A 114,366-nucleotide genomic window follows, 5' to 3' on the forward strand; every position below is an offset into this window, starting at 1 on the left:
CTGGCTGTGACTCTGCTCGTGGCAGAAGAAGAAGAGCAGGGCAGAAACTTTAGAAGTCGGCCGGAGTCACTCCAGGAGCCAAGGGGAAAGAGGACGGAAATATTTCTAATGTGAAGATTTGAGTATTTAAAAATGAAAACAGCACTGGTTCGTGAGTCGTAAATAAATATGTGGCTGAACAACTTTCACATTTTGTGCTGTGTCCTGTCCCTTCAACGGCTATGTTTTGGTTCTGTTTCTCATCGATAAACTGCAGTTCAAGCACCAGTCTTTTTTTCTGACTGAAATAAAAATGTAAGGGTAAACATAAGGGACTTTGTGAGAGGTGAGAGGTGGTGGCCCAAGGTGAGAAACATGGGAAAACTGAGTCGCAGTGAAGATCTAGAACAGCAATCTGAGTCATCAAAGTTGGATCTCAACTGAGGATGTTGGAAGGTCAATAGAGCTGGCAACGCGACACAAGCTTCAACAACGTAAAATAGATGTTCAAAATACAGAATCACAAGTCAAAACACAATACAAGTAACATCCGACTTACGACCGGGATTGGTTCCGACCAACCGGTCGTGAGTCAGATTGGACGTAAGTCGGATGCCATTCAAAGTAGCCGACGTGAGGGTGAGAGCTACTACTGTAGTGGTAGATGGCTGTGAGAGAGTGAGATGTTGTGCTGCCGTAACAGTTGTACATGATGCTGGGCTGCTACGTGCTGCGCTGCCAGACGGTGAATAACAAATGAAGCATCTGCTGGCCATGGTTGTAAGTCGAGGAGGTAAGTCGGATGTTGCTTGTACCAGTAAGTCCCAAGTCCAAAAACAGACACAGGGGAGCAGAAGAACTGAGAATTTGGAATCTCATAAACAGACGAGAGGAAAGGGTGGATGCAGGTGGATCCGTCACAAAATATAGTCCTTAAACTATAGTATAACTATAGTTTACTATGGTTCCCTCCCTCCCCTGCCCTGAGCAGTGGCTCCCCCTACAGGGTGTTGGGAACACTGCACTGTTCTCTGATACTACCACACTTGCTCTCCAGGACCAAAACCAGTGCAAGGCAGATTCCAGGGCTCATAGCAATGAACTGTTTGCTAATGCAAGAGTACTATAGTTATCCGAGATAGTAGAGACTGCTAGTCATATTCAGAGGCAGAAATGGACTGCTACTGCTTGATCTGATCACCTGTTTGAACTATCTGCTGAAGAGGAGGAGCAGAGAAGAAGAGGGAACGTCTCCATGCTAGATCCACACAGAGACACATGCGCCCTGCAGTAGTGGGAGTGAAAAGGTGCAATTCACTGGAAGGAAAGGAAAAACCTGCTCAACATTTTCAAGTAAATCTATCTGACACAGAAACTGCTAGATTACCATGGAGAACAGACAATGAAGAGGTACTCAAAGGTTAGCAACACACAAAGTACCAAAAGAAACACATACAGTGTACAAGTAACAGTACTACAGCGAGGAAGAATCACTGAAGAGAAAGATCAAAGGACATACGCGAAAGACAAACGTGGTATTAAATGGGGCATTCAAAATACTGTTGGATGTTTTTATTTATTTATTTTTAAATCGACATCTTAAAAAATATAATATGTGATGCCAGAGGAAGAGTGGCGATGTATGCAGAAGAGGTGAAGAAGGGAGTGCAGGCAGGGTGGAACAGATCAAGACGGTTATGTCAGAGTAGAAGGACAGCTAAAATGCTAATGCTAACAGCCATTGTTGTGTTCCTTGAACTTCATTTCACGTTGAATCTTTATTTTATCCAATGCACACGAATGAAACAAAACCGAAAATCTTTATTTTCCTAAACATCTGATCCAGAATTCTGTTAAGTCACAAGACTTTTTCCAACACCAGTTTTCAGAGGCCCATCACCTGCGCGCTGCATTAGCTGCAGCAGTAGCGGCGATGCGGCAGGAACGCAGCTCTGGTCACCATGACGTGATTTTCCGATGCTCTTCTCTCATCTCTGGCCATCAGTAACCAGAGTGCAGCAGGGACTGGAGGCTGTGGCTGCATGAGAGGAGAGGAGGGGAGGTGGGGAGGAGGAGAGGAGAATGTTAAGCATGTCCTCTGGACCCCAGAGGAGGAGGAGAAGGAGGAAGGCAGTAAACATGCCAGAGCCTTCTCTCGCCTGTTGTCAGACTATATCACTTGCTGTGGCGTCCTCCCACTCTGGTGTCAAAAACTCCAGTGTGGACTCTCAGCGGAAATCCCTCATGATGAGACCTGAGTCACCTGAGCTTCCTTTCAATAGAGGATCAAACAACTTCATAGCTGCTGGATCCTCTCATGGATCTCATGACTGAAGTGCTCAAACTGAATTAATTCATTAAATTAAATTAAAATATTTCCAGCAATGACCATGTGACTTCAAAGTAATACATTTATATTTAATAGTAATATGTACTAAATTATTTAGTGAAAAAAAAAATCAGTTAAAATATTATACAAAGAGCAAAACGAAAGAAATGACTGAATTTAAAGAAGGAAAGAAAGAAAGAAGTGAGGTTGACACCAAAATTGGAGGAAACACGACACTTATACATATATATTCTGACATTACATGACATAACAAAAACAGCAAAGTCACCCATTGATCATAAAACAGAATTATTCATAATAAAATAAATGATTAGACTGTCAGCTTGGGACAAAAACCTGTATATTAAGCACATGTTGACTCCAACAAGGTGGTTCAAACTCCGCCGCTTGACGAGCGGAGCTGTCCACTTCAGCACCACCACATCAGAAACAGGTTATTCTCTGCTTTCCTGGATGCTGCTGCTGCTGCTGCTGGGACTTGAGATACGGAGACTTTCACACATTTATATATCACTGTGACGCAGAAGTACTCACAGACTCCTTCGTGCTGGACACTGAAAAACGTGTGCAGCCATTCATCACTTCTAATATAAAAATCCAGAGTGTTGGATTTTGTCCATTACACAACAACAAAAACATCAAAAACAAACAAAAAAAATGAAAAGTATCACACAATTTGACATCATTATTATATATATTTATTATGATCAAGATGTATAACGATAAGAACAAGATGCTCGGACAGTGGAATGCTGTTGTATTTAAAATAAAAACACGACTTTGTTGCGCGTTGTTATTGCGTTGCGCTTGTAAACGCCGCTGCCCCCCCCCTTCTCTCTCTCTCTGTTTTTTTTTCCCATTCTCAGCTTCTAACCATCATCCTCCCCCTCCTCCTCCTCTCCTCTGCACTTCTATCTCAGCCCTGCATAGAAGAAAAAGGGGGAACCGAGGATTGCTGTGTTGCGCGACCTGAAAATTCTTCACCTGTTTTTCGTGCAAAAACCCCCAGCGCTCCGCTGTGTCGCCACAGAAAACGCTTTGTTTTTTAAAGATTGATGGCTTGCTTTTCAAGTGATGACAACAGCGCTGATGTTTTCCACCGGCTGTGATTCGGGATCAGGCTGAAGGAAGAAGCACCGAGGCGCCGGCGCGCTCCATCCACCGCTCGCCGTCTTCCTCGCGCTCCCAGCGGCTGCACGCCCGCTGATGCTCGGCCTCTCCGCACGGATGTGCCACGCTCCACTGCTGAATAGCCCGTTCCTGGTGTCGCCGGAGAGAGGTCTAGGGACCACCTATGGAAACTGGGGATCAGAATTTTAGGAAAAAGGAAAACTAATCCGGCTTTTTTAATTTAACATTTGGCCCTGGTTTGGAGAGAAGGGGGTGTCGTCCCTGGTTGGTTTTGAATCCGGCTCTTTCTGTTCGAGAGTGGCTGGTTGTCATGGTACTGGCTGATTATTTATCATCCTGTCCTTGACTTTTCTTTAGGGGGGAGTGATTGACTTGCTGCTGGATTGAATCATTTCTGCCTTTCTCCCCTTCTGTCTTTTCATTTCTTACACCAGACTCCATAATCCACCGATGCACTTGGCTACACCAAGTTAGTCATCCAGAATCGTGTCATCATCTGTCGGGAATCTCTGCTTTGGCTTCTCCCCCATTTAAGTCCAGGCCACATTTTCTTTCTTTTTTTTTTCCTGTTTTTTTAAAGAAAGAAATCAGGCCGCGTAACTGTGCTAGTGTTAACAGCCCCCCTCCCCTCCGCCTCCCCTTTTCGGTATGAATTAATTCGCACTGTGTGCATGTGTGCATGCTTGCCGCGTGTGCAGGTGTGTGTGAGAGTGAAAGTTCTGGCCCGAACTGTGCTGGCGGATAACAGTGTGATCCGGAAGATTATCGTGCTGTGAAAGAGATTACTGTGAATCTTTCATAATTTTCTAAAGATTTTTAAAGTGTTGCCGGAAGACTTGATCCCAGAACAAGTGGGATCAAAGTTTGCGCCAGCTTGACTCAAGAATTCCGAAAGCTTTGTCTGCGAACTTTGTTGTCAGGCCAGTTTGTTTGGTCAGGAAATCCAAACAGCTCCCGGCATCAAACCCTGAAAACAAACTTGTGATTATTTTTGTAGCTGGCTTGCTGCCCCCTCCAAAAACCAACCATACGATTTCCCCCGAGCTCCCCTAATTCCCCCGCCCCCCCAGCGGCCCCCCGCTACCGTCGTCCACCCGACGCAGCCCACCCCCCGTTTTCCGAGCTGGCGTGGCGACGCAAACTCACAAATATTTACTTCCTGTACATCAAGAGGAAAGGGGGCCCCCCTTTCGTGGAATGCGGCAACATGGGCGTGTTTGACCGCGGAGTTCAGATGCTGCTAACCACGGTGGGGGCCTTCGCTGCCTTCAGTCTCATGACCATTGCCGTGGGGACAGACTACTGGCTGTATTCACGTGGCGTCTGCAAAATCAAGAGCACCAACGAGAACGAGACCAGCAAGAAAAACGAGGAGGTTATGACACACTCTGGCCTGTGGAGGACTTGCTGTCTGGAAGGTGAGTGCCTCCACACAATTACCATGTATGCTGACGACACCCTGTGCTCCCCAACACACACATGACTCTCTTTCTCCAAGCCAGAAGACAATTTTGACCGACTCTTTGTCTGACATGGAGGTGTCATTAAGGTACTAACCGATGACTGTAGAAGTAACTGTAGGTCAAGACTTTGGCCCCATCCTCGGACCAGGTCAAATACTAAATAACTCTCATCCTGAACCGACTTGAAGAAGCTTTTGATTCCGACTGAGATCAGAAATCTGCCTGTAGACTGCAGCTCCCAGGGTTTCAAAGTGTGGTGGCTCGCTCGTGAGGCAGTTGTCCAGTTTCAATGGTTATTCACGCTTTTAAAATAGTGTTAAAGGAGTAACGCCAATGCATGACTCTTCAATTCTGACTACACTGCTCTGTTTCCCCTTGGCACTCGGGTTTCTTCCCACAGTCCAGAGGTTATTTGGCAACTTCAAATGAAATGGATGCAGAGCTATATGTGTCTGTCTATGTAGGGGTGGCACCAGACCAGAACAGGTGCCACCCCTACAGACCCCGCCAGGAAGGGTAAAAAAAGACCTGTTTTAGGAATATTTCACACACTGTAATTTCGTGAAGTCTTGCTGGACTCATGCCCAACTATTAGCAAAAAATATTAGTACACTACTTTAGACCGGGTCTCTCCCCGCTGTTACCGTAGCGCAGGAAAAAGAAAGGGCACTCTGAATGACTCTTATTCTTGGGCCGGCCCATTATGGTCCTCATCAATTTGAATTCCACCTTGTTGTCCTTGTTCCATGTTTGGTCAACATCTCCCACTGCTCCTCCTTCATGATGACAAGGTGTTGCCTTTGATCATCTGCAGCCAATCCTCAATCCTAGCCTCTGAAAGTTTGGTCATAAAGGAGGCAGTGCAACCTCGCATCGGTCTTTGCAACAGATTCAATGTATTCTAAAAGCCACTGTGGGTTCACGCGCCGGCCCGCGTCGCAACGCAGAGGCCACTTCTGTAGTCTACCGGATAAAACATGACCTTTGCAGTTGTGAATGTTTTTCCAAAAACTGTCAAACATGTTCAAGGCGTTGTTACGAGCAGAACCGTCGACCTCAAAATGATACAGACACAGTGAGAGCAAAGTGCTACTACGCACCTCAAGACAGCAATCACTACGGCGCTCCGGAAGCGCCGCGCTTTTTCATGTATGAATTATTTGTCCGCTGCCTCTAAAAGACTGTGTGAGTGCAGTGTAGTTTGCTGTCAGCCGTCCAATTGTTATATAATTTCTGTGAATTACCTGCTGCTCAGAGCAAGGCATTAAATCTTTATTCTGGGTGAAGCACTCTTGCCCTCTCTCTCTTTCTCTCGCACACCACAAGAGGAACTGGATCGAACCGAAGCGTGTCTCATTGGAGGTTGCTGCTAAACCGTAGTTCCACCTTGTTCTCAACAGATGTCGCACCATCAGCCTCATTGAACTCAACTGCCCTTTCTTTGAATGAAATAGTCAGCCACCCCAACCTTTGTACGTCGCTCTTTCTTGGCTTTTTCAGGTGGCTGTGAGCTTCCCAACCTTCCTTTGTGGGGTTTATATGTTCTTCCCAGGCACTCTAGTTTCCTCCCACAGTCAAAAAACATGCAGGTTTATCAACAACTGTATGCAGGGTTTCCTCCATAAAAACTAGCAGTCGAGGTGGTGCCAAATAAGGGTGCAAAGAAGAACCATGCGACATTGCATATATATTTTGGGGGTTAAAGTGTTGCATTGCAAGATAGTTAGCAGCTTCATGTCAGCTAAAGAAGGAGGTGCTGAAGATCTAGAGTACAATTTCCCAGTTAGATCAGCATCGGATCTGAGACGAAGATCTTTTTGGGACGACTTAGTCTGGACCTGCTGTGTTGCGATGGAAGCTCCTCCCTCAGACCCTAGTCTCCTGACTGTGCGCCCAGTGACCTCCACCTCTTTCCCAGGCTGAAAAAAAACACCTATTGGGGCTGGAAATTCGATGATGACGGTGAGCTGACTGCTGCTGTGGAGAGTTGGTTTAGTGACCGAGTTCACCGATCAGGAATGAATGACTGACAAACAAGGTGGAGCAAGTGTGTGAAGTTGGATGGGGAATAAATCCAAATGTCATACTGGTTCTGTGTAAGGCTCAAAACCTGTCAATGTCGCCTTGTTCACGTGCCATATCCAGGCTGTTCCTTGCCTCAAGTTTCAGGGATTGTCTTGCATTTTCGACCCCACTGCAGGAGTAAACCAAGTTACTAACCGCTGCTGGGGCCACTGTGCCACACGCTATTCCATATGAGGGCCCACGTTGGGCGCCAAGGTCGCGGTAGAGCAAAGCCGGGTCTATATTCTTCCATGTTAGTTGTGCACATCACATCAGCCCACCCCGTCACCTCGAAATCCCTTTGCTTATTCCAGTATAATTCCATGTAAAATGTGAGGGAAAGGTATATTTTTCTGCGAGCGAAGCTGCCTGCCGACGAAATGTTCCTACTATTTTAAAAGAGCAGATTCACGGAACGAAAGCAGAGGTTTGTTTTGGTTGCTCATTATTTTAGATTGCGCCTTCAGAAAGTTCTTGTCATCTGCGCACAAGTTTGAGCAACAACTCCCGTGCTACCACAGTGGACGTTTCAAAGGATCCGGAGACACATAGACACCAATTTCTTTGCTGACATGTCACGGTGCTGTGACCATACTGGCAATGCTCTTTGACCATTTTCCAGGAAGACAATCCCGTGCTCAGGATGCAGAACCGTTGCCAAGTGAACACTTGCTTTTACTGGTTTTTGAAAGAGCCAAATGTGCACACACAGGCAGGCACACACTCTATTCAAAGACCAGGACACAGAGTCTTACCTCCAGCCTGTGATCCATCTTCAGCCTGAATCACACGCTGCCCCAGTTTCACCTTAGTCACAGGACAAAGCCGCAGATGACACATATTCGTAGTGTTTCTGGGACTTCTCCCGTGATTCACTTTGAGATTTCCGCAAGAAAAGCGGCTTCCAGGACACACAGCAGCGTATGTATGGAGGACAGACGGGTCAGGGAACACATATATGACCTCACTGCGCTGGTACTGGCAAACAGGAAGATGTGTCCGTCTCCCCTGAGTGAGCCAACTGCGGCTTGACCCTGTTAAATGTGTTTTATAAATAGCAGTTAAACAAACTTTTGGAAGATAAAATTGCAGTGGAAAAGATGGACCCTATGATATGAGAAAAAGAGAGACTGCTGCAATGATTCCGATCAGACTCTCAGAAGAATTGCTTTGGAACGTTGTTTTAGTCACGTATTGTTTTAAAGGGAAGTTCAGAGAGAAAGTTAGGGGGATGTTTTAGACACGAGGCGAGTGCTGGACTGGATGGATGGATGGATGGATGGATGGATGATCCAAGCCAAATCCAAACATGCGCAGGACACAAAAGTCCTCTTCCCAACGTCAATATATTTTATCTCATGGGAGCGAGGTTGGGTTGTCAAGACTACGATGGAGGGTGAAAACTTGCCTTTTGCTTTCAACAATAAAAGGCAACTGTCTTAAAGGAGAAATAATATACACGTATTACGTTATTGTATGTGGACAATAGCAAATCAAAATCTTGCTGACTGAGTGTGTTTTGTGTCCATAAAAGTGAATTTCATCGCCTTCCTTAAGGTTGTGAGTAGTAACTACAGTTGCACCTCTCACTTTTGCAGGGATTATTAGTACTTTGGATATGATATTTTTGTGTTTGCGATCTCGTACCTGTTTTGTTGGGATGTTTTGAAGCGCCCTTTGGAGGAAGGCTTGTGCTTGTTATTGTGCTTGGTCACCCCCTTCACTCCTTCATCTTCTGCTGCCCTCCTCTTCATCTCCATCACCTTTGGTTCAAGCCTGACTCTCCTGTCGAGAAACCATCTCCCTAACTCAGTCTGACCCTCGCCATGTCTCGTGATATTCTCACTTCTGATCTCGCCTCATCTGCCTTTGACAAGCTCCCTCCTCTCTTTTCCGTGTCACTCTGGATGATTGACCCCCGAATACTTGCCCCTCATTCTCCCCCCCCTCAGCGTCACGCTCCCTCCTGCCTCCCTCTCATTCACACACATGTATTCTGTCTTGACCTCCTTTTCTCGTCGCTCCCCTCATCCCTCCAGCTTCTCTTCCACTTCATCCTCGCTCTCATTACACATCACTATATCCTCAGTAAAACCGCGAAACGACTTGAGTGATGTTGCTCAAAGAGACATTGTTGTGCTCGTGAACTTGTGTTCAGCGCTGGGATTCAGTTGCTGTGCTTGATAGTAGATTGTTCAACTGCTTGGATGTAGTCGTTCTTTCACTCTTCTGCTGAGAAGAAATCCATTTACCCTCAGAGGGAGATTTCATTCTGCTGCGTGCGCTCTTATGATTTTCTTTACAGCAAGTAGCCGGTCGTATCTTTGTAATAGCTACTATTTCCTCGCAATAAAATGCATTTTCGGTCCCATAACTCTTTGTTGGAGGCACACATTTGTCAACCTCGGCCGTCAGAAAGCCGCATGTTGGCAGCAGTGAACAACAGTGGTAGCATGAAGAGCCTCATGCCAACTCTCTCGCTGTAATGTGCTGATTTCTTTTTTTTTTTTGCTTAAGTGGCTTTGCCTCCTGCACTTGAGCGCTGGCTGTCTGTCCTTGGCACCAGAGATTTGAAATGGTAAAGAAAAGCATGAAGCGGTGGATCGGTTCACAGCGCCTCGCCTTCAGAGCAGGAAGATGAGGAGGACTATCGGGAGGTGTTGAGAAAGCGAGGGAGGGAGGAGGAGAGAATAAAAAGAACAAGAGAGAGAGAGAAAGCACAGGCAGCCCTGGTTTGCTGTCACACCCCCTCAGGCATCGTGCGCTATCTTTAACACACAGGCCTACGTTCTATCTAACCTATCTGCACTGGCTTTAAACCAAATACATCACAGCCCACCGTTTACAGAGACACTGTCGACGGGTACAGAAAACCCTCTTTTTGATCCTGTCCCTTCGGTCGTGGAGCGAGAACCGCTGTCGAAGGTTTGAGGTGCATTACCCTGATGACATTAATTATGCTAATAGCCACTAGCGCCCTTAACTCAGCCATTATGATTGTTGACATCCATCTTAGCTGATGAGCCGATGGGAGGAAAACAAAGCAACAAATAACTAAACACAGCTCGGAAGTGCTTCAGTCAGCAACCGAATCCGAAAGCTCGACTTGTGTTCTTGCTGTTTAATGATTTATCGCTGTGGTTAGACGAGTGCGGCGGTGTGGCGGGCGCCGCGGCCTCGCAGCAAAGCCGTCGGCCAAACCTCCCGGCGCGGAGATGTTCTTCCCAGTCGTGACCATGCTGAGGTTTCTTTGGTGAGGCTCACAACTGACTGGTCAGGGTCATCGCTGGTGCTACTGAATGTGTCTGGGATGATAGATCAGGCAGGTTTGGACAGACTGGTTGCGTCGTGTCTATTTTCCACCTGAGGTTGGGTCGTGGGGGCAGCCGTCGCAGTAAAGTAACCCAGCCTTCCCTCTCCACAAAATCCTCTTCCAGTGAAACGGCCTCTCAAAGACGTTGGGTTTGCCCCGGCGCCTCTTCCCAGCAGCACCTGAACCAGTCTGAGTATCTCCTGGATGACTTCTACTTCTCAAGGAGAGACAAGACACCTTCTTCCCAAAGCACATATCGGATGAAGAGGGGGCTGAGCCCAAACACTTTGGCCACATTTTCAGAGGGGAGACATTCCTACTCTACTAGATACGTTGACATTTCTTACTTCTGCTGAAGTTTTGTCATGATCCGTGGCACCTAGTCACCGTCGAGGTTTGGAGTGGCGCGCCGACCTCCCCATACGGAACAGCACATGCTTGCCACCCTGCCTTTAGGCTTCCACTCCTCTGTTTATTGAGCTGCAGACAATGGAAACTGAACCAATATAATCGAATTACATGCAGATCGGGCGTCGAGAGCGGCTAATTACCTGGATTTGCAAATATTAATCTGCTTTGAGAATGGAACAAACACAAAGTCCTCGGCTTATCTAAAGCTCCAAAAGTGCAATGGAGTTGGTGTGCGAGACAGAAATCTGAAGAAAAGGGGCTAATCTAGTTCCTGTTGGAGGAAGCAGGGTTTTGACCAACGTCCGCTTTCTGACACACTCCGTGGGTCTTTGGAGTGAAACAAAGCGGTTTTGGGAAGCTGCGCGGTTGAGCCATATTGAATGGAAGAAGCTCCGATTGGACCCTTTAAAAACGAGGGATGCTCCGATACCATTTTTTTTTTACAAAACAATAAGTGTACGAGTACCGGTACTAGTATTTGAGTACATTGCACATAAAGTAGCTTTTTTTTCCCACATATATTGTTATTAGAACAGCATTCCTCATTGTGTTTTTCTTGTACATAGGTAGCTTTCTTGTCGTGGTATCGGTTTCGTGGTATCGGTGGCCATTCAATGGATATGACTATAAGTACCGGTGTCAGACCTAAACAATGAAACTTCAAAATATTTCCCAGATTTTCTGCAGTGGTGTGTTCATATTTCATTCTCACAAATAGGACAAGTTCCAGTGGCTAGCATGGCAATGCTAACATCCCATTAAACAGGGGTTTTTATTGGTTGGATCTTTTTTTCAGAACATGAACAGAGCAAACATTGGCTCTCAAGAGTTGCATGAAGTTGTGATTCAGGATTTCCTGATCAGGTTTTTTTTATTTATCCCACCGATACTGATGCAGAACTGAGCCAATACTTTTCTCTCCGCGCACGATTGACAACAAGTTACGGGTCACTGTGTCACTATATCGTGAGAAACCAGCTGGTGGCGGATGAAAGCTGTATCGGTCGGATCATGTGACTAACTGATCGTCGAAAAATAACAGGATCGACCTGCGATCCTAAGTATCAGTTGTGATGTTTACGTTTAAGTTGGAACCCTAAAATCACACGTGTGTGTTCGTACATTGCCACAGACTTTGCGTCCAAACACTGAGTTATACACAGTCATGACCCTGATTCGCTTCAACCTCAGATCCCTGCTTTTCTTTCATTAACGTCCATCAACACACTTTGTTTTGCGAAGGTTAAGCAGGAGGTTAAATCACTCATGTGTTGTCGTGAACTGCTCCAGCTCAGGGAATACTAATGCCAGCTGTTTCATTTCGGCCTCCACGTTCAACAAAAAGCATCTACGCTAGCACTATTGTAGCGACCTGATGCTGTTAGCGTTCCCCGCTCCGTTTTGACTGAGGGCAAAGATCATAGACACACTTTGACATGTATTATTACAACGCTGCGTAAGGTAATAAAAGGCATTGTTGTGGCTCGGCGCTGAGGCTGGCGGAGCGTCAGCATCCAGCGCGTCAGGCTATTGTGACGGGTCACGGCGGCTGTCACGCGCCGACAATCAGACCTGGGCAACACGAAGCAATTTAAACAAGTTAGCGGATTCCCAGAAAAATAATACAGTGCTGCTACTTGCCTCATTTTTTTTTCCCAAAGTACCTTCAGCTCTCTTCAGCGCACGGCGCTTTCTTGTCTGCTGCAGTGGGATTGGCTCAGTGGGCCTGTCATCTGGACAAATGACCCGACGTGGGTGGTCCGGCTGCAGAGACTGGCACCAGATATCGAGCCCGTCCTGCTCGGCCGTGATAGATCTTGCCCCGGGACAGTCTCTCATTCGGACCAAAAGTGCCCCCGAGGCTGCAGCCTTGACAGGTGGAGCTCAGCGGGCTCTAAACGCTGCTATTAATCTCCATCAGGACAGGAGCCGGAGCCGCCGCGCCGCGTGTGACGGCAGATGTGTTTCTGCCAATGAGGTGTTGGTCTCTTTCATTGTGTGTCTTTCTAGCCAAGCTCAGTTTGACCTTTCATCCCATTGCTTTTTACCAAAATATCCTCTTCATGCCAATGGAAAATAGTGTAAATAAAAAGCAAACATCCAAGGATTTTATTTTGTCTGTAGCAAAACTGAACAACAAAACCACAGAGTTCATCCCTCTGAACACGGAGCGCGACAAACGGAGATGCTAACTCCGGTCCAGTTTGTCGCGACTCTGCTGGTCATGCTTGGCAACAGAGCGGTCGGCGGTCACGTGACGGGGTGTAACTATGGCGATGTGTTGGCAGCACAAGGCCGTCTGTCAGAGGGGCATCACAGCCACTCAATCACTGGGTCTGTTTACGAGCACTCCGACGCCACCTGGGACTGTCACACACTGTGGCCTGCTGCGATGAAGGGAGATCAATCACACGAGCGCACACAGACTCACACGCCGCACCAGCGCCACACACCCTATTTACACAGATCCAGAAATATATTTAACACTTGGATAGAAGTCCTTCACACAGCTCCGCATCTCATCTGAGCTACATCATGTTGTGATGCCGCCTTCCAGTGCGGATTAGATCGCGAGGAAAACTGTTTTGTTTTGTTTTTTATTTTATTGTATTTATTTATTTTTACAACAACAACCATTGAATTCCTTACCAATGTTTACCATCTCACACTGTATTTTAATGACTATAGGAAATACAGTTATTCAATTATTTTATCTGGCAGAATTAAAAAGTGAGTGATATAATATTGGGTTTTGCTTTTTTGGGCATGTTTTAAGTTGTTTTTAATGCTTTACTTCAGTATCTTAAATAATTTCTTTATAAATGTGTGTAAACATCACCACAGAATTTGGCTTTAGAGTCTTGTTCTCGGAGGTGAAAGTGCATCCTGATGTTGCTGTTTGTGTTGAGATGTTCGCACTTAAAAAAAAAAAAAGTTTCACCAGATGGGTTTGGTCTGTGGTCAGCGTCTAAACCTTGAGTGCTGCAACCTCTCAGCTGGAAGGTCATGGGTTCAATGGCAGCTTGTTGCAACTTCGGTACTAGGCTCCTTCTCTCTGTGGAGTTGCGTTCTTCTTCTTCTTCTCATGTTTGTGCGAGTTTCCCCCGGAGGCTCAGGTTTCCTCCCACTGTCCAAAAACAGAGAGGTAAAGTGATGACTCTACTAAACTGTCCAGCAGTCATATGTATGTATTTATCTGGCAGAATAAAAAAAAAACATATTTGCAACGATGGCAGGAGATGAGTGACACTTTCTACTTCGCTAGAAAACATTGTAAGGCTGATGGCTACATTAAAAAAAAAAAAAAAAAACAGTGTGACATGAGAAGCACATTTAGTCCCAGAAGTGGACTTTATATATTCACGGTTATTATTATTATTAAAAATGGAGGACAGATTTACAGGTCAAAGGAATTTAGAGCATGAATGCCTAAATAGAGGCCCAGTGGCACTAGACTACACAAGAGAGGGAACCAAATAGCTTGGTCAAAATAAGAGGCTCAGAGCCGCAAGATAAGATAATAATGTTGGTAGAATGATCCGATCAACACAAGACAAGTAAGTCCGAGGCGACCGGTACCTAATCTGGATCAATGTTGTTTGGGCTCCGTTTCGCGATGCCGAATGAGTCGGGTGTTGTGGGTGATCGGGGGAACACGGTCCACTGGAGAGCAGGGGAGGCACTGAAGAACAAACAAAACCGGTCAGTTTGTTCCTCATCTTTAGTTTCGCCTTGTCAAAAGTCACAAAAAAGGGGAGGGAAAAGCCATGTGTCCTGATCGATCCATTCATCCAAAAAACAAAATGGACCCTCTATCTTGCTTTTTCTGGGCAGTTTGCCGCCTGTTTATAGCCTCACCTGCACTGCTGCACTCATCGTCTCTCATTCACGCTGAAGGAAAACAAACAGCTGCCACTCACTATTTCCCGTTCCTCCGTCTCCTTTATTGCCTCTGTGCACATATTAAACCCATTTTTAGTCAAGCAGTGGCTTCACTGTCGCCCGTTTTAAAGCCCCACAGAGCGGGATTGTACTCACAAATGACATCATGACACAACAAGCGGTGACAATTTAAAAGAAAAGGTTCCCACACAAAGGCTTTCCGCTGCTGCGGCGTGTCATTTCCTGGGTGTTTGTCTGATGGTTTACAGCACAGTGTTGGTGCATAATCATTGTGAAGGTTGCATCCAGTGGTGTGTGCCGTTCTGTTGCTGCGGCAGATGCTGAAGTGTTTCACTAACAGGGTGAGACAGTGCTGTTAGCAGTCGCTGATGTGATGGGAGGCAAGTGTGCCACAGCAGTTTAGTTTGTACAGCTCAAGTCGCACAGGAAATTCCTGCCTGCCTCGCGCCTATTTATAGGCGCCGTTGCTTCACTTGGTCAAAAGATGGAAATCGCAGATTGACCATATGGTCTCCGTCTAGACCTAAAAAAGAAGGTGAATCCTGATATCACTGTGTTTCCGTGCGTCTCGCCGAGCAACGCCGTTTGTGAAGGAAACATTTCAGCTCAGTTGAACCCGCAGACTTTCATGTTTTAGTCCGGCCGAGGTGTTAAATCTGTTTATCGGTTCGAACGGAAAGTTTGACATCAGCTCAGATCAGGTCAGAGCATCATCGACCATTAAGTGCAACTCATGTCGGAAACATTTTCATACTTTCCCTTCAACATTTTGGCTTCAGGAAAGATTAAGATGTTAAAATGATTGAGTTCTGTATGTGTGAACCAGAGGTGGGCAAAGTGCGGCACCGGTGCCACATGCGGTCAAAGCAAAAGTACCATTGCCATTTAAATTATAAATACACATTATTCATCTATATTTTTATTTTTGATAAATTTTCTTTTTTTTTTAGAAAGTTTTTTTTTCCTTTTTGAATAAGGAAGTCATGCTCATTTTAATGTTTTTTATACCTCAAAATAAGTTAAATATACAGAAGAAAATACCTTGTTATACAGTACAACAGCCTTAAATAAACAAAAAAACTCTCACTTGCTATGATATTCACCACTTAAAACTATGTCCCATTATTTAGGATTTATGTTACATAAAAAAATAAATACATATTAAAAGGAGACAGTAGCTACACTCAGTAAAAGTTGTTTTTCACAGTGAAAAAGGGTTGACATCAGGACATCTTGTCGCAGCAAATGTGCAGCAATGGAACGTACAACCACTGATAATGGCTTCCAGGTTTGGACACTGCTGTGTTTCGCAGGGTGTCGTACACTAGTAGCCGTGTGTCACCTTCTTTGTTCTGCTGTATAGTAGCTGTATGTAAGCGGAGAGCAGTTGGCACCTCAGCTCCCTCTGTTTAGCGCTCGGCGGGAGAGGTGCTGACAGCGCCACTGCTCCCGCGTCCTACAGGCGTGATGAGTCCAAACACTGAGGCCCCGGTGAGTGTGAGCGACGGTTACGTCCTGGAGTTCTCGTGGCGATGAGGCTCCGCCCACTTCAGTCTCACCTGTGCGACTGATCGATAGAGCTGGGAAATGGTGTAAAGCCGCTACTGCTATTGAGTTTGTGTCACCATTAACATATGGTCACACTGATGGAGTAACAATGCAGTCATGGCTAATGTGTGCGAGCGTGCCTGCAGGCCGTCGCTTCGCCATGCGAGACCTTTCGCTATTGATCTGCGGCCGGCATCGAAAACACACTTCACAAACGTGCACACGCGGCGGCTTTCCCGTGTGTCACACGGTGATGTGCGATCAAGAAGGTCAGAGGTTAAGAGGGGACGGTCAGACCTGTTGTCTTGCGGGGTCATCCAGGGTGAGTGGTTTCGTGTTTTAACCCTCGCACATCTGCGCCGACCAGAGGCGATGCCACCGGCCACCCCCAGGGTGAAGGAAGGTCGTGTTACGCCAGCGCTTTCGAAGACGCCATCCGACACTTCATAAGAAGCAGAAGAAGAACCTCAACTGTTAAGTGTAGCGGAAGAGTCATTTTCACATCTTGCCTCAGACCTTGAAATCTTTCCCCAGATTTGACGCAGCCAGATGGAGGAAGAGGGTTTGGAGTCCAGGTTGGAGAAGAGCGCCTCCCAGAGGTGGACCATGCTCATGAGCTGAACTAAAGGGCAGAGCTCTTTCTCTCACATCAAATATTTGGACCAAAAAAAACATCAAGCAAAAGTGAAGTGTCTCTCGATGGAAGAGTTCTGTAATCCGCTTCCTAGCGTAGTGATGTCTGGCGCTCGTGAGGAAAACTACTGAGGTGTGGAGTTATGATTCATCTGTGCTTTATGGAGTCAACTAGCGAACAGCCACATTAAGCAGTCGATGATGAACTTGCCTGTCTGTGCCGTGTCGTCGGCGCTCGGCAGTAAATCACAATGTTTACGTCCTGTATCAAGCCCAGCTTTCCACTTGTTTATCCTTGTTTCCAACAACACTGCTGAACTCATGAGCCACTCCTCATGGTCCAGCGAAGGACGTTCTCGACAGGATTTGTAGTGAAAGTAGCCAAAATAAACACAGCGACCCTTGTCCTCCTGATAGTGTTCCAAAGATCCACCCTGGTGACTCATCTCCTCGAGACAGAGGATGGGTCAGGGGGGTACCGTGGGTTCCGTCACAGGTCCCTTGCCAACATCCCTCCCCTCCCTTGGGTTCAATTATTCCTGCGGCTCCATCCGACTCACTCGATGTGATGCTCAGAAGTGGGTCAGCTTCACTACGTCATCCTACTTCTGACACCATTTTACACTTGCCACTAGCCTAGCTTTCCCTGGGACAAGCACCTCAACACCGTCCGTGAGTCTTCTGGCTCAGCTCATGGCCGTGAATGTGAAGATCATGTCCATGTTGGATTGGCCATTCGTCCACTCCAGAACAGTCACTGACGCTGCAACGTTTTGAGCAAGAGTGGGTTGATAAGATCTCAGTACTTTGAATTCTTGGACCAACACAATTTCCTGCTGACATTTGCCAGTGGATGCATCAGTCTTTCAATAAGATCAAATGTTTCCCCTCCTGAGGAGCTTCACCGGACCCTTCAGCACAATATAAAAGAACAATTTTGGCATGAATTAAGCCATTGGGTGGCGCTACTACAGTAAAGGTTCTAATCTTACACCACAATTTGAGGTCACTTGGTTTTGCACCATCGATATTAGAGTGAGAATGTGTTGTGGTTCTCTGTGTCAGTCAGCACCAACCTTTCCGATGTACTTCAGGCAACGCTGTTGCACGTTTATCGTACAGTACTTACAGTACTGGTGTTGGTTGTACCGCAATGGCTTGTAAATACTGGTAATTTTATTTATCTGTTTTGAATGATTGATTTTTTTAGAATCTTTCTGTTTTTCTAAAGGATCTAGAAGTCACACTGTAGCCCTCAGATTTTTAGCTCCTCAATATTAGCATGCTCCAGATCAAACTGCGTTGAGTGAGACTATCTACCGTGACGTCATCCGATGGGTTCTAATAGTTGAGTACGAAGCTCAGATGTCAGTCAGATATGGATCCAAATGGGGCACCGGGTCAGCTCCAAAATCCAATCACCCATTCATTTTCTCATTTCTGACAAATGAAAACATAACCTGCAGCAGTGCGACTCTTCGCGACAAATGACATCGCAACTGACAACTGAATTTCTCCGATCTAAAACCGTAAGGTCAAACAGAGTCCATCCACTAGACACGCCGGTGTAGAAACATCTAACCTGCTTCTATTTCCTCCCTGATAATGCCAGGTGCATGTGTTTGCTGGCGCAAGCTGATAAGAACGCATTTTTCCAACCGCTTGCTGTTGGGTGTTTGGTTAGTCATGGGCCCGCGGGGTCCTGTAGGGGAGTCTTACACACACATCCAGTAGCTGCCAGTGAATCCGTCACTGACACTTCCCGCTGCTCATTGATCAATTGAAAATGCTAAATGACCCGGTAAAAGACTCGCGCCGTGCTGAGTGTGAGCGAGTCTCTATAATATTTTCGGCCACACTCCCCCCCCCCTCCTGTGAGTCAGCCTGACCCCTTTCTATCAATCAGTCAATCTAAAGAGCAACTTGGCGTCATTTCTGTGGTGGAAAACAGTCCACAGCTGGAAGTCAAGCTCCGAAAAACACAGTCAAACACACGGCAACCCTCCAAACAATCGCATTCAAAGATTTGTTTCGCTTGTCTATTGCCAACAAAATGTTTTCCCATGAAATACAGTTAAAAAAACGCCAACAAACACGATCACACTTGAAAAGGACTCGTGGGCGTGAACTAATCCGGGGCTGAACTTGGGTGTAGACAAAGCCTGGATTCATGATTTAACTCGGTGTTTGTTGAACTCTCAGGAAGAAGCAGCGTCTGCAAGTCGCAGTGACGCGTTGATGTTGTGTAAACAAGAAGTCTCCTCCCGGCTGCCGTGTCCGCGTCAATCAAATGAAACAGTTCAGCAGAATTCCAGTGTTTGAGCTCAGGTCAGCAGCACGTGGACACCAAATGACCTCCAGCAACAGTTTGTTGTTTTACTGCTGACGTGCGGGTGACAAACAGAAGCAAGATTCAGCGTTTGCAGTGTTAATGTGCGCGCACCGACGTCATTGTTATTTTGCTTGGTTTCTGGGGGCCATCTGCTGACTTTACTTTTGAGTATCACTTCTTTCACAAGGCTTTGACACTACAGACTGCTTGGCAAACAACCAGCCTGTGAGGCCCAGTGTTTGTTACCTATGGAAGATAGTCAATATCTGAGAGTTCATCTTGGAAGTGTTTTTTTTTTTGTTTTTTTTCAAACCTTTGAAGGTGCAGGTCACGTTCAGACTGTTGGGATTTTTTTTTATTCCCACAACAATGTCACCGAACTCTCCCATGGCTTTAAAGTTAGTAGTCGGATAATTTTGACAATTTATGCTTTTATTTTTTATTCATTTGTTTTACTAATAAATCAATTTATTATGATGATTCAAATATTTTTTTTCAGGCAGAAACATCAAGAGAAGCTGATGGCAACCAGCTGCAAACTATATACTGAAAATATATTTTAAAAAAATGCATAAGAAATGCTCCACAAATTCATAGAAATAACAAATTCATAAAGATTGTGTATCGAATTTAGAGATGGTGACGACGCTAAATATTCCTCGCAGTAGAACAAAATCATAGCGCGTGCAGACCTTCACCAAGCAGCTCATTATTGACCCATAACTGACAATGTTTTTGTCCTGCATTGAAAGGTCATTCTTGAAAAGCGGCTGGTCACCAAAAAGATTGTTAGTTGAAGCATGTTTGCTGGTCTCCGTCAGATTCGATTGGTTTATAAAGACATGTTTTCCAAAGGTCCTGAATAGTGCTCGGTCAGCGACAAATTCCTTTTAAGATTCCTGGATCCAGATTGTATTTTGAGAAGCAATGAAAACCCAACCATGCGCTGTGATTTTCAGTGAAACCTGTTGAGAATGTTTTTAAAAAAACATCCCGTAACTGTGCCGCAACTATGACATCCATGGTAACAGCGCAGCGGCTAATTCCTCAGCGGCGCAATGACGGTTTCAAGCTAAAATGCTATCAGTTACAGAGCGGTTGCAAGCCAATATTAGGATGAGTCGCTAGAAATGGCTGAGTCACGTTCCCGCGGGGATGACGGCTCCCCAAACGCTCTCCGTCAGTGCTTTACGACGCGAGATAATCAATATATCGCATCCTTATGTTAATGAAACCAATTCCAGCAGTCAATCTTTGGAGCCGGTCGAAGGTCGATGGCTGGTGTTTGCTTAGCTGCCACATTTGTCACCTCAGATGTGTCTGGGACGCAACAGATTTTGACTTCTTTCTTCTGTTTCTATTTGCATATATATATATATATATATATATATATAGTAGACTCACTCATTTATTTATTTAGTTTTTGGCTCCAAAGGCTTTAAAAAAAACTCTATTTCCATTTGAAGCCGTTGTTATCCGCAACACTATTGAATAACATGAGAGCAGTTTAGCGTTTAGAGTCTGTGGGAACAGGTGAATCCATAATTCCACAAGGCCTGCTCCCTCTTTTGGGTTGTTTTCACCTCATTCTATATCGAAGTGTGTCCAGTGACTCGATGGTCTGACACTTGTGATGCTGGGGAAAACGTTAAACCCGGTCGAATTCCAGAGCGACTCTGCAGGTGGACTTGAGTCAGACCCATTTGAGGACAAAGGCCAAGTCATTTCGTTTGATAGACTCCGAGATTTATTTCTTATGATAAACAATGCTAGTCTTTTTTTCCAACTGCATTAAGAAATGCAGTGCAGTCATTTGCTCAGAGTCTCAGTTTGGTCTTGTCTCGACTCCTTCATTGACTTCATTATAAAAATCTTGTTCCATCATTAAAGACATGCGGGACATCTTTTTGTTTCATCAGATATCAGTTTGGTTGACACGTTCCAAAGTGATCGACAACAAAGAGCAGAATGAGACAATTACTCTCCGATTTCATTGGAAATGTTTTGCTGACCTCGGCAGTCGCTACACATCTTGAATGAAGGCGGCTGACGTGTCAAATCATTGCCTTTGACACGCGAACACGTCTGTGTTTCAGAAGACTGGCGCTGCGAAATGTGCGATAAAACACTTTCATCTCCTCCGAGAATAAAACCTCAGTTTGAATTACATGATCAATAGTTATCACATGAAAAAAGAAAGTTAGAAAGTGAGCCAAGCGCTTTGCCTTTGGTGCCGAAGACGTCTGTGTTGTGATACGCTCCCTCTGATATTAAAGGAGAATTATTTTGTGAATGTTCCGCCGCTCGTGAATAAGAAGGTGTTTTGAAGTGGTAGTGAAACAGCTGAAGGGCGGCCTCTCGGTTGCAATATATTTATGGAGTTAAATACTTTATGAACCTTAGGAGGGGCAAATATTTTTTGTTTTTGTTTTTATTTTCCGCCTCTCCTCAAATTGTGCCCTCGGTTACTTCCAGCTCTTTCTGAAGTCGAATATTCACAGATGACTTGGGCGGCGGAGATTGGCGAGGGAAGAGGTTCGGCAGGGAGAGAGAGAGCAGGAAGCAGGGTGCAACTTCGAGTTGAAGACGTTGGAATATGAAAATGAGAAAATAAACCTGAAAGTTAGAGTAAAGACTAGTGGCACTGCAAAGAACGGACCAGGAATGCTTACCATTTTCACCAGTTCCCTTGCAGTGAATCCTTCCTGGAACACGTGAATTTAAATATCTGTTCGTTCTGTTATTCATTCATGGGATATTTTATATTGGAGAGGTACTGAGATGCGAGAGTCACAACCAAAACGTCGCCTTCCCCGGCTGCTTTGTCGAGAGATGTTTCAGCGTTGACTTGCCTCGATCTCGTTCCAGCTCTTGAATGGGTGACCAACAGAGGGCACCCTTGAGCCAAGAGGCAACTACCCATTTTGTTCCACGGCTTCAGTCTTTCGAGGCGCCGTCTTGTCTTGTTCTAGAAACCACTTAAAGCAAATATGAGAGACATTATCCACCACCATGGAGGCGTCCAGGAGAAATGCTACCTTGCTTCTCTTCACGCACTTGTGCTGATATTTTCTTATTTATTTGTTTATTATTCTTTTCGTTTTTACCTGTGAACGACTATCGACGATAGTCGACTGGTAGCTACTGCTATCAAGACCTGTTGGGCACCAAAGTCGCAAAATTGCGATGTCAACATCACAGCATTTAAAAATGTCAGCTGAGAATATAAAGCCTGATGCTGTTACTGCATTACACAAGCAGATGGCGGATATCTGTATCTTCAATTTCCACAACATTTGTGGCTATGTTTCTGCAGTCATTCTGCTGTAAATAGAGACAAAATAGACTCGCAGAGAGTATAAGCGTAAATTTGACAGATTCTGAAGAGGAATGTTCATCCTCTGATGAATATTTTCACTTGCAGTAACACTTTTCAGGCTACAGACTTTTGAAATAGTCACATCAAAGTTGAATATTAATCCCCCACACTAGTACCTGGATGGCACATTCCATAGTCTCAGATCTATAGGAGCTTCTCCTCAAAACTGTGCTGTGTTGCCGTGAAAGTTCAAGGTTCAGAATTGACAGAACCTGCAAGACCACATCGTACCTGCAACGCAAAACAGACGGCTCATATTGGGACCACCGCATTTGGGGGAGGTCGGACACACTTCTGCATGACTGCTTGAGAAAACATGCATAAATCTTCAAAGCTCCGACTTGGATCAGAATAAGTGCTCTTCCTGAACCAACAAGTCAACTCATTTTTCCGATTCAGACGTGCCTCCATGTGAAATCTTCAAAAGTGTCAAAAGTTTGACAATTCAGGGTGAATCCCTGGGACCGAGTTCCAGTTCTGTTGAGCCCGGCCTGACTTGGAGACACTTGTAAACAGAGTCAGGAGAGTCAGAGATGAAGATACTGAGGTGTCATTGGCGTTGACTAGGAATGACAAGATCAGAAATGAGTATATCAGAGGGACACGTGAGGAGGTTTGGTGGTTTGGAGTTTTTGGGTTGGACGAAGAAGACAACCAGTGAGGTTCATGGATGTGGAGAAAGTGGAGAGTGCTGGACTTCTGTCAGAATCCCATCCTGATGATCCGCCTGTCACCTGCTTCCGCCTCTGCATCATTTTTTTTCCATCTCCATTATTTTAATGGCCTTCCATTTTTCTGCTGACCGTCGGCATCAATTTCAAGCCTGATTTATCTATTGATCTCCGAGTCAATAGATCAGCTTAAAATGTGTTAAAATACTAATGAATGGAGACTGTTTTCTGTCAGCGGCAGTGACCCTCCACGGAAAGAAGAAAGGAGCAGGCCGGGGCTGTTTCTTCAGTGAGTCAAAAGAGAAGGGGACAGGAACGGGAGTCACTCTAGGATTATCTGATCTGAGTTGATCTATCATGTCTACTGCTGAATATTGAGCGGCTGAACTCACCAGCAGCAAAGCTGCGGCGTCCATCACTAACTGATGAGCTTCTGTTTCTGTCTTTGAAAAGCTGTTCGTTTGAATTAATGCTGTAATATGAGAGGAGCGATGTGGGAGTACGTTTGAGGGCAGATCTCTGCGGTATTAAGTCAGATCTATGACGTTCAATATCATTCATAATTTGTGTTTTATAACAGGAAAACATCAAGAATGAAATCTGTAGCAAAGTTTGAACATTGTCAAGTGATAAAAGGAGGGATAAACAACATGTCGTAGTCACCTTGGTTTGAATGGAACCACCGTTGGAGGAGCTTTGATCGATCTTGAGGAGAGGAAGAAGCCAAGGCTCAGACAAGGTAGCGACATTGGAGAGTATTCAAAGTAATTATTCGAATCATCTAAAAAAAATATTTATTGACCGCCTGATACTCTTTTATCCTTTGCTAGTTCATGTTCACTGAAATGCTCGAAGTGCGGTGCAAAAATAAAAAGTAAAAGGCAGCACCCAAAAATGAAACGTACCGTCTGTCGATGAAACACAAAATATTACAAACCACAAACACAACAGTTCAGTTCAAAGTTACACACTTACTACCTTCTGTTGGGCTCCGTCACTCAGGAGGACCCAAGACAGGAAGTGAATAAAATCCATTACCTCCACAAAAACGTGGTTCAGTCGTACAATCAGAGAAACAGAGAAATGAACACTTTGCGGTCAAAACACACTCGCTATATATTAGAGTGAAGGCGCAGTCCCTACTGTATGCTGACGTATCTGGCAGCCCTGTGTGGAGGAGAGTTCGGGAGAATGCGATGTGTGACGCTCAGGGAAGCAGAGTCGCGAAAGGAAGGGCTTTAGTTCCAACTAAAAAAATAAAGTCTGTTACTGTTTTGTAAGCATTTCAGGTGTCAATATTACATAATTAAAAGTCAAATTTAAATGACCTGGACAGCAGGTGGCGCTAGCATTCCAAAAACATCGCGTTCTAAGAAAACAAAAGACGTAAACTAAGTCATGCCGCAGTTGATCTGTACAGAGAGTGATGGCAGTTTCCAAAGGTTGGGAGATGCTGAACTTTTTTCACTACAGCACCAAAATATCTCCTGGAAATTGCAATGAAATCTTATTATGCATTGTAAGCTAAAGGTCATGACGATGCATCCACACTAAAGATGTCGCCACCTGCGGCTAGCTAAGCAGGCATGACTTGGCGGTAGAAAACTGTCTCTAGGAGGATCATCTATGCAAAGCCTAAACCAGTTTGTGGAAAAGAAAAGGTCCACGGGTGAACAGAAAATCCAAATCGCATTTGTTACTTCTGTTCAAAAGTTGGACTTCCTGTCTACGTTCAGGGAAGCCATCTTGGATTGTGAGGCGAAAATTAGTGGGCAAATATGACCAATTAATGCCTAAAATCTATTTAACTTTTCTGCAAACACAAGATTGAAGCCAAGGATTCTGTATCTATTTACGCACTTGAGAAGGAATAAAGCTGAGCTGGCTGGTGGAATATGTGGGCAATTGCTTCAGCAATAAAAACCCAACCTCCATCAAACCAAAGACCCGTCTTCCAACTTTATCTATTAAGTGTGAGGAGATCTGTGGGCCGGACAACCGCTCCTTTTTAGGTAGACGAATACCATCCGGAGGTAGAGGATGAGTCTCCACTGGGAGCATGACGTGCAATTCTTCCAAGACGTCCGAGATGGACGGAGAATCAGTCAAGCAGAAACCGTCTTGATCCCAAACACCAGGTTTTAACCATCTTTTAATTGGGAGAGTGCAAATGAGTCTGCAGAAGTACTTCACACGCCTCTGGCTTTCTTTTTATTTTGTCATCGCAGCAGGAGATCGCCAAAGACATTCAATCTGGGGTGAGGCGAGACAAGCGGGGTGACTGAGGAGAGGGAAAAGAACAGGGGCACCAACGGAGGAGGAGAGAAGGCGCAGATGAAGGGACAAACTGACTCTGGTGAGACGAGAAGATGTGCAGGGAGAGGGGGGTAGGAAGAAGAGGGAGGGGTCGACTGCTAGCAAACAACATCTGTGAAGCAGGAAGGAAGAGACGTGTGCGGAGGCAAGCTTCCTAAACAACATCTGTAATAAGAACATCTGCAATGAAAGAGTGGGAGGAGAGGTGGCCTTACCAGTGAGAGCGAGAGAGCCAAGGTTGGCACTGTCGCCATCACAGGCACCTTGTAGGAGATGTTGGGCAGCGAACTGAGATCAAGCATGATCACAATGCCGTTCAGAAAAGTCGATTTTCGGAAAGCTCAATGATGGATCTCTCCAATGATGATGCCAGTATCAATACATTTCCTGGTCATTTCCTGGTCATTCACGTCTTCTGACCTGTCCCGATGTTGGGAGACTCTCCCAATGCAGCTCTACTCTGTGCCTCGCCTGGATGCCCGATCCCAATGTTGACTATCACAGATGACCATATCTGAATGGAGTAACGTAGCTCCACTGAAGACCACTCACACATCTGTCTGTTGAGCTCGGCTCCATCAGCCGAGAACAAGACTGAAACAGTTCTGCTGCGATCCACCAACCTGGGAATTATGCCACAACTCATTTCAGTCCAGTTATCTAAGTTGTGGATAAATAGCTCACCGTTAATATACTATAAAAAGTCAAAACTTCTACATCCTGTTTACCTTCAGGGGAGGCTTCTTGGATTGTGTTCTCGGGTTGGTGAGAATTCTCCCACTGTCCAACTGGGTAATCCAACCCATCCTCCATGGACTAATCTATTGCCGTTGGGAAAGGGGACCTTAGCGTCCTATACTGACGCCAAAGGCAGCCTTCTGCGTTGCATGTTGACCACAATGCTCCTCACGTTTCCATGGAGGAATTTCCATGATCTAATTTTACTATGGGTATCATGAGTTCTACCTCCATTCAGATGAGACTCATGGTCCCTGATTTGACCCGTGTCATAGCCTGTGGACTTGTCATTTTGAGCGGGATGCAGAGAAAAGAACTCAACATGCATTAACGCCTAAAGATTATGACCAGCAGTCTTGCATATCACTAGCAATACAAGGCCCTTTTTTAAAATACTCCTCACTCAAATAGGAGTTTCTTCTTTGAGTGAATTCCGGACTGTTATCTGATAGAGGAAAAAGTGAGAGACGACTCTGCCATGACTCAATAGTTGACCCAAGTCTTTGTTGACCTGGTAATTGAACGTTTACGGGCCAAATCAGCTCCACCGCTGGTTGCTGTGGACCTCTATGAGCTTTCGTCCAGCCGTTGCTATGCAGCGCTGGAGAAAGAGAACAAGTGCGAGAGAGCAAGCGCCAGAGGGCCATGCAGTGGATGAGTCATAGCCCCCCTCTTCGCCCTCCCTCCACTCACACTAATACCCCCATGCTTTTCTTTTACACTGACACCACAAGACCCCACACATATACAGACACACATTTGTAAGACACGTGTAGACTGACACACACACACACACACACCGAGCTCCTGGTGGTTTCTCCTCAGCAGTAGTCTAACCTGTTAACATGTTTTCCCAGAGGAGAACGACTAATGGTTCATGTAAGTTTGAACACGTTCCCATGCATAAATGAACATTGCAGCAACGCACAGATTCCGTACATGCATGTGGGCTCCCGAGAAAACCCTGACTGAGAGGGTGTGTCTTCCATGTTCCGCGGAAAAAAAAGACATGTTGAGTGTTGTCTTGCTGAAGTGCCTGCTGCTGTAAATGGAAGAAGGGAACAGCATTGTTCTGGAGAACGTCGTGACCACACTCTGCAGAGACAAAATCTCAGCAGTTCATTGACATTAACAGGTCACTTCCCACACCTTAAAGCTGCCAAAACCTAACCCTCATCCTTGCACCCAAGGCTTTTGATCCGGATGAAAACGTCAACGTCATACCCTGAAACGTCCGTTGGCATGTCGTGAGTGGAAATATGTCGGAGGATAAAACACCATGTGAAGATGGAGTCCAGCCCAGTGCTGTTGTTCATGGTGATCAGTCATTATATCTCTCTTATATCGCAGCCTTTTTCAGTAACGCGTAATCTAACACATTACTATTTCAAACAAACAGCACAGGTTTGAATCAGGTCAACCGGACTAGTCTAGTCTTTTTTCAAACAAAGTAACCAAATGAAAGTTACTTATCTAAGTCACCGTGCGTTACTATTGTTGCCATTGTCGGGAAGCGAAATATTACCATTCACTGTCTACAACTGCGTCTTTGGGCATGACGTCGTTTGGGACACGCCTGCCAGGTTTACAACACGCGGGCAGCTCAGGTGTCAAGCTGGTGGCTACACAACAATAAACAACAGGCGTGAGGAGAGAGATTCACGTTTCTGTCTGAAAATACAGCCACTACTTTGAATTAGCGTCTGCTACAGATGACCAGGGTCACCAACCTGCAGAAACCACTGGTTAAGGAGAGCGAAATAAAATAGCCTCGCAAATGTCTCAAAAGTGTGGACCCAAAACTATGTTCCAGTTTTTTAAAATTCTCTTGCTAGGTCAAGTTAAACGACACTTATGATAGATTTTTAGACTTTTATAGATGATTTTTTCTTTGGTGCAGGATGTGACGTACTGATGTTGCATTTTCTCTCGAAAGTCAGAAGTAAAATGATCCTCCGGTGCGACAGAAAGTAGAGGCAAGTAACAGCATCCATTTAAGTGCAACTAAATGGATGCTGGCCTCCAGGTGGCCAACAGGAGACGTGACTCGCTGAGACTTACTAAGTCTTTCCTTGTAGTTAACAAAAAGCAAAAGTAAAATGATAATACATTTTATGACATGAATGGCAATATCACTTTGTTTTGTTTTTCATACTTGTTGCTTTTTGTGTGTGTTTTCGGGTCAGAATGTGTCAAAGAAAAACATTGACTGTACATTCATATCACTGAGATTCTGCTAAAAAAATGACCCCAAACATGGAAAACACTGGACCCCCAAGAACTCCAACCTCAAAACTGACATCAAAGATATTGTTTAGGCCACGAGAGCTGCAGTCGGCTGCCAGATGTCACTTGACAAGTAACTTGTAATCTAACTTAGTTACTTTTGAATTCAAGTAATCAGTAACTAAGTTACTTTTTGAGGGAGGAGTCAGTCTGGATGAGCTCATGGTCAGGGGGTCAGCAGTGTAGTGCAGCAGGATGGAGATGGCAATCCTGAATGGAGCGCCTATATTTCGATCCAATAATGAACGGGCTGGGAATTGGCGGTCCCTGTTCATCACAGGTCGGTGGCACCTCCTGGAATGATGGCACCCTAACTCGACGTGCCGACCTGGAAGATGCCCACGGCCCGTTCCCGTTCCTCCTGTGGCATTGCTAACACGTCCTTTATATCCCACCTCATCACTAGGTCGGAATAGCTGGGTTATTCATGGACGTTACTGAGCAACAAGTCCCATGATGTCATCAGTTCATGTTTCCTGAACAGCCTCTGCGACACCATTGTCCTTTGACATTCTGGTGCTGGAAGTCGACGTAAACCGTGGCACTACTTATCGCCCCGACCTACATGTTGCCACGCTTTGCATTGGACTCTGAGAAAACATAGAAGGCCTGGTTTTTACTGATCATTTTGATGCTCTCTGACATGCAAGGCCTTTTTATTTCATGAGGAGGAAAACGTTTCAGTGTGGGCAAGACAGAATGGAGGGAGAGACAGAGGGGAAAAGAGAAGGGCAGTGTTGCTGCGAGTATCTCAGTTATTTTTAGTTTATATGTCCGGGCTCTTTTTGCCTGAATTCATTGTCTGCCCTGCTCCGTCTCCTCCCTCCTCCCTGCAGCCCCTCTCACATTTAAGCTCTCCTCCCTTCATCTATCTCCATGCAGCAGGCCGGCACATCTCTCTTCATTCTCTCCATCGCTGACTTCACCTCTGCCCCTTCTCTCTGCTCTCCATCATTCTTTATTTTCCAGCTCTTCCTCTCTTTCATTAGACATTGGGTCATCGCTCCACCGCGCCTTGCCCTCTGTCTCTGGCTGGCGCCGCGCGTGTCTTTGGTAAAGTTACACAACGTGAACATGCCGGGCGCGGCGTGAAGTAACGGCGATCAGGAGAAGTGCGAAAGAAGAGAGATAAAGGGGGGAATGAGAGCCAGCGATTCATTGCTCATTGACCCACTAGCTTCATTAGCTAATGGCTGATCCTGACCCATTTTCACCCTCGCTCTTATCTGAAGCGTGAATGAATTTTTAATGAGTGACATTTATGCTCCTTATTCTGGGTTTTAATATGCAGATGACTAAGTCTCAATGGCGAATCGATGGCAGAAATGTCACGTCGTAAACATTAAAGTGAGGAACAAGTGGCACCAGCGCTCGAGGTCTTGCACAGACGCTCGCGACCACCAAGGCAAGCCATACTCTACGAGTGCATTTGGAAACATTGAACCTCTCTGAAAAACCTGAACTTCAAAATGAAGGATCTCATGGGTGGGTGGACAGACGGATGGGACAGGTGAACCAGCAGATGGACGCTGGATGGATTTGACACATGGACAGATGGACGTTTGAGTATCAGACCAGCGATCAGTGGGGGGGCAGTTTCTGATTGATGGATGGCTGGATTCATACATTAAGCAAGATGGCTGATGGACAGACGGGTGGATGCATGGACTGACGGATGAACTAGTGAATTCATGAACAAGTCAATGCAACAAAACGGAATGGCCGATTGTTGATTCGGTCAACGTTGGCTGGAGTCCTGAGAGATGGATTCGAAAGAGTGATAGGGATATGAATACATTGGATGGATGGATGGATGGATGGATAGATGGATGGGTGGATGGGTGGGTGGATGGATGGATGGCTGGATGATGGATGGATGATGAGAGACAGGTGGATGATGATGGATGGATGATGATGGATGGGTGGATAGATGATGGATGAGAGATTGATGGATGGATGGATGAGAGACAGCTTGATGATGATGGATGGATGAGCGATGGATGGATGATAGATGGATGGATGAGAGACAGCTGGATGATGGATAATGGATGATGGATGCACGGATGAGAGATGGGTGGATGGATGGATGAGAGATGGGTGGATGATGGATGGATGGATGAGAGACAGGTGGATGATGATGGATGGATGAGAGATGGGTGGATGATGGATGGATGGATGAGAGACAGGTGGATGATGATGGATGGATGAGAGATGGGTGGATGATGGATGGATGAGAGACAGCTGGATGATGATGATGGATGGATGAGAGATGGGTGGATGATGGATGGATGAGAGATGGATGGATGGATGAGAGACAGGTGGATGATGGATGGATGGATGAGAGATGGATGGGTGGATGGATGAGAGACAGATGGATGATGATGGATGGATGAGAGATGGATGGGTGGATGGATGAGAGACAGCTGGATGATGATGGATGGATGAGAGATGGGTGGATGATGGATGGATGGATGAGAGGCAGCTGGATGATGGATAGACGGATGGATGAGAGACTGATGGATGGATGATGGATAGACGGATGAGAGATGGATGGATGATGGTTGAGACATGGATGATAGATGACAGACGGATGAGAGACAGGTGGATGCTGGATGGACGGATGAGAGACAGAGGGAATCACGGATTGCATGATGAATTAGTAGCCCGTTGGACAGTTGTATAATGAAGGGACAGATCTAAGTCTGAAGGATCTGAAGTGCTCAGCAGGAGCCACTCACAAACAAATGAAAGGAAATGGTGGTGGTTGAGGCATGAAAAGACTTGTTGAGACAGAGCAGCGTTTGGATGGAATGGATTGAAAAAAAAAAGTTGTGGACCTAGAATGGATCCATGTGTGGTTACCTGGTCAGAGGAGGCTTGAAATGTCTTTAAATATGATACAAACCTGCGAAAAACACAGTGTAGGATTTGAGGTAGCTTGAATGCAGCTGATAAAATGGGACAGGTTGGTGAAGTTTTCACCCTTCTGGATCGCTCCATCTCTTCCTCTCTCTGCTTGTTGGCCGCAGGCATTCATCAGACGTGGAAAGGTAGGACATCCACCAAAGTTTTGGAGTACAAAACTAGGATACAGGCGAGGGGGAGTGCGGGACGGCGCCGGGGGATTTCTAAAGGAGGACAGTTTACATGAGTGGACTCCACAGGATGTCGTACCTGCTTCACAGTGTTCCAGGGTCCTTACAAGCTGCAGGGTTTCAGCGAAACAGTGTGAGAGTCACAAAACCCGAGTATCAGTGTTGTTTACAGCCGATTCCCAAACATGAGTCGCAGGCTTGTCCTCAGTGGCCTGGACCTGGTTCTGGAATCCACTCTCCTCCTCTGGTCTCCAGTTCCACTGCTCCACTCAGTTCTGTCAAATAAAGAATTTATACTAACCGGTTTCGATTTTGTGCCACATGACGACACAGTGTTCCAATTCTCTGCTTAAAACTGAAAACACCCACACACACACGCAGCCAGTCAAAATGAGCTGATGCGAAGGGTGCAAAGCTCGGATGCCTCAGTTAGAACAAGCAAACGCCTCGGAATTGTTGCGGGATAAATACAACTGCTCGGGCTGGAAGAGAGAAATGAAAGTGGTCTGACCCCAGACCCTGAAAAGGTCACCAGCCTGTCGACACAATGTGTGCTTGTTTACAGCCGTTTCTTTGGTTAAGACATTGGCCAGGCTCAGGGCACAACAGTCTGGGTCTTTTATAAAGGTACAAATGTGTGTTCGCCTCAGGAAGTTCAGTTGATGCAAAGAATATAATATCTGAGCAAAAAAAAATAAAATTCATGTGTTAACATGAATAAGCGATTTATGAAACCTGACGGTGAAATTCTTCAGAGTGAGAGCTTCTGTGTTTACAACACACACGTGCTGTAACTCTGTGTGGTTGTGCACACATGGCTGTGGCGATTTTAGTGAAGCGGCATCGCAACAGTGGAGGACGAGCTCATTTTCATCCCTGCATGAATATTTGTAAGCGACAGAACAGCAGTCGAAAGACATCTGCGATCATGTAGTGCCAATATGGAGACACTGGAGGCGCTGCGTGCGTCTGGAGTCAGAGTCGCGTCGACGGATTGAATAAAAAATGGAGGATGTCTCAAACGCTTCGTGCTGAATTTGCTTTCCCAGAACAATCTTTGTAATACACATGTAATGTATGGGCCCAGATCAGACCTGGGCAAAGTGCGGCCCGGGGTTCATATGTGGCCTTTGCCTGTATTTTCATGGCCCGGACTGACATGGTCAGACTCAAACTGTAATTTATAGTTAGTTACTACATAGAGTTACCACATCATCAACACTAAATATAACATGGTCTTGTTTTAAGACTAAAATTTTTCTTCTTTTTTCTTTTTCTAAAACTTTTTCTTCTTTTTTCTTCTCCTTTTCATCAAAGAAAATAAAAAAATGTCCGTTGAAATGAAGTGCCTTTTTATCTTTTTATTCTTTAACATCTAGTGCATAGTTTTATTTTGATTTACATTCAATAATAAATGGCATATAAAATGATTTTTAGGTCCATTTTGTCCTTGGTACTGTACTTAAAAGTGTATATTTGTTTGTTTTTTTCCGTCATGGTCCACAGTCATCACCATTGTTCTTTTGCATGATGGCCCCTCCAAACAGCTGCAGATTAAAATGCAGCCCTACAGGAAATTTAATTTGAATTTATATTTTTTAACTGTATCGTGGGTCCGAGGGGATTGTTATTTTGAAAACCACCAAACTATTTGAGACGACTCTTACAACAGCAAGGCCTCACCTCAAAGACTGTTGAAGAAGCTTCTATGGTCCCTCATGAGGACTGAAGAACTGTCGGACAGTAAAAATTCTGGACTGAAAATAACCCTGTAGGTTACATAAAGCGTCAATCTAAAGTGTCAGAAGTTGCCTTGTGAGCTTGACTTGGAAGAAAACTTGAATGAATCTTACAGTTTTAGAAGGACGTGGGAACGTCTCTATACCTCTGTGTTGGGCACCCACCGCCCACGCTGCGCTGTATATATGCGCTCCTCCACCCGGAGCCTCCTCCGCTGCCGGTTGTTCGTAGAATAAATATAAATGGCTCCTGTTACGCTGTAACATGAAACAACGCTTGAGATTTTGGACGGGAAGAGGGGATGAGGTGACGCGGTAATGTAGCTAATAATGAAAGAGTCAAGGCCTGTATTTGAGTTCAGATAAAGATTGACACACCAAACACGAGTCTTGCTTCCCGGCTCGCACGCGTCACCATGTTAATACTGAAATGGACAAAGTGTCTTTCACGCTGCGTTATCACATCTTAAAGCTCAAAAGGTCAGACCTCTGATCCGCTCATGACGGGGGAGTGTATAATAAGGTCGCTGGATGTTTCGGCATAAATCGTCTGATGGAGACGTTCTGACCCCCGACATGCCTCAGAATAATAGCCTCGGCTAAATGTTTAAACAGGATACTGCCGACAACTTGGAGGAGCAATAGCCCATAATGACCACAGCAGGCGGCTCATCCTCACTCCCATGGTGTTATTATATTGTTATTATACTGACGTTGACTTTTGGGTCCTACGTTGACGGCGAAGTCTGATGTTGTCGCAGAGGTGTTTCAATGGAGTAAAGAAGAAATATATACTGGTTTCAACTTTTGCGATGCATAACCTCTTAAGTGTCTGTCGTCCTTACTGACGGTGCCGTGACTTTTTGAGCTTTAAATAGCAATTGACATTAAACAGAGCGCCATCCTGTGGCTTACCTAAACCCCATCTTTTTTCTTTTACTTGACGTGCTGCCCACAGTGATACAGGACATGAGGCGGAAGGCGAAACATGAGCTTCAATTGAAAGACGAACAATCAAATTTCCACTGAGTCCAGAAGCGATGCCGAGTTTCGCAGCAGTCCGACTAGGGCAACACCGACAGACAGGAAAGTCGGGCAGTGAAAAGCAATGTGAATCCGAAAAATTTCCAAGATATGTGTTGACGTTATCTGCATTTCAGTGTGATAGAGCAGTGGAAACATTACCGGCGGACATGTCTCCGACGCCATTAACGTCGCGCTTCTTTTGTGACCACATGTATGACCAGTGGAATACGAGCGTTGGGCTATTCCTTACGACATTCCTGTCGTAAACTCTACAAAGACACTGCCTCTTTCAATCTGCGAAGTATCGTAGATTTGACGGTTCTTGCGTGAACGTGTGGATAACAACCACTCTGCTCTATGACACTAGCTCTGCGGAAAACTACGCTGGGGTTTGGGCCAACTCCACGTTCCCGCCGCCACTGGTCCTGGTGGGAATTCTGGCAAAAGCCTTGTGTTGTTGTGTTGCGTCAAGAGGGAGAACAGGCGGATAGACAGGGGGTGAGAGGGTAGGAGACAATCAAACACACCCATCAGAAGTGCTTTGGACAGCAGTCACTAACTTGGCAATATCCACACACAGTGGCGCTGAAGAAAAACTTGTGCGTGACACACACTGACGCACAACAGGCAAAGCTAAGCAGAGGCTTTGTGACACAGTAAAAAGTAACAGAACGGTAAAGACAAAGAATGAAGTGGCACAATATCGAAACGGTAAGAAAGTCACACACACTGCTCTAATAACACTATTGTACCATACTTGAAAGCAAAGAGACACACACAAGAACATTGATGGCAGCTCAAGATTGTGACTCACACACACACACATCCATAATTTCAGCTTCAGTCCGTTACCTCACAGGTCCTGGTAAAGTGTGCGGTAGATCAAAAGCAGAGGCCAACATTTGTGCGCTAACACACTGAAAGCAGCACATGACACGACCCACACAGCGGCTAGCTGCGCATGCTCGTACCTATTTCCTTCACTGAAGAATGACTGCGTTGTTTTCCTCAGTTCTACTCACCACTATCTTCCGATCAAACGTGTGATTCACAGGACGAGACGTGTAATCGCTGCAAGGAATGCAGCCACGTTAGTTTGTTATTATTCACACCTTTCTATTCCAAATGTAACAAATATTTATTTGGAGGACAATTTTGTCGAAGGGGAGCAGATGTTTAGGACCGGCTAAAAAGCTGCTTTTGCATATGCTCGCTGCGAGTCTTTTCCCTCTGAGTCTCACTTCATTGCTTTTGAGTCTCAGTCGAAATATATAGGTCACAGATGTAGGTTAATGCACTCACACATGGATACACATTTTCTGTGCGAGTGCTGTGTTCAAATGCGAGTCCAAAAGAGATGCTCATTTCAAGTACTTCTCCAGCTTACTATCTGAATTAGTGACTTCTTCAAAGCACTTCACATGGAAGCAGACAGCGAAGATGCTCGGAAGCTAAAACGGAGGCCAAATATTGCAACTCCCAGAAGCTCCACTGACTCGCTGGACTGTTCTCTCTGGATTGCACTGGTTAACAGGTGACATAGAACAGAACATAAAGGCGATGCGTCAAATTCCGGTTGAGAAATCAGCTCCAAGTGTCAGTCCAAGTGTTTAAGTGTCAACGACACACTAGTTTTTACATTAAAGTTGCGAAAACTCCATTTCAGCTGAGGTCTGTTTCGACTTGGACAAGCGCCATTTTGACTAAAGTTCCACGTTACTCGTCGGCTCAGATGCTCCCGTCGACTCCCAACACCCTCTCACGTCGCCTCCTGCTGGCCACCATGACGCTCTTCAAATGCCGGACCTGCCGTTTCAGCGTGTTCCCGTGGCTCTCGCTCCCTCTTTCTCCTGTCCATTGTCAGCACACGTCTTTGTTGGGCTGCTACTCCCCTCAAAACCCTTCAGGTGGTCTCTGAACTTTCACTTTTTTCAAAACGTCTGCAACAGAACTGAATTGTTTTGTGGCATCAATGGACTGGCCTCATTATTTTTTCCAGAAAAACGTTGGATTACCAGCATTTTGGCTACAAAATAATAATAAACTGAGATCCAATGAAGTTTAGCGTGTCATTTTCACGTTCATACAAGACTTTGCGCCTTCATTGAAAGCCCCCTAAACACAGGCTCATGTGATGAATAGAATCAAAACCTTTTCCACTTCATGGGCTGATGCTTGAAAAAACGTCGCCCACTTCACTTGTAAATCGCCATGTTTGGGTTGAAGACAACGGCGTCGACTGTCCAGAAGGGATTCATAAGATGACTGGACCAAACCTACCCTCAGGACTTGTGATGGGCTTTAAAAGTGACATGAAGATGAGACTCATCCACGCTACACCAGGAGGGGTCTCAAAGGTGCAATGTACTGATATCAGTGAGAAGTCGTCCACATTTTCCTCACTCCAAATAAACACTTGGTTCTCATTGGGGCATTGTTTTGTAACCTGCCTGTTGGTCTTGAACCTTGAAGGTCATGAAGAACTTCTGCAGCGTTGTTGAGATCCACAGCTTTGTGTCTGTCATTCATGGAGTAGCTTTTCCAGATCAGTGCGGGTCACCTTTGTCTGTCCAGTCCACTCGTGAGAACTACCGTAATTTCCGGATTATAAGCCGCTCATTTTTCTCACGGCCTGAACCCAGTGGCTTATACAACGATGTGGCTAATATATGGGTTTTTACAGGCTAAAGAGCCTCGTGCTGCCAAAATGTTGAGCCTTCTCACATCAAACCAATGAAATCACAGGTGTTTTGTTGACCGTAAGATGCCTGCTTGTCCTCAGCACCGCCAACAGAGCCTATCTCCTGCAGGAGCAGAGACGAGAAGCAGCAGCTGAGAACGACTGTGGTGTCGGAACACCGGACAACAGTGTATTTTGAGCGCTTTAATGTCAATAGAAGATGTGAGGAGTTGATGATTCAAGTTCAGAACATTGCCCGCTTGGTTTCATGAGTCAGTCTCCATGCTGGAGCCCATTTTCCAAACTAGTTCAGAAGTGATCCTCATGCATTTTTAAGCACCACTGACCTTTCTACGGTGCAGACACCACCACTGCACCTGCGGCTTATAGACCACTGTGGTTATGGATGAACTATTTTCCTTCCTCAATTTAGTGTGTGTGGCTAATATTCCAGTGCACTCTATAGTCTAGAAATTACGGTGCTTTCTGAGGAGTCTTCATGCAGTGGTAGTTTGAAAGCCAGGAACCCTGCTTATATGTGGGGGGATTATTGAGGGTAGCAGCTGGATGGTCGCACACTGAGACGATGTAAAGACAGTTGGGTGGAACAGCAGGTTGGGAACAGGTGCTACATCCAGGTCAACAAGTTCAAGTCACCCAGCCTGAAGGAGAAATGAGACGTCAGAGTGGCGTGATGGCCATCAGACAGTTGATCTGAGCAGACTCGAACCTGTGGCCATGAGGTTTTGATGTATTAATGGCAGTCATTTAAAGTAGCACGGGATTTTTTAATCCCTAGGAGGAGGCGATGGCCTGAGCCTGGCTTTGTTGCGAGGGTATTCCTCACAGTTGCTATCCCCCAGAAGAGCTGGGAAGGTGAGCTGAATAGTTTGAATAGTGCAGCCTGAGAATATAGAGGGGGAAGACCACGGATGGATGGTGGGCAGAGCCTTCTCTGGAGCGCACCCATTGTCTCAATAATGAGGGTCTTGTCACAGCGATAGAGAGCAGGAGCCAGAATAAATCCCAGCGTACGTGAGCTGGTGCCGCAGCACGGGTGGGCAGGCGTTGGAGGGAGGCATGGAGGGGAGAGGTGGAGTGATGCGGGATGGCGAGATGGTTCCAGTTGGAGCCTGGCAGTTAGTAAGTAAATGGAGGTTGGAAGCAAAAGCAGCGTCTGTGAGGCTTCATGATCAAGTTGGATGGAAGGAATTTGAAATGTGCGACAAAGTCACGTCACAAAGATAGAACCTGATAAAAGGAGGAGTATATTTTTGTATCTAATGTCGCTAATAAAAGTAAAGTCACAGTCATTTAATCTCTCCATGACAACTGCAAAGTTGCTCAAGGATTTTATTTTTCAATATTTTCAGCAATGACGCATATTTCTTCAGGTCATTTCATCCTTGATTCTTGTCGTTGACGTAATTCTCAGCATCACGCAAACATGGCTGACGTACTGGAGAGTGACCCAGTGACTCCCTCTGTGCACTTCCGACCTGGACTACGACTCCTGATAGTGCTGAAGTCCAGACTGAGCCAAGACTGTGTGGAGAGTAGAGCAAACAGAGACTAAGGGTGAAGTCCATTTCCCCTCTTAATCCTTGAGCTTAACCCTCAACCTTGGCCCTCAAAACCAAGTGATCAGGGCAATGTGTGATTTAGTAATGGGATACTCCTTATAAAGGCTGATATGCCCTCTGTCTGTGGGGGGCAGCATTGTGCAAATGTCAGTCTTTCACTGACAAAATATCATAAAATGAAGGTAAATATCATGCAACAATGCAGTAAATAGTCCATAAAATGTGCTAAGAAACTAAGTACATTTATATATCCATGAACAAAGAGAATAGTTCCTGTACAATTGCAGCTGACTTTCTTCACTGGTTTGGAGGATTTTTTTATGGGCTGAAAACATGCAGAGCTTCTGTGTAATTGGATATTCCTCAAACCCAAAGTCGGAACCTCAGTCTCAAATGTGAGGAAGGTTCTTTCCTCTCCTCAACTTAACATCCTGAGCAGCAGTCCAAGATTGAGTGTTAAGGAAGGAACTGAAATTCACCCGAAGACCAATGAAGAGGTCGAGACCAAAACTGAGACCAAACTGAATCCAGAACACAGAAGCAGCAGTCACATAGACACCAGCAGGTACAGTGGTACCTGGGTTCTCGACCACAATCCGCTCCAGACGGCTGATCGAGAAGCGATTTGTTTGAAATCTGAATTGATTTTTCCCATTACAATGAATGGAAAAAGAAATAATGCGCTCCAAGCCTTAAAATAGTCTTCTGTAGGAGTGAATGTAGAGTGTCTGCTGCAGGTGGCTGTTCCTCTCTGTGTGTGGCCGCTGCATGTGGGAGGGGTTGCCGAGTGAGTGACGTCTCTCCAGAAGGGAAGAGGTGCCCGGTGCGTGTCCAGCTCTGAATGTGCGCTTCTGTGCAGTTTGGCTGTGACAAAGTCATAAACCAAGTCACGCTCTGTCCCAGACTCGCCTCATCCCTGTCCCAGCTCCAGCCCACAACAGGACATCAAACCCTGGAGTGAGCGCTCCAGCACCTCCCCTGTGACACTCTACCACGGTCCAGTGTGGAGACAGGAAAGGTTTTACCCGTCAATATGAAGAAAAAACAGTTGATATACACAGCGTTATACACAATAACAAAGCGCGTCGTGGGTCAGCTGGTCGGTCCGTGCACGTTTTTCCAGCTTTTTTCAGGGATGTTCGAGTACTGGATTTCGATCGAAATCCGAAGCAAAAAAATCTAGAAATTTTTGTTTGAACTCCGATTTGTTCGAACTCTGGGACGTTTGAAAACCGAGGTTCCACTGTATTTCTTACTGCAAAAAAGTGGGGATTTTTATCAAATAAATCAGCACTACACTTATGAGCACTACACTTCTTCATCTTGGGAAAGAGCCACAATCCATGCGAAAAGTTTGCTATTTACAACATAATCAATGTCCCCTTTGTCCCTTTCTTGTTGTACAAACCAGGACAAAGTTTCACTAATGACATCAATGTGATTTTTGCTGCCTATTTCGTGGCTCATATTGATGTTCAAAACACTAGCCTTCATCTGTGGGCGCAGCTTGTTCAGTTTCGGGGGTGAGCAGCTGCCTCTTTGTGTTCACTATTTCACTGGTGGTCACAGTTTAAGAGACGTTACTACATATCCTCCGGTCAAGTTCCGTCCGTTACACTGCGCTGGTTCATACCATCCCGGGTGCCAGCTCTGTCCCGAGACACGCCGATGCCCAGTGTGTGAGTGTGTGTCTGCATCCGAACATGTGTGTAATGGAGGCCCATTTAAGCATCGGGCTCAAGGCCTTCCACTTTCAATTGGCAATTAACAAGGGCCCGTTTAATTGTAGTGCTTTAGGAGGGCACACAATTAAGCTCAACCAGGCTAAACACACACACACACACACACACACACACACACACACACACACACTCTCTCTCTCTCTCTCTTTTAATGAGCTGCATTATTAACTCCCCTTTCTTCCCATCTCTCAATTGCACTTGCTCTCTGGCTCCTTCTCCACCTCCCATTAAAGCACTTTGCTTGTGAATGTTTGTCACTGTTTTCCCAAACAAAGCAGGCGCAGCCATTTGGGGGCGAGATCCTGCTCCCTCAGATCTGTAGGCCCAACTAAGGCTTGTTCTTCTGTTCCCAGGTTCCTTTAAAGGGATGTGCAAGCAGATCGATCACTTCCCAGAAGACGCCGACTACGAGGCTGACGCTTCAGAGTACTTCTTACGTGAGTCCTGCTTTCTATCCCTGAGGATTTAAGCAGTCCAAATGTTCATGCTGGAGAACTGGGAAGGGAAATGGATTCAGGGGAAAAAGCTGCAAGAGAAGACACGACGGACTCTCTGGAAAGGAAGGCTGTTCCGTATACTGCACCCTGCCATGCTGCAATTTAAAGACATTTACAAGAAAATAATCTATAAGATATAAATAATAATATAAATAAGAATAAATAAATAAATAAAAAACATACATTACAGACTAACATTTTTAAAAAATAGAAAAAAAAAGATTGAATTAATAAGATAAATATAGGAAAATATGAAATATTTTGTAGTAAAATATTAAAATACTGAAAGGGTTAAAAAAGAAAAAGATTGAAATAATAAGATAAATATATGAAATTGAAATTGAAAATATGAAATGATGTTTGCATTGTCTGACAAACGTATCGCTTCAAAGCCACACATTTTATTGCTGTTAAGTAGTTTAATGTCAAATTATGAATGAAATAAAATAAGAAGAAAATCCACTAACAGAATGAATGCCAATATGTGAAATCTAGGTATTTATTTTTCAGATACATTTTGTAAACAAAGGTAGATTCACCCAAATAAACATGATCAGTGATCAAATTCTCTTTTGAAAACCATAGTTTATGTAGTTAAGCGTCTTTTGAAGGAGGAATATAACTGAAGAAAACCCTCTCAGCTGGAGGGAAGGATGTAGACTTTAGAATCAGGGGAAGCTTGAGCGGTGGAAGTGATGGAGATCAGTCCAGCAGCGTCTCACTCAGCCAAGTTGCTCGACTTCAGACTGAGGCCATAATGAACTGGAGGAAAGTGGCGAAATGGCCACGAAGCCATCAGCCAAATGTTTATTGGAGAAATAGATCAGCGATTTAAGATGCTGGTGTGATGACAGAAAAGTTTTATATTCTCCATAAATGTACGTCCAGGACCATGTTCCACTGTCGTGAAGCCGCGTCACATGGGCTTTGTTGTGCCGCTGTGTCCCGTCGAGCAACTGGTCTGGATTTGGTGGCAGGAGAAGCGAGACGAGAGGGTGAGCAGGTTAAGGACGAGGAGTCAGCTACCAGCGCCATGTTGTCGCTCTCCCAGCGCTTAACCAATTAGGACACTTTTTTTCTATAAATACTCCGCTATGTGGGTCACACATCTCCCTCTTCTTCTGTCTTCCGTGTATCCCTTACCTCCTCCCTGCTGCTTCTCCATCCATATGGTTGTCCACCTACACTGAGGCCTCCACGCCTGTCTGACAGCTGCTCGAGTCGAGCGAGGGACCAAAACAGAGGGGGAAGACAAGTTGAGATTGGTTTACTGATGCTTGATTTACCAAGCTTAACTGAGATTTCAAACAGTATACGGATTGGTGGTAGATGAGTGACCCTTGAAAGTGTGTTTAACAGCTTCAGCACCACCAGATAAAAGTTGTTATTTTGTTGCAGGGAGAAACAGGACTTACAGGCATGTAAGTCACTTGGTATATACGGCATCTTGTTGCTCTCCCTCTAAATGACAGTTCCATACAAGTCACCGTGATTGAAGCGGATGGCCGTGACATGTCCTTTCACCTGTCGCCAACCTCTGTTTTCATTCTACGTGACATACTGTGCCAGGGAATGCAGCAGAAGGCGGAGCATGTGCTTCAGCTGGACCCTAAACGCCTCAATGTGCAACGTGAAAAGTGGACTGTGGTGTCAATAATGGACGCACACGTGAAGAAAGTCGCTATTTGACACCTTGGGTCTCATGTGTTGCATGACCCAGACTCTGAAAGACCTAAGTATCTGCAACTGACATATCTTCTTGTTAATACTGAAGGGGCTACGTGGTTAGCTTGAGCTTTGTCATATATGTCCTTGTATCAACCACAGTTCCACAGAAGTCGCCGGTAGATTTTGCAGTCTCATTCACTGCCCTTCATGCAGCTGTACTCTCATACAAACATAGCAGAGTCCTTAAACTTGAATGCTCTGTTAGTTTGGAGAAAATCTCGCTCGGGCAAAGCCTCACCCACGAGGCGGAATAGAGTTGAAGCAAGACGAAGAGGGCTGTTTCACATAACCAGTGTTGCTTTTAGTATCATCGTGTCGTCCACTGCTGCTCTCACGCCGACATAGTTTTCATAACTAGACATTGACTTACATCCCGGAGACAGTTGTTGTTCAGCCTTGATGGAGGGCCCGTCGGTCCCCGGAGAATCATCAACAACACAAGACCTGTGGACTGACTTTACACTCACTCGAAAACAGAATGACCTACATTTGGAAGCGTCTTGAGAGGGATTTATGCTTTGACGCCTGAATGAAGTGGATCTTCGTAACATGCATCAGCGCTCACAATGGTGAGGCTGCGCGGAAATTTGCCTTCATTGGGAACATACTGTTTACCCAAAAGTACGCCAATGGTCAGCAGTGCTGCCGCTCAGAGAGAAGATTCAAGGTTCGAATCCAACGCGTCTCTGGGTGGAGTTTGCATGCGTGGGTTTTCCCCGGGTACTCCGGTTTCCTCCCACAGCCCAAAGACATGCTCACTTAACTGGACGCTCTAAAATTGCCCCGAGGTTTGTGTGTGCGACTGGTTTGTGTGTCCTGTAATGGACTGGCGGACTGTCCAGGGTGTGGTCCTTCTTCTCTGCTGGAATAGGCCCCAACACTCCCCGCTACTCTGAACAGGACTAAGCAGTGGTTAGTACTGTTTAGTCCTGTTATGTGCACCATTTTTGGGGCCCTCTGTGGGTGTATGCCTCCCAGAGAAAAAACTCTATTCCGGGCATTGTGAGCGGCGAGTTTTGTGTTTCCAATGCTTTCCTTATTTCACTGTCAAATGCTGTTTTTAAAAAATCCAATGTGGATTAATCTGGTTTAAAAAAAAAAAATCAAAACATCACCAACATCGCCAGACATTCCACCAATAACAGCACTCTTCCAATGTCACGTTGACCAATCAAATGCAAATTGATAGCAAGATTTTGCCCGAAAACAAATATTGCAAAGCCTCTGTGCCACAAAAGTTCAGTGGATTTACCAGGGAGAAACAGCCTTTAAATGGAACCCAGGTCACCATATGTGGTTAGAGCACTACAAAGGCAACGATGATGGGAAGTGCAGGGCGTCCCTCTGAAAAAACAGGACGTCTAACTTCTGTCTTTTTTTCAGGCTTCCACGAAGCCTAACTTGCAGCAAGTCGAAAAACGTTTTTGGCAAATTTCTCCCTGGCAACCATGAGGAGGGGTTCTTACTCTAATAAAACATCTTTATCGATTGGGATGGAGTAACAAAATCACTAGTACACTGCTGTGTAAATATAAACAGCAGCAGGTTTTTGTAAATCACAATGACGTCATGGTGCTCAGATTAGCCCCGATATTTGAGCGAATCGGCCCAATCCCAGCATGTCTACTATAAACTATATTTGTAAATGTCACATTCAGAAACAGGGGTTAGTATTTTTTCAGCTCTTCCTTGTGGGAACCATAGATATTTTCCTAGTTATTCACACGGTGTTGTCGATCCGTGTTCTGCTGACCAGCTCAGTTTGCATCGCTCCATTTCTGGACTTAATTCGATCGGAGTTTCGAGGTCCCGCAGTACTGCAAATGTGGATTCACCTTGAGTCTTCCTCGGCATGGCGAGGGTCAATCTGAGACGTCCCCGCTGCGCCTACGGAGGAAGTGAATTCAGCGATAATAGACTTATTGCTGAGCACAACAGGTCCGTCACAGAAGGAGTTTTGCAACTGGGATGACAATTTGTGCTGCGTTGTTGTGTTAATAACTGACATCGGTTATGAGTTGAATTTAAATAATGGGCAGTGTGAGGCGCGGCGTTTGATGGAGGCGAAGGCGTGTGAAGTCAGACAACATTTGAGTGCGTATGCATAACAGCCAACATGTGAGCCTGGCGCAGTTTTGTCATGGGATGAGACGTGGCCAACAGCGAGGATCTGGTCTCAACTGGCCTGGACTCGGCAGCACCGTGGGCCATTTACACAGCCTCACACCGTCCAGAGACAGAAGAGAGAGCCGTCACTTTGAAGCCCAGCAGTTTGATTGTAAGAGAATGATCATGAGATCATAGCAGCGAGATGAATCATTCATGTATGACACCAACCTCCACTGTTTAAAGCACAGAAACTTGGCTTGGCTGATCATTCCGTTGTGTTCTCTTTGGTGGATTCATTCACACAGAGACCCTCTGTGGAGATGAGACGACGAGCCTGACTGCTGCTTAGATCCGCTTCAGATAGTGGAGCGCCAAAAACATGCCGCTTTCCTTCTGAAATTGACTGGACTGGACAAGTGTAAACTCCATGAGTCCAAACGTAAGACACAGATGTTCAATGAAATACTTCAATGAAATAAACATGATTCAATAAGAGAATTTCCCAACTTAGGTTTTCATATTCCAACAACAAAAAAATATATATCTATATATAATGAATATAAATTAAATAAAATCTAGACCAACAAGTTAAAGCCTAACCAGAATTGTTTATACTGTATGTATATTTTGGGGAGGAGAATTGAAAATGATTTCATTCTTCACAGACCAGGAGACATCAAAATATTTCATATAATGTGTTTATGTTTATTAATATTTTAATTAATTTACATTTTAGTGTGTTTTTTATTTATTTTTCTGGCATATTGGTTTTGATGTGTTGTGATTTTGGACCTGCGTGAAGTTGCCTCAAAATTGAGTGACACGCCTCAGTCTTACTTCATCTTCAGAATTTGATGTTTTACCGGCAACTTTGCCTCACAGATTTTCTCATGTATCAAAACTTTCAACTAGTGTCTGTCCAACCCTTTCATCCACCTGTGTGCATGTGCGCTGCTCAAAGGCACGCAGACAGGCACCTCAGACTTTCTTTTTCGTTTTTTGGCCAAAATATGTTTATTTTTCTTTTCAAACTACACAAACAAGGGGGAAAAATAATAATAAAACACAACCAAAAATACAATAACAATAAAAAAAATCCATAAACACAAAATATTGAACAGCAACCACATTGCTTCTCGTGCAAACTTCAGACAGTATCTTCAGCAAAAACAATATCTTTTGTTTTTTTGTCTTTAGCAAGTAAGAAAGTGCACCAAGAAACGTCTGATACATGGACAAAAAAAACTTGAAATGAATGAAACTGCATTTAAGTCTGAATCCTTCACATAATATATAAGATGATTCCGAATGTTTTCAACTATATTTTTCCTTCCCTCTCAGTGTATATGTAATTCTTTCTAATGGTGAACAAGAGAGCAACATTTGCATTCACTGGTCTTTGCTCTTTTCACATTTTTTTTACAACCAAAATACCAAGATCGATAAAAGCATGTTCATTCTTATCATGTGTATGCTTTTCTGGGTAAAGTCCTAATATAAAAAAAAAAACTTGGGGTCTAATGAGATTTGTTTTTGTAGAATATTTTCTCGTTGTTTTTCTATTTCCTGCCAATAGGTGTAAATATGTTTACATTCCAATGAAAAAAGAATCCCTTTATTTTCTAAACATTTTGCACAATGATCTGGACCTTAAGGATCCTTAGACCTTTAGGATCGAAACCTAAAACAGCAAAAAATGAATGTAAATTCAGCTGGATTGTTCAGCATCAGTCAGAAGAACTTGCCTCGTCCAGTCCAGCTGAGCGTCATGTTTCATTTGTCTATGTAAAACAGGGAGTGAATCGATCCGGTGACTCATGCCCTGTGATCAGTTTAGAACAACCGGAGACCAGTTGCGGGTGTGGACTGGTCGAGGTAGTTCCATCTTTGGTGCAATTGCCTTTTAAGGTCGACAACCTTTCTCCCTGTCTCACACACGCATGGAGCCGATTCCCTCTGAAGTGGAAGCAGTGTGCAGTCGTGCCGCTGCTGCTAAAATTAGACGGCAGGGTTCTTCTTATGACGTGAATTCTGCGATTGGAGACGCTGGCAGACACGTGAAGTCACCCACCGATGATGTCACTCGCTGGGCTGATGTCACTGCGGCTATTTTGAGCCGCAAAGTTGCGACATGGAGGCATATCACGATTTACATGAGTAATACGCCATGAAAATGACTGGCAGGCAGCACACACACGCTGGTCTTCTGAGCCTCTCGGTGGAGAGCAAACTTGAAGTTTGTAAAATTGGAGGTGGGTTGTCGTGTTTTGAGACAGCAATTCCACTTGTGATCCTTTTCTTACACACACCAAGTAACCCACACGCGCACAGCAGTTTCCCCTGTAGTTGTTTTTCGGTACCACATGTTCTTCGCCGCTGGACTCTCCCACGTGGGTGGGATGTGTGAGTTAAAAGTTGGACTGTGTGTGTAAGTGTTTGTGCGTGTGTGTGTGTGGGAAACACCCCATTTGGAGCCGGAGAGCGAGCGAGTGAGTGGGTGGGAGGCTGATCGATGAGTGTGTTCACTTTGTGCAGCTTGTTGAGCCTCTGCTGTGTGCGTGGGTGTGTGTGTCTGATGCAGTGTAGTTGGTGCGTAAGGTGCGTGTCTGTGGGTGTGTTTACCCGGGGAGCTCCCATGGCGGTGTCCACCTACACCTCTATAATTCAGCCACAATTACAAGGCTCTCCTCCGCCGCACCTAATGAAACCATAAGTCAGTCCGACAAACGCGCACACACACTACTGCAGTAGGACCTCGCGCACGGAGGAGACGTGATGGGAGGGTGGAAGCACACCAGAGAGTTGAGCGTGTTATAGCACATTAATGTCGGGGTTATTATTAGTAAATTGCACGTCTTCCACTTCCGGCGCTTTAGCAAACAGTGCGTCAACAGCATGTACCTGTGTGTCTCAGACGTGCGTCAGACGTGATCCGATACTTCATTGTCACAGCTGGGTTTTAGCAGAACCTCACAGTAAGATGGATGTTCTGTGCAGCTAAAATAGTAATAGCGACAATCCTTTATTTTCTTTATTATGCTCAGAGGAATGAGATATAAAGATGGTTTTTCTTGGCCAAATTTCCGGCCTGAGACTCTCTTGTTTGCTTGGTGCTCAACAAGTCCATTTTTTTTGTTTACCTGTGGAATCGCTTGAGCAATCGTCGTGCTTCCAGATTCCCATCAGGGATAGCTGCCGACTGACCTGGACCCAGCGCAGACAAAAACATCCTGAATCCATCTGAAGTCCAACGTGCTCTTGTTTTTATTTTGGCTCTCCAAAGTGAACGACTGAAGCTCTGTCCCTCATTCTTTCAGCTTTTGTATGTCTCTATGTATATTTCAAATTCATACATTTTACCGTGATCCTCTGATCCTCCAGTGCTGCTGTTTCCCCAAACACATTACAGTGGTACCTGGGTTCTGGACCACAGTCCGTTCCAGACGGCCGTTCAAGAAGCGATTTGTTCGAAATCTGAATGGATTTTTCCCGTTACAATGAATGGAAAAAGAAAGAATGCGTTCCAAGCCTTAAAATAGTCTTTTGTAGGAGTGAATGTAGAGTGTCTGCTGCAGGTGGCTGTTCCTCTATGTGTGTGGCCGCTGCATGTGGGAGGGGTTGCCGAGTGAGTGAGGTCTCTCCAGAAGTGAAGAGGTGCCCGGTGCGTGTCCAGCTCTGAATGTGCGCTTCTGTGCAGTTTGGCTGTGACAAAGTCATAAACCAAGTCACGCTCTGTCCCAGACTCGCCTCATCCCTGTCCCAGCTCCAGCCCACAACAGGACATCAAACCCTGGAGTGAGCGCTCCAGCACCTCCCCTGTGACACTCTACCACGGTCCAGTGCGGAGACAGGAAAGGTTTTACACCTCAATATGAAGAAGAAACAGTCAGTAAATGGAGCTAACGGGACACGTCTGCATACAGAGGCCGCGTTATACACAATAACAAAGCGCGTCACGGGTCAGCTGGTCAGGTTCCTGCTGTTTTTGGGGCCGTTCGAGTTCTGAGTTTTCGTTCGAAATCAGTAGCAAAAAAATCTTGAAATTTTTGTTCAAACTCCGATTTCTTCGAAGTCCGAGACGTTTGAAAACCGAGGTTCCACAGTATATGGAAAAAATATATAGAATTTTTGTTAGTATACAGGGACTGAAAACCCAGTATTTCTGCTTCCCAACAATGTGTTGGTTGAAGTAGGTGCCGGTGACACTTGAAGTGATAGAAGTGACTCAGTCCCTCAAGCTCACCAAGGAGCAGAGAGAAGAACCTCCTGTGGACTGTCCTCCTATGTGACGGCGTTGGAGGGACAGTATGTTTCTGGGTTTGTTGAAGACCATCCAGGAGGCCAGCGGTTACACACTCTTCATTCATTATGAACAAAAGTTAATGACCTCGACTGAAACTCCAGCCTCTTTTGTGTAGCTGTCATCGTCTCCACCGTCCTGCAGGAGAGAGGGTCAGTTATTCACCGCAAGCCAAGAATTTAAGACCACGTTGCTCTCTAATCAAATCAAGTCTGCCTCATTTTGGCCTCCAAATTCAGCCCTTAAACGCTGAGGCAGCTTTTATGTTAATGCACACTTCAGCCAAGGTCACAAAGCTCTGGTCGGCCCGGGCCACATTGGAAAGAGACTTGAAGAGTGGAGACAGAAGGAGCAGCATTTCACATGAAAATGTTGAATGCTGAAATCCGACTATACTATCTTGGATCTTCTCCTAGACCCCAATTGTACTTCAACACTCCCAAGCTTCTGTCTGCTGGATCCGAAGTCTGACTGCCAAAAACAGGAAGAGCAAGAAGGAACAGGTAGATGAAAGTCGAGAGTGAAACTCAGAGTTCAGAGAGGTGTCCTCTGGTTCAGACGCACTGAAAGGAAATCAGCCAGGTGACCAGCGGGTTGGATTCCAGCGGTGGAGGTCTCAGCCTGCCAGAACCCTACATAAAACAGGAAGTGCAAAATAGAAGCCGGCTGGACGTCAACACGACATGGAGAGTGATGTGCTGAGGATCTGGCCCCTAGTACTGGATTTATTTAAAAGAAAATGACATTTCTCCTGCAGTAAGAAATAACTGTGTGTGTCAATGTGACTAAGTAACAGTTTCTGTACTCTGCTTGGTGTTGGTCTCAGGCCCCCAAAGTTTTGGACTTGGTCTTTGGTATGCTCTGGTCTCTGTCTCAGTTTGGTCTCAGGTTAGTTGGTCTCTACGACAACACTAGAGTGAAGACATCCACTGAGAGAAGAGCCACTGTCAGCGTCTCCCTGATATGAAAGTGAGGTCGGGACCCAGTACAGACCCTTGTGGGACCCCACAGTCTTGACACGTGATCTTCTTTATGGGGATGCCCCGGAACTAATCCCTACAGAAGATGGGAGTCTATGACACCACGTGAACAGGCCTCACTAAGAAGCGTGATGTTCTATGTATCTGATGTAAGGAACAGTCAGCGATGGGTTCTGCGGTGAACCGTCTCCACTGCTGCTGGTCGTAGTTGTACCCCATCCAAGTGCGACACCCCAATTTAATCAGTCAAAACGGAGTCAAGCAGTGTTCCGAAATGGAAAAAGGACTCACAGCGGTCAGACCCTGCGGACCACCCAATCAAAACTGGACCCCAGTGCAACCCCCTGCCGCAGTGTTGGATAAGCCCGGGATATAAATGAGGAATCTCCTCCGACTGTGAGTGCTTCTCCAGCGAGTGATAAATCACATGTAGCACAGGTGTGTGTGACAGAAGGCATTTCCGCTTACTCTTGAAAAACTGTGTGTGCGGCATACAGTATGAGACGCTTTCCACCTTGAAGACAATTTGCCCTGACAGCACGTCAATGGAGGAGAGGAGATGGGGTTAAAACAAATAGGATGAAGGAGGATGGGGGGAGGAGAGGGGCTGGATGCTTGGTGCAGTGCCCGCTCTGAGGTGACCTTAATATTTGATCTGTTTAGCAAATGCAACCGACTGTCGGTGGATGAAGAAGATTTCAAACAAAGGAAATTGAAAGACTGATGACCCAAAACATAGGTCATAGTCTGGTCCGCAGTTTCTTGCTTCTCCTTGGACCATGCAAAGCCCAGACCATGGTTCAAGTATCTTGTGGTCTTCTTCATGAGTGAAGGTACGAAGGAGCGTATCTGTGTGGTGTCCGCAGTCTCAGTTCTTTGGCAGAGCTCTTGATGTACTGGTCAGTCAAGGTACTAACTCTTCCATATGGACATGAACATTGGCAGTGACTGACAGAAGAAGGGCACGGATACAAGTAGCAGAACTGAGTTTGCTCTACAGGGCGGCTGGACTCATTGAGGTAAAGATCTCAGTCAGAGTGGAACTCCTGTTCCTCCACATCGAGAGGAAGCCAGTTGAGGTGGCTTGGGCATCTTATAAGGTCCGTCACCAGTCAGTCCCTTCAGGAAATTGTGTGTTGTGATCACAACCATTAATGGAATTTCAACCAATCGGCACGACTTTCCCGCAAATTCCTCCAACCACTTTAGTCTCCTTTAGCCTATCACTCTTCGCGGCATGTGCGGCATCATATTCCCTCCCTCCTTTGCCCACAAATACGGCCACCAAGGGTCACGATTGAGACGTGAAGGATTCTGAATCCATTCATAAATGACCAAATTCCCATGGTTGAAATGTAGACGGAAGTAAAAAGCGGAACTCAGTCGTGCACTAGTGCGCACAATACAGGATGGACGTAAACAAACGTGGAAGACTGCCAGATCCATCTCTCTCCACAATATTTCTGACACTCTCCATCCCGACCATGTGGAACATGAACACCTCCAGTCACACACACAAACATTTCCCATCTTTCCCTTCCCTCCAAATATCCGTCAGTCTCCGCCTTTATGAGGAGCTCTGTAACAAAGCAACAAGCAGTCACTCACGGAACATCATTTCATCCATTTTTTAATGTATTTCTTTCATTGTGTGTTGGCTTGAAATACTCTGTGTGTAGTCTAAAAAGTATCACTAGTTTTTTACAGTTTAATTTGCAAAAGTCCTTGTTTCCCTTCATGTTATTCCAAAACTATAAATGATCGCAACTTTCTTATTTTTGTTTTAAATCTGTAGTAGTGGTGCAGTACTGCAGGAGTGTCGAATGGGAGGCAGGGCTCCCACAGACTGTTACTTTGTTTGAAATGCCCTCGACACCAGCCGTGTCGGAGGGTCCTGGGGAGACCAAGCGACTGGGCCTCTGTGCTCCGGTTGCTGCCCCTGTGACCCAACTTTAGACAAGCAGCAAAAAAGTGGAGGGGTGGGACCTCTTTGAAATGATTCCCCTGTATTTATTTTGTATTTTGTATATTTGGTATTTTGTGTTGAATTAAGTGCAAAGAAAATGGAGTGCTATAGTACCAGGAAAACATGAGTGACAAGAGCAGCAGAGGAGGCAGGTGACAAACTGCTGAGGGTCGGCAATTTGAAGTAAAGGAGGCAACAATGAGAGGTTCAAGAAACTTCTGCCCCTTGTCCTTCCACGGAGGGATTCCAAGGGCTGAAGAACCCAACAGCCAGACGAAGAAGCCTGGCTCAAAGGTGGAGAGGCACAAACCAGTCTGAGGCTGATACATGGTCTTATTCATTGTTGCCCTCATTCAAACATAAAAAATGACCACCTAAAAAAAGCCCATTCAACGCTGCCTCATTATTATTTTAGGGGGTTTACCTGAGGTGAAAGTCTCAAGTGACGGCGATCACGTGAGCTGTTGGTCCATCAGGCCGCACTATCTTATCAAGAAGCACTTTGGCTGAATAAGTCATGACTTCATAGGTGAACAGCAGAGTTCAACTCCGTGGATGAATTATTTAGACATCCCAAAGTGGCGTTTAAGTAGCCCTCTGACCTTCTCTGAATATCTGCATAAAGACCCATCCTCGTGGAGGAAGAGACCATGGTGATCAACAGAGAACTTCCTGAACTGCTTCAAGTCCTTGGAGGGAATGTGAGTGTTTTGGATGAGGTCATCTGCAGAGATAGAAGGTGCTTCAACTTGGTTTTGGAAGACAACTGTGTGTTCAAGGAAGGCCGTGTTTGGAGAACACTAGTGTTCTCCATGTAGGTGTTTGGTGGTTGGTTCTGACACGGCCAGGCGGGAGGAAACAGGTCGCTCATGTTTCCACTGGATGACGTTCCAAACTTTTAGATTGTCAGTGTATGATGGCGACTCATGGTGGATCTGAAATATGTCAGTCAAAAAAAACAGAACTTCTGCAGAGGAGGCCCTTCAGTAGCTTCAGTAAGGTTGAACAGTCACAGGTGTTTTGGGGGGAGAAAATATTTTAGATTATTTTAAAATGTTGATGATTCATTAAAAAACCCAGAAGAAATTACCTCATCAAAATAAATAAGACAAAAGTCCTTATTTGTATTATACTACTGTATATTATATTGTCATATTAAATCGTAATAGGAGATTAAAATGGAGAAATATGTCAGAGTTATTATTTTAAAATGTTTCACTATTGCATTTCTATTGAACTAGGAAAGAGTTCTGAAGCAAAAAATAGTGAAGGTAAAAGAAAATACTGAACAACGATCCTTAAAAAGTCTTTTTTTCCCCAAGAATGGGCTTTTTAAGAGAGAAAATCACATTTCATGTGGTGCTGTTATTGACTTTTCTCTAGTTTTATTTTTTTATTGCGACTCAGATGTTAGTGTCAATCCTTTTTCTTTCATTTCCTCTGGCCAGCAGTGTTTTAAAACGCCGACCACTGTCGCAGGTGACATCGACTGAAACCTTGACCACATTCGCAGCGATACGAAAACCTCATTACCATTTCGGAAAGTCATTCGGCGGAGGAGAGAGACGGTCGATGGGCAACTGATAGCAAAAGGGAAAGGGCAGAGAAGGAGTGATAGACGGAGGCCGAAGAACGAAACAGCAGTGATACTGTAGAAACCTCGTCGCGTCACATGAATGGCCGGGTCACATGACTGGGACGGCAGACTGTCACCTGAGCTTGGGCGTCAGAGTCACGTCAGGTTCGGCTGAGGACTGATTCATTCTTTCACGTTCCAACATTATTAGTCACCAGCTGCAGCCGCTTCTTCTCCTCCAACCCTTCAAGTCAGTCATTCACTCTGGATTCTTGACCCCAAAAACTGAATTCTCATCCCCCGCCCCCTCATCTTCACTCAACCTCCCGCCCCCTGCCGTCGTATTGCTTGTGTCAATCCCCGTCTCCGCAGCTTCTCCTTGACCTCAGCCTTACTCTTTTTACTGCATCATCAGCAAACATCACGGTCTATAGAGACGTCTCTCTCGCCTCATTTTTCAGAACAACACAAACATGGCGGGTAAACTGAAAACTACATCAGCGATCGAGGCGCGGACTGTCGTGGTGTTTTCAAATCTGTTTTCTAAAAGGATGGCTTCACAGGGATAAAGGTGCTATCATCATGCAAACATCATGGTCCATGGGGACTTCTCTCTAACCTCACCTGTCAGTCTGCACATCACCAGTGCAAACACGAGGTGTTGATGTAATCCTACTCTAACCCTGAGTCCCTCTCTGCAACATGTCCTCATACATGTCCAAGGAAACCCTGGAATACTGATTCTCTCACTGCCTTATATCCGTTCCGTAGCTCCACAAAGACCCCTGACAACTCCATCTGACCTTCTCCACGCTCTGAGAAGACCCTCTAGTGGTCTGGCACAGATAAACTCCATCGGTGCCTGAAAACGTTGAACGTTGTTTTGTTAAATCCAGGAGGTTGTGTTAACTGTTAACTGTGTGTTCAGGGGCTGTGCGCGCATCCAGCATCTTCCCCATCCTGAGTGTGATCCTGCTCTTCATGGGAGGCCTCTGCATTGCTGCCAGTGAGTTCTACAAGTCACGCCACAACATCATCCTCAGCGCTGGCATCCTCTTTGTATCTGCAGGTAAGGAAGTCGGTCAGTCATTCACTTCCCGTTGCTACTGAACAGAACCAAAGGGAAAAATCTGTCGCGGTTCAGATCTTGATGAACCCAAACGGAGACAGAAGACTCAGTAGCTCGGTCCCTAAAAGTTTATTCCACTCACACACTGGGACAATGTCCAATAATCCACAGCAAAATAATAATCCGAATGAAGTGGGGATAAAACCCAATCCGCAGTCAACTGGGAAAAGTCCAAACTGGTATCCAAAAACAAAACTCAGAGGCAGGCACATGCGAGAGGTGCACACATTGGCATCATTTTAGGGGGGACCCTTGCTAAGGATCATTTTGGCCCCAGCACACACAAAAGAAACCCCGGAAGAAAATTCCTACGCTCCTGAATGCACCATCTGCACACATCTGTGAAACATGGGTCAGAGCTTTGCTGCATTCCATTTCCCTCAGAAGTGGGAAGTCAGGAATGACTTCGAATGACGCCACAGCCGAGTTCAGCACGTCCCATTTAGCAAAGGAAGACACTCCATAAACATCGTCTTACATTTTCTTACCACTGGAAAATCCAATGCCTGGGTGACGTCATCCTGGGGGTGGAGTTGGGAATCACCCAGTTCCGACTACAACTCGAATGTGGCATTTATCCCCGAAAAAAAAACAAACAAAAAAACAGCAATTCACCCCAGAGTTACGACGCGCGCACAGAGACAACATGCAGTTCTCTGGTCCGGTGACAGACTGAAACAAACATAACACTGTTGTGTGCACAAGAAACATATTCATTATATATATATATATATATATATATATATATATATATATATATATATATATATATATATATATATATATATATATTCATTTATTTCAGCCTTATCGGCTTAAGATGGTAGCGCAAGTACCTTCATCTACGGCGGCCTGAAGTGGACAAAAAGTACGTCTAATAGTCATCTGGCTCTTAATACAGTAAAACAGTGCTGAAACAGAAAACACCGAAGAGCCAGGAGTCCACTAAACTAAGTGATTTAAACAGAGAGACTGGAAGTGTAGTCGAGAGACGCGACGTTCTGGAGGAGAGTCAAGGAATGCTGTGCCGTGTTTGTGCCCCGGTGTAATTGCTGATTCATTGATTACCTCCAGCCCGTGAGAGCACAACACGGTAGACGGAAACAAGACACCGAGGAAACACAACTATGACAAAACCGCCGCTTCTCGACAATGACTTCATCTGATAAGACAATGATGCGTCTTCTCCAAGTCTAGTCGATGGCATCTTTCCTTCTTTTAGTTAAAACTAGTAGCTGAAATAAAAGAGGACATTATTAAAATTTGTATTGCATATAATGCATTACTAATTTTTGAAAAAATTACTTTCAGTGGATGATTTCCTGAAATCGCTTCAGCAAGCATTCATGCTGTGAGAGATGAAACCGGCTGACCTCCGAGGTGTGTTATGCGGTGTGACGTGCGGAACAATGGCCTCCAGAAAAAGTTGCGGTGACAAAATAAGCACAGGTTGTGTGTGCGTGTGTGTGTGTGTGTGTGTGTGTGTGGTGGCCTACAGTGCTGCACTAGATAAGTAATTCCCCTCTAATTCAGAAGTGAGAGCGGCAACTCAGTGTTGCTGTCGCTCTTCCTCCGTCTCGCTCGCCCTGTTGCCAGGCTAAGAGGAGACCACTGGGATTACACTCTAAAAATAAGGTGTCCCTGATACTTTTCTGCTCGGATCCAACTCAATCAGGCCCTCACTCGCCTCGTGTCTCACCTCTGCAAACGCCACTTCTTCAGGCTTTTTTGTTGTCCGTCCTCTCTTCTTCTGTTGGAGGCGTCATGCTGAGACGACGCGAGACAAAAATTGAGGATTGAAAATGGAAAAAAGTCCCGATGACGGATGCGAATGACAGCCGGCTGTCAACGATCGTATTTGATCACCCCTGGAGGTAACGGCGTGGGGCGGGTGATCGACAGCCACACACGGGAAGAGCTTTTGTGTGTGTTTAAGTGTGCGACAAATGTGTCCCAGTTTGAGCCAGAAAGTTGGAGAAGAATGAAGAACTTGTGTTCAATCACTGCGCGGCAATAAACGTCCTGTTTTTAAAGTCGCCGCTAATAATTAATTTTATTCTTATTTTCGCCCACAAACCATGGGTCATCATGAAAAATTGTTCAGAGCGGCTGCACACACACACCCTTCCACACAAAATCAGTGAAAACGTGTGTGCGCCGTCCACACAAATATGGCAAGCAAAAATGAAACATCGGACATCGACAACAAAATTCACTTTCAAAATGTTTCAATGATGGAAAATGTTGGATTCATGGGGGTGGAAGGATGATCAAAGGACACACAAGTCATCAGGAAACATCATGGTGCACAGAGATTCAGCTTGAAATAAGTCCTGACTGGGACCCGTTGGTCATTCAAACAATGACAGAAAAGCAATGTTTTTAAATCCATCCTCGCTTGTTTCAGCCAGAAACAAAACTGCGGTCTGTTTCAGAAAGACAAAAGGACTATAGTAGGACAACAAAGTGTTTTGGAATATTCTGGTTAGCTCAGCGTGTCCATCTTTGACTTGCTAGTTTGGTTTACCAAGTCTATTTCAGTTCAACAAAGGACACCTGAAGAGTCCGTTTTTGAGTCACCTGGAATCAAACTGTGCATTTCTACAGTATTTTAATATTGTTTGGGATCTTCATTTAAGCCTGTATCGTTCTACTTCTGTCGCAGGCTTGAGCAACATCATCGGAATCATTGTGTACATATCAGCCAACGCAGGGGACCCATCCAAAAGTGACTCCAAGAAGAACAGCTACTCCTACGGCTGGTCCTTCTACTTTGGTGCTCTCTCTTTTATCATGGCCGAAATGGTGGGCGTGTTGGCCGTGCACATGTTCATCGACCGCCATCGAGAGCTGCGTGTGGGGGCACGAGCCGCCGACTACCTCCAAGGGGCAGCCATCACGCGCATCCCGAGCTACCGCTACCGCTACAGGCGTCGCTCACGCTCCTCGTCCCGCTCCACGGATCCCTCGCACTCGCGGGAGGCTTCGCCCGTGGGGCTCAAGGCGTTCGGGGTGCTTCCGTCCACCGAGCTGTCCATGTACACACTGCCCAAGGGCCAGACGGGGACGCCCACAGCCACTTATAACTCCACGGAGAGGGACCACAACTTCCTGCAGGTCCACAACTGCATCCAGAAGGATCTGAAAGACTCTGGCAGCCACAGTAACACCGCCAACCGCCGCACCACCCCGGTATGAAACTGACGGACCCCAGTTACCTCGAGCGAATCAAGGGGGAGACAGAACGGACACAGGATGGATGAGGAAGCTCCGCAGGATCTTGGAGGATCTATAAAAAAGAAACATGCATGATTTTCCCATCCACCATTGTTTCATGAGTTTGTTTGTAAAGACCGGGGGGGTGGGGGAAGTCGGGACGGAGGGAGGGGCGGCTGACCTGTCTGAAGGGAACTATATTTTTCAGTCTTCCCCAGCTAGAAAAAGAAAGGAGGGTGGATTTCACCCTCCCTTCGCCGAGCCTATGATCCCACCCTCTGATCCTCAAAAGCCCTGTGACCCCCCACCATCTTTTCATTTTCTCATTTTATTCTTTTTGAAAATCAATACTGTGAATCAATGCGGTGTGAGATTTTACCATGGTTCAGGCCGCCAAAAAAAAAATTTAATATATGTATTAATTCTATATAAATATATATGTTAATAACTCATGACAAGACCTCCCTGGCGCAAAAACAACTCCGAGAAAAATAAAGTGAGGGGCTTCAGCATACTTGATAAACCAGTTACTATTATCGCGTTGTTTAAAAATAAAAGAAAAACAAAAACCTTTTGGCCTTTTCGCCAGAACATCCAGCAGACATCCTTGTTCCAGGACAGTAGACGAGTGAACTCTGGGTGATGGAGGATCTCAAACTGTCCACTATGAAGCGCCGCTACTGCCAAAGACACAAAGTAGCGCATGCAAGAACTTGGCGACTCCGAGGAGAAAAAAAAAAAGAAAAGACAATTCATGCATGCTAATCAAAAACCATCCGATCTGCTTTTAAGGAACTTGAAAAATGAAACCATGTAAGGGGCAAGTGTGCGTGGCAATGTAGAATTTAATGTAACAGTACTGTGTCTCTTTCGTTTTTCTTTTTTTTTTTTTTTTTTACTGGGGAGGGGCTTCATTACGCTTTGGAGGGGAAGAAATCTTGCTTTTCATATATTCTTTACGTTTTTTCACACGGCCTTAGTCGACATTTGTTTGTCTCATATGATTTCTTGTTCTTTATGTTGTTGTAAATGAGAATTTGAAAAAAAAAGAAAAAAAAAGCGTAATGTCTTTCAAGGTGCCAAAACTGAATGATTCTGAACTTGGATGCATCAAGTCCTGATGATTAAAAAGTCGAACCCCCCCTGCAGGGAACACCATGACTCTCTTTTGTGCGTTGATGGGCTCCAGCATGAGCACACACTGTTGTGTTCACACCCACGTCTGACTGTACTGACACTGACTTACATGTGGAGAAGACCTGTCGGATGTGACGCATTTACCCTTTGAGCTTCGGGGTCTTCAGCTTCAGTAACGCATTTCAGGTGTTATGGGGCACTAACCAATAAGAGCATAAATTTCACAATGCTTTACAGGGAGAGGAGGTTTATCAGCCTGTTAGCTAAGAAGCTGATCTTAGCGGTTGCTAACTGTTACAATAGAATAGAATAGAATTTATTGCCATGGTCAGTGGGGATCCCACCAACTAGGAAAGTGCTTCGAAATAAAATAAAATAAAATAAAATCTTCGGAGGGGAAGAAGCTGTTCCTGTGACGGGAGGTTCTGGTCTGGATGGACCGTAGCCTCCTGCCAGAGGGAAGAGGAACAAACAGTCCATGTCCAGGGTGAGAAGGGTCGGCTCTGATCCGACCTGCACGTCTCTGGTATCCAACTCTTTTTTTTAATTTTATATACGGTGATTTCCGTACAATAAACTGCTATTTTTTTCTCGCAGTCTGAACCCTGCGGCTGAGACAGTGACACAGCTAATATAGGGAGCCACATGCTGCCAACATTTTGAGCCTTGTCACATCAAACCAATTAAATATGTTTTATTGACCTTAAAGGGCTGAAAAGGTGCTGTTTTTTGCCCGTAGTAGCTGAAGGAATAATATTCTGCCTCTCTGATCCTTAGACTTTTTTGAACATCAGTTCAGAGGGAGGGGGAAGTCGATTTGGAGTGACTGCTTCAGTTGCGATTGGCGCAACAAGTGTTGCCAAGTTGCATTTGGTGGGACCATACTTACATGCCTCACATCCTTTGGCCCCAAAATTGGTAACTGACCTCATTGGATATCGTGTCACAAGCCTTTGAAGAGGACCTTCATGGATGAGGGCAAGAGGGAATGTTACCTCTGAGAAGGACAGTGTTGGTTTGCTCGTGTTCAAAATAACATTTTTCAGGAAACACTTGTTTTGGAGTGATCCGGATCATGATTTGGATCCAGGGACTTTTGAGATTGCGTCAGGAGTGGGACTGAAGCTGCCAGGCAGAGGTTTGCACTGTCTGAGTGTCTTTCTAGTTACCTCTGCCAAGGAGACACAATCAGAGCTGTCTGTTCGCAAAATATTGGAACAGATTCCTATAATTTTTTTCAGGAACTCTTGATAACTGGTGAAGGAACAGATCCAGGAAGTCTTGAAGACTTCATTGTGAGGGGACAGGAGAACGGGCGTTGCCATCTCCGAACTTGGTGGAGGTCGACACTTTCTGTTCTGGTTCAATACACGAAAAAAAACACCAGACTCTGCTGTAAATAGACGTATTTCCAACACTTTTCCTTTGTCCACTGTAGTGATCCTTGCGTGAAAGACCTCGCATTAAACTGGTTCTGACAAACACAACGCTGCTTTTCCTCATGACAGACAGCACAAGTTTTCAGTACTGGCAAGACAGAAATGTCAGATTTGAAGGGAGCGGTTTTACAGAGTAGGGATTTAAAACATTGGCTTGTGGATGTTAAACTTAGCAATAGTTTTCTATCATTTTAGTTCATTAAAAAGTTCAGTGTTGATTTCTGGTCAGAAGAATGAAAAAAGCAGTTGGACTTGAAACTGATGAAGAGATATCTGGACTGATGTGGGATAGATCTGGAGTCAAGATCCCGTCTGTGACAACAAAAGCTTAAACAGCTTGTTGTTTTAAAAAGCGACTCAAAGCGCTCACACACTATCTTTCGCTCCTCTGGTTTGCATCACATTTGCCGACTCGAGTTGCTGCCTTCCCATCCATAGATACGGCAGTGTAAATATATTTGGATCAGGAGTGCAGTGGTGCAACATCGTGACTCACCAGATGCAAAACTAGAGCCCACTGTCGACCTATTTCAAATGACATCCTGTTTCGCTATCTGTTTTTCCAAACGTTGCTATGGGAAACGCAGAGACTGCAGCCCACACGTCGCTATATCGCTACTCTGCGCTGGTCAGAAATCCAGAACACACTTGCTCTGCTAACAGGCCGGAGCGGCGGCAAGAACCTGCATCTCAGGAGAAGAGCTGGCCATCGATTTCCTCGGAGTGTAAACACTGCGCACCGCAACATATTGGATTGGTTAGTCTAATAGTGTTACGCACAGTCATCCAATTATTCGCTCCCTTCATGTGCTTGTTCACTCTGTTGTGGATGCTGGCAGCTCTGCTGCTCATCTCTTCACCTCACTCTCTTATTCATTTTCTCTGCTGTGGAATAAATGTCAGAGCCTTCAGCGTCACTGTCCTGCTGAATCGCACTCTCCTCTGTCTGTCCCCTTTTCTCTCCCTCTCTCTCTCTCTCTCTCTCCTGGTGCGAGGATCAGAGTGGCTGGCATGTCTCTCTGCAGCACTGCTGTGATCACAGCAAACAGAGGCCAAAGGAGAGAGACGGTGGGGGAAGAGAGTGCCACACTGCCCACAACTGGTGAGGAGGCTCAACTCACACAGCAACGTTCATTGACTTCTTTATTTACGTCAAATGTTCCCTGTAATTTGGTGAGGTCTGGGAAGAGTCCATGATGTCTGCTGAAGATACAGTGAGGTGGAGGGATGAGCAGGTGTGCGGCCCTTTGCCTGTAATCCCAGGGCCCTCATGAGGTCAGAGAAACACAAAAATACCTTTTAAATCCATACGTTAATATCTGAATCATACAGTAAATCTAACTTATTTAGGGTCTTTGTTTTCTTTTTTAATCCACAATCGATGCACGTGTTTGTTCTTAATCTTATTCAGAAGTAATTCCCATTTTACTGCCATGGTGATGGACAGGTTGAGAGATGAGGTTAGACAAGAAGCCCCTTGGACCATGATGTTTGCAGATGACATTGTGATCTGTGGTGAGAGCAGAGAGCAAGTGGAAGACCAGCTAGTGAGGTGGAGGTTTGCCTTAGAAAGGAGAGGAATGAAGGTTAGCCACAGTAAGAAGGAATACATGTGTGTGAATGAGAGGGAGCCAAGTGGACAGGTGAAGTTACAGGATGAAGAGGTGAAGAAGCGGGTGCAGGCAGGATGGAATCATTGGAGAAAAGTGTCAGGTGTGATGTGTGACAAAAGGGTGTCGGCAAGGATGAAAGGGAAAGTGTCCAAAAGGGTGGTGAGGCCAGCAATGTTGTATGGTTTGGAAACAGTGGCACTGAGGAGAAGACAGGAGGCAGAGCTGGAGGTAGCAGAGATGAAGATGCTGAGCTTCTCTCTGGGAGTGAGCAGGATGATGATAGGATCAGAGGGACAGCACATGTGCTCAGGTGTTTAGGAGACCAAGTCAGAGAGGCTGGATGGAGATGGTTTGGACATGTACAGAGGAGAGAGAGAGAGAGTCAGTACATTGGTAGATGAAGATGTTGAGGTTGAAACTGCCAGGCAGAAGGTGGAGAGGAAGGCCACAGAGGAGATTGATGGAGGTGGTGAAGGAGGACATGAGGTTTGTAGGTTTGAGAGAAGAGGAAGCAGAGGACAGGGGGAGATGGAGGAAGAGGATCCACTGTGGTGACCTCTGAAGGGAGAAGCCCAAAGGAGAAGAAGAAGACTAGTATTTCTTGTACATGAAAATGAGTAATTAAAATATATTCACCTTCACCTTCACCTTCACCTTCTTCTGCCGCTTATCCGGGGTCGGGTCGCGGAGGCAGCATTCGGAGCAAGGAAGCCCAAACTTCCCGGTCCGCACAAACCTCCTCCAGCTCCTCCCGGGGGATCCCGAGGCGTTCCCAGGCCAGCCCGGAGACATAATCTCTCCAGCGAGTCCTGGGTCTTCCCCGGGGTCTCCTCCCGGTAGGACTCCCCAGGGAGGCGTCCAGGGGGCATCCGGATCAGATGCCCGAGCCACCTCAGCTGGTTCCTCTCGATGTGGAGGAGCAGCGGCTCCACCCCGAGCTCCTCCCGGATGACCCAACTCCTTACTTTATCTCTAAGGGTGCGCCCAGCCACCCTGCGGAGGAAACTCATCTCAGCCGCTTGTATCCGCGATCTCATCCTTTCGGTCACTACCCAAAGCTCGTGACCATAGGTGAGGGTGGGAACGTAGATCGATCGGTAAATCGAGAGCTTCGTCTTGTGACTCAGCTCTCTCTTCACCACGACGGTCCGATACAGCGACCGCATCACTGCTGCCGCTGCACCAACCCGTCTATCAATCTCACGCTCCCTTTTTCCCTCACTCGAGAACAAGACCCCGAGATACTTAAACTCCGCCACTTGAGGCAAGAACTCTCCACCAACCTGGAGAGAGCAAACCACCGTGTTCCGGTCGAGAACCATGGCCTCAGACTTGGAGGTGCTGATCCCCATCCCGGCCACTTCACACTCGGCTGCAAACCGACCCAGCGCATGCTGAAGGTCCCGGTCCGATGAGGCCAGCAGAACAACATCGTCTGCAAATAGCAGAGATGAAATTCTGTGGTTCCCGAACCGGATCCCCTCCGACCCCTGGCTACGCCTAGAAATTCTGTCCATAAAAGTGATGAACAGAACCGGTGACAAAGGGCAGCCCTGGCGGAGACCAACATGCACCGGGAACAGGTCTGATTTCCTGCCGGCAATGCGAACCATGCTCCTGCTCCGGTCATACAAGGAGCGGACAGCCCCTAGCAGAGGGTCCCGCACCCCATATTCCCGGAGCACCCCCCACAGGACATCGCGAGGGACACGGTCGAACGCCTTCTCCAAATCCACAAAGCACATGTGGACTGGTTGGGCGAACTCCCATGAACCCTCGAGCACCCGGTGGAGGGTATAGAGCTGGTCCAGTGTTCCACGACCGGGACGAAAACCACACTGTTCCTCCTGGATCTGAGGTTCGACTATTGGCCGAAGTCTCCTCTCTAGTACCCTGGAATAGACCTTTCCAGGGAGGCTGAGGAGTGTGATCCCCCTATAGTTGGAACACACCCTCCGGTCCCCCTTCTTAAACAGGGGGACCACCACCCCGGTCTGCCAATCCAGAGGCACTGTCCTCGACTGCCACGCGATGTTGCAGAGACGTGTCAGCCACGACAGCCCTACAACATCCAGGGATTTCAGATACTCCGGACGGATCTCATCCACTCCCGGGGCCCTACCACCGAGGAGCTTACGAACAACCTCGGTGACTTCGGCCCGGGTGATGAGAGAGCCATCCGAGTCCTCAGTCCCCGCTTCCTGAGTGGAAGACGTGACGACGGGATTGAGGAGACCCTCGAAGTATTCTTTCCACCGCCCGACAACATCACCAGTCGAGGTCAGCAGTCTCCCACCCTCGCTGTAAACAGCACTGGTGAGGCACTGCTTCCCCCTTCTGAGGCGACGGACGGTTTGCCAGAATTTCTTCGAGGCCGACCAATAGTCCTCCTCCATGGCCTCTCCGAACTCCTCCCAGACCCGAGTTTTTGCCTCCAAGACTGCACGGGAAGCGGCACGCCTGGCCTGCCGGTACACGTCAGCTGCCTCAGGAGTCCCACAGGCCATCAAGACCCGATAGGACTCCTTCTTCAGCCTGACGGCATCCCTTACTTTCGGTGTCCACCACCGAGTTCGGGGATTGCCGCCGCGACAGGCACCGGAGACCTTGCGACCACAACTGCGTGCAGCCGCACTGACAATGGAGGAGGAGAACATGGACCACTCAGACTCCATGTCACCTACCTCCCTCGGGATCTGGGAGAAACTCTCCCGAAGGTGGGAGTTAAAGACCCCACTGACAGTGGGTTCCGCCAGGCGTTCCCAGCAGACCCTCACAATACGTTTGGGCCTGCCCGGTCTGACCGGCTTCCTCCCCTGCCAGCGGATCGCACTCACCACCAGGTGGTGATCGGTTGACAGCTCTGCCCCTCTCTTCACCCGAGTGTCCGAGACACGTGGCCGAAGGTCAGATGACACGATCACAAAGTCTATCATAGACCTCCGGCCAAGGGTGTCCTGGTGCCATGAGCACTTATGGACACCCTTGTGCTCAAACATGGTGTTCGTTATGGACAAACTGTGGGTGGCACAGAAGTCCAGTAATAGAACACCGCTCAGGTTCAGATCGGGTAGGCCGTTCTTCCCAATCACGCCCCTCCAAGTCTTGCTGTCATTGCCCACGTGGGCGTTGAAGTCTCCCAGTAGAACAATGGAGTCCCCGGTTGGGGCACTGTCGAGTATCCCTCCCAGTGACTCCAAGAAAGCCGGGTAGTCTACACTGCTGTTCGGCCCGTAAGCCGCAACCGCTGTGAGACACCTGTCCCCAACCCGTAGGCGTAGGGACGCGACCCTCTCGTTCACCGGGGTAAACCCCAACACGAAGCTAAAATATATATAATATAAAATATATTCACCATAAAAGAAATATATTTTATTCATCATATACATACAAATCTTCTTTTCTGTCATTGTTTTCTAATGTTTTCGCAACAAAATTCAAGACTTTTTCAACTGTCCTTTGGCTTAACCAAAAGACTCGGCCTTTCACAACAGTCGCAGTATAAGTTTGAATACCCAGCCAGAGACAGTACAGGTATTTGGGGTCCATCATCAGGAGTAATGGATGTGGAGGATGAAGTGGAAGCTTTATTGGACAGTAGAGAGACCTGCCATGGTGGACAGTATGTGAGCCTCAGGAAGATACTGAGCTTCTCATTGTATTCCAGTGTATCAGAGGCACAAGTTTGAAGACTAAGTCCTTGTTATGTTTTCAGAATTGTTAGATTTCAGACCTTCTACTGAGACACATTCGTCTGCACTGCAGTAACTTCAGGATGGAGGGAACAGCTGCTGTTTTGTTCTCCACCTGCAATTAGCCAGTTTTTTTGGGTCAGGTGTGGTTTGGGGCATTGGAACCGAACCTGCTTCCAAGCACACACGTGAAGATCTTCCTTTAAATGACTGCAATTTCAGTCGCAAAAGCTCTGTGCTCCCAAGTGAGTCAGTACAACATCATGATTGTTTAATGAATTAAACTTCTGTTGGCGGTAAATGGCATCAAAGCTCACTGGAAAACGCTCCTCCACAGGGAGGTCCCTCGGGCTCCGCACACCAGTTCTGTGGCAAACAAAGATGAAGGAGGCTGCAGTCAAATCCCAATGAACAGCGCAGACGCGTTATCGCAAGTCACATTTTGGCAGCACGTTTCTGTTCTCAAAATCAGGTGCTGTACGCCGCGACCTGGGACCAAGCAGAGAGAAATGCAAGAGTGCAAGCGGGGCTGAGACGCCGTTTAGTGATGAACAATATGAGCTAGAACTCTCTGTCCTCCTCTGACTGTGTCCTGAATACAAAGCGGTTTTCACCTGGAAGGACGGCACTACAATGAAATATGGCTGAAATAAAAACCGCTGATGTCCTGAAGCGGCCGCAGAGGAGAAGAGATAGAAGAGAAGAGAGAAGAAGAGAAAGTTGATCGTCTAATTGCGTAGTTGGACAATCACCAAACCATTATGATTTAAGATTCAAGCTTGATATTGTTTGAGATATGTAAAACATTGTCCGCCTGCAGCACAATTATTGGTTATCCTCAGTGCATTCAAGTGCAGAGGGATTAAAATCTCAGCTTTGATCCTTAAATATCAATATTCCTGTTTAACATGAACACATCAGTCAACATTATCACTCTGTTGTGGTGAAGAAAGAGCTGAGACAAAAGGCAACAGACTTATTTATGCCTCTTATCTCTGTTCTTACCGTCCAACTTGGGGTATATGGGTGTTCCCAGAGTGGCTGGACTCCCCAGTACTAGAGGAATTCAGACAGAGATTGTCTCCCTCAGAATCTCCCCAGAAGAGCAGGAGGAGGGAGGTCTGGGCTTCTCTATTATGACTGCTGCCCTGGCGACTAGTCCTCAGATAGGCTGCTGGATAGATGGAAGAATCCGAATACTCGAATCCCAGAATGAAAGCCCAAACCACTGGGTGTTGCAGCAGAGTGCACCTGGGAACAAACTTGAGGTCATTCAAGAAAAGGCAGATGGTCAGAAGAGGAAGGTTACAAGGAAGAAGCGGGGGGTTGAAGCTCCACAGACTCACAGAAAGCAGCTGACGAGGTCGGTTGCAGGGTATCAGACAAGCGAGTGATAGTGAGGTAGAAAAGGGCTCAGTTTAAGAGGAGCAGGTGGTCAGGGACGAAATGAAACAGGTTGGAAGGCCTAGGTGAAGATGGTCTGGCAGAGAGTGAGAGGGTGGAGGTGCAGGACAGGTGAGACTGGCTTGAATGTTTGGAAGAGAGTTCAGGCAATGACAAAATATTGAAATGAGTGAAGCTCCATCTGTTGGACCACTGTATTATTGTTATTATGCTGTTGTTGCGAATGGGTCGTGTTGGGTGTGTGACTGCGACACTACTCAAGCGTGCCTGATCTGAGGAGGCTTGTGCTCACAACGACTGTAGAATTTAGCTTTTAGCTAAAGCACAGCACGATGGCCCCATTGTGATCACGCCCTTAGTTACTGAGGTTACAGAACAGATGAGAAAACTCAGCATCAGTGTAGAGAAAGGACGAGTTGACAGAAACAAGAGGGGGAAAAATACTCATTTAAAAAGGCAGTTCATATTCTGTTATCTGCAAGAATGATTTTATTCACGACATTGAGGCAGATTTCTTCTTTTTTATCAGAATCAGAATCAGAAAACTTTAATAATACCAAGGGAAATGATGTTCGTAACATGCTCTGTACATGTCACAATAAAATAGAATACATTTTTATACATGTATATATAAAAGGAATGTCACTCCTAATCGATTGCCTCTGTTTTAATGACAGTGTAGTCGAAGAGTGACAGTGGACTTCAACGTGACCTAATGGAAGATGAGCCGTTTCTAACATTAACAATGGTCCTGGTCGTTCTAATGACCAATAAGTCGTCCTAATATGACAGCAGGTCTCTGACACCGGAACAATGGCGTTCAGACGACAGTATCCTATGTGATCTGCCGCATTAATGTCCCCATCTAACCACCGCACTCAGCGTTCATTCACTTGACTGATATGTCGTTTTTATTAGGTGGAGGAACACACGGGGCATTAGCATGAGGACATTAACCTTGGTGGAGTCGGGCAATGGAGGGGGAAACCATCAAAGCCAGCGTTAGCGGGTGGATCTCTCCGCAGTGCAGCTGCAGCAAAACCTGCCGAGCCTACAAAACAAACCCGAGATGGGAGGCCATAAAGATCCATCACACGGCCGGCCAGCACTTCTCAGAGACCGGTAGACATCGGCGCCCGATTATAGCCAATGAAAAGTGTCAGTCCAAACAAAGATGGAATGGTTTGGTGCCATACTAAATAAAAAAGGAAAAGTTGATTGATTTATAGTTTAGTTATTTTTACAATTGTAAAGGTTATTGTGCCAATGAAGGGAGAAAGGATTTTGAAATGAGTGCAGGAAGTTGCCGCGGAGTACCAAGCTGTGATGTCAATGGAACGCACAAATGAAGGTAAAGGCTTCAAAATGTCTCTGGTTGCCGCTGCTTTCCAGCCACCAAAGCAACTTCCCCCACCTAGCTGTGTAAAAAAAGTAGGTCAGTCTGCTGGGGGCGGGACTAAAGTTAGCGAAACGTCAACATTCGGCGTATAATGCGATAAATGTTGTCGGAAACGCGTCACTCAAAACTGGTGCAACACCGTCAACATGTTGCATCCCTTGCTCCATATTGCAGGGCCGCAGTGTATGTCATGTTACATTGACTTTACATGTAACTTAGTTGCGTTTGTCGCTTAAAAAGCGGTTATTAAGTGAGCTGAAACATGTTTTCACTTTCAGCCACTTCTTCCCATTATTGGAGAGCAGGGAGTCAGAGCCGTCCCAGCTAATGAGGTGAGAGACAGGGGACACCCAGAGCACTCGTCAGCCTGTCACACGGCACAGATGGGAAACCAAGAGCGTGCAGCCACACACTGGCTGAAAACTATGAGTCAGTTAACCAAAGGATTTTTGGATAAGGAAACCGCTGAGCTGATGCGGGGCCTCATACCCAAACATTTGTTCACTGTTTATGTTTGACTTTGTTTCCTTATGTGACACCCACTCCACGAGGTGGGGTGGGTCGAGAGGGCGAAATGAGAAATGAGCAAAAAAGTTTGGGAGGCCAGATAACGTGAACACATGGAGAGGAGAGGGTGTTGGACCAAGGATGATGGGGATAGAAGAAGGAGAAACGAGGACATGAAGGGGGTCTTCAACGTGAGTAAAGAAGGAGGACTTGCTGTGGCGACGGTAGAAGAAGCAGCAGCACAGTTCTGATCTTCTCCTGGGCCAATTCCCAACTTCAACTACAGTAGTTTCTATCTATTTCCAGGCAAGCAACTGTGTAACAAAACCAGAGGAGAGAGTGGACTGAAAAGCAGCTCAGTGCTCCGTGACACCAGATTCAATAAGAGTGAAAATGAAAACATCTCTCCCAAAGCAATAAGCTGCAGCCCACATGCTTGCTGGTGATGTTATTAAGCCAAAGTCCTCAGACATGACGTCTGCTTCCACAGACGAGGCCACCAAGTGTCTGCTGATGCTCCCCCAGAGAGACGAACAACTGAGCGGCTCAGTCGCCGTCATTGCACTGTCCTCATCAAAAAGTTTTGTGGGGACAGATTTGTTGGTCTCCTCAGCTGGAGCTAGGACGAACCGCTGGACGCACACACATCACAGGCAGCTGGAGAGGGTCCGTATCTTTGGACCGGGATAAACCAATGAAAGGATGGCTACACTGAAGGAATGGCAGATAGATAGATAGACATTCAAAATTCAAGGATTCAGTTTCACTTCACAATTTACTAAACACGCTTTAGTACTGGGTCAGTGGTGCTGAAGTCTAAGGTTCAAAAAGTAAACTCTCAATTTTGGGGTCCAGTGCGGGCGGTTTAATGTGAGGAAACACCAGTGCAGCCGGTTCCACAGTTTTTACATCCTTAACAATGTAATGAAAACAGAAAAGCACAATGAAAATGTAAATCATTTATTGAACAGCTTGAAAAATAAATACGATTTTAGCCGACACCAAGGTTAGAGATGGCCTCTCTGCGCTCTTGATAGAGGGTATGAAAGGCTTGTGCTAAACATAGCAGTGGTGCTTCGCAGTTCTCCATGTCCTTCTGCAAAGACACATTTTTGTGTGGATAAATATCGTCACACGCAACATTTTTCATGAGCCAAACTGGAATACACTCACTGCAGATGTTTCGAAGTATTCCAAACTGTGGTTCTGGGCCCATTCCTGTGCCACGGAGCTCTCTACTTCCCTCCTGCCCGAGAGGTCAGACTTGTTCCCCACAAGGACGCCTGTGATTCAAGTGAAGGAAGAGGTTCATAGAGTTAACGTTTGAAGGATGGTGATGTGGATGGACAGGAAAAATGAAGGCAGGAATAAAGGGTAGATGAATGGACAGACAGACGGACAATAATGCAGGCTCGGAGGAAGGCTGGACGGATGGACGAGATCTTTCTTGCTTTCAAACTTTGTGAATTGTGTTCAGTCATGACGTAAATGGAAAGTCACTGGGTGCATTCTACGACAACGTTGACATTCTGCAGATGGATTACCTGGAACATGAAGGCCATGGCAGTGGGCCCGGACTCTCTCCATCCAGCGGCTGCAGCTAGCAAAGGTCTGCTCACTGGTAAGGTCAAAAACCAGGCACAGCAGAGACGGAGTTCCCCACTATGGCATGTCACAAAAGTTAGCTTGTAATGCGACGGGCGTAAACAAGTAGCTTTCATGAAGGTGACGCTGAACTCATGCCAAGGAACCAAGTTAAAGGTCTCACCATTTTCTCACAAGTTTCCACTAGCGCCTCCTTCCCTGCAGAGTCAACAATGTAGAACTCCTGAACGGTGAAGGAAAACAAGAAGGAACGTCGATCGACTGAACTGCGGGTGCTGAAAACTGTTCCGCAGGTTTACAGTTCCACTCACCACGCTGTCAGGGGTTTCTGGGACATTGACACTTTTTGTGAGCAGCTCCACTCCTGTTGTCTGCAAAGTGGAACACAATATCACTGGAGCACAATTTCACTTCAAGAAGTCCACTGACCAAGTTACACTACGAGTTTCTGCCTCCAATTCTTTTTGTAAACGTCTCAATTCCACGTTCAGCTTCTACCAGAGCATAACTACTACACGGCTATATCGAACTATATCGTCACATTCTCCATCCACCACTCAAGGAATTGGGAAAAGTCATTACACATGAAGAGATTCCAGTGCTTTTCTTGGACCTCAATAAATACCATTGCACCAACAACCAATGAGCACATCCAGCACAAAATGTGAACCAGTCTCAGAACTGGTGTCTCTGAAAATTCCACTTTGCTTGTCTTTACAGTGCCCAGGTTCCCCCACTAGATGGCTCACTCCAGCCCAAATGACCTTTGGCTCATGTTAAAGCACAGAGATTTAAGTTAGGGAGGCCAGATGGTTGGGACACTACAAGCGCAGAGACTGAAACTGATCCACAAAAGGACCGCTGAGGGTTGAAGAGCCTCGCAGCAGGTGTAGCCAGGGAGGGTGCTCCTGAAAAGATCTGAAAAGAACCTGTGATAGTACAGACATTTCATTTTATTTATGTTTTTAATGAGGTTACATATCATTCATGAGAGTCAACTTTTAATACCCACTGAGGTCTTAACCTGAGCTGCCACTAAAAGGCAAGCATCATGGTGACCTCAAAAGACACCAATTCACGTATTTTCACGTAATTGTTACTCGTAAAACTATCACTTATGAAGTTATAATTGTAGCAACTACGAATGGACACTAAGGAACAGAGCAGAGGGCCGTTATGAGTCATGATCAAACAGCCCCATAAACTCACATTCAATGGATCTCACCCGTGTTCTGATTCAATGTGTGAATATTTCAAGGATGGTCACATGATGAAAACATGGATACGGCTGTATAACAATGGGAACATCTCCATGAACACCAACTGCCCATTTTTTCAATTTTTGTACTTTCAGAACCGGTGAGCTGGACCTCAAGAGACAGTGGATGGTCCAGATGTTGTTTCCAGCAGCGCTCCATGACCTGTACTTTCAGCGCTCTAACTTTTAGAGATGAAGATGTCGCCCACCAACGCACAGCCTTAGACTGTTTAAGAGCAGACCGATATTCAGGCTTTACTTCGACACTTACGAGGAGAGCAGCACAAATTCCTCATTTGAACACTAAGCCAGAGACAAATATTAGCCCCTTAAAATAGCTATATTCATTAAGCAACTAGGAAACAGATTAGTTTAAAGTTGGACTGAGTCAAAACATGCATTGGAGATCGTGGATTGAGAAGTTGTACAGCAGGAGAGGAGCTCTAGATCAACCAAGTCTCGTCATATTAAAATCAAATTCATCTCCTTGGGAAGATCTAAAGACGTCCAAAGTAGTCCGGAACTTTGTGAGCTGCCTCTCTCAACTTTAGCATCCGCCTGTGTGAGATCAGTGGCAACCTTGAAGATGCAAGTCGAGGATTCTTCGCATCAGCGGCAAACTCCAAATTGATCTGATGTGTGGCGCACACACTTGACTTCAGTGTGTCAAATGCCAGTGTATATAAATATATAGACACACACAAGGTTGAACGACACAGAAACACGCACTCTACACCCTTCACCATACACAGAGAGGGAGACTCTTGACCACACACACACAATGACAAGGTGAATACACTGCAGCGGGCCCGTTTCGGAGCGCTCTAATGAGCAGGAGTGGTGCATAGGAAGCCTCTCGCCGGAATGTCAATGAGAGCCTATTAGCAACAAATAAGCTTGGTATATTGCTAAAGGGCCGGCTGACATTTTCAAAAGAAGGACGTGATCAGAATGGCGGGCGGCCCGATGCACCCTTCAAAAGCAAGGCGCAAAAAAAAAAAGCATGCCTTGCACCAGAAATACATCTTTGCCAAGCAAGTTTGGGAAGGACACGTTGTTCTGTTCTCGTTTCCTCCATCTGGAGTTTACAAGAACAGCTCTTGTTTGACGTTGCTCCACTTGTTCAGGAAGAAAGGCGATATCAGACTGACAAACAGGGAACACCTTTGCTTTTATCATGAGACGATGGCAGGACTCCAAACACTGTCAGCAGAAACAATTCCATTGTAAACATACTTGTCTTTGCCGTAGTGCCAGAGCGCATTAAAATCCCCCAAAACAGAAGATTATAGTCAAGTCACATCGTCATCGTTGACATGAAATATTATCAAAAAGATTTAAAAGTCAGTACCTCCAGGGTTTCCATGACTTTTTTATTGATTGTTGAAGCCAAAAAAGCCCCTGCAAATTAGACCTTTGGAAATTAGCTTGTAAAAAATGGTGTCAGTTTTTAGCTCCGGGCTGCAATGGTTTTAACCAAATATGCTTCATCTGTAGAAAGCAATGAGTACTTCAATATCCCGTGATGTACATGCTAAATAGAAAATGATGACGAAGGAAGTACATATTCTTTATCATTAAGCTCTGTGAGTATTTTCCGGGCGGACAGCGTCTAGTGAGCGCTTGTGGTTTTGTTACGGAGCTCCTCACAAGGGCGGAGACTGGCGGAGGTTTGGACGGGCGGAGTCTGAGAGGTAAAGGTGGAGAATGTTTGCGTGTGTGAGCAGAGTTGTTCAGCGGCTCATTAAAACGGTAACAGTATGTTCCACAGGGTCGGGATGTAGAGAGTCAGACGGCCTGGAGAGAGATGGATCTGGGGGTCAGCCATGTTGCTTTACATCCGCCCTGTGTAGTGTTCAGGTGACGCCGCATTAGTGAGCTCCGCTTTTTAGTTTCATCTAATACACATTTCAACCATGAGACTTTGGACATTTATGAATGGATTCAGAATCCTCCACGTCCAAATCGCGGCCCTTGGCGGCCATATTTGTGGCCAAATGTGAGCGTTTGGCGTCGCTCATGACATCATTTCAACAAGGAGGGAGGGAATATGATGCCGCACATTCCATGTAGAGGGGTGGGTGGTAGGAGACTAAAGTCTAGTTGGACACAATTGCAGAATCTCCCAGAACGTGCACGGATTGGTTGGAATTGCATTAGTAGTTGCACTCACAACATGGCCATCTCCTGGAGGAACTGGAGGTTTTTCTAGGTCTCCTTACACCTGCTGATAAATGGCTCCAACTTCAACATCGACATATCTGATGCCGCCATATGGAATGATGATGGGCTCCAAAAAATGAGGTTTTACCAGCATGTCTTTGGTCACTCAAGACAGCAAAAGCAACTTCCAAAGAAAGACAAAAGTAAAATCTGACCAGGAAACAAATTGTTTATCATAAGAAAAACAAGTTCTGTTCAGCTATCGTAATATCAACCATGCTTTTCAAGTGCTTTTGAGCATAACGCTCTACTCTTTTATCAAAACAGAGTAGTGTTTTTTCATCTCGATCAACAGAGGAGTAAGGCAGCTGGTTTTGGATCTGACATCAGTTGCGCTACACGTAAGCAACACAGCAAAAAGTGTAGGTCCGTATTTAAGTGGGAATCAACAGTTGCATAGCAACAGCCGCGACTGCAGCCAGCAGAAGATAAATATTGGATCAGGGGCCTTGTGTCTCCATGTCTGTGTTATCTCTCCCTACTTCCCTTTAATGAGACATCTCGACGGTGACATTAGTTAATGAAGCAAAGGGTCTTCAAAGGTTAGACAGTGTCGGAGGTCCTTTTGTTCACTGAAGAATGAGTGTGACGTCGGGCAAACACACATATATATCAGGTGAATGCTAATGAAAGACCTCCTCCACACTGTTCACTTCCTTTGTTTGGTTGTTTCTGATCACTTCTACTCACATTTTGACTCCGTTCTTTGACAGAACATTTAAGACGTTTTTTTTTTATCTTGTCTTGTGCTTGAGTCGAACCCACTTTATTGCTCTATTTTTCTTCAGTCGTTTGGAGTTTTTAGAACTTGAATTCATGAATGTTTTACGTGGACAAAATGCCATATAACAGTGGGTCAATGTGTTGTTAGCATGGGGAATCCATGTAGCTTTAAGAGTTCTGTGGGCGCATGCACAGGCAACAGCTGGGCGACTAATGTGAGTAACTGTGTGCGTCATTCATACATTACTTACTTACTTACTTTGATGCCCTTGTACAAGGTAACACACGCACGCACAGTTATGTGATGTTTTGTGGGGGCGTTTCATTGACTTTCCCCACCCTCCAACCATCCAAAACACATGACTAACCTGAACCAGGACTCTGAGCCACACCTAAACCAAATATATTGACACACAGCTATTTTGACTTTTTCACCCTCAAACTGAGGCTTAATGCAGTGGGAACTAGCAAAAGGTCCCCACAAGGAAGTGTGTTTTCCAAGCTAAACAAGGCTAGAAAAGTAGAAAAGGACATACACACATGCACACATTTTGCATCTCTATCTTTGTAGGGACCTCTCATAGCCATAACCCTTTCCCCAGCCTCTCACCCTAAACCCAAACATCCAAAACACATGGTTCACCTTAACCAGGACTCGGAACCAAACTGAAACCCAACTACAATGACACAGTTATTTTAAAGTCATTTTAACATCCTGAAATTAACTTTGGATTTGTGGGGTCCTCAAAAAGGCATCAGGTCCTAACAAGGAGGTGTTCTGTCAATTTACTCACTTTAATAATGTTTTTGGAATGTAGGTGGAAACGAAAAAATACAGACAGAAGGATGTGTGGGAGAAAAATAAGTTTTGTTAGCATGCAACTGCAGTGTAGGGGAAACTGGCAAAATACCAATCAGTACCAACTTGAAACTCAGGTAAAACATGAGACAGAAACTACAAAGACGCAGAACTGTGGAATTAAATAGATGCTTTTTACTTCATAGATCATGTCTCAACAATCCTAGCTTTGGTGGACACAATTTTAAAACCCAATTTGTGTTTTTAATTCAACTTTTTCATAAGAATTACAGACAGTCAATGTGATATAAAGCTCCCTAATGTTCTTCATTGAATTGTTTAGAAGTCTGCGCATCCTCAACCCACACATTTTCAGTTCTTCCATTTTCATTCAGGATCGACTGGTCTGCTGCACTGGAAAGATTTCAACGCCGTCACTCAAGGCAAATGTTGGCACACATGTAAATACATTCTGTCATAGCACTTGGATTCCGGCCAGATTTCCGAAGATGCACGCTCCTGACACTTAAAACCGCCGTCCAGCGTGTCTCTTTCAGTGTGTGTGGGCTTGTTAAGCACCTGTTCTGGTGGCTTTCCAGAAACCTGCCGTATTAATTATCGACTCGGCTGTCACCTCAGAGCCCCTAATACTGCTGACACAGCAAGAACTTTGCACACACACCGCCACTGATCTCCACCTCTGATACTTTAAAGCTTTACACAAAACAATGTTGTCTTGTCATGTTTTAGCTTAACTCCTCATAATGCAGATGTCATAAACTTCGAGTCATAAACTCACCTGCGACAACTGAATTGAGGGGATGTTTTACGGTTAGTCAACAGATGAATCTTGCTCTGCAAAACTGTGCACCCCACATCCACACAGCTGGTGGTCAATAGCCCTTGAAACATTGACTGAGGGAATTGGCTGAAAGCCATGACCCCATATATCACAGAGTCAGGTTAATGACACAGTTCCCTCCCTAACGTAGATTTGCATAAATAATGCAGATGAGCATCAACTGCCTCAGCATTAATTGGCGCATTATGCAGTTTTGCACTTTGGTGATTCGGGCAGTGGATTGGAGAGACCCCCGTGGGTCCTCCAGGCCGTGGACAAGGGATATCAATGATTCATTGTGGTCCCATAATGGGAAAGTCGACTTTGGTCCTGAAGTCAAGCTTGAATTAATATTGATGTTTCGATAATTCACCTCGTTCAGTTCATACATGTATTTGCAAGTGGATGGATTTATACTGAGGTTTATAGGGAGAGGAAACTGTCAGATATGAGGAGAGAGGCAAGAGATGAATTTGGGCTTCACTGTGTGTCTACACGAGGGTGGGACCTGATTTACCGTCAATAAATTGTTGCTTGAAAAAAAATCTTACTTACATTTGACCTGCATTGAGACTATGATGGTTCAAGTACCCTCTGTATAGTAGAAGTACATGGCCGTGTACAAACTATTATGGAGGCAAAATGAGTGAAAATAACGTGCTGTTAAACTTGGAATTAGAAAAAAAACATAACAAATCATGCAGTAAAATGCAGCGAGCAATGCACAACAAAAACTGAGAAGACATTTCCGTTCCAAATGGATAAGATCTTGAATGTGTAGGGAGGCGATATTGCATTCCATTTACTTCAGATTACATTTGTGCCAATTAATGTAAATATGTTTGCAATTCAAAAAATATTCCCGTATGTATACAGGAGCATGTCACGCTGAATGATAAATGTTTCTTATAAATGTTTTTTTTCCCACTAAATAGCAATAATATTCACTTGACATGCTTCAAATTATGACTTTAAAATTCATAACAATCGTTTTCGATATTTGGGACCAAACCAGATGACAGCAAATAAGATCGTATGTAACATGTGATTAAGTGTAACACACTTCTAGTATTTTAGTGGGATCATATTTTGAACATGGAAATAGTTTTCCACAACAAATACTTCTTATTACACAAAGTATAAGTACAAATTTCTTTAGATGTAGGCTGCAAAAGTGAAAATTAACGAGGCAAACTTCAGATCAAATGTATATAATATATATAATATACATTACATATATTAATACTATACTATACATACTATATATATATATATATATATATATATATATATATATATATATATATATATATATATATATACATATAATATATAATATGAAGGCATACATAAGTTACCGGTCTTTATGGATGATAACTCCAGTAAACTCAGTTTTCAGCTTTGTGAGGGACTAAGGAGAATAAAGATGAATAACAGAAGCGTAAATAAACTAGACAACCTGCATCACCACAAAAGTATGAATGTCTGAATTGTGACAAGCAAATGTTTAAGAAGCTGTTGCTGGGTTGAAAACCATTCATGAGTGTAAATGAAAGCACATTTCGATGCATTCAGTCGTGTGTTCCGAGGCTTCTTTGGTGAAGTACTTGGAGTTTTTCATCTCTTTCGGATACATTCATAATAATGGGAGTGGTATAAAGAATTCAGAATTGACGCTGCGTTCTTACCATGCTGTAATTCTTCTGGAAGAGAGAGCCATCACTGTGAAACACGCGGGAGAGGGCACTTTTCCCCACTGCCGCGTCCCCTGCGTGACACGCGGAATCGAACTTTAGACACAGATAACACTTTTGGGTTCAGCTTTTGGGTTCATCATACATATCCGGCTCCTTACTACCCGAGTGTTTAACTTAGCTTTAGCAAGTGACGTTAACGCGAACACCATAGACACGTCAGTGCTTACCAACAAGGAGACACCGGGCCCTTAACTTCACCATCTACCGAGCTTGACTCCGGTGAGGTTAATTTAAAGCTGACGTCAAGTGAGATGAAGTTAAAAATCAAAACTGTGCTGGACTCTGTGTTTCTGGAGCCTCAGCAACATGGACGCAGCCCGTCTCTAGGCAACCACTGAGCGACGCGTCTCATTGGACCGTCAGAACGCACATGTGACACTTCGCTGCTCAACCATTGGATGGTGATGGTGACGTGACTTAATACGATTTGGGACGTCATTGCCCTCCTCGCTGTCTGCCAGGTAGGTCTGGGCTCATATTTCCCGCAAAGATGACGGTAGACCAAGACGTATTCGTCTCTTAAATCCAACCGGAAGTATTTTAAATCAACCGCAAGCGTGGACGTTTCCTAAAAATCACGCTGAGTCCTAAAAGTTGCTCCGTTAATCCACAAGAGAGCGCAATTTATGTCTAATAATTCGCCCTGTGCTCGTATTCAAGTGTGTCCGTCCACGATTTAGATCAAAAGAGAAGCATTTCGGATGTTTTACTCATAAAGTCCTGTTTTCATCTTCCGGTTTGTGTAGGAAAAAAGCGCATGACTACCCGTGGCAATCCTGTGAGAGCTGCGCGCGCGCCGGGTAATCACGTGTGCGCGCACTTGGAGTGTTGTTCTCGTCCTGGACGCCGTCAGAAGCGCGTTCACACCGCCACTCCTGGGAGCCAGCATCACCCAAACACCGGCTTCTCCTGCATCGAGCACCAGCCGGGCTGTAGCCAGTAGCTAGACCGGGTATCCTCCCGCTGCCCGGTGCTCCACACACCCGGTGCCTTCAGGACGAGCGCGCGCGCAGCGGTGGACCATGGAGGGGATGCAGGCGTACGGAGCCGGGAAAGCCGGCGGAGCCTTCGACCCAGTCACCTTCTTCCAGCAGCCTCCGACCATCATCCGGATACTGTCTTGGGTGAGTATCCCTCGATATTGTCAATAACTTCTACCTGCGTCTGTTTGCAAACACCGCTGTTAAATAGCGCTCGTCACATGATCATAATCTGAGTTACCCTTCAGGCCGCAGCTTTGAAGAGCAGCCTGCAAGAAAACAAACCGACTTTCCCTGACGATTCCGTCGCTTTTCCGTTCTCTTCCGCTTATTCTATTACTGGGATAACGTGAGCAGGTGGCAGGGGACACCCTGGACAGATCCAGGGCACATGCAGACAACCACTCACACAAACAATGTCGAGTCTCCCATTAAGATCACTGTGTTTCTGGTCACTTTGTAGCTGATGTCATGAAAGCGCAGCACACCTTTTAAAATATGCCTTTCATGGAGAACATGTGTCACCTTTGCTGACCAGTAACTCATAATAATAAACAATAATATCGATAATCTCTTTTGCTCTCATCAAAACATGTTTTCTCTGCTTCCAAATGTTTAAATCAGGGGTTGATTCTTTCCACTTTGTTATCAAAGTTACTCATTTTAAGGCACCGTCTTTAACTAGTTGACTTAAACTGATGTAACTCAGAGGTGTACTTTCAGTTTCTGCAGTGTGAGATGAGTCCCACACGTCCTCATTAATTGATCCCTCATTTTGAAACTGAAACTTTGCGGGTGAGATTCAACAGCCTGAGCGACTCCTATCAGTGGAAGGAGTCACTCTGAGTCACAGTCGCTCGCTCACACACTGTGATATGGCAAATGAATTAGTGGGAAGTTTTTTTTCTGTCCAACCATCACAAGGACTCGCTTGGATTCGGGGGAATCCATTTCATGATGAGAATGTTTGATTCATTCTTCCATTCAGAAGCGGTGAGTCAGAGTCAGATGTGAGTCACAGGTCGTAAACCTGCACATCTACAGTGCTAAAGTTAGATAAAAGAATGAAGACGGTGACAGAAGCAGAGGTTATTTTAAGGATCCAGGTGACAAAATGAGCCAACTTTTCTTTCTGTCTTGGAAGGAAGGGGGTGGCTGCTAATCTGGTTCCACCTGGTAGCCTCATCTAGCATAATCTGACTGGAGGAATGTCGTGAAAGGATGGTTGTGCTTCCAACTGTGTGAGGATTTAACGTCTCTCTTGAATGGGACAGGGACAGGGGCAGGACATGTGACCAAAGTCAGGTCCTGAACTGTGGCCTACCTCATGACCACCCAGCCTCAGTTATGTGACTTTATTAAGCAGAGCTAAAGAGTGGGATCGCTCTAAGCGACAGTTGTGACTGTCAAGTCGTGCATTTGTCGCTGCTTCAAGACATTAAAAATGTACTATTCCTGGAAAACAAGATAAACAATCATTTAGAAAAGTAGATTCTTTGTTTCAAAAGAAATGTCAAAGTAAATGGCGATTTTAATACAACTTTTAAAAACGGAAAATGTGTATTTTTAAAGTCCATGTAGACTGTAAGCAGGAGAACAAAGTATACTTCAGTCTAAATCTGAGATTTTAGCTGAGTTGACATTATCATCACATTTTATTCCACCTTTTTTTCCTGTAATTACATAGCATATGTAGTTTTCAACATAGAACTTCGGGAAACACTTATTTATTGACCTTGACCTTACTGTTTAAGATTTTTTTGTCTTTAATATATTCTGTTGTTTGAATGATGAGGTTTAAACTCCCTTCAAAAGTACGTGTCTCAGTATTTCGATCCCATTTTGCCACCTGTGTGGGCAGTTAGCTAAATAAACAGCACATTCTGACGGTCGCATGTGAAGCAGAGTGACACGCACACCAACAATCCCGCATACTTAGCGCACAAACGTGAGCCGGCCGCTCCGAATTTTGGTTGTCCTTGCCTGTAGTGCTGCTGCTAGTATTATCTACATAATCCTGGGTTGGATTACTGAAGTGAAACAAATCCAAATGAACCCATGGTGTGTGATTACGTTTTTTTTTAATGCTCAATGGCTATGACCCCATGCGGTGAGGCAACATTTGGTGGACGTTCAAAACTCCTGTTCATTTTGTTCAAGGACAGCTGACTGGAGTGGAATGAGATGCATTTGTTTTGGTTACTGCTGTGGCTTGGCATAGAAGGTTGCAGGTTCAATCCCTGCTTGAGGCAACTGTTGCAAACTTTTCAGAGTAGAGTTTGTCTTCCTCCCACCACACCACAGTCCAAACACATAGAGAGATTAACGAAGAAATGACTCAAATTTGTCTGAGTGATTGGTTAAGTGTGTGTGTTTACTCTGCAGTGGAGTGGTGACTTTTTCGGGGTGTCACCTACCCCTCTCCCTAAGTAGGTAGGATAGGCGTCACCTCAGAATGTATGACTATCATTGAAGAGATCGCAGATTTGACCTTGGTCCTGAGGTCAGTGTTGCCTTCTGGGAATCTCTAACTTGACACTCCATAGTATGCAGCGTGTTTCTGCTGTATTCTAGTACAAATAAGCATGATAACACTCTTCTTTCAAGCTTACGTTTGGCTGAGAAATGCCACATTCTGTTGCAGCTGTAGCGGAAGTCCATCATCAGAACAGAGGTGACAATGACTCGTAGTGACAGAGAACTAAGGTGGTCAAGCTGATGGTCGTAATTAGGTCTGAGCTCAAGACACTGGTGCCGAAGACAACTTCCTTGACACATGCTTAGTTGTGGGTCACAAACCAGCTATTTTGTTCAGAGCGCAGCAGAGGGCGAATCGGACGGAGGCCACCAGAGACAGAATCCGCAGTGTGAAAAGCCCCTTAGTTAACACCAGTGATACTAAAACACAGTGTAACATAAGAATACAGTCAAGTAGGAATACAGTCTTTTATTTGTTATTGAGATTAAAGCTGATGTGAAGTCGGGACCAGGTAAAAGTGTTTGCTCAAGGCAACTAGGGTGCTAGTGCAAATAACAAGCTGCAAATATCAAAGGAGGTGTACTTTTTTGTTTTAGTTTTGTTGCATTTCTGACATTTACAGGGTTCTTGTCAGTGCTTTAACAGAGTTGCAGTCCACTACATTATGAAATTGGTCCCATACGCTGATATTGGACCACCACACTAAGTGGTAGGGATGCTTCCTGTTGGTTTTGTCTATATGTATATGTCTATATGGGCTGTGTATTGGCAGGTATCTTGTGATACAATGCGTACCCCGATACAGGAGTGGTGATACGATATACTTGAATATATTGAATATATTTGAATACTGTAACTTCAGCAATAATAGCATCATTTTAAGGAAGGGATTCCAATATACAATATTATGTGCATGAAAATGAGTTTATTGTTATGAAGTCAGTCCAGTTATTAATACATTTCGCAGTCTGACATAATAGGTCCATTGTGCAGAAAGAAAATACGATTAGTTATTAGTGTCGATACAATAACACACAATCAGCTATTGTCATATTTGAGCATATCGATGTAAGTGTGACTTGAAATGGCTGCGCAAGCTCATAGTCAGTTCTCCTTAATGTGGTCTAGACTGACTTATTTTCTTTCTATTTTCTGAGTCAGTGGGTCAGTGGCTTCCAGATCACCACCTGTTTCTTGTTTGTTTCACTGAAGTTATTTCTCTCGCCGATGGATAAATACTGACGTCCTTGGCTGGTAGGGCTGGGTAATTATCGATTTTGCGATGCATATTGATATTTTTTTAATTCCTCAGACTCAGGGAGTCTAAAAGTTATGGCCGGACTGAAACTTATTCACACAAGTTCCCTACATCATCAGTGTCTCTTAAAATTCTTCAGAAAACTATGTAGGTGTGTCACGTTGCATCAAATCGTGTTAATGGCTGAATAATGTGATACGTATCGTATCACGAGCTGAATATCTTGTATCGTATCATGAGATGAGTACATCGCTACAGCCCTGTTGGCTGGGGTAACTAAGGCAATTGTTGTTAGAGTCCTGCAACGGAATATCAGAATCCAAAGGTTGTTGACACGCTCATAGAGAGGAACTGTGCAAACAATGTCTCTCTTGGTGAGTTAGTGCACATGTTGAAAACTGAATGGTGAAGAATGATTTAAGTTGAATGCAATACTGAAGTTTTGGGTATCAACATGAAGCTGTGGAGAACAAGCCCATGTTTACCTTACCCTGGTTTCCTGTGGAGTTCAATCAGTCCCAATGATACAGTGGGGTCACAGGCCTCTTGGAAACTCTTGTATCTACATTCTACGCACTGGGATTTACGTCCTTTTCTGGTCTAATACAGAATGAAGCCAACTGAGCTGTGGTATCGGACTTATATATCGTACGTCCAAATTTAGGTATTGGAGTGGAATTGAAAATGTGGTGGAATGTGTCAGACATCCCATCAGTAAGAGCGCTCTTCCATGCACCGTTGACCGATCAAGCGTGAGTGTTGCGACTCACAAGGTGTGGATAATGCAACATTTAATCCAAAGACAAATACGGAACCTCCGCCAGAGATGGCAAAGCTGTAGCTCTACGAGGACACGGTAACCAATATGGATACTGTACAGGCACTATTGATCGTAAAGTTAGGTGAAAAAAAACAGCACATTCGCTTCCTCAGTTTTTCAATATAGGGCACCCTCCTCTTGCCAAAAGCTGGCTGGCCCATCTTGAACAAAGAGAACCAGTGAGAAGTGTGTTTTGGGAAAGCTGCTTCGAGCAGCCATGCTATTCTGTTGTTTCTCTGCAGACCTATTATGAAGATAAACAGCAAAACACCTCCTTCTGTGACCCCTCACTTTACTCACGTCCTGACCAGGCAGATTAAAAAGTATAATATTATGACAAGGTGAATTAAAGGGGGCAAGTGAAGGCTGTCTGATCAGGGCTCTCTGGATTCCGTCTACGTCACTTGACCTTCCCGGAACGGCGGCTCTCCTTCACTTGTACTTGGAAAAGGTCTTCTCTGCATCCTCCTCCCTCGCCTTTTACTCTGGTTACATGAGCAGCTGCTGCCATGGTGACAGGAACAATCAGGTTTCTGCTGTCCAGGCTAATGCAGAAGACTGGACCATGAGCACGCACCCACTTACAGTCACATGTTGAGGAGTATGTCAGATAATGAGGTGATTTGCCACTGTTTGGTCAGTGGCATGGATCAAAACAGCCACGCCCTTGTTTTTTCGTGGTGTCATTGACGTGCATCACATGGTGATGGTCGGAATACACACCATGTCCGAAACGAATTCCAAAGATTAGCTTTCCTCTACCGTCTCCCCGGGTAGATGGGGTTCATGAGATCATCAGCTGACCAGCGCTGAAGCAAAGTCATTTGAAAAACAACACAAACTTCCAGCAACTGGAAAATGCCCGCATCAGCATAATGGTATTATCAGCCGTGTTTTAGCTGATGCGCTGCTTCCATAGTCTCTTCAAAGAAAGTCATATTTTTATGCTAAATGATTACAGTTATCAAAGAACACCAGAAGAATATTTTGATGATCTGCCAAAATAAACAGTGAAAAACACCAACTCTACAACACACTTGCTTTTTCAACTCTAGCACTCAAGCAGCAAAAAATAAGTGTCCAAGTCTGGCCCAATTATATGCTGCGATCCAGTCACTTGGAAGTTGGAAATCCAAGCTGGGAACGACGTCACAGCTGAGTTCAATGCAGAAACATTGAATCAGGGAGGAAAATTTCGACATTTACTGTGTTAGTGACAATAAAAACACAAGTTTTTAATCTTTAAAAAGAGACCATTTTTCTTAAGGCGCTTCTTTATATGCGGCGGAAACCCTGAGATGCGTTCACTCGTCCCCAACTTGTTTGCTTGGGTTTTCCTTTTGCATTTGCTCATATTCTGTTTGGCGTTACACTTGTGCCAGAAAGGTCGGTCACATAGACTGGTAAATGCTTGTTCCTGATGGGCTGTTTGGTCTCCAGAGGCAAGTCCTGGTCATAGCAAGCGAGAAAAAAGTGTTGCATTCAAGTGTGTCAGAACGTTCAGTGAGTCAAGGTTCTGTCTGTTTTGTAAGGCTTTTTTGTTTGTGATTATTAGCAACTAGTTTTATAGCAGTCAGTGACCCAAATTTGACATCTTGAGGTTTTGTTACGTCATGTGCCCCAAACAGCTCCTGTGGCTGGTGGAGTTGTGGTCCGATATGTTCCGCTGTGATCAAATTATTTAGAGCTTCATGTCCTTTCAGGGACTCACAACCTTTTGTTACTTCTGTGAGGATTGTTTGACCACTGATGAAGTCAGCTGCCAAACAAAAAACGGGCCAAGCACGGCGCTGAGTTGCGGCCCGCTGCGATTGTGTGGCATCCTCCCGGTGACTCATCTCGCTCGTCTGTGTGACAAAAAAGAGCAGACAGCCAGAACCCAACAGTCATTTTCAAACAAAAAATATAATGGAGTCAAAGACAAAGAGCAGAGCGAGAGAAAGAGACGAGTCGGTTGTAATTTGTAAGTCACTCCCTGATAGTCACAAGATCAGAGACCCCCGTGGTTCTCCACAGTGCCTGCTTTGAGAAACAGTCTTGTGATCAGTGCTGGGATCAAATCAGAGCACTAAAAAGACATGCATGACATCAGTGTGACTTATTGATCCATATATCATTATATAACAAAGGAATAACACACACAATAGTCACATTTACTTGAAAGGTTTTCAATGAACTAAGCGGAAAATTTTGTTATAGTAGTCTTAAATCAAAAATCACACAACTATAATTTTAAAATTTTATTTATCAGGTGATGGATTCGTTTTTTCTGGTTTCAAAATAAAATTTGATTTGCTACAACGCAGATGGACCTCACTAAAGTCAGTGACTCAACAGGAAGTGCTTCAGAACAAACATATAATTTGCTAAAACAGTGAATCACATTCCTTTATTTATTTTCTGCCACTTGTGCCCTTCATGCAGAGGTGTTGATCTGTTCCTCCAAAGAGCCACAGAGGGTGTAGGTTTGCGTTCCGACTAGTCAAGAGCACACGGATTAACCAGACTGGTGGAGAATGTAATCTTTCGACCGTCATTCTGTTGCTCGATTGTTTGGGACAAAAACCTTCACCCCTGACGTGGAGCTGTTCGACATCTTTATGAGTCATAGGGGAATAAAACAATATTTGTGAACTAGCCTCACTGATGTATTTTTTTGCCGTTCCTCATCCCAATTCATAGGGAAACCGTATGAAAATATCTGTAAGCCACGACTCCAGAAACCCCTTTTCATCCTCAGTTTGTGTCGAGTCACAACTCTTACATGTGATCGGCGGTGTGTGCAGTCATGTGCGCACTCAACTGTGTGACCTATATCTGTAGCATGTGAGTCCGTGAGCCCGTTCGAGCTGCAATTGTGTGCGACGTTGTTGGTTGGTTTGTCTGAAGATCGCTGGAGGGCTGGGCCAGTAATGAGGGAAGATGGGAAAGAAAGAAGGAGGTGTGGTGGGGGTGGGGGATGACGATGCTGGATGCTCCATAAATAGTAACGCCTCCATAACCCTCCTGCTTCCAAGAATTTCTTCCACCCATTTGCGCTGCGAGCCCATGTCTGAAGATTCTGCAAAATAAAAATGGCTTCAGGTGCACACTAAAAACACTAAATCTCAGCATACTTTTTATATTATTTTTAGTCTCCAGTTAACAGGACTTTGAGGTTCTGGGTCTTTTCTAAATTCTAGGGTCCCAGGACTGAGCTTTGAGGCACACCACTCTTCATCAGGCTTCTTTATTTGTTTTTTTTCCTGGCCATTAACTCAGATGGTGAGAGATGAAAACCTTTCCCATCCATCTTTGTGAGTGGAATGAGTCATTTGGGTCGTGCAGGTCCGTGGTATCAAGTGAGAGGAGGCTGAGTGACGCTGTGATGACGGATCTCCTGGAGTTGGTGTGTGCTTTCCCTTTGTCCCTCTGTCAGTGGCCACACACAGTTACAACAGCTGGGTAAACGCCAACCCACAACTTACTAATTGGTCTCGGACTCGTCTGCCTCTTTCAATCACAAGCACTTTTAGAATCCGTCACTCAACGTGACAGTGGCAGACTTTAAAAAGAGAGCGGACAACAGTAGGGCTCATGTGCCTCGGGGTGTGGTGGAGCAGGGAGGAGAGAGGAAGGTAACTGTTGCGGAAAGTGTTTCTTTTCTGGAGTCACTTCGCTTTTTCCTTGTTTTAAAATGGGTACTTTTGTTTACATACTCAAAATTTCACATTGACTCCTTCGTTTTATGAACTCAGATTTGGTCACTCTAACTCAGAGGTGGCCAGTTAAATTTCCTAAAGGGCCTGTTGTGAGAGGCTTCCATGCAAAAACCAAGGGGAGGATGACTAAGGAAGGTGAAGGAAAATAAACTTGGATGAAATGAACCACTAAAGATTAAATGGAAGCAAGGATCTGAAGAAGTGCAAATATGGCATGAAGCCTATAAAAATATTCCAACTATAGCTCAAATATCTATGAAATATTAAAAGGAAATTAATTTCAAAGTACATTTTCAATGTTCTTTCAATGTATTTTGTAACAAAATTACTGTATAATTACTGTTGAAATAGCTAAGAAAGAAACAAGACAAAAAATGGCTATTTATCAGTTGCATAGTTTTAGTCTGACCTCATGAGGGCCACAAAAACAAAGGCAAAGAGCCGCATATGGCCCGCAGGCTGCACTTTGCCCAGGTCTGCTCTAACTCCTACATACTTTTCTTATGACCTTCTCAACTCCAACATTCTTTTATTCTCATTTGAGGAGGTTAAAATGTATTGAATGGGGTCAACCACTCTTGCTAAAATTCTCTGAACCGTCATGGAACAGTGATTACAGTTTTTATACCTTGGAAACGAAAACCTTTGTTCCTGAACATGAACGTCCTGGCTGCACCCCCTTCATGGAGCCCTGGCAGATGGGCAGCTAGTTAATGCCCACAAGCAACTTGTGGTGACGCCGTTCCTAACTGCCTTCATGAGCACCCCGTCAGCACGTTAGTGACCAGTTCATGCAGCGGTTGAAAACATCGTCTCTGGAGCTTCATGTTTCCAAAATAATCTGCTTTTTGTTGTCATAACTAAAAGCAACCAGTTGTTGTTTCACACTGAGGGAGCAGAACTGGGAGTGCTTGTTGCACACTGATAGGATTATGAGATGAAGGTGAGGATTATTTGGGAAAGTCGGGGCGGCCCCAGAGGTCATACGCTTGATGGGTTAAAGGTTCTCGATGTGGCATGTAGCTCTGAGGCAAGGCTAACATCATACAGCAACAAACTATCTTTAAAAAAGGGATCAAATATTTGACAGTGACCTTTTTATACTAGTTTATTACTACTCAGAACTGTGACTTGATCTTCAGTCATTTCGTATATGACTATGCTTATATCTGGGTCATCATATTTTTGTTCACATTTTATTCATATTTTTGGCAGGGCTGGGCAACAGCTCCTGAACTAGAGCAGAAGCTGATATTGCTTAGCACAGGGATGGTGGAAAATGAAAGGCTTTGGAGGTGACTCTTCTTTTGAGTAAATATTCACGCCGCATTCTGCTGTCGGAAAAAGGCAGGACTGGAGCAACTGAAGCTGGATGATCCTGCTGGCTTGACGTTTCTAGATGTGAACCTGTACCAGGAGTTGAAGCTAAAGCTCAACACAAAACGTTCCAGACACACCCTCATCATTAACCGTACTCTCCTTTCTAACCTCAGCTCTTCTCCATTGTGATCTTCGGCTGCATCGCCAACGAAGGCTACATCAACAGGCCCAATGAAGTGGAGGAGTTCTGCATCTTCAATCGCAACCAGAACGCCTGCAATTACGGCGTCTTCATGGGCTCCATGACCTTCCTGAGCTGCGTGGCCTTCCTGGCCCTGGATGTCTACTTCCCCCAGATCAGCAGCGTCAAGGATCGCAAGAAAGCAGTGCTGGCTGATATTGGAGTGTCAGGTACGGAAGGATTTGATTGATCCTATTGTGGCGGGGACAACGGCGCATTGGAAGTGGATCTGGTGGTTACTCATAGTGCTTTCGATACAGCGGTTGAGAGGGTCTTTGCATGAGGCTCTCAAATTTGTTCCTTGTTCTTGCATCTCTTGGAGGTCGACCACCTGGTCTTACTTGTTTGTGAATCTCTCCACTGCTCCTCTGACCCTTGCTGGCATCGCTGATACACGCCACGAAGGGTAGTCTATCGTGACCTTCTGAAGACGTACCAGAGTGGATCCTGAAATCAGGAATGCAGAGTGAAAGGGATAAAAGCAACAGTTGGACCATTGCACTTGCTTTTTATTGGGCTGGAGCCTCATAACTCCATTGAAAGCTTTTCCCCGAAGACTCACGAACGTTGATGCTCAAAACCTTCCAGTGTTGTTATGATTACATCTTTGGCTGTCGCCTTGAAGGTTTAGAGCTAGATATGTATGTGAGGCAAAGACCAGGTTTAAGGAATTTCTGGGAGAGGTTCGGGGTGGGACACCGGACGCAACTGCCCAAAAAGAGTTTTCATTCATGCACCGTGGATCAGGGCAACAGCAGAAGACGTCGTACATCCTTAGGTCTTCCTTCAGTCCTCCTTGGGTGAGGGTGAGAGTGCTGTTATTGTGACTACATATGGGCAAAAACTATGGGGAAAACTGCCTCATAGATAGATTAAAGCCCTTTAAAAGGTTGGGTTTTGAGCGTTTCCAAGGGTAGTGGGAAACTGGCTTCACAGCCACACGAGGAGTGGAGTTGGGAGCCTCATGAGTCAGGCAGGTTCAGGCTGTGGCACCAGGGAGATGTAACAGATGAGACAGCAACAGACTAGTAGGCAGATCAACATTTCTACAGTGAAGGAGCAGGGGCCTGGACAGCCAGGAAGGCAGCCAGTCTTCAATTTTAGATCTGTGAAATGGTCTTTCATGGATATAACTTGAGATGTGGACTATTTTTTCTTCCTCCAGCATTCTGGTCTTTCATGTGGTTCGTCGGTTTCTGCTTCTTGGCCAACCAGTGGCAGGTGAGCAATCCTGAAGACAACCCCCTAAAAGAGGGAGGGGATGCGGCCCGGGCAGCCATCACCTTCTCCTTCTTCTCCATCTTCACTTGGGTAAGTAGCAGGACATGAACCCACAGCATCAAGTCCTGTCTCTCCAACCTTCCTGTCCCAAGTTTAACCCACACGGGCGTGTGCTGGCGGTGCTTTCCACAGGGCTTCCAGGCTCTCTTCTCCATGGAGAAGTTTAAGAATGTGTCGTTTGAAGAGGAATACACCAAACTCTTCCCCCCGCAGCCTCCTCAACCTTTCGTCTGACTTGTTTTCTTACCGCTTTCTGTTGCAGCAGCCGATTCTTGAAAAGTAAATGACAAAACTCCCATTGTTCTTTTGGCCTTATTTTTATTCTCCACATCTGTAGGCGAGAACTTGATCAGTAGATTCATCAGCTGTGTGTGGGACAGTTGTCTTAGGTGTCCCCAACATACCGGTCCTCGGTACATGGTTATTCCGCTTCAGTCAATAAGAGCACATACAAGAGTCTGTGGGTTGTAAATTAAATCATCGAGTCAGACCGCCACAATATTTCCATACAGATAGCTGTTTTGAAATATGACTTCAAAACAGCCGATTATTCAACGACTGGCGGCCCGGCTGCCAATTTATTCCAAGACGCGAAGGGCTCACTTGTTTTTGCGGAGACAATTACATGGTGCTGTGACATTTCTGTTTGATCTAGACTCAAATTAGACGTGTTGCTGCGCTCAAGAGGACTAAACCTTGATAAAAAGAAGGTTTTTTTCCCCCCACTCTTCACTCTGCCTTCAAGCTAGTCATCTCGTCGACCTGCTCAATAACAAACTAACATGTTTCGCTCGCTTTCCAGCAGACTAATCAAAGTGCCCTTCTCTCTCCTCTGCTTTAACATCGCTGCTTCCACCCCTGGTCTTTCACGCCGAAGGCAGTGCAGTCCTTTTTGGGCTTCCAGAGGTACAAGCTGGGCGCTGACTCCGCCCTCTTCTCCCACGAGTACACGGATCCCAGTCAGGACGCGGCCGGAGCGCCGTACTCCTCTTTCGGGGGAGACGATGTGGAGAGTCCCGGAGGAGGGGGGCAGCTGAACAGCGACGGAGCTTTCGATGGAACAGGGGGCTACCAACGTCAGGACTACTGAGATAACGTGGGTCATGAAGCGAGACGGGGATCCAGGCTCAGGTGGTGTGCTGGTTTGGAATTACTAGATCTGGTGGTTTCATTCACATGGTTGAGGTCGCACTACTATGTTTTTATTTAGTCTGACATGATGATGGCATCAAGGGTAGCCGATAATTCGATGATGCTTCCCTTAATTCGAGGTAAACGTAAACTCACTGATGCTATTTTAATGTGTACAATTTCTGAACTCTCATTGTAAAACCCTCAATTATTTTCCAGCTCAGATCTGCCAGAAGTAGTTCCTAAATATTGAAATGAAAAGAGGTTATTGCCAACACTGGTATCCTTCCTCAATTGCTTTTCAATATCAAAAAAATAAAATAAAATTGTAAAATTGTTTCATGTTATAAAAAAACTGTGTCATGTATTACTCCCCAATGGTGAGGAAAACACCTGCTCATCTCCAACTTTAGTTCAGATCAGAACCAGATATAAATACATTTCTACCGAGGAAACATAAAACAAAAAAGTTGAGTGTTAGTTGTCATATTTAAGTCAGGAACCAGTGTCATATTCAGAAGCTGTCAGCTAACAAAACCAAATTTCCAAGAACAACATTGTTGATCTACTAATGACATTTCAAATGACGGTCCAGGTGTTAAACAGGTTTGTGGAAGCATCTGGCTTCAGATGAATCCCATCTCATACACTAGTTCATTCTCCTTCATGTTGAATTTCCCTCAGGTCAAGTTGACAAATTTTGATTCATCAGTCAATGCCAACCATCAATCTGAAGCTGTTTGCAATAGTGGATGATGTTGGGAATTTTAGAAGGAAAGTCTCTTTCCATCAGAGCGCTCCAAAAAAATCGGACAAATTTGTGTGTGGAGGACGCTACTGAACGATTCTGCAACATTTACTTGTTTCTGTATCGACATAGATTTCAAATAAAGATGTAGCAGTGTGCACGGTTTGAGTATTAAGAAACACGAATGGAAGATCTCCACTCTTTCTGACCAGTGCTTGTGACCACATTGCCTTCATCATTTGAGGTCTGCTTTCAGTGCGCCGAAGGTTCGAGTCCCAACTTATACGACGTTATTGACGTGACAATGAAAACTGCTCCGTGTACGTGTCACAGGATATCAGCACATTTTCTTAAAGCAGTTGCGTGTTGTTGTTTTTTAAAGAACGTGGCTGATGTTTTTGTTGCTTTTGCCTCGGTGCTGACTGCCAAACAAAAAGCAAGATACAGTATCAGCCATTTAAAGGCCAAAAACTGACACCTTGTACTTTCACCTCCTCAATTTATCCATATTATGGTCTGGACATACATGTTTTGAATTAAAACCTAACTGAACTCTTGAAAACAAGACAAGATTCTCTGCTCTACTGCTAAAACCTGAGGAACGTGATTCTGGTATGAATAATGAATGACCCAAGTTTAAATACACCTGCAGCCAGTTTAGTTCCCTCAAATGTTCTTGTTGATGATACAATTGAAGAATGAAGAATAATCCTAAAATGTCAGGTATGGCTGTCTGAAGGAAAATGCAGACTATTTGTGCATAATATTTACAAGATTAAATTTCCAAAAAGTCGCCCTTTCTCCCCCTTTTTTCGCTGTCATTTAGCTGTGAAGTTGAAATAATAAGACAGAATACTACCAATAACATTAGACTGCCAAAGCTTTTAAAATAAATGAATCAAAACCCAGAATTTACAGAAAAAAATATATAAATGGCAAATAGAAATGTTTAAATGTTCAAGGTGACCCACATATGACCCACAATTGAGACGAGAGGCAGTAAATATTTTCACCTCTGTGACAAACGTTACTGAGTATCAACTAAAGCTAAAAGCAAATTTTGAATTAAATAACTATTTTAGTTGATTATTTACGTATAAACATGAACTATTTAGATTAAATCCTATCACTCTGGGCCTAAAAGAAAGATAAAACCTGTCACTCTGGAAACGACAAACTACCTGTAACTATTATTAAACTAATAATAAATCACCTTTAACATGGTTCATCATCAGTATTTATGTTTTTGTTGCCATGTCACTTCAGTCATGATCGCAGTTTGACTTTAAGCTAACCGCATGTATTCCATATTCACTCAGACAGTGTCTGACTTTCAACCCAGACAGTATGTTTTGTCGTCTCCATAAGGATTTATCAGCTTCATTTTACCATAATATAAATATATAACTAAGAATATCTGTAAATACCTACTTCAGTGTGCGGGAAGGAAGACTTTATTTTAGGGCATTAATCTAGTCCTGTTGAAAAACCAAAAGATCTGTTGAGTGTTATTGTGATCTATGGTGGTCGTCACAATGCCTCATCTCACAAGTTACTTTTTTAATTAACGTTACTATTTTAGGATACTGAATAGAGACAATATCAAAATGATCAAAGTATATGTATAGACATGGAGTACTTTGTACTGTGTAGGAGTAGCAATGTGTGATGTTCTGTGGTATCTTAAAATTGTAAGGATATATGTTTTCGATGTGTTTATCAATGAAAATAAAGATGAATATATATGAAAAGTTTTTTTTTTATCATTGTTCTTCTACCATTTTCTTTGTCACATTTATTATTTAAGATTCTCATTGTATGGAGATTTAACCTGAATAATTACCATGTTTTAGATAGAAAAAGTGAGAACTCAAGAAGAATATGAACAAAATGGTTCATTTGTTAAAATAAATACCCTCATAACTCCATTACAGTACATTTTATATCAATGTATTGCATATCTTATATTGTCATTTTCCGTGTATTTTAGTCAAAAAGGGTTGTTGTTTGTAAATTGACAATTGTTTCAAAACAAATTGTTCCTGTGCTAAAAATGAAAATAAGTTAAAAAAAAATAAATTGATAATTAGTTTTTTAATCGCAACGTTCGTTTTAGAATACAATTTAAATTAATTTGATTTTTTTTATTAAAGTAACCGGAAAAAAGCGACGTTTGTCGCTTATGTTGCATTCATGTACAGTCCGTAAATTGCCCACAATCGAAATGGCAAAACAAATAAATGAACTTATTATGTTTCAATGTGTGGCCCAGCGCATCATTTACATTCGGATGACATAAATTGTTGTTGAACCTTAATCCATGAGTACCTTTCACAAAAATTATCGGATAAAAGCCAAGACAATGTGAATTACACAATCGTTTTCGATGCTCCGTGGAGGCTCTGAACGCACCAAATACTGTCCATCATGGCGGCCCACCGCAGGAATCTGATGCAGAACGTAAGTGTTCAAAAGTGGCAACTTCTTTGCTCTTTCTTATCTTAAATACAAGTGTGTGCGGCAGCATTGAAGTCGGCTGTCTTCTTTGAGTCTCTACTTCAGGTTCATTGTCTGTCTAGCTTCTTATTGTCTTAAGAAATCGGCTTCCGTGATGCTACTATTAGCCGAGCTGCCTTGTGTTAGCTAGCTGAAACTTGTTGTGACATGTAAATGTCTTTTTCCTAAGTTTTCCATCTTCAGTTACGTCGGGTTTACGGTGTCTAGATGTGTTTACTAGTCGTTTTTCACTTTTAATAGTGCCGCACTCAGTCTCAGCCTCTCTTCTTGTTGTTTTACAGCGAATATGTGCTGTTTATACCAATGCTTAAACATTGCTCTATCAATAAGCATATCTCATTTGTGTAAGTACGCTTACACATAGTCATGCACGCATTTAAAATCCAGGGAGGTACCGGTAGGACAGTATCTGAACAGTACCGGTAGGTATCATGGGACCTTCAGCATGCACGTGCATGAGTGTGAAGCGGCCAGGATGAGGATCAGCACCTCAAAGTTTGAGGCCATGGTTCTCGGTGGTCGGTGGAGAGTTCTTGCCCCAAGTGGTGGAGTTTAAGTATCTCGGGGTCTTGTTCTCGAGTGAGGGTGAGGTGAAAAGCGGAGAGATTGATAGGTAGGTTGGTGCTGCGGCAGCAGTATCGGACCGTCGTGGTGAAGAGGGAGCTGAGTCACAAGACAAAGCTCTCGATTTATCGATCGATCTACATTCCCACCCTCAACTATGGTCACCAGCTTTGGGTCATGACCGAAAGGATGAGATCGCGGATACAAGCGGCTGAGATGAGTTTCCTCCGCAGGGTGGCTGGGCGCACCCTTAGAGATAGGGTGAGGAGTTCGGTCATCCGGGAGGAGCTCGGGGTGGAGCTGCTGCTCCTCCACATCCAGAGGCACCAGCTGAGGTGGCTCAGGCATCTGATCCGGATGCCCCCTGGACACCTCCCTGGGGAGGTATTCCGGGCATGTCCTACCGGGAGGAGACCCCGGGGAAGACCCAGGACTCGCTGGAGAGATTATTTCTCCGGTCTGGCCTGGGAACGCCTCGGGATCCCCCGGGAAGAGCTGGAGGAGGTTTGTGCGGATCAGGAAGTTTGGGCTTCCTTGCTCCGAATGCTGCCTCCGCGACCCGACCCCGGATAAGCGGCAGAAGAAGGTGAAGGTGAAGGAAGTCTGACTAATGATAGAGACATTTTTATCCTCAGGAAAGCTTTGTTTTACTCCATTTGATGTCATAGAATGATTAACATTGACAGTATATCGCTGTTTCTTCACATCCTTAAGTTGCATTGTCTTAAAGCTACTTCCTCTTTTCAGAAACTGACTCAAATAACTTGAAGTTATTTCAAATAAACATCAGCAAAGATTGCTGCCAATATTGAAAATGTTCTTTATGATCAACATTGAAGCCATCTTGAAATTTTAAAATAATTATGACCATAAATGTTGAATCAATGCACATATTTTCTGTCATTGAAATTGTCACGTCTATTCTACATTATTTATGTTGAAAAATCCAACTTTGAATCAAAGACTTTTGCTATTTTGTAATGGTGGTGGTGGTGTTCAACATATGCCCACCCCATCCAGTTCACATCATCTGAACTAATTTCATTGGTGAAACAGAATACAAGCCTTGCTTACAATTACAATCATTGTCCGGTCATTGAACACTAACTCGCAATGTAGCAGTACAATTTGTGTTGTATCAATAGTGGAAATAACTTATTTATTAAATGTAACTTTTTGTATCTTGTAGAAATATAGAAATATATGCCATGGTGTTTCTCTTCTTGATGAAGAGTGAATCATGAATCACTCAACCTGAACAAAATAACAATTTTGATAACATAAAATGTTGGTCTTGTTTGATACAGCTTACTGTAATAACTTAGGAACAAATTGTATATACAACATATTGGTAAATAAAGCAATCGGGGCTCAAACAGTCACGTCTCACACGTGATTAGCCATTAGATTTGTATTTGTATGTGTTGAGCAATCTTCAGTCCATGTTTAGCCTGCCGTTCTGGTCTTGGGTTCCATCTCAACAAAAGTTTTCTAAGCACAATGCTCCTCTTCGCTCATTTGTGATACAATTTAGTTGTGTTTTAGGTGATTAAAATCCTAATATAATATGTTTGAGTTCAGTAGTCAACTCGTGTCTTCCATGACCAGCATGTGACAATAGAGTCAATGAATTGAATTGAGATATGTGAATTTCATGCTATAACAATAAGGTTGACATTGTTAAAATCAATGATGAAACATTATGTTTACATTATGTACATTATGTAAATCACAAATACATAATGATGCGTTCAGTTTGACTCCCAAAAGACTTGGATCCATTCCCATGCTTCAGAGAGTGACATATCTATATTTTGACTTCAACAGCAAAGCTGGACAGATGACCTACCGCTGTGTCAGATGTGCGGAGTGGGCACTGCTCCCAACTCTGTGTACGGCCCTGATGGTAAAGGTACCCAGAGCCACCCGAATGAGGATGGACACTTCAGGTTTAGGTAACAGGAAGCTTGAATGTTTAGCATGTCAAACTTAAACTCAGTGTCCCAGTCTTCTGGAACAGTTGCCTTTACGACTGTACAAATTCTTCTTCTGACACAGTATTTACTTTCTGTACGAGTAGGTTTTAAGCAGCCACTTCTTTTCTTTTTCTCCCACATCTTTCTTCACTATTGTATTTCTCTTTCCAAACTAGAGGTGAGGACGGATGCTTTCTCTACGGGGTTTTTAATGGCTATGATGGCAGCCGGGTGGCCAGCTTTGCTGCCCAATGTCTGACAGCTGAAGTCCTACTGGGACAACTGAACTCCAGTCACACGGAAAATGATGTCCGGAGGATCCTCACACAGGTCAGACACTGAGAATGGATTTTCTGTGGCCGAATGGTGGCTCACAAATCCACCTTGAACTGCAGTGTTGGTTATATAAATAAAACAAAATTGTTTTACTGCAATGGCTTAGTGTTTACAAACACAATATTTTGTTTATTACAGACAGCTATTTATTTGTTTATTTCCCCGCCAGGCCTTTGATGTGGTGGAGAAAAGCTACTTTGAGATGATTGGGGGTGCTCTGGCTGAGAAGACTCACCTGTCCAACTATGTCACTCCGCATAATGAGGTACGTTGAGTATGTTAGATATCACTGTTTAGAGTAGTTGAGAAACTGATCATATTTCATTCAAACACTTTTCATTGAAAGTTATTTTTGACCGTTATTTGCCACTTAATTATGTATGTATTGTGTTTTTTTTTACCTCATCGCTAGATCTTTTCTCTTCTCACAATTTCCACCTCCTTCTGTTTGTCTATGTTGCCTCCTATCTCATGTCTCATTCCTGGTGCTCCCCCCTCAGGAACGGCTGAAGGAGCTGGAGCAAGAGGTGTCGGGAGGAGCGACAGCTGTGGTTGCTCTGATTCTGAACAACAAGCTCTACATTGCCAATTTAGGTAAGTGCCATCTGAAATCCATCCAGCAGAATTGCTTTAATTGAGGGAGTGCAGTAATAACAATACACCAGCAGGGGTCAGTCTTGAATCGTTTATTGCTGTGTATGAAGCATGGCTTTGAAGCCGAGCAACCACAACGCATTTCATGAGACACTTGGGTATTAATAATCTCATTTGCTCTCACTATGAGAGCAATTTCTTTCTTGTGTCCTTGATTCTGTCTTTACATCTCTTTTTTTACTACTTGTCTTTTTAATCCTCTTCTCCTTCCTTTGTTTTTTTTGGACATTTAAATCCTATTTGGCGATGGGCGATAACTTACATGATATACAGCCAAAAACGGCATCTCACAATAAATTTGATCAACACGGGGCACACTCTCCGCATTGGACTTGACAGTACAGTACAGTACAGTACAGTACAGTACAGTACAGTACATGAACATGAGGAGACCGTCGCGCTCTCCAGCTCTGCGGTGTTTGACAGCCGACGCCGGCGTGTGACAGTTGTGGAGAGTGTGGTGGACTTTGGTTCACCATCTTAGTTTTAAACTTATTTTTAATACAGGGAACCTTTGACAATGATACCGGTTGACTCTGCGTGTCTGGATCCTTGTTTATTTTATGAGATGGAGTGGTCCTCATAGGTTCTCTGACGACTGACAGTCTGTATAATGATTTGGAGAATAGAATATGACTATGATCATTTCTTCACATGATTTCTAATATTTCTTCAATAGCATCTAGGAAATGTGTCCAGACTGCTCCATAGTTCAAGCACAGACGGCTCAATTTAACCCCTGAATAAAACTGGCAGAGCAGTCTGTCAGACACGACCGGGTTCTACGGGACATATTATAAAAAAATATTATATTCAGAGATACCTTTCAAATGCTTGTCTGTTTAGTTTAGTAATCTGTTTAGTTGGTTCTGCAGCCATCCTGCCATTGTGATGTCCCTCACAAATTGCACATCTAAAGAGTTCTCTAATTAAATATTTCGAAAGTCTTTGAATAGAATCATCCTCTGCTGTGCAGGCTAACTAAAGGTTTGACCTTGCCATTACACTTTTATCCAACAGTTGCTAAGTTGTCAAAGTGTTTCAGTCAGTGGAGGAAACGGAGACCTTGAGGTAAAAAAGACAGTTTCTTATTAAACTGCTCTATGTACCAGCTTTTTTTCTGGCAGGATACTGTTAGAACTGTCTGGTTTTGTTTCGGGATTAGTCCCGAAGTGCTCTGCCAAGCAGAAGGACAGTGCCTTACTTGGCTTCGAGGAGAATTGAATTTGATGGGAGGTATTTTCCGACAGGCTCTCTGTGGCCAGTCTGGAATAAATGATCGGATAGTATGAGCTGATTAGTGAAATTTCAAATGTGTCAGGTGCTTTTAAATCATGTAAACCCAATCCTTAAGAGTGCATTTTCTCACTGCTGTTTCCCCTTAGAGAACAGAAGAACAGTGATTGCTCTTGCGGCTCTGTGACCTCTGTACATTCACTTTAGAGCCACCATCAAGCCATGGCAATTACCGCTACATATCCTGCTGCCTCGCTGGTGGGCTTTCTGTTTTTCTCTCCATTATGACACTCTATCTTTTAGTACAAGATAATTGTATATAATTTTGAATCAATTTTTTCCCTGTAATTTATAAAGGGACCCATTCAAGGACATCAAAGAAGGTTGCCTGTTGTTAGAGTCTCACACAGCGAGCTCGTAGAGCAGTCATTCAAGGACCTGAATAAGAGTGATGTTTGAAGGAGTCAGCCATTAGCAGCTCCTCCTCTCAGTGTCCAAGTTCAGATGGAACTCCAGGTCTTAGTCTTGATGGTGATCGGCAGGTGGTACTCCACACAGCAATCCTCATTTCTTGGTTCCTGAGTGAACTTTGACATTGGAGTTGCATAAACTGAAAAGGAACAGAGGAGAGACTAGTGCCTTGAGGTGCCCTGGACTTGATCACACTCGCTGGAGAGTGGTCCTCACAACAGGCAAGCGGTTCAAATGACCCGACCCATGAACACAAGTTCTTGGCCTTACACAGAGCCTTCACAAAACTAGATTTCAAACTTAAACCCTGCTTGCTCTGCAAGTCTCTCCCTCCACATATGTAGAAGGTGAACAATCCTCTCACCCTCACTGGGCTGGATCTGCCCTCAAGGACATGTGAGGTGGGGGGAGGTGTGAGTCCAGTAATTAGCAGCAGCTTGGGACTCTCCCTACTGGCTGGTTTTTGGGGCAAGAGTTCAGAGTTGACAGAATGGGAATCCCGAGGTGGTTGAAACACGAGTGCAAGTGTGGTCCAAAAACACTCCCAGCTGTGTGCTGATGTGTAATCTGTTTGACAGTTAAGGTCTTATGGCCCATTACTTGATTGTGTGTGTGTGTTTTAGCACGCTGTGGTTTTGGCTCGCTCTTCCTAATAGCAATAACTTCATTTTCCACACGTGGAAACGATTATTAAAGCGACCTCTGAGTTAGTTAAGAGAGTTGTGGCCTTTTCAAGAGGCACTTGAATCCAGCCTGTCAACGCTTCATAGATTCTTTTTTTTTTTTTTTTTGCTGTGTCTCCGTCGGCTGTTGTAGTGTGTAATTGTTTTTCTATCACTGTAATTAAAGTGCCGGGAAGTTTATCACCCATGAAATGTTACGAGTTTTGTCTACCAGCCTTTGTTGTGTATATGGTTTTGATACATTCGCTCACTTGGTCAGAAAAATACTGCTGCACTGGGTCTGTTGTTGGTTCACCTTTCAGAGGGAGGACAGTGGTGAACGCCTGATGATGTCCTGACTAAATCCTTATAAAAAACAGCATCACCTTAAATAGAAGTTGGAACAGTAGATGACATATTCAGTCCTCAGTGATGTGACAAGTATGAAGAAAAGACTGATCCTGCTTTTTGTTACCAGTTAATAGTCGCCCTGTTCTCTATCAGAGTATTGCTGCGGTGCTCATTCATGTCTTTATGACTGTGTTGGTCCATCTGCTTTCACGTCACAATGCTCGTATCTCTGCGTCGTAACGTTGCCTCCTGCTTGTGAATAGTTAATGCCCACTCTCTTTATTTTATTCAGCATCTGCCACCAACGACTGTGTCCGTGCTACATTTTTTTTTTGGTTCCTCTGGTGACTTTTGTTTACTTTTGATAGTCTTGTCCATGCCAGCATTTTGATTTAAAAAGTTTATTTTTTTCTTTTTGGAAGGAACCAACAGGGCTCTCCTGTGCAAGTCCAGCATCGACGGACAGAATCAGGTCCTGCAAATCGGCCGACCACACGGCACCGACAATGAGGACGAACTGCAGAGACTAGCCGCGCTGGGTAAGACTTGACCTTCACTGTTTTTACCCGAACCACCTGGGATTTTATTTTTAGACATGCTCTGCACACCCTCAGTAAAACTGAACTCAACATTTAAGTTAATGATCCAAGATAAAACTCTGAAGTTCCAAAGAGGAATGAGGAGCTGGACAGGATAAGTAACATGCTCAGTCTTCTTCAGTTTATTCGAAGTGGAAGATCCTGCTTCTCCAAAAGAATCCCTTAAAAATAGAATAAATTGTGTCAAAGAAGGAGGCATTAGTGGTCGTCGAGTATAGAATGTGCTTGTCCTGCTGCCTGATGTTCATTATGATTTTTTTTAATCAGACTTCAAAATATGGCACTGAAGACATTTATATTTATATATGAAAGCTGAATTTACATTTTAAAAGATATTTTTTGAACCACAGCAGATATTTTTGTGTTTATGTTTTCCCTTATACGAAACATTTCTACTGTGATTATCTGTGTTTGTAAGAAGGAGCTTCCTCCCTTCTGAAAACATTGCTTCTTGTTCAGAATAAATAGTGGAGGAAAATGCTTATAAAAGATTAATTTTCAATTTTTGCTACATAAGAAATAAGTACAACACTCGCAGAGTCACTTGACATGCTGTGTCACTAGGAGCAGCATGAGCTTGTTTTGCAAGGCAAGCACATTTTCTACAATGGTCCAGAAGAGCTTCTCTCTGAAGACTCATCGGACCCTAGAGAATTGAGGACTGCAGCATTGCCTCGATGAAGCACGAGTGAAGTGCTAGAAAGTCATCGTCTTAATACAGCTCATGACAAAAATTGTTTCCTCCGGCGTTTTCATTCGGAGCTTTGTTGTCCCGCGCTTGATGAAGAACACGTCTGTTGAGTCACTGTTGCTTTCAAACTGACACATCCCTGATGCATAGTTTCCCCACAACATGAAGCCAGTGTAATTACCGGCTGTTTTTAATTGGTACATAGGTTGCGCTCAAGATAGACAGCTCACGGTAATGAGGCCTCTTGTATTTACTATTGTCACACACATTACCCCCGGCTCGGCATGAGAAGTGGGCCGACGCTGCGCCATTTTTGGAGGAGACAGCGCTCCCATCTCCCTTTGTTCGCTCACTGCCGACTGCAGGATTCACATAATAACCCTGTAGCTTTGGCGCTTGGCCCAGTGATTAAAATGAGATGGGAGTCATTCCATTAACTCAGATGAAGGTGACCTCACTCCTCTTGCCATCTTCGCCTCTCTTCTCTCCAGCTTTCAGATGCGTCCTCCCCCACCCCATCCATGCTCCATCACAACGCTACACCACCATCCTCTCCGTTAATTTGATCTGTCACTAACTTGTCTTCTCTGAGAGAACAACCCTTGCTGTTGTTTGCAGGGGTGGATTCAGCTCGTGTCCGACAGGCGGGGCAGATCGCTGGACAGACGAGCACCAGGAGGTTTGGAGACTACAGGGTCAAATTTAACTACGGTGAAATCGAGCTGCTGAGGTGAGTAGCACTTTGTTTGGCCTCTTGAATGCGCTGAAGCTATTCAGCTCTGCCTTGAAGTCCAAATGTGGTGATGTTATCATGACATCATGAGCAAGCAACAAACTGCTGAACAGTATGAGTCTCCACCTGGAACTTTTCTTTTGTTCCTGTATTTTTAATGTCATAGTGGCTGGCAGTTACTGCTATAAGAGATTTTAGCCACACTGGCTGTTGTTTTAAGTGTTTATTGAAAGAAAATGGTTTGTTGTATGAAGAGTAAACATTTGGTTCATTGACTTGCATGGTCTTCCTAACAGTCGCCTTATGCCAGTGAGTGGGAGTAGCCCTGCAATTACTCTGCCAGGACTTCAAGCTAGTGATTGTCAACTGTGGGTCAAAAGCTTTTAAGCGACAGAGGGTTACTCTGACATGATGCACTGCTCTTGTCGTGTGAAATGCATTACAGAGACGCGACTGCTCCAATAGTTCATTCTCCGACAGCTTCTACCGCCGAGGATGATGCAGCCACGTGTCTGAGCTCCATTGAGTTTTCCTGAATTTGTGCAATTTAGAATCAGCTAGCAGAAATGGACTGACAACACGAAAAACAATCGGAATAAAAATCTGTCTCGTGAGAACACTCCCCAAACTACAACACATGCACTAGTTCTATTCTTTCACAGTGATTTTTGAACGCTACATAAACAATTTCAGAGAGTTCTCTTTTCAGTATTTGTAATTCTATTATTGTTTACAGAAAATAAGTGTTGACAAGCTACTTTGCAGTGTTATGTTATTCTCTCACTTACAAAGTGTTTGTAACTTTTGAGTTATGTTCTCAACATCACCACTATGAACACTCGTATGGTCTTATACTTAAAATGGCTTGGGGTTATCGCTACAAGTGAGAGCCACCATGGCTTTGGAATTTATTGTCTCCATTTCAATGAATGTCAGTGACTAATGGCAGCGAAACAAATGTATGTGTGAGGGTTCATGGCCAGGGGCTCCACCACAGTTCTGAATAATCCTGGTGTAAGCCCTGTACTCCACTAATGCAACAACCTACTGTCTATTATTGAACCTGGAATAATGCTTGATTTAGTTGTTTGCTTTTCTCACTTCCTCTGAACAAATGCAACGTGTTTCATAAGGACCATTCACAATCTTCAGTCTGACATGTCCTCTCACTGCACAGTTAGACCTGAAATGTGTACAGTGATTTCTGTGATTCAAAACTCCACCGAATGGTCTGAAGCCGCCGTCTCCAGCTCGATGCTCTCATTATCTGATCTGATGACGGTCCAGACTTCTCTCTGAGCGCAGCTGAGCCCCTTTTGAAACTCCGGTGACTCAAGGGGCCCCGTGCTCTCTCATTTCCTCTTCCTGTCAGCCTCGCGAGCCAAGAAAATCAGGCTTGAATGTCTGAGTCATTCCAATTATGATCCTCAATAAAGCACACAATAGGACTTAGACAGAATTTTCCTCTTTGCTCTCTAAGAAGAGGAAATTTGATGTGGGCAAAGTGTCGGCCTCATTCCTGGGAGCTATTGGATTACTTCTCCAAGGCTTACATTTTGCTTTTAATAAATGATGCCGCAGCCTTCTGTTTGGACCTTCATTACGTACAAAAGGTTCTGTTTTTTTTCTCTTGAGGAATTTGCGTGATGCAAAAGGTATTTGGATTTTTCCACTTTGAGTTCTGTCCTGCACTGTATCATTGGATTTGTACTATGTGACGCCGGGTTCTGTATCACTCAGTCCTACTTCTTTCTTGCTGCATCTTCAGCGGGGCCAAATCGAAGCCAATCATAGCTGAGCCTGAGATCCATGGTAGCCAGTCTTTGGATAACGTGACAGGATTTTTGCTTCTGATGTCAGAAGGACTCATCAATGCCCTTGAGTCTGCCCACGGACCTGAGCAGGCCAACCAGGTTTCCAGCTAGCATTACATCAAATGACTTGATAAACGTCTTTCACACGACTTGATGTCTTTCTTTCCTTCCCATTATAGGAGATTGTTGCCATGGTAGCGGCAGAGTTGGCCTTGCAGACCAGCCTGGAAGCGGTGGCCCAGTCTGTGGTGGAGCGAGTCAAGCGCCTGCACCACGATGTTTACGCGTCCGGCCGTCAGAGGGCGACCTTTTGTTCTCGCCACGAAGACATGACGCTACTCATTCGATTGCTCAACTACCCGCTGGCGGACGGAGTGCTTACGCCTACGCAAGGTAAGACTTTCTGCATCACATTTGTTGGAAATACTTTAAAATTCAACATGTAAGGTTTAAGTTATGGAAAGGTTTTTGTGTAAACGGAACGAAGAAATATTTTGAAGCTCGTCATTCATACACAACCACAACCCAAAAAATGCAAATAAATTTATGGCTGAATAAATTTGATGAAATTGTTTTAGTTTCAGAATGTTTTGGACTAACTTAAGAGTTGTATTTTTAATTATATTTGAGGTACTTCATTATAGTCGTGTTTTCTCAGACTGATGGACGGTTTTTAAGGTTGCCTCTGCTCTTCTCACAGGGGGTCGCATCTATCCAGTGTCGGTTCCTTATTCTAACAGCCAGAGCACAAGCAAGACCAGCGTCACCCTCTCCCTGGTCATGCCCTCACAAGGCACGCTCACCAATGGCACCAACACCGCGTCCACACTGGAGGAAGAGACTCCCACTCCAGGGTAAACGCCTCTCTACCTCGTCTCCGTTCTTGACTTTACTAACTCGACCGTCCTGCTGTGTCCCGCCTCGACTAAGTGTCATTTTCCCTGCCTGTCATTTCCCACCATTGTCTACACTTCCTGCCCATGCTTTTCTGAAATCGCTTTCGCTGCACAAGTTCAGTCCTCGTAGTTGAAAAGTTTGTTTTGGCAGACTCCCCTCGCTCCTGAGAACTTATTTGGGCTCTGCGGGAATTTGTAAGCCTTTCTATTCGCTAGTGCCATGACATTGTTTTTAAAGTCTTCTTTTTGTCCCAGATGCTCACAGTTAGATTCATATTCCAGATGTAAATTAAATCTGGACCATCTAAACATTCATACTGCACTTTCACAGGCTCCAGATATGTCTTTGTACTGGGTCATCTATATAGGTCGCTTCATACTGGACCTTCTCCGGTCTTATTCAGGACTCTGTTGGGCTGCATCTGGGACCCTCTTATGGTCCTTACATCTGCTTATACACTATCATACAAAGTTTGACTAGGTGTGGCTGGTGCTCAAGTACGTTCAGGAATGTTTCTCACTTTATTATTATTATTATTTAGCTCATGACTTCTTCAGTAAGTATCATTGTTCCTTGTCTCAGCGGTGCCCTGAATTTGTACCACAATATATTTTTTTCTGTGACCATCAGAAAGATCAGAAGACCTCTTGAAGACAAGAGAATACAATACTACTTCACATTATATATTTTTCCAGGTGCAGCATGAGAGCTCGGGACACTTTTACAACTGAAATAAAAAGGTATTTTTGTTTTTAAAATCAGGCAGAGGAGAGGATGTAGTTTAGGTCAGGCCAACATTTTTACACCTATCGGTTCCATGTTCAGGCTGTGGATTCTAAGGTAAGGGTCAGTCAGTAGGCGGCGCTATTGTGTAATACAGGATGAACCAGGATGGGTTCAGTTGCATTTAGGGATCCATTAGCAGGCAAGCCAATGGTGGCAACTGTTCGCTTGTAGAGCCAGAGATTTCCATCGTGCAGTTGTTTTGATGACATTTTGGGACTGGCACTAATTGTAGATCATTGTACTCTATAATAAATGAAGTACTGCATGATATTTTGACCTGAAGCATTTAGAAAAACAGGCCAGGTTTCTGCTCCAAAACTTGATTCCATTAAAACCTTCTCTGGCGCTCTGCTGCTGGCTGTCAGTCACCACTAACGCTGTCTGTATTTCTCTTCCTCTTTGGCTTCTACTGCCAACATCCATTCCGTGCCTTTCACTGCGTCCTTGGTTCTCCTTCTGACCCTCCTCTAGCACGTTTCAAACCTGCCAAACCTTTGTGGACATGCTGCAGCCCATAATTGAACTCCCTATTTCCCCCCTCCTCCTCTCTCCTCTTCCTACCCTCCCGCTCTCCACCTCACTCTTCTCCCTCTCCTCCACCCCTCCTCCACTACGCCCCTTCCCGTCCTCCACCTCTCTCCTTTGTCTTTCCTCTTACAACTTGGATTCGTCCCCCTCTACCTCCCACACTCCCTCCCTCATGACCGCCACCTCCTCTTCCACCACTCCTCCTTGCCCACAACCCTCCTGCACCTTACACCCTTCCACTGTCCGCAGCAGTCAGAGCCCGACAGCCACCCTCCAGTCCACCAACACCCAGACTCAGAGCTCCAGTTCCAGCTCGGGAGATGGAAGTCTGTTCCGTCAGCGGGGCAGTCAGGCCGTGCAGCCGGACGAGACGGGCAGAGTGCCACCGTACGTGGACTTCAGTCAGTTTTACCGGCTGTGGGGAACTGACCATGGTGACGGCCAGAGCACCCAGGGGGGACTGGGACCCCAGTGACCATATCCCAGGAGCCGCAGAGGTTTTGTTGGAGTGTAAAAGGAACATTAACGTTGAAAGATTGCGCCCAGGAGCATGTGGAGACACACGACACTTGAAGAAAATATCACAATGAGCTTCCCGCTATACACTCATCCTAGCATGTTTCTCTCTGATTTTCTTCTCAAATCTTGGGATTTGATGAGTCAGACCTGAAGGACTAGGACTGTTTCCTTCATTACACAGACAGTTATTGTCATATGTTCATTCATGAGTGGGTGGCCCAGCAACGACAAGATGTCCAAAGGAGACGTCCTTGGTGTTCAAGTTCATGGATAGAGGTCAAAATTATTCTGGAATGGAAAACTGTGTGGGTCTTCATGAGGCACAAAGACCGTGAGAGAGGTAACCAGCTGTCAATCGATGGTCAGATGAAGCACCATGAGAAGATGGCCTGGTCAGGAGTACTCGGTAGCTTTTAGGAGGCTGCAGACACAGTACTCAAACCATCTCCACACCTTGAAGGGATTGGTGTATCGGTGTCATTTGACCTGGTCAAAGTCGATGGTACTCGACGCCCACCCAGCCCATGTGTTTTGTGGACTCGGAGAAGCCTCATACTGTCAGTGTGGTTTCTTGCGTGATGTCTAGGATCAGCACTACGAATGGAAACTGGATCCCGATGAAAGACCCCTTGATTTGCCAAGCAGCCCAGTTCTGGAACCAAAGTCGAAGAGAGAAATAGGTTGAGTTTGAGCAAACACAGCGAACAGCTCAATACATGCATACCATAGTGCTCTTGAGCTTTCTGAAGCAAAAGTGCTCTTTGGATCACTTTACCTGACGTAGCTCCACAACCTCCACTGGAGAAGCCCTTCATCACAAAAAGAAAGTATCAATGGACTAAGTGCAAGAATAAATTTGAGAGATGCAAGACTTGATCTTCATCATAAACAAGCGCAATATTAAAACTGCTGCCTCATACGCTCGCAACCTTCTGGAGAGAATAATAGTCATGTAACATCTGATGATTGTTGATATTTTAAACTCTGATTGTAGGTTTTCTTGTGTCATGTTTATCATGTATCTGCACATTGGAATGTATTTTAAAGATGTAAAAGGTCATATTATGTTTTGAATGGGTTTTTTTTAAAATAAATTGATATCACATATTTTAACCAAAAAAAAGACTGCTGTTTAACACTGAACTTCACATCTGCATTTCTTTATATTTAACCTCTGCATTTTCAAATTTTCTCTGACAGCTGGAATTTCTTTATTTAAATATTAATCTTGTCCTTCATTTATTTAGCAGTACTTGTTACCAATTCATATTTATTTGTACGAAGGAATTCTTTTATTAAATTAATTTCCTTGTTTTCTGGAGATACGATACATATTGTATTTAGATAAAATTCTAAACTACGCCCATAATTTTAGAGCTCAACCTTTCTTTTTCCTTTTCTTTTTAAATCTAGAATACATGCAATCTTTTTTTCTAGAGTTAAACTTCCACCTCACTAATTTGGATCAGTATCGCTCGTTATTGCCCTAATTTTCCCGTGAATTCTCAAATTATTTTTGATATTACAGCAGCTGACGTCACAGCTATTCGGGTGGGTGTTGATACATCTATTAACTGTAGGGGGAGCCCGAGAGCAAACAATTTGGTGCGCTTGTCCGCTCACTTCTCCACTGACCTCTGCTTTGACGTCTTCAACCTTTTCTGCAGCATTTTCTCCCTTAAGTATCTCTCATACACGCTCCATGGATGTAATATGCTTGGTGAGTTCCCATTTGTTCCGCAAGGGGAGCTCGTGAGCAAATCATTATTAATATATCGCTTATTTTGCATGTGAAAAGTGACTCAGAAACAGGTCTCATTGTTTGTATTATGCTTGTCCATCATATTAACTCAGAAAAGTGATTTTTAATTTAACCTTCTGTCGCTTTTATTTACTATTTAATTATTTCTATGGGTTGTTAAATTTGTATATTTCTTAAATAGAGATATTGATTTATGCAGAACCTTTTTTTCTCATTTCATTTACTTCAGACTGGGGAGCTTCCTGTGCTTATCATGGATGAGTTGAGATTCAGGGCCTGTCGAGGTACGGCGTCTCGCCCCACTCTCCTCTGTTGGGGTGAGAGGTTGTGGGGGTCTTGGATGCAGTGGGTCAAAGGAAACCGAGAGATTGTTTTTGTTGTTGTTTTGCACTCCTCAGCCAGGTTTTGGTTGAGATTGTTTAAACACAAGTCTTGCGCCCACTTTTTTAATTTTGATCTCCACCAAGGAGGTTATATTTGTCCTTATCTGTCTGTTAGCAAAATAGAACGGACTCATCAATGATTTGTTCATGAACTTTTGATAAAGACAGAAAGATTTACCATCCACTCTTCACTCTCGAACGTCACGCTACTTTCAGGATGAAAAAAAATCAGAACCTTATGAAACAGAATACAATGTACGAACAGCAACTTCCATGTGGCTGTGCTCATTCCTTACCGTCTTTCTTAGATTACTTTGTTTAGATTACTAGAAGCCTATCAACTCTGAAGTTCCACGACCACTTGAATGCAACAGTGTTCCCACTGTATGTAAATTCTTTTCTCTGCTTCTCAAATTGTCTTGGGGCAGGGCTACCAGACATCTCCTCCTACAACTGACGTCTGACACGTTTATTTCTTTCATTAAAGTCAAAAAAGGCGGGCTCTATCGATGTTGATGTCCGGGTCACACAAAGCCAAAGTGGAGCAGAAATGGGCATGATAGGTGCTGAAGAACGTTATGGGATCATCTTTAGATTAAGTTTTAAAAAAGTTCCATAATAAAGAACATCATTAACTTTTTTTTTGATATTTAGTTACATGCAAGTGTCTTCGTCTCCATGTTTTGACTGGAAAAACAGCACGCTGTGAGCTAGCTTCTAAATGTTTCATTTACATTTTTGTGTATTACAGCCCCAAACATCGACCGTGAGTTGCAACAGATGTTTTTTTTTTTTTTTTCTAAAAATGTGAAATAAAAAAAAGTGTGTAGGACGTGAATAGTCACTATCCCCTCCTTGAGGTCTGCACTCTCTGAGTGCTTTTCTCGATTCCTTTGTGACCTTACAGGTAGTGTCAAAACTTAAAAGTTGTATTTTTGCAAACTAGCATTGAATACCTCTGTATTTATTATTTTATTTATTCCCTGCTGTTCAAATGTTGCTGGTCTCTCAGGAATTTGCTTCTTTTTGTAAGAAAGAGCCACAGCTCTTTCATCCAAGATTCAATTTGCATTGCTTTTGTTGACGTGATGAGTAGTTACTGGTGAGTCCAGATTTCTGCTCAACCGACTCTTAAATCAAACGTTCATATTTGGTCATCATTTTGGAGAGTAAAGAGTCAAACTTTTCGAGCAGGTTTTGGCAGAGTTCGCCAGAGATGACCGGAGATCTACACAACTTCTCTTCCTCTCGTTGAGTGTTTATAAACACACACAGTCATGGTAATTATGAGTTTATTTTTCCATCTACTGTTATTCAAAGGGCCTGCCAGGGAAAGTTTGCATTTAGAAAGGACAATAATGCGTGTGATCCTTCCTCGCCGCTCCTCCCAATCTCATGTGCAAAACCAGTGAATCAGAATGAGTAGCATCATATTCAATATTCTCATTTAAATTACATTTTTAGGTTGACGCAGCATTACGTACTGCAGTTAAAGAACAAAACATGACCACGTCACGATTTAGAAGTCCGAATGAAACTTGGTAGTTTCAGCATCTGTGCCCTTTAGTTCTTGATTCTTGTGTTACTCCTACGTTCACTCTGGTCAGGCTCATGTGGGGCACGTCCTGGACTCTTCAGTAGGAACGTTCCTCTCAGCCACGCTGAATCAAAGCGGGACGATTCACACTTGAGTTTATGACTCTTCAATTTGAAACGTATCATCATAAATATAGCTTATGTGAACATGTTGCGTTGCTTTAACAATTTTGACATTTTTCCTGAGCCTCACTTCTCCATTTCCCGGTTGTTTTTGTGGCAGTCGAGAAACGGACGCAGTAGTAAACAAATCTGTCCCTATGTAAAAGAGGCAGGGTAACTTGGTAGGCGTGCCCAGTGACCCAACAACCTTTCAGGTATCAAATCGTGTCCGCGCTTATTACTGGAGTTGCTGAGGGAGGAGGAATGACCATGTTTGTACAGCTTTTGCTGTTCCCCGCACTTATCTGTGATGGATCAGGTGGAAAGCAAACACACCTTTGACTCACTTTGCGCTGTGTTTGCAGGTGAGCCACGATGCCTGGAAGACTCTGTCCATGGTGAGTACATTACTTTGTATTCACGTAGTGATTCAAAGTAGCTGTGTAAATAGAGGGGTTTCATTGTGGAAAGAGTTGATTTGACTGTTGGGGTTGGTTTGATTTAGTTGGAGCAATTCAAGACAAAACTACGGTTGTTGTCGTCCGTACTGTCCATCCATCTTACTCTCCCAGCTCCAAATAAACTGCTGTACTGATACATCTTATGCTTCTGGCAATCTGTATTACCATCTGTCCAAGTTTCTTCTCCATATTTTCGTCACATCTGGACCATCGATCGCCGTCTTATTCCTCCACCCATCTCTTCTCCGTCCCTCCAACTGCGTCCCTGCATTCATTCTACCTTTCTTTTCCATCCTTTTTTGTGAAATAACCATTCACTTGTACATCTAGATTTTGTTATCTTATCCATCCATCCACCCGTCTCTTATTCCTCCATCCATCCACCTCTCCATTTGTTCAACTGTCTTTTGCATCCTCCGTCAATTGTCAACTGAAATGTCTTGTAGACTGGTCCTTCCATCCATTTGTCAGGTCAGAACTAAACCATCTCCCTGACCCCGCCATACATCTCATCCATCCCTCCTTCCACACAGCAATGGGTGAACTCTGGCGCACACTTTTTGAGAATAGAATATAATATTTGCTGACAAAAGCGTAGACTTAAAATCACATCAGTGTCGCCACCTCCATTCCCACGCTACAGTATCTGTGTGTTTCGGTAGTCGGTTGCAGGCGTGTCGTTCAGTGTATTCACAAGACAAAGGCATTTATAAGTAAGACAGATGATGGGTATAGTACTGTCCAAACATTGGGTGTGCTGGTCATGGCTCACTGAACTATGTAAGAGGCAGATATTTAAATTTCCCTTCAGCTGATAGTTGCCAATTCTGTCGGCTTCATATATCGCTATTGTGAAGGTGATTCAGGACACTAGCCGCTGAGCCCATGGTGTTCCATATATCAGCCTCACTTGACATGATTGTTTTCTTTTCTGTCGCTGAGTTCATTTTCTATTGTCCTCTTCTTTGAATTCTGCGTTCATTGATGTACTTTAACCTTTGCAAGTATAAATATAGAAGCAGCGCTCTGCCCTCCAATCCGCAAATTCCTGTAATGCCGCCAAGGTTGTTCATGCGTCCACGTAGTTCCAGTCAGTGCTGATACACATGGACAAAAACAAAAGCATTCTGTGTGATATATTCCATCTACTTTGCACTCCTCCGTCAGTGATGTAGTAAGCTAATGCTGCAAGCGAATATAAAGTCTGAGCTGCTTTATTTCTTCACAACAGAAATCTGGAATCCCACCTGACCACAGTCCTGATGATCTGCCTGTCCATGTGCAAGTGTCTTGCATACACTGACAAATTGTTCAACAGTTTAGAGTCCAACTTGTAAAAACGACTTCAATGATAAACCATTAGTGAAGTAAAAATGCAGAAAAAAGGCAAGGTTAGTTAAGTTGGTCAAAGGTCGGCAGTCAAGGCCCAGTGCTAAAGTCTGAGCGGCATCTCTGCAGATGGGAGTTCTTAAGCTATAAATAATAATTTTGTTTAATTAAAACAAACATTTGCGTGCTGCAAACATTAAAGAACATTCCCTCCGTGCCTTTGCACAAGCTGGATCGCTTCCCAGACTTGTGATTTTTAGACGATGCAGTCGGCCACAGGAGTCGCTGTGCTCCAGTTCACGCCTCATTTTCCATTCACAGAGACTTTGAAGAATTGAGAGGCTCCTAATGTCTCACTGTCATGGGATGCCGAGGGCCGTGGGGTCATGGGACCGGTTTAAACCTTTTTTGAATAGGCTTAATCTGAATTTCAGATGATTAATTTTCAGATGGTTTGAGACAAAAGTGGTGTAAATCTTCAAAACACACAGGAAAGGTGTCTAAAGAATGCACCTATCACTGCCACTTAGCAGCTTAGCTGTTTTACTTGCTTCCAGCACCTTGTCAAAAATATCTGATATTTTTTAAACTTTTACCTTTATGTTTTGTTCCCAATTACAATTTTATAAATCCTTATTTATTTTGGTGTGCCACAAATGCAAAGGACAAAGATTGTATGGAATCTCATTGTAGCCCCTCATGAGGGCCCTGAGCTCAGATGCTCTTGGAGAGCCACAAACTGGGCAAATGCAAGTAGCATTTTGGGATGGGTTCCTTTTATGAGAAAACCGTGTGGAAAGCAGAAGTTATTTTGTTGTCAGGGGAACTGCTGAGGGTTGATAACATTGGACATCTGCAGAATTTCAAACATGACAGTTTTCGAAAAAGCATCAAGATGTCACCTGCAACTAAAAAGAAATGTTGAAGTCCAACAGATATACGGCCACCTTGGGCCGCAGACGTAAAAACGACGCAAAAGCATCGCAGGGAAACTCTCAGGATGCAGCACACGTACGAAGCTTGTAGGTGGTGATGGAATGCCCTCGGTCTGGTTGTTCAAATGTGTCCACCTCCAACTAAAAATGGTGGGACAACCCATCCCATGTGCGGACAGGGAAAACATTGAAAGTCACGCAAGCGCCCGTCTGTCTGCCTACAGC

General features: G+C 44.6%; 4 protein-coding genes across 10 annotated transcripts; 3 read left to right on the top strand and 1 right to left on the bottom strand.

The window, feature by feature from the left end:
• The first annotated feature begins 3,228 nt into the window (after positions 1 to 3,228).
• Positions 3,229 to 59,038, top strand: LOC128753445 (voltage-dependent calcium channel gamma-2 subunit-like). The gene is made up of 4 exons (XM_053855158.1): positions 3,229 to 4,878; positions 40,736 to 40,819; positions 54,467 to 54,607; positions 57,333 to 59,038. The coding sequence occupies exons 1-4, from the start codon at positions 4,668 to 4,670 to the stop codon at positions 57,863 to 57,865; spliced, it is 969 nt and encodes a 322-aa protein (XP_053711133.1). The 5' UTR covers positions 3,229 to 4,667; the 3' UTR covers positions 57,866 to 59,038.
• Positions 59,039 to 69,843: 10,805 nt separating this feature from the next.
• ift27 (intraflagellar transport 27 homolog (Chlamydomonas)) lies at positions 69,844 to 79,167 on the bottom strand. The gene is made up of 7 exons (XM_053855562.1): positions 78,448 to 79,167; positions 78,212 to 78,291; positions 70,991 to 71,050; positions 70,843 to 70,902; positions 70,619 to 70,736; positions 70,248 to 70,357; positions 69,844 to 70,170 (listed from the first exon to the last, which is right to left on the bottom strand). Exons 1-7 carry the CDS (start codon positions 78,479 to 78,481, stop codon positions 70,066 to 70,068), a joined length of 567 nt encoding a protein of 188 aa, XP_053711537.1. The 5' UTR covers positions 78,482 to 79,167; the 3' UTR covers positions 69,844 to 70,065.
• Positions 78,718 to 94,000, top strand: LOC128753656 (synaptogyrin-1-like). 3 transcript variants are annotated; one of them, XM_053855561.1, is made up of 5 exons: positions 78,718 to 78,741; positions 79,027 to 79,404; positions 89,012 to 89,249; positions 90,245 to 90,390; positions 90,493 to 91,228. In XM_053855561.1, the coding sequence occupies exons 2-5, from the start codon at positions 79,303 to 79,305 to the stop codon at positions 90,592 to 90,594; spliced, it is 588 nt and encodes a 195-aa protein (XP_053711536.1). In that variant the 5' UTR covers positions 78,718 to 78,741; positions 79,027 to 79,302; the 3' UTR covers positions 90,595 to 91,228. The 3 variants fall into 3 exon arrangements, with proteins under 3 accessions (XP_053711536.1, XP_053711534.1, XP_053711535.1); XM_053855559.1 differs by lacking the exon at positions 90,493 to 91,228 and adding an exon at positions 91,238 to 94,000 and having other exon boundaries at positions 78,723 to 78,741; XM_053855560.1 differs by lacking the exons at positions 78,718 to 78,741; positions 90,493 to 91,228 and adding an exon at positions 91,238 to 94,000 and having other exon boundaries at positions 79,016 to 79,404.
• A 656-nt stretch (positions 94,001 to 94,656) lies between these two features.
• On the top strand, positions 94,657 to 111,894 carry tab1 (TGF-beta activated kinase 1/MAP3K7 binding protein 1). Of its 5 annotated transcripts, none has more exons than XM_053855558.1 (11): positions 94,657 to 94,699; positions 97,148 to 97,275; positions 97,473 to 97,626; positions 97,802 to 97,897; positions 98,133 to 98,226; positions 101,429 to 101,545; positions 102,915 to 103,026; positions 104,798 to 104,942; positions 105,023 to 105,236; positions 105,544 to 105,697; positions 111,782 to 111,894. In XM_053855558.1, the coding sequence occupies exons 1-11, from the start codon at positions 94,667 to 94,669 to the stop codon at positions 111,783 to 111,785; spliced, it is 1,251 nt and encodes a 416-aa protein (XP_053711533.1). In that variant the 5' UTR covers positions 94,657 to 94,666; the 3' UTR covers positions 111,786 to 111,894. The 5 variants fall into 5 exon arrangements, with proteins under 5 accessions (XP_053711533.1, XP_053711528.1, XP_053711530.1 ...); XM_053855553.1 differs by lacking the exon at positions 111,782 to 111,894 and adding an exon at positions 106,998 to 108,682; XM_053855555.1 differs by lacking the exon at positions 111,782 to 111,894 and adding an exon at positions 107,304 to 108,682.
• Positions 111,895 to 114,366: the final 2,472 nt, after the last annotated feature.

Source organism: Synchiropus splendidus, chromosome 2 (genome assembly GCF_027744825.2).
Source record: "Synchiropus splendidus isolate RoL2022-P1 chromosome 2, RoL_Sspl_1.0, whole genome shotgun sequence".
Classification (NCBI taxonomy): Eukaryota; Metazoa; Chordata; class Actinopteri; order Syngnathiformes; family Callionymidae; genus Synchiropus; species Synchiropus splendidus.

Excerpts from the sequence above, each read along its gene's own strand:
- LOC128753445 (XM_053855158.1), top strand. The coding sequence starts at position 4,668 with ATGGGCGTGTTTGACCGCGGAGTTCAGATGCTGCTAACCACGGTGGGG. Across the intron at positions 4,879-40,735 it reads GAGGACTTGCTGTCTGGAAG|GTTCCTTTAAAGGGATGTGC; the intron begins GTGAGTGCCTCC and ends TTCTGTTCCCAG. Across the intron at positions 40,820-54,466 it reads CGCTTCAGAGTACTTCTTAC|GGGCTGTGCGCGCATCCAGC; the intron begins GTGAGTCCTGCT and ends CTGTGTGTTCAG.
- ift27 (XM_053855562.1), bottom strand. The coding sequence starts at position 78,481 with ATGGTGAAGTTAAGGGCCCGGTGTCTCCTTGTTG. Across the intron at positions 78,292-78,447 it reads GGCCCGGTGTCTCCTTGTTG|GGGACGCGGCAGTGGGGAAA; the intron begins GTAAGCACTGAC and ends CGTGTCACGCAG. Across the intron at positions 70,737-70,842 it reads TGGAAACTTGTGAGAAAATG|TGGGGAACTCCGTCTCTGCT; the intron begins GTGAGACCTTTA and ends GACATGCCATAG.
- LOC128753656 (XM_053855559.1), top strand. The coding sequence starts at position 79,303 with ATGGAGGGGATGCAGGCGTACGGAGCCGGGAAAGCCGGCGGAGCCTTC. Across the intron at positions 79,405-89,011 it reads TCATCCGGATACTGTCTTGG|CTCTTCTCCATTGTGATCTT; the intron begins GTGAGTATCCCT and ends TTCTAACCTCAG. Across the intron at positions 90,391-91,237 it reads TCTTCTCCATCTTCACTTGG|GCAGTGCAGTCCTTTTTGGG; the intron begins GTAAGTAGCAGG and ends TTCACGCCGAAG.
- tab1 (XM_053855553.1), top strand. The coding sequence starts at position 94,667 with ATGGCGGCCCACCGCAGGAATCTGATGCAGAAC. Across the intron at positions 97,627-97,801 it reads TCCGGAGGATCCTCACACAG|GCCTTTGATGTGGTGGAGAA; the intron begins GTCAGACACTGA and ends TTTCCCCGCCAG. Across the intron at positions 104,943-105,022 it reads GACCTGAGCAGGCCAACCAG|GAGATTGTTGCCATGGTAGC; the intron begins GTTTCCAGCTAG and ends TTCCCATTATAG.